The sequence below is a fragment of the Sinohyriopsis cumingii genome, chromosome 7 (genome assembly GCF_028554795.1).
Source record: "Sinohyriopsis cumingii isolate HCF-2022 chromosome 7, ASM2855479v2, whole genome shotgun sequence".
Classification (NCBI taxonomy): Eukaryota; Metazoa; Mollusca; class Bivalvia; order Unionida; family Unionidae; genus Sinohyriopsis; species Sinohyriopsis cumingii.
Window position 1 is genome coordinate 80,276,666 of NC_142967.1, and position 112,739 is coordinate 80,389,404.

Sequence of the window (112,739 nt, forward strand, 5' to 3'; positions counted from 1 at the left end):
ATGGTCAAAAGCTTGGGGTTGGGGCGATGGAAGAAGGGTTATATCATCGACATAAAATCGAGAACAATTTAACAATGTTTAATGAATTGTGAAAATAAATAAATAAATATGAGCTATAGTTATTGTGTACAACCAGATTCTATTTTTTGCTGGAATAGATATATTATTCTTGTTTATCCGATACTGTAAAATATGCTATTTTTAAAGATCCAAATTGTACTAACTCGACGCTTTGCTTTTTTTTTGTCACTTTGTATTTTGGCGCCAACTGTACTCGTCAGTTGTTGGACCAACAATGACAGAGCTCCCCTTTTTATAACCTTCCCCCCAGACACCACATGACACAATTCAACCAATCGCTGAATGCGCGGCAACCCATGTAACCAATCAATGTCTTGTATGGTGTGCCGTGGACTGCATTGTAAACAATACAATATTTTCATGGTATACCATGTCAACATTACAAATACATGAATTACATAATAATAAGTATTTGAATACTGTAGGGCTTGTCTATGAAATGAATAAGAACATTTTATGAGCTCAAGTTTAGGTGAAATTTAACTTTATGATGAGAACTTAAGACTTGAATAATTGAATCGATTCATGTAGACACGGGTTCTGCACTTAAAACAGACGACCGCTACTGTCACATCAAAACATTAATTGCATACATCAATACAACGGTATTGCAATGATGTTATCACTAAAACATACAAATTACCTTCTTACAGTACCCTACTATCATTAGAGAGAATAATTGTGAATGCGAAAGTATAGAATCTCTGAAAACGAAACAATTAAGCTATTCCAAAATGGCGGACATCGTCATACAAGGATATACATGGACCTTTCTAGTCATGATTTTGTGGGTATTTTAAATAGATTGCAAAAGGTAATAGCATATTTGTAGCAGATAAGCTAAACAGAACGCTCTGAAAACTTTATGACAGACTTTCAAATACGATTTACTGAAAGAACCTCTACCTCGAAAATAGGTTACATATGTTAAGATCGGTTGCCATGATTGGCTGCTAGTTTCACAGTCCATAGACATTAGAGATAAATATAATTGCTATGTTTTGTAATTGAACATTCTAATTCATATTCATATTCATATGTACTATATTTTAAAAAACAAACTTAATAGAAGCAAAGACTGAAAATATCATCCGAGTCATTGTGACTCTAGCCATGGTCATTACAGTATTATGGCAGTATTTAACAACTGACGGAAAAAATATCGAATCGTGTCTCGAAAATGTTGATATTGCTACGACGATATTGGGTCTGGTAAGATATACAGATGATTATTCAAGGTTAGCTGGTCCGTCAATGATGTTTGCAAAGGATACCCTTGATCAGCCTGAGGATAGAAACGTAACGCTAAATGCAGCTGGGGATGCAGTTGCGTCGATTAACGAAATTTACAACCTTGGATTCGCAGCGCGCAGATCGATGTTAAATGACGAAGAAAATTTGTCATGTGCGACTCCATTATCACATATCTTTGGATTTTGTAGAAATGTTAGAAAAGTTATATGTGGAGCTAAACATACTGTGGTAGTTGTGAGAAAAGCCAATGACAATGATGCAATCTGGAGACCTAACGCAGTTGATGCTAGTAAAGTAATACTAACAAAACTGTCACTGGATGCCGGTAATGACTCCATCACTTGCTGAAGAAGAAAAATTTGCTTTTATGAATTCAGGTGGTAAATCATTGTTGTCATGGTTGACAATGACTACAGATAGCATTCAAAGCAATGCGGCTGGGTTATTTACATGGCAAATAGCATCACAGCAAGCAGTTTCTGCGCCACGACATGTATTCATCGCATTTGAGGAAAATGCTAGAAATATTCACAGGAACGAAATCCAATGGTATTTGACACTCTTGGAGGTTCTGAAGTTGCTTTGAGGATAAATGGACATCACGAACCATCTGAAGAAGTTTTCTTACATTTTTAATTAAATCATGTAGCATGTGTTTATTATCGGTTAATGACATTTATGGGACGTGATCAAAATGTTGACCCTGGTTGGTTTGCAGATATCTCAGCGGGATTTCACAACATTATATCCGATCTATTACTTTTCATTGGAACATTTAGATTTATTTAGGTAATCTGTCGTTGATATACACTTCCGAGCTCGTGTAGATAGTCTGCCCGCTGGTGATTGCAGAGCATTCGCAGTTAATCTTTCAGATAAATCAATGTCACTTGAAGGTGCTGGTGGAAGAATGAGAGTAGTTTACGCTTCAGTAGAAAACATGTATTTAAATCACTTATCATGTTAAAAAATTTCGTACAGTCACGTTAATGTCACTCTGACTTCCGGTTAGGTAAAAAAAATTACAATCAAAACTTGCGAGTGAATGCGGAACAAAAATATCACTTAAAAAAAGATCAAATTTCTAGTGGTGGTCCAAACAAATTATCATTAACAAAGACTCAACTTAAACACTTGAATAAGGATTTAGAATAAAAAACCAGAGGTTAACTTCATCTTCCATTAAAGACGCAATTAAAACAGGCGGTATATTTCCACTTCTTGCGGTTATATCAGCGTTAATAGCCGCTGCAGTCCCAGCTGTAGCAAAAGCAGCTGCACTTGGTGCTGTTGAAACCGACGCTAGAATGGCATTAAAGAAAGCAACAGACAGGGATATAACAAAGGGAAGAGGTCTAAGATTATCAGGAACCCCTTATCGGTACTGAAAAGGTTTGAGACTTCAGGAACACTTCGCTAATTCTGCCTATGTCAGATTTTTAGTTACCTGATGCTGCTAAATAATTAAATATCAAACATTTCTAGGTGAATTTATGCGCGATCAATTATCAAAACAACCGCATGATACTGAAACGGGAATTATAAATCTTGATGATAACTCTGAACCAGAAACTCATTGAGTTGCATACACATTTGATCCACGTGGTTCTATTTATTTTGATTCATACGGGCTTCCTCCGCCAATAGAACTTTTAAAATACACCAGAAACATTCCACTTTGGTATTCATCATTGTCAACACAAACACTAAATGATCCACCAATATGTGGTCGTGAAGTAATTAATGTGCTCAGTGGTATATCAAAATTAGCGTTACAACCTCATAAGGTCGTGCATGATTATACAAGTAACCGTGTCGTTTTAAACAGATCTTAAGGTATAATGGTTTATATTTACGGAAGATCTTCTCTTAGTAGTACCACTAAGGGCAAGAAAAGAAAAAAGATATCGATCTGTCAAATTACGCGACTAAAGATGAACTCGCTGATATTATGAACCTCTCTGATGTTGACCCAGATGAGGTTGTTATTTTTCAGAGTTCTCGGTGCTACTACGGATAATATTTCAGTATTTACCAATGACCGTAAAATCAGAGACTCGAGTATATCAATCGCAACTATTAGAAATGAAATTACAAAAAGGGTTGCTAATCGTTTGCGGAACACCGGTGATACAATGACATGTGAACTCAACGTGAATGGCAATAAGATAGTTGTTTCAATAGATCCAACATCTGATGAGGATGCTGCAACAAATAAATATGTAGACACAGTAGGTACTAGATTATCCACGCTATGAGCTGAGTATGACGTTCACGTAAATATGTTTTTAAATACTCGTAGAAATTTTCAAAAACTTAATAAAATCGCCGATGATTTCTTTGGCAGGGGTTGACTGTTGACGTAAAACTCGTTGATATTAACACAAAATTTGGTAATATTAATACAGCTATATCAGATATTGAAACGATTAGGAAAAAAAACCTAGAAGATGTTATAAGTGGGATTCCTGATATCGTTAAAAAAATTAATCTGATTAAAATTCTCCACAGTCAAATTAACATGGTATATACAGTAGCGTCTGAGGTTACCGGTATATACAGACTCTCACTACTCGGTGTTGCAGCATTTATAATATCTACCCCGATTTTACGGCGTTATCCACTAACTCCGTCAGGTGGATTGATGTTAGTGATGTTAGATCAAAACGACGAAGTAACATTTAATGTGGAACCTGAAGAAAAAAACACTCAGCTTGATTTATTATTGATGTCTTGAATTAGTAGCCAAGTTCCCACCTAATTAAAATATAACGAGTATTCAACGTGATGTTGCAGCGCCAAGGCTCTCAAAAGCTGGACATTATTCAACTCGTTCCATAAATTCAATATGAAATCGTTACCCATTTGAGATCCCCTAAGTACCAAACGATCATAATCTTGAGCTTGGCACTAACGTTTCAACTCCTCCAACATTGGCACCAATAAATTCTTGCTTTACTGCTGGAACGTGAGACTCGAACTCTTTAAATTTGACCGTGTATGTATAAGTAGTGGCTGAACATTTTCTGGCAGTCACTTTTGAGGTTCCTTGAATATTAAAATAATCGTCAGGGGTTACCTAACAACCTTTCTTCTTGGTTGATCTTGACTCACTCGGTCTTGTATTAGACGTATATCGTATTGGATCTGGATCACTATGTCGTCTTCACAATCGCTAGCGTGATCTTCGTTGAAGTTTGGCTTCTAGTTTCTCCATGGATAGTTTTGACTGCTTCATGTTGATTAAAAATTTTGGATTTGACAAGGTACACAATATCCTCCTATATACTTAGAGCAACCTAAGTAGTGAATGGAATTATTTAGCAACAGTGGGAATTCGCATTACAAGACACACCCGTGAGCCACTATAGCGATAATGTTTTTAAAATCGCCCTGGGCCACTATAGCGACAAGACAAAAAGTTGGGTTTTATATAGGGACAATAGGAATGGAGCAGATGATGTGACGTCACGGTACTGGAGATTGGTACCAATGTAGCAAGGGGCTGACCTCAATAAGGCGGAACACTGGCAACAATGTTGCAAGTGGCTGATCTGAATACGCGCTACACTGAGGAGAGACAAATACAATAGAGACACAGACATATATAACACGTAGACATAGATTGATGAACATAAATCTATCACACAAACAACCATACAACCGACTAAATGAAATTTAGGCAAAAAAGCAAATATTTTCGAGGCATGCGAGTGGTCCTTAAAAAGGGTCTTTGGGTTTTTTCTATTTTCATACAAACCCAAAATATACTATCAACACAGAGGGAAGAGGAAATAAGACAAACCCCAAATATACTATCCACACAAACGTACGGGAAGGCATACAATTCCCAAATATACTATCCACACAAACGTACGCGAACGCATACAAACACACACTCTACTATCCACTCAAACATACGTGAACTCATACAAACCCCAAATAGAATATCCACACACAGGAAGAAGAAAGGAAAAAACAAATATATATCCACACAAACGTACGCAAACGCATACAAACACACACACCTCATCATCATCATCAGTCTCATGACCTAGTGTGGTCGTTGAGGCACTGTGCTGCTGAACATCTGACCAGTTCCCTCCACTTGTCTCGATCATGTGCCAATGACACACACCTCAGAGAGAATATAAAACAAACCCAAAATATAATATGCACACTGAGGAAAAAGGAAAGAAAAAAAAAAACACAAACGCACGCAAACGCATACAGACCCCAAATATACTATATACACACGGGAAGAAAAAAACCCAATATATACTCTCCACACAAAGGAAGAAGAAAAAACCTCAAATATACTATCCACACAAACGTACGCGAATGCATACACATAGAGACACAAAAACATCGCAATAGGAAGAAGAAAAACAAACCCCAAATATACTATAGACACAGAGGGTAGAGGAGAAGAAAAAAACAAATATACTATCCACACAAACGTACGCAAAAGCACAAAACCCCCAAATATACTATCCACACATGGGAAGGAGAAGAAAAAACAAATATACTATCCACACAAACATACACAAACACACACACACACACACACACACACACCACTGCGGGAAGAAGAAAAAAAAAACAAAATATACTCTCCATACAATGGAAGAAGAAAAAAAAACAACTCTAATATACTATCCAAACAAACGTACGCGAACGCATACAAACACACAGGCATACAAACACACACACACACACCACAATAGGAAGAAGAAAAAACAAACCCAAAATATAATATCCACACAGAGGGAAAAGGAAGAAGAAAAAAACAAATATACTATCCACACAAACGTACGCAAACGCATACAACCCCCAAATATACTATCCACACATGGGAAGAAACAAATATATAATATCCACACAAACGTACGCGAACGAATACAAACACACACACGCACCACAGAGGGAAGAAGAAAAAAACAAACTCCAAATATACTATCCACACTGAAGGAAGAGGACAAAAACAAACACCAAATGTACTATCCACACATGGGAAGAAAAAAAAAGACAAATACACTATCCTCACAAACGTACGCGAACGCATACAAACACACACTCCACTATCCACTCAAGCGTATACGAAGGCATATATATACAAACACACACCACAAAAGAAAGAAGAAGAAAAAAAAACAAAATATACTATCCACACAGAGGGAAGAAGATAAAAACAAACCCCAAATATACTATCCACACAAACGTACGCGAACGCATACAAACCCAATATACTATTCACACACTGGAAGAAGAAAAATAAACTATACTATCCACACAAAAGTAAGCGAACGCATACAAACATACACTCTACCCTCTACACAAATGTACGCGAACGCATACACACACACACACACACACACACACCACAGAGGGGGAAAAAATATATACTATCCACATAGAGGGAAGAGGGAAGAAAGAAAACAAACCCCAAATATAATATTCACACAAACGTACGTGACCACATACAAACCCCAAATATAATATCCACACAACGTACGCAAACGAATACAAACACACTTCTATCCACACAGAAGGGAAGGGGAAAAAAAACAGTGGACATCACACATTTACGAGAAGCCTTTTGTGAACGTATCTTAGATGTATCGACAAATGCTGTTTGTGTAAGGATAGATTACTGGGTGAAAATTTCTCATAAGAAACTATAACCTTTTGTTTCAAAAATTCATCAGTAAAGATAAGCAAACTTTAATAAAACTAAGGGGCATTCAGAAGTGACCCTCAAAGTGGGTACAAGCACTGGCTGACATTGCCATGGACATTCGTGGTTTACCTACAGTGAGAACGCATTTACCGAGAGTTGGTCAAAATACATGTTCAACGCAAAGAACAATTGCTCCGTTACGTCGCCGATGTTTAAACCACTGGTACCTGAATGCTATAAGAAGACTGATTCAGATGAAAGTGTTCCAGTGGTCAGACATTGTTAAACTGGACGTGGGCGAGAAGGATTGGTTTGATGTGACTGATTCTTTTCACTACAAGGTAGAAATACTGCAACAAATTCCAGCGGAAGAGTTAAAGGATTATCAAAATCTTTGACACAATGTAAACTTAGTTCAAGAGGAAACTTCTGAACGGAGTGTGATGTGCAAGTTAGTGATTTAACCATTTAGATCCGCCACTGGAGTACGATCATCTCTGTGCAGAAAATATTGCCTCCGACAAAAAGATGTATAAAAACGGGCTACCATGACACGGCCTTTATCAGTGGTGATACAACAAATTTCGTGGAAGAAATCAATGAGATTATTCAGACGGTAGAGGATTAACAACACTTATTACGAGAACAGTGTCCCATAATTTGGGGTCGTCGTGTGGTGTGTCTTATTGACTTGCTTTCTGGGATTTCGTTTACCAGCCGATTCCTTGTGGACTCTCTACATAGAGAATAGGTTGCTCCATTAAATGTGCATTACACATTCATTTTGTTTAAAGCTTTACGATTTCATATCGAAACATCTCATTCTCTATTACATGAAGAAAAGATTCGTAAAACCTTAGTGAGTTTGGATGCTTAAGTCGATGTGGGTTGCTTGCTGGTTAAATGAACACTAAACAGATGTACATGATAGAAACAGCTATGTTGCAAGACAAGTGGTAGCTGACCAGATTTTAAACGTGTGAAATGGATAAAGAGAGAAAACGTTTGCCCAGTTTGTTTGTTTGTTGTCTGTTTTAGCTTTTTCTTAAAAATGAACATTTAATGCATCGTGCAAGAAAATGGCATTCTTTTATGAAATGTAAACGTTGAATATGAAGTGATTTGTTTCCTAAGATATGAATGGTAATTTATAAAAAATACTTTTCTAGCACCAAAAACTGGGCTTTTTTAGGCTTTTTTAGTCATTGCCCGGTTAGCTTCGTTTAATGAACATGGACTGGATTGGAGTGAAAGTTCCATTACGTGATAGGAATGTAACTGTGATATATGTTACGTTTTCAGGCTCGAATAAACAGTAATAACAAATAAATTTCCCTATTGTAAAAATGAAAAAATATGAGAACTTACGGTTTCCAGAATTAATTTCAAAATTAATCCGAGAATAATCGACGAATACAATTTTTGCAGTCCTAATACTGAAATGTTCTAATGATTCCAAGTTCCAATCCCGACAAAGAATCCACGATGGTTGTTGTTGTTGTTGTGGGGTTTAACGGCATTTTTCAGCACACGATAGGCTATGCATGGCGGCCAGTATTAATGGTGGAAGAAGAACCCAGAAAACCCCGGGAAGAACCACCGACCCACGAGAAGCTACTGGCAAATTCATGATGGAAAGCGATGATGTATGCTGTAACCTGTACTGTGTTGACGTCTACAGTTCCTTGTAGAAACATAATAATTAATCCTCCGTTCTTGGAAATCCAAATAAATGTTTCAACAAAAGTCCGTGTTCAAGAGTTCTGTATGAATACAACAATATTTCCAGAGAAACGAATTAATCTTCTAGAGTCCAAATAATCTGAAGGAAAATTAACATATAACTAGAAAAACTCAAAACTTCAATGCTGGTCACAACAGAAGAAAAGAAATTGACATCAAGTGTTTAAAAGCCCTGGACTCTTGAGATCTCTCTCTAAACATAGTTATTAAGTATTTCGCAATTTCGGAAATGCCTAATTGCGAAATATATTGCAAAATAGAGGATGACGTGATCATATTTACATGTAAAAGTCATATAGCTCCCGCATGTCCTTGATAAGGACCAATCATTTAACTCCTAGAAAAAGTTGCTTACTTGACCCTCAATCAAGGCCAGGAACTACGTCAAAAATAGAAACAAGTGCTTATATTATTAGGTATCTAATGAAAACTCAGGTCAAACTGAATTTTCTGGAAAATATCATATTCCTAGTAAACAAAATTACATTATATTGACATGTAAAGAAAATAAAAAGACTCCTAAACCCACAAACAATCAAATCAGATCAAACACAACTTAAATCAAATATAAATTAAATCAAATATATGTAACATATTAAAGCTTAACCAACGGAAATACAAGATCATATCTACAAGTTTCAAGCCTGTACTTGTCAAGAACAGATCTGACAGCTCAACAACGGCATGTTATTCTCTCCAGGTATCCTATTTAATTTACTGGATACGTTTGTAGATAATAATAATAATAATAATAATAATAAGGACTTTGTAAAGCGCCTAATCTTTAGAAGCTCTAAGCGCTTTACAACATTAGACACCTATAAGATAAAAAACATCTAATGATATGATTACAAAGACAAACACCATGAAATCTGAAAACATTAAAAAAAAACATGCTGAGAATATTTAAGGTATGAACCATTATTAGGTCTTTAAGTTTGTTCTTGCTGTCGAAATAAGTGAGTTTTGAGAGCACTCTTGAATGTGATCACTGAGTCTTTGTGTCTAAGTTCAGTGGGCAATTCATCAAACGTAGCACAGAGAACAAATTTTGTGTTTGATTCTGGATCGAATGGATAGCCAGTATAGGGTACAGAGCAGCGGGGAGGTGTGCTCTGATCGTGGTACTCTAAGTATGATCCGAGCAGCTGTTTTTTGAACTTTTTGAAGTTTCTGGAGCATATATTGAGATGAACCAGACAGAATTGAGTTACAATAGTCCAGTCTTCAAAGTACTAATGAACACACAAGTGTTTTAGTGGCATCAACTGAAAGATATTTGCGAATTGAGCTGATGAGTCTCAGCTCAAGGTATGCAGCCTTGCACATGTTCATGACATGTTGGTGCAATGTGAGAGTACTGTCCAGAGTAACACCTAGGTTTCGTACTGATTGTGTGAATTTAATGTTGGTGATGCTGATATTTATTGTTTGAAGTAAAGGATGTGAATGAGAAAGTCTTTGTGTTGTGATCAGAATGGCCTCAGTTTTATCATCATTCATCTGCAGCTTGTTACATGTCATTCATGATTTCACATCAGAAATGCACCTCTCTACACCTTGGATGGTAGCATCAACTTCAGTTGGGTGGCTAGATTTGTATATTTGGGTGTCATCAGCGTACAATTGCTGAGACAATGGATGATGATCTATGACACTTGAGAGCGACTGAGTGTACAGAATGAAGACAACCGATCCAAGAACAGACCCCTGTGGAACACCACAACATAGATCAACTGGGCTGGGGTGTATTCCATTTGCAGATACAATTTGTGTCCTGTTGACCAAGTAGGACTTGAACCATAGTAAGGCTGTATCATGAATGCCAAATACATGCTGGAGACGGTGAAGTAATATCTCATGGTCTATTGTGTCAAATGCTGCAGACAAATGAAGGAGGGTGAGGACTGTAATCTTTCCGCTATCCAACGCAGAGAGAATGTCATTAACTACTTTTAGAAGAGTAGTTTCAGTACTGTGGCAAGGGCGATATGCAGATTGTACATTGTTAAAAAGACTGTTTGAATTTAGATGAGATGCAAACTGGGATAGAACAACCTTTTCTAAGATTTTTGATATGAATGGGAGATTAGAAACTGGGCGGTAGTTCTTTAAATCGTTATGGTCTAGTGTTGGTTTCTTCAGCAGAGGCTTTACAATGGCAGTTTTGAAAAATGATGGGAATTCCCCAGATGAGAGAGAGGTATTAATAACATCAGTTAGTGAAGGCAATACTGGATCTAAGCACTCAAGCAGCAGTGATGTTGGAATTGGATCAAGTTCACATGACTTTGGTGCACTCCTTATCACGATTGTACGAAGGAAATCCATAGAGATAGGGTCAAATGTTGCTAACGGTTGCCGCTCAAATTCTGTATCCCAACTGTATGGTGACGACAAGTCAATTGCAATTGTGGTGTCAAACTTATCTCTGATAGTTTGTACTTTGTCACGGAAGAAATTTGCAAACATGTCCGGAAGGTCGACTGGAGAGAAGGTAGTTGGAAGTGGTGTGGTTTTGTTCCTTGACATTAGCTTGTTAGTAATCTCGAAGTGCTCTTTGCAGCTGGAACTTTCCATGACCTTAGTAGTGTAGTGGGCTTATTTCGCTGCATGGACTATAATTGTGACATTCTTCTTTGAGGCTTCATAAACTTGCTTATGAATAGTGAGTCTGGTTGAAAGCCAAAGCCTCTCAGCTTTACGGCGGTCTCTTTTAGCAATGCGAAGCTTGGATGTCGTGCATTAGTTTGGTTCTATTTATCATACAGAGGTTTCTCTTAGTAGCAGATGAAGGTGGAGGGTTAGGGACTGATACGTCAAGATGGCATATAATGCAGAGATGATCTGATGCAAGGTCATGGGATACCAGGGAGGACCGTAGAATGTTTTCATCAGGTCCATGAAGAATCCAGTCTAAAATGTGACCGTGTTTAAGGGTGGGTTGGTTAACTGACTGTTTCAGGTTGAAAACATTAATGTAATCTATGAGTTTTTATGTATTTGGGTTTCCGGGACAGTCAATGTGAAAGTAGAAATCTCCAAGAATAACCAGGTTGCCACCTATCGAATTTCCATAGTCCAGGAGATTCGGAAACTGCTCCAAAAAGAGAGAGTCAGCCAGCTTGTTTTTTCTACTAGAAGGAGAGCGGTATAGGCAGAAAAAATGGACTGACCTTTGCTCCAGTGTGAGTGTGGTTTGGACTAGTTCAAACGATGTGTAGTCGAAATTGAATGTTGTGCTGTGGTTAAGACGTTTTATCATGGTGTTCTTTGTGATGACAGCAATTCCACCTCCGCGAGAATTACGGGGGAACGACTTGATGGAGTAACCAGTGGATGTTAGATCCGCACACTTGGGCTCATCGCCTGATGCTTTTAGCTATGTTTCTGTCGGGAAAAATAGGTCAATATTCTGGTCGTTGATAAAATTAACTATTTCTGTGCGCTTTTCCGGTGGTCCTACTGACTGGGCATTGAATAATACAATACGCAGAGGTATCTCCTGGATAGGTGACACAAAGGTTGACGAATTAATATGGATTTTTATTAGGTTATCTAAATTAACGGTCGATTTTTTTTAAATTGTTGAGCCGAAATAAGGGAGATAACTGGAATTCTTTATGTTCTACGCCGGCCAGCTGAAACAAAGTTTCTTTTTTCGCTTCTGTTTACATTTAGGTAATGATGAATGTAGTCCCAGTTCGTTTAGTCTTGAGCACAATGTAGTGTGGAGAGCCAAAGAGTGATCAGTTAAAGCAATTAATGAGGGTCCATCGTAGCATAAACGGGTTGACTGGCGAGTATCACGTGATGGTGGTTTGTTCAAAAACTGTGGAGGAAGACAGCTGAGAAAAAGTCTAATTGCTCTCATTTCCAAAACAAAGAGATGAAGAAACACATACGAATTTAACAGCCAATACATAATGAACGCAATAACGTAGATAAAAACAGGCAACAATCACAAATATCATGAAAACGGCAATAAAAAACGGAACAACTGCTTCAAGCCGGTTAAGCGATAGCGGCCATCTTGTTTCTTATTATATATTATGTTCTTTGAAGATTTACTTCATCGTGCGCGTAATGAGGTAGAAAAAGAATGAGGCTGAGTATTTGTTTTGTGAAGAAGATAAGAAAGTAGAAGTTAGAATTTGAGGTTAATTCAGTAACTGTATCAGAGTTTAACAGTACCGTTTGTGATGTGAAATTGAGTGAATCTAAAGTGTTTCAAATTGAAAGGTGGAAGAGTGAAGACAGCGACAATTTATAGTTTTACATGTGGTTAAAAGTAGTACACTGAAAGAGAATACGCACGGACTTTACAAGGAAAAACGTGAGGAATATAGGAATAATACATATGATTTGTATAAGGGCTCTGAAGTATGGAGAGATCATGGTGTAAATGTGAATTGGGAGTTTATAAAATTAAATGTGTTAAGTAATGAGAAATGTGTAAAGTACTTTGCATTGGGATATACAGATGAATATGTACATAACTTGTAAATATGTTTGTTATATATCATATTGTTATGTCTTAAATGGATAATTCTTAGACCAAAGCACAGGTCGTTGAGCTCGTGTATGCAATTGAATAAATGTATTGTACACATACAAGATAATTTTCTTTTTGTAGTCACTACTCCTTCTGTGAGTCTTTCTTTGAAATATCTGTCTTTTCCTGTGTCTTTCTATCTTCTGTGACTTGGAAGTTGACATCCAATCGATTCAAAACCTAATACGAAAGAGAAAGGTTGCAAGAAAAAAGAACAGACAGTTGATGTCACTAAGAGTGCTAGAGACGGTACTGTGCCGTTAGGACACGTACGTACTCCAGAAAACCATGCTACTCGACTACGATGTCTCATTCTCTCTGTCACTTTTACTTTGAGGTGGACTACTATGTCTACCAACCCTGATTTATATCGTGAACCATATCAAGCGAGGCAGTCTCCAGTCTGACAAACTTGACACAATACAAAGAAAAGTACTCGCTATCTGTACAGGAACCCTCCCATCAACATCGTTACATCAGATGCAAATACTCACTGGAGAACTGCCGCGGCAACTAAGGCGTCATGAGCTCCTCTTAAGATATGCAGCATGATTATCAATCCACCCAAATACGCATCCCACCAGACTAGCCATACAAAAGTGCGATAAACCATTCGGCCGTAAACTAATTCCAAATATCCCAGGAAGGAAACTAATACATGAACTAATAAAACAACTACCAATCACTGACTATCAGGCAGAACTATTGGAAAACCCTGACCAGGCTCCCTGGATAACGTGTAAATCAACGATAAACACCAAAGCAACGGAACTTGGTAACAAAGTATGTCAAAAACTAAAGCTGAATTCAACTATTACGGTGGAGATACTGACCACTTACTTCAGTGTTTCAAAATCTACACTGACGGCTCTAAAATAATAACACTACCCAGGACATCAGCAGCTGCAGTTGTTGTTGTTGTTGTTGTTGTTGTAGGGTTTAACGCCATTTTTCAGCCCACGATAGGCTATGCATGGCGGCCAGTATTAATGGTGGAGGAAGAACCCGGGAAAACCCCAGGAAGAACCACCGACCCACGAGAAGCTACTGGCGAGCTTCCTCACATACCCACGTTAACCGAATCCAAGACTCGAACCCATGCTGACAGAGGTGAGATGGCAGTGACCCGTAACGGAGCGCTTTAGACCACTCGGCCACTCGGGGCCCCAGCAGCTGTAGTAATCCAGGAATTCAACACCCAAATGGGAGACAGACTTCCTGACCACTGCTCCACCTTCACAACATAATTCTGGGCAATCCATGAAGCACTTAAATGGATTAAAAATAATAATATAAAAATTCTGTAATCATAAGTGACTCGCTGAGCGTCATATTATCAATCAAATCAAACAACGCTGACTGAAGAGAAAATTTTCTAAGAAAAACAAACCTGCTACTAAAGGAACTCAATAACAAACAAAAGTAGAAATTATTTGGATACCATCACACATTGGAATTTTAGGAAACGAACTAGCTGATCAGGCCGCTAAACAAAAATTAAACGACCCAAAGCCTGCACTACTAAAGTACTGTGTAACTGAAATACACAGCATCATCAGAACACATCAGTAACATGAGCCACCATTGCTGATGATATTTACTTACATACCAAAAACTGGTGACAAATATGATCACAAATCTGGCCTCCCGAGTGTTCGCAAGTTTAGCAGTAGTAAGGTGGGATACTTTACGGACAATGGAAATTCCAGTAAAAACACCCCTGGGACACTTTACGGACAATGGAAATTTAACATGGCGAAAAATCGTGGGTCAGATTACGGACAAGGGGAATTAACATGGGAATAAATCGTGGGACACTTTACGGACAAGGGGAATTTAACATGGGAATAAATCGTGGGACACTCTACGGACAAGGGGAATTTAACATGGGATTTTTTTTTAAAATTTTTTTTAAAAAAAGGGGTAGGCAATTCAAAGACTATCTCTTTTCGAGAAATATGGCTGGCCCTGAAAAGGGCCTTTGGGTTTTCTTCTGCTTCTAATTTCTTCTTTTCCTCCACCAAGTTCTTATTTTATCTCCTACACTCTTCTTCTCTTTCTTTTTTTTCTTCTCCTCTTCTTTCTTCTCTTCCTCCTCTTCTTTCTTCTTCTTTTCATTTTCTTCTTCTTTTTCAATTTTTTCGTTCCAATTGCGTATTCTTATTCTTTCCTCTTCATCCTCCTTCTCCTCCTTGATCTCTTTCATAACACCACTAATCTTGTCCTTTGCTTTCCTTAAGTTATTAATTTCCATCTTCACACGATGGGGACTATAGGAATAATGGTCTTCAACCAGTCTTAATAGCATCTGTTCCATTATTCCTAAGTTGTCTAAAACGTCTTGCAAGGTTTGTAATTTGTCCATTTGGTTTGACGCCATCTTCTTTGTATTCTTTGCAGAATGGTTTGAACAACGAACACTGTGGGTTCTTATACGAAAAGCGCGAACGTGAAGGAAAACATCCCCCTAAAACATAAAATGGATCTTACCTAGATGATGACCCAACATCGCGCGGACGTGAAGGAAAACATCCCCACTTTTCTCATTTCATATAATATAACCCAAACTATACTCTCCACATACGCTAAGAAACAATAAAGAAACCCATAATCTACTATTCACACAAACTTACTTTATTAGTTACTAACACAAACACAAACACACAATCACATACACTTCCACTATTAATAAAGAGTTAGTGTTTATATTCACACTACTCTACCTACACACATTGGCAAATCCATCGTTATTTCTTTTCTAGAGTATTGGGTAGCCCTGAAAAGGGCTGTTTTGTTTGGAACTTCATGGACACCTGGTTAATGGTGGCACCTTCCAGGCCTGGCGCCACATACACATCTTATCCCCCAGTTACTTTTTACCTTTTGGGGGGAGAGAGCAGAGGCAGGATATGTCGCTTCAGAATCCCAATTTTCGCTCTCTGGGATTTTGAAATTTCTTCTCTCCTTTTCCTCCTCCTCTTCTTTGTTTCTTCTTTCCTCTTTATATCTTCTTTCTTCTTCTTCTTTATATCTTCTCTCCTCCTCTTCTTTGTTTCTTCTTTCATCCTCTCTTATCCTTCCCTCCTCGACAATGGCTTCCGCGGCCAGTTCATTTAATATGCGCCTGGCATATTCCAGATGCACATGAAGTTCCAACAGTTTCTCAAGTCTCGTGTTCATTTTTTGGTGTTGATCAATCAACAAGGGTAGCTGGACTGCCGAACGAGTTTCAATTTATACTGAAAGCGCGGACGTGAAGGAAAACATCCCCCTAATAACATAAAATTCATCTTACCTAGATCATGACCAAAAAAAACAACAACAACGCGCGGACCTAAAAGAAACACTCGCTCACTTTTTTATGCTACCCATCACTTCAATAGACTATCCACATACTCAAAGTAATCCAATCTAACCCCAAATATACACCTCAAGCAGCCCAAAAAAAACAAACAAACATCATTTTAATCTACTATCCACACCAACCTACTTTATCACTTACAAACACAAACACACCAACACATACCCTCAAAATTGTTAAGAAAGAGTTAGTGTTTATTTTCACACTACTCTACCTACACACATTGGCAAATGGATCATTACTTCTTTTCTAGAGTATTGGGGTAGCCCTGAAAAGGGCTGTTTTTTGTTGTTTTTTTGCTATGGCATTCTTTTTTAGTTTCTAAGAATGCGATGTCCTCTGAGGATAGACTTTCTGGCGATAGGTCTGCTTCTTCGGAAAGAGAAGAAGAACTCTTTGGTGTCGATACGACAATCGACAAAGCCTCTGTCAGCTTCAGGTTGTTGCTGCTGTTGCTGTTGTTGCTGCTGTTGCTGCTGTCTCTGAAGTCTGTACTTCTCCGTCCATTCTTCTTTTTCCCTGTTCACTTCTTCTCTGAAGAGCTCTTCTATCAGGTCTTCAGTGATTTTTAACATTCTCACATTCTCTATTTCTTCTGGCTTCGGTATCAGACTGTGTCTGACCCTATGCAAATTCACGTAGGCTTCGTTGAGCTTAGCTAGTTTGGAGCACATCTTCGTAGGAGGATGAGTCGACAATGGATGGCTAGACTGGAAACAATCCCGGTTATTATAGTGAAAGCGCGGACGTGAAGGAAAACATCCCCACACGATTTTCGATTCGCAACGTTCAGTGATTGTCATGAGAGGGATAGTAAGAAATGAAAGAGCATCAATTCAACATTCTTATAGCTAAACAAAAGACAAAGGCATTTTTTCAAAACACAACATTTTTTATTCAAAAATCACTTAACACTAAACAACAACATTTTTAACAATAATCCAACACTATAACATCAAACAATTTTTTTCTTCAAATACAATCTACTTTAAACAAGGCTGACAACGTTGTGAATGAAATTGTGATTTCCACTGTTGGAAATCATTAGGCCATTGATGGACACTACGTTTCCTAGCTTGAGACAAAAGATAAGCATAATGGTCACAAAACCATCGATCTACTTTCACATCGTTTCTAGCAGAAGAACGAGGATCGAAATGAGTCACTAAATGTTCTAAGGAATAGCCCAGGCTGCGATGATGCAGAAAATACACACAATATTGTCCACACACCAAGGAATCTGTGCCTTGTAATTTCACGTTATTGAATCGGGTGGTTTGAGCATTTCTTCTCATAAAGTCTATGATATCGTCTTCCAAAGGGGGCAATCCGTACGAATCGAAATATTCCACACAGCCTTCTTGAGGAAAGTAGACGGCTACCCAGTGGGTTCCTGGGAGATGACTGTCGTCCGTATTGATCACGTAAGCTTGATGGTCTTTAGGTTTGCGATGAGGGAGTTCATCTTTAGCACAGACGACGGGATTCCAAGAAGACGTATACGAACTGTGGTTCAAAAGGTAATAAAGTTACCAGGTATCCATTGTTTTTTGTGTTTGTTTTCTTCTTCACATGTAATAATAAGTCGTCAATTCGATCCTGACTTTTTGCTTGAAAATGTCTGACGAATAAACGGTTATTCGTTCTGTTTCCTCACTCTGATTCAGGAGAGCTTCGATACGATGGATCTCTTGAGTGGTTAATGCTGGACAAGAATGTTCACGCAAGTCTTTATACCACTGGTGCAACACGTCTTTCTTCGAGATGAGACTCCAAGCTTCGTCCAGATACTCGTCCAATTTTTCTTCTTGACTCAACATCAGGCATTTATCGTGTTGAATTTGACTGGGATGATCGTTTTGACATCCATAGCAATTTTTCTTGATCAATTCCGTCATTTTGTCGACCAAGTGTTTGGCAAAACAGCAGACTAAATGGGCTTCTTGTTCTGGCCATCTCGACTTCATCATGATATCTTCTTCGTCTTTGTCTTGAGATTCTTCTCCTTCCACGGTCTCCTTACATTCCATCTCCAAAGTTTCTCCACTAGGTAAAGAGGGACAACAGTCTTCCATGGCTTTCTAATAATCTAGAATGACTTCTCTCAAACTGTTGATTTCTATGGTATTATCGAATTCTGCATACAGGATGACGTTCACTGTCTTTGTTAGTTTATCTGCAAACTGAAGTTCCACACGAATCTGGCCAGATTTTATAGGGTGGAAATGTCCCTCGTCGCTGCCTTGGTCTGGAGTGAAATCGAAAGCCCACAAAGCATAGCCTTCTGCATAATCGTCATACTCAATGCCGTGACTGGTGTTGGTTCCTAACTGACCGGTGGCTTCGTACAGGGACAAGTACGATCTCAAGTAATTTTTGTTCTTGTCAGTAAAGTCAGGTTCGAAAGGTCGGGTACACAAGGTCTTGCCATCACGACTGACTTCGATTTTCTTCACACCGAAGTGTTGAAAGTTGAAAGGATTTTGAGCGATAGCTCCGTTGAAGGCTGAATTCTCGACCATACCAAGGATTAAACGCTTGGGTAACTGTCCTTGAAACAGATGATCTTCGGTTATGGATTGCAGGTTAGCGGGAATGGTGAACGTTTTCACTTCCACACGTCGTATGGGATACTTGGCGGTCGTTCTGCTCAACGTCTGACTGATTTCGTTTGCCACTTTAGGTAACACTTCTACGCGTCGTACGTAGAGTTTGGCTTCTTGGATTATGCTTTTAGGAGCCTTATCAAGATTAGCAGCCTGCAAATGGAAAGTGGTACTGCTACGATTCAGTCTCAAGCGGACATTCACCCCGTTCAGCAAATATTTCTCTTGCAACCACATGTCCAAATGCAAACGATCCATCAGTTCTAAACTCCTCTTCTCTAAGATTTTCTCTTCTCTTGCCTCAAAGCCGGGATTGCTTCCATCTGTTGTGTCCAACTTCTTCGCTTCGTCATCTACCCACAGCACACAGGCATTGAGATGACTTGTCTTGGCATCTGTTCCGTACGTCAAGAGATTTTCCAGGTAGGCACGGTAAGGGTAAGTATCCATGCTGCTGCTGACCAGTTTGTTATTCAAGTACAAATCCACTGAGCTGAACAAGGAATGCATGAAATTGTTGACGGGAGCTATATTATCATCGTCTTCTACTCCTTTATCATCTTTTTTTAGAACTTGGACTTTCAAGTACAAGTAACTGCTATTCAGATCGATGTAATCTTCGGGCTGCCCCTTGATTTCAAACTCGATGGGAGCGGAATCGGTCAATGAGGAGATGGGATTAAATTCCACCCATTGGGATTCTTGCATGGTCATCATGGTGGGGGGCATGGCAAACAGATCCAGTTCCGTCTTGGAACAAGCGCAAGACTCTCGGTGCATCATTTTTTGTTGTTGCTGTGTTTCAATAATCGAAAACGTCTAAGTCTCGAACGGTTCTTCTTTTCTTGGCCTTTCTCGCTTGAAGTCTGGTGAAAGGGTGTTTTCTTCTTCGTCGTCTCTTTCTGCCTTGTCCTTGCTGAATGCTTGACTCGGTAGCGTGCAGGGCATTTATAGGTGTCTCTCGTCGGCCCAAAATGTCTTTGCCCGTTTGCAGCAAGACATTTTTGCCAGCCCTCATGAAGGCTTCTTTAGGGTTTTGTTTGTCGATGATGACATTTTGGAGAAATTCTTTGCCTTGTGTCAGTGCCGCATCTTTCAAGGCGTGCAATCCGCGTGTCACCATCGGTTTCAACACTGGGGCCACCGAACGAAAGGCCGATTTTAACATGTCTCCTAAACCGTGTCCTCGCTGTCGAGCCACCCCTCGGTACACTGGATACATGACTTACGAGTCGTGAGAGAACCGTTTTCGAAAATGGAGTTTCACCGTGACTTTTCCTTTGGTGAATGGAATATTTTGTCCCAAATCTCCTTTTATAGTAATGTTGACCGTGTCCAAATACGACTTGCTGACCGGCAAATAGTGAGGATGGACAAATTCGCGGTGGACGTGGTAAGTGTTTCCACCTTCCTCGTCAGCGTTCGTGGCAGAATCCACTTTGAAAGGAATGACACGCAGTAACGGCACGGAGGTGTGTCCCACCACGTTGTATTCCACCACATCGGAGTACACAAAGATCAAATTCAGTCCTTGGTTCAGTTCTACCGGGGTACGAAAATACTGGCCAAAAGTCACGTTGTCGTAAATGACTGGTAATTCGGGTGGTGTTTTTCGTTCTAAGTTCTTCCTCAGTTCCATGTCCCCGCCCAACATGTCAAACAATTCAGGACAAAATATAATGGAGACGATTTTACTTCGCTCAAATTTCATCAAGAAGCGACGAGCTACTTTGTGGTACTCCATGGTGACACTTTTGTTCCTGAAATTGTCCTTCTTAAAAACTTCCCCAAACACACCATTAAACTTGGAGGCTATGGCGCTGACCAAATGATGACCACTGAAATAATAGCCTGGGAGAATGGACAAGTTGTAGGTCCACGTTTTAGTTTTCTCATCATAGGTTTTATTGGTATATGTGCTACTACTAGTCTTATTCAACTCCTCTTGCAATGGTTGGTCATGAACTTCTACCTTAAAAGTATTTTGATTGTTAATGACATTGAGGACTTGGGTCGGGTGAATCATTTCCACTAAAGCCACTTCCCAATGGGCTTCGTGATCTAAGGGGATGGCTTGAGGTAATTTGGCCGTGTAACAGCACAACGTGTTGTTGGGAAACACCTCCATGGAACTGTCACTGGGTAAGGTTAAGTAAAATTGGTTTTGGTGACTCATAATTCCAGAGTTCTGTGGCTGTCCGAGGGGATATTACTGGATGTCAGAGGCGTGTCTCCGCCCAAAATGGGGTTCTGGTTGTGGCTGTTGGAGTGGTGACTGGCACTGACACTGGCACTAGACACAACGTTCCCGTTCGAGGAGAATTTCAGGGAGGGATTGGGAAGCAGGTAACCGATGCAACTGCTCAATAAAATGGTCCACAATTGTTTGTCTCCTTGTTGCAAACTCAAATTGGCGATGGCTGCCCCGATGACACAATACACCACGAAGATTTGGCAGAAAAAGACGATTTGCGTTTTAGGCACACGTTCTCCACACCACACCCACAAGGGTTGTTTTTGTAAATCTTGCACAGAAGAACTAGGGGAAGAAGGACTGGTCGACGTAGCTGCGTCTGATGTGTGAAAGGGCATGATGGTCACTTCTTCTTTTTATAGTCGATGACTTGCGAAGCGTCGATCCAAGAATCGAAACTGGGTGGATATCCTTTCCAACGTACTTTGACTTCTTTGACACGTCGTTTGCCCACTTTACGGGTTCTGCGTTCGAGAATGCTTTCGATGTCGTACACGTCGTCTTCTTTTTTGGTGACACGTTGTAACTCGGGCAAATAAAACGTTCCTTTGAGTACTTCTCCGTTCATGTCTTCCAATTTATAGACGGCAGGATGACGGCCATGTACTCGTCCAGTGACGCGAAACAGTTCGGTCGTTTAGTTAGGTAAGTAACCTTTGTCGAAAGTGCGTTTGGTTTTGCCAATGCGCACCCAATCTCCTACGGTCAACTCTCCACTTTTCTTGGGGACAGCCCTCGTCGGGGACGTACCGAACAGGCGCTCGAACACCAGCACTTCGTTGTCGGGAGTCACGTCTTGCGGGGCACGTCCGATGCTTCGATGGTAAGATTGGTTGTACGCTTGCACCAGGTGAGGTAAGATGTCGATGTACTTCAGAGTGTGGTGATGCGTAAAATATTTCCACATGCGTTCTTTCAAAGTGCGTTGAAAACGTTCCACGATGCTGGCTTTGGTTTCGGGATTCTCGGTGGTAAAAAAATGAATGTCACGTTTCTTTAATTCTTTTTGGAAAGCTTGGTTCAGAAATTCGGTGCCTTTGTCCGTTTGCCATCGAAGAGGGCGACGACCACTTTGTTTCAACACCCGTTGCAGGGCTCGCACTAACTCGCTGCTGGATTTGGAAGTCAAGGGTACGACCCAGGCAAATTTGGAAAAGACGTCGATGACACAAAACAAATATTTGTAACCACGATTGTAGCTGGCCAAATGAGAGACATCGGCTAAATCGGCTTGCCATTGATGATCGATGCCTTCCACTCGGGTGCGACTTCTGGCAAACTTGCGTCGAATGGGTTTGTGCAAAGTGTAGGTAGCTTGTTCTTGTAACCATCGTTGCACTTGAGGTAAACGGAGACTTTTCAGTCGAGTTTTGGCAGCACGATACAATTTTTGAACTCCTGCGTAACCTGCAGGATGCGATGGATCGTAGTAAATGCTAGCTAAGACTTTTTCCATTTTTTGTGTTTGTGTGTTAATAAGGCACCCACTCTTGGAAGAGGCTACTCTTTTTCTCTTGGGGTATTTTCTTGGATTGCAAGGCTTTGCGTGTGCGACCGGCAATAGGTGTCGAAGAGGAGGATGTCTGAGCAGGGGATATCGGTTCTTGTTTCACTTCTGTCTTCACTTTCTTTTTCTCTTGTGATGAAGAAGGGGTGGCCATCATCTTTTTAATCCATCCAATTCTGGAGGTAGGTGGTGTTGTTAACTTGCGTACTTTTTCGGGTGGAGTTTGAAACCCTTCTTCTTCTTCTTCTTTTCCTTTTTCTGTCTTGGTCACGGGTAGTGGTGGAATTGGTACTGGTACTGGTGATGGTGCTGGACTTTTCATCAAGGTCTTAAAATCTTTCAAAGTGGGTAAAGCTGTTTCGTCTAAAGCTTTCTGGTGAAAGAGTTGCAGTCGTTGCAAGAGTTGACCGTACTTTTGCGATTTTTCTGTTTCGGACAAATCTTGGCGATCCATCAAGGATTGCAATTCGTGTTGTAACTGGGACATCTCGCTCAAATGGGGATTGGGAGGTAAATGCGGGGTGCGTTGTTCTTGCCACCGATGGTATTCCATCCATCGTTTGTAAGGCACTAAAGCTAGTTTTCGTCCTTCCATGGGGTTGTCAGGGGTCGATTCTGAGATCTTGGGACTTTCGAAGGCCTTTTTATCTTGCTCCCATCAGTCCTCCCAACATGGTTCCCAAGACTCCTTTCAGTATGGGGCCTAGCAAGAGAGGCAAAATGCCTCCACGTTGAACCAACATCTTCTTTTTTTGACGAATGGGAATTTTCTTTTGAACCATTTGGCGAAGAACGTGACGATGTTTGCCTAAGCATTGTTTCTGGTGTTTGGACAAAGGGATCGTGCCTTTCAAAACGTTCAAACAACATTCGCACACGGTATCGATGACCTCTTTGGAGGCCGTTTGAATGAGTTTTTTTCGTAGGGGCGAAGAAGCTTTGGACAGGACAGATAACATGTCCCCATGTTTAGCTAAACGTGGTGGCAGTCCTTTCCTTTTCTTTCCTTGGGGTTTTCTGGAGGGTGACATTTTTGCTTGTGGGTTCCGGGACATTCACCGAACAGACACTAACGTTGATGACTTAACGCACACCCTTTTATCTTTTTTTTGGGACTATCGCTTTGTCATAAAGGTGACAATGTTTTTCCCAAAATCGCCAAGGAATCCTCCCCTTTGTTGACGCCTCTTTTTCTTGGAACGACTGTGTCTTTTCTTAGGGTAATGTCGATGCTTGGCTAAGCGCTTTGTCGGATGACGCGTCTGCCTTTGTCTCTTTCTTTTGTGGCTTGTTGGAGGTGACATCTTTTTTACAAGTTCACTGATACCCCGACTTGGTCACAGGCTCTTTTTATACTGGAACGCGTCGCCACTGATTGTCTTTACGTTTTATCAGTTTGAGGACAGGCATGACACGTCGTGCAGGGGTACGCAACGGACTAAATCGAGCCACTTCTTGCTTGGACAAATTCAGTAAACTTTGTAACATGCCCGATCTTTCTTGGACTTTGATTTTGGGAGAAGGTACTTTGTGAGCAGCAGCCACTGCCGCTAAATGGGAGGGTCCTGCCACTGGGGAAGTTCTTTTGGGGGTCATCAACGGAGATGTTCTTGGTGTGATCAACGTCTCCAAGTACTCTTCAGTTCTGGGTGTCATCAACGGAGAAGTGGATGAACGTGAGGATGCCGGAGACGCAGTCACTGCCGTGGTGGCAGGTCGTGGTTTGCGAGTGTAAGGTTGCGTCCTGGCCGAAGTGCCTCTCTTGCGACTAGTTTTCTTCTGTGGACTTTTCTTTTTCTGGGGACTTTTTCTCTGTTTCTTTTTCTGGGGGCTTCTTTTCTTTTTTCGGGGTGGTGTCTGGTAAGAGGAGGGTCCTGCCACTGGAGAAGTTATTCTTCTTGGGGACCTGGTCTTTTTCTTTTTCTTCTTGGGGCTTCGTTGGACTTTTGTCTTGGGGATAACTTTGGGGGCATTAGGATCCCATCTTAAGAGTGAGCGAATGATGACCCCTCCTAGAGTACCGCTCCCTCCAGGTTTCAAAATGATTTGTTTTTTGGTTTGAGTGTCGATGCGGGGATCGGCCAGTTGGACCAAAGCGACTTTGTTTCGATCGAAAAAGCGTTGGGTTTGATGAGGAATCTGAATGATTCCTTGGAGTAATTGACGTGCCGTCACCGTGAACCATCGTAAGACTTCTTTGAGACTAGCTTCTAAGACACGGGCTCGTGTTTGTGGATCTTTTTCTCGACTGATGCCATACAAGGCACGAATCAATTTGACGGGAAGATGCGACTGAAGGGACGTCATGTTCACACTGTGTGAGACAGACGAAAAAGGGTCTGAGGTTTTTATAGATTTTTTCATGGGGAGTGAAATGAAGTCGAGGACGGAGACGTGTACAGGACAGGCCCTCCGTCTTGGCACCAGTGGTGAAACAAGTGGGTACGAAATCGCAAATCCTCGGGGGTCGTAGGTTTCAAATCGACGAGTAAATAGGCGTGTGGCGTTTGAGTGGCATCGTCGTACGCCTGAGTCAGCCAAGGCGTTCCTAACTGTTTGGCTAAGACTTGCACTTGCGATTTATCTCGAGGGCTTTTAAACAAGACCACGTAATGCGCATTGAGACTGATGGTGCGATGGGCTTTACTTTGTTGAAACAAATTTTGGGTGATGTAAATGACACTGGCATTACGGTGATGCCCTTTGCGCGTGAACCACAATTTAATTTCTTCTTCGTCTTCTCCTAACATGTCGTCGAAAATGACCAAATGGGTTAGACGGGAGTCAGAGACGATGCCGTCGTCTTCTTTAGGAATGCCTTCCACAAACACGATGGAATCGCCTTGACTTTCTCGCAAAAGGCTGTACGCCGATTGCCACTCTTTGTAACACCACACGATCCGTTGAGGGGGCCGATCGATCAAATGATGTTTATGTTCGATCAAACGTTTGACGAATTCGGTTTTGCCTGAACCGCTAGGTCCAGCAATGAGCATGTTAAAGGGATGGCGAAGATACAAAGCCTCCCAACTGGCACGATCTAAGTGTTCGTCGATGACTTTGACAGTAGAGGAAGAGGGAGCAGAGACAGCAGAGGTAGCCATGGTATGAGAAATGTCACTTGTGACACGAAAACAAACAAGACAAGAGTTTATATACTTTTTCAGAACACGTTTATTGAATGTTTCAAATATGAACACGAAAGACAAAAATACATACAACCCAAATAGTGATGTACAGGAATATAAAACACAGCAAAGCGATCAAAGTGGAATATAAACAAGTGTCTGTACAACATGTTTTGGGTAACCAAGATGTCCTAGGGACAGTGTGTAATGTTCTTACAGTCTCTACATGAGGTATTGTCACACAAGTGTCCTCTCGGAATGACCTTTCAGGAATGTCCATGACAGTCCTGTCCTGAAGCGAGTGGTTGTTCTCGGTGACGGGTTCTTCTGGCACCGTCACTAACACAGGTTGAAAAGTAACTTTTTTCCTTGAACAACTCTTGTGCATACTGGGCCACTTCTTGGGTCCAAGCCTCAAAACCCCCCTTTTTCCAGTCACGAACATCTGTCCAATGAGGGTGTAAGTCACAAGCTACACACACATCGTCATACACGTCTTGGGTAGCTAAAAGTTGACGAATCTTTTTTTCCCGTAGAGGTCGAGAAGTATCCAGATGAAAACGCAAGGCTTTGAGCAAAAGGAGTTTTTCGTGACCATTTAAGGCCATGGAGGTGGTAAGTACTGATCGTAAAGAGTCCACAAAGAATCGGCTGGTAAACGAAATCCCAAAAAACAAGTCACTAAGACACACACCACTTGTCGTCCCAAATTGAATGGATACAGTTCTTGTAATAATCGATGGTAATGATCCACGGTTTGAATATGGTCATTGAGTTCCTTCCACGGAATCTGTTGGATGACATGTGACATAAGTCGTGGCATGGCAGCCTGTTTTTATAGTCTCTTTGTTTCGGAAACAATACACGTACTTTCTAGCCAGAGATCTTCGTTCTCCAGTAGGGAATCTAAATCTTGCATACTGTAACCGAAACTTCAGAGTTCGTTTAGAAGTTTCCTCTTCCTCTAAGTAGATTCCACGTAAAATATGTTGATAATCCTTTAACTTGTCTTCCTCAATGTATTGCTGTAGGTGAATCTCGAAGTAACCAAAATAATGAACATTTCGATCATTCACTAACTCAAAGTGTTGAACAAGGTCTGACCACTGAAACAATTTCTGACGAATCAGTTCTCTTATACCATTCAGGTACCAGTGGTTAAAGATCTGGTGACGTAACGGATGCAATTGTTCTTTACGTTTGACTTGTATTTTCACCAGCTCTCGGTAAATGCGTTCTCTCAACTCCACAGGCAAAGCACGAATGTTCTCTAGCAAAGTATCCATGAATAGGTCATACTAAATCCTCTTTGGTCTGACACAAGAAATGTACTCTTTGCACAAACATGGTTTCACTTCAGTGTCGAATTTAAATCGTTGAGTCACTAATCTACACATTACAATTCGTTCAGAAGTTTCCTCTTTCACCAAGTTGACATTGTGTTCAAGATGTTGGTAATTCGTTAACTCTTCCTCTGGAATTCGATGCAGTACGTTTACAATGTAGTAGATAAAATCGTCAATACCAAACCATTCCTTTTTATAACCAGGAGGTCGTTGATCAATGTCTGTCCAATGGAACACTTTCAATTGAATCAGTCCTTGTATAGCCTTCAGGTACCAGTGGTTCAAACACCGGTGACGTATCGGATGCAATTGTTCTTTACGTTTCACTTGTATTTTGACCAGTTCTCGATAAATGCGTTCTCTCAACTCCACAGGCAAAGCACGAATGTTCTCTTGTAAAGTATCCATGAACAGATGATTATGGTAAAAAAGTTACTTCAATGTCTCGGTCCCACTAAAGGTAAGTAATGACAATTCGGTGACCATCGAGCATGTTCTACGTAGGCCGAATCTTGCGGTTCCCAGTGGTGAAGTGACACACTGCAACTGAAGCACTTGACTTTATCTCCTTCGCCCAAGTAGAAAAATCCGGCTCTGGCTAATTCTTCGGGGGTCGGTCCTCCCAGATACTTAGGCCATTTTCCTTTGAACGATTGAAGACGATTTTCAAAGTCGCAGTATTCCGACAAACGCACAGGAAACGAATATTCGTTTTTCACAGGTTCGTTTCGATGAGGGTTGAGTGAAATGGGCAGGAGTTTGCTCAGGGCTGGATGACATCCGTAGGGAGGTAAACGTGAAGGTCGACATTCCCCTTTAAAACGAAACCCAGTAAAATGTCCAAGAGGACGAGCAGCATCGCTTTCGCATCCCTCAGGTTTGACACGCACAGCATCACTTTCCATGACAGGGGTAGTGAGAACAAAGTTCCCATGATGCTTTACGGCATCGCTCAGGTCACAACGTGCAGCATCGGTCCCATCGCAAGGCTCACAATCGCACTCGTCTGCAAACTCCGTTACGCAATTACAATGGTAACCACATGGACAATCGCAGTTTCCTTCCGGACATTTTCCGTCGCAATGCATGGGTCTTATCCATCCAGTATTAGTCACACTAGAGGAAGATACAGCTTTTTTACAATCCCCAAACTGGAACGATGTCTTTTTCAAAGTATTCATCTTGTTCGCTCGGTCTTGGTAGTCCCAATGAACTATCGATCTTGCCTAGGGTTCCTTTTTTATATACAGACCAATACCGATGTGACCGTAAGGTAAGGTGAAATGATTGGGAAGTCGAACTCGCTTCTGGTACACGATTTGATAGACTTTTTCCAGGGGTCGACTGACGATGTGGTGAGTGGGTAAACGTACAATCTTGTTCGGTTGGTAAGTGGTCACTTTAAAGTTTCCATCCTCTCCCGATTGCAAGGCTTCTTTCAATACCCCAAAATTGACCACTCGACTGGTACGATAATTCAGAGTCAGTCCTTTCACTTTGCACGTCGTGTGCACTTCTCCTTGTTTGTCCCGGTATTCGTAGCCGTAATTTTTGGGACCGCCACTGACAAAACTTAGAATCTTGTCGTCGGGATGCTCGTCTGTCCAGGCTCCTAAACGGTCTCCTTCGATGTTAGGGTGATGTTGAATCGGGTGATGGATGTAAATGCAACTGTCCGTGTCAAAGTACAGGACGCGTTCTTCTAACAGTTCTAAAGCTTCGTACAATTTTAAGCGAGCATGGGCTGTCACGTAAGCCGCAATGATGACATTTCCAAAAGGGTCGTCTTGCACAAAGTCCAGATCTTCTTCGTAATTGACCAAGATCAAATTCTCTCGAACGACGTCCACGTGTTTCATGTATTTGGTTTTGTCGTGAATCATCTGGAAGTAGCGGGAAGGTTCTGTCAAATATTCCGTCTTGGGTAAACACGGTCGTTGTGCCATTTTACCCCACAAGCAATTTAACATCACTTTGGCAAACGATCGCCTGCCTTCGTTTTTCTCGATGTGGTCTAAAGTGATGCCTTCTTGTTCGTAGTATTTCTCTTTGAATTGTATTTGGTCTTCGGGAGTGTGACACCAGGAAGGATAGCCGCTGGCTTCTTGCTTCAGTTTCAAAAAGGCATCCACGTAGTCTGCGAAAATGCCTTTCTGACTGGGATCACCCTTGCAATACTGTTGTGTCTTGGGAAAGTGGCAAATTTCGTACACTTCTAACAGTTGGTATCCCATGTCCAAAGCTTTGAACAATTCTACGCTGACCCAGGTTCCCGTCAAGGCCCGTTCTTCCTGACTGTGCTGACAAGGTTGATCTTGGTTGCACGTTTCGGCACAAGTACGGCACAAGGGAAACATCAATTTGCCTTGACAATGGTGAGGTAAGACGGGATGGTATAGGTTCGTGGGAGGCAAAACTTTACACTTGATCAAGCCTTCGTATTGTCGAATGTTTTTCAGGTCGATGTGTTCCGTTAACAATTGCGGGTGCCCTACAGGAAAGCGACAATATTTGCACACGTAGGGATACAGCGAACACACGTCCAAGTATTTGATTTCTTCTCCTATCTCTTCGTCGGCTTGGTACAGCAAACAGGTGGTTTTGGTCCTTCCTCCGTACAAACTATCCCTCGGGTTCAGCGGGTCCATGAACTGGTAACTTTCCACGAGGCGTTTAAACTCGGGATCGGTTTTCATACGGTGATCGTACTCGTGTTCCCACATTTCCACCACTTGGTATCCTTGCTGTTCTAACTTTAGGCGTCGCTGACAAGTGTCCTGGTACAAGTCTTCCATGGTTCGTTGCAAAAACTGATTTTTAGTGTCACGGTCAGGGTAGCAGACGGGACATCCGTGAAATAAGCAACCGTTAAACTCGTACACGATCTTGGGGTTTTCTAAGTCCCAACCATCGACCGAATACGTTCCGATGGTCTTTTCGCCCCCTCCGTTGCGGGCATGCTGAATCCACTTGTCTTCCTTGTCGCACAAGTAATGTAACCAACGTAGGGCTTTGACCGAGTATTGACGTTTGACAAAGTGGGTCGTTTGAGGGCTGATGACAGCCACGGTGTTTTCAGGCATGAATCGTTGTCGATACACTAAGGAACACGCTTTGGCAATGGTGCAAGCTTCTTTCAAAGGATCGACCCCTCCGTGTTCCATGAACAGTTCTCGAAATTTTCCACAGCAACGCCGTAAAATGTCCACGTCGGAACGACAATACTTTAGCATTTCTTCCTGAAAGTCGAAAGGGTCCGAGGCGTGAATCTGGTACCAAGCGTAGAAAGCTTCTCGTTGTTCGGTACGCATGTTGTCGGGGTCGTAATAGTGAGCCTCAGGTAAATGGGGTAGAACGGCGTGTTGATTGGCTTCCGTATTGAAAAAGTGTGGAAAGTACCCTTTAGCCATTTCTGTCATTCCAAACGTTTTAGGCATTCGACTCAAAGGCATGGCCAAATAGCTCATCGAATCTTTAAACTGCACTTGTCCCACTTGCATGAAAATGATTTTGGCTCCGTTCAAAGTCACTTTAGGACGCTCGGTGCCTTGTTCCGTATAGTATCTGAGAAGAAACTGTCCATCGTATCCGGAAAAATTGTGAGCCATCACCGTGGCATGACGATGACAATCTCCGTAACGTTCGATGTCCTCTTGGCTCCACGTCTTGTCGACGGGGTCTAAGACCCATTGGGCAAAATCGTCTATCGTCTTTGGTCCCCGAAAGATTTTTTCACGTCCTCCAGGAATCTTGCTGCAGTGAGGGCAATGACTGAAGATAGGTTCTTGAATGCACTTCTCGCACGCTCGATGAGCCACGCAGAAATTAGGGATGTGAATGCCAGTCTCTTGCATGCATTCGAAATCGAAAAAGATGAAATTGCCTTTCTTCTTGTGACCGTCCTCTTTCTCTGGTGGGGGTTGGTATTTTTGCACGTAACATTGGTGTTCCAAGTCCACGATGTGGTGACAAATGTGACATTTTTTCTTTCCTCGACATACGTGTGCCTTGGCATTGTTGGTAAGTATGCCTTGTCCACACGTAGAGCACAATCTCAGGAGTTGACAAGCACATTTCTTCTGTGAACCTTGTGTTTTCAAATGTTGTTGGTAACAGGTAGGGCTGACAAACGTGCGCAGACAAGTGGAACAAGGCACTGGTTCTTCGCTCAGACAGGGTGGAGAGGCCAAACATCCTGAGCATTTCCATCCACAATGTTTGTGTTGCTCTCGATTATTATAACCATAGTCACATTTCTCACAGTAATAACCGTATCCCAGGAATCCGGTGATACTGGTAATGGTATCGAAATGGTCATCGTGATGATAAACATGAATGTATTTTCCGTCCTTAAAATCTTGGCCTCGAAACAATAGAGGCCCGCGCATTTCTTGAGGGTGCACTTTCAAGGTGTAGCGTGGAGCTAGGGCATCTTGCAATTTTTGCATCTCAGGAATGCCACAGGGTGTGTCTTTGGGCAGTCCGGCTTGTTGTAACAGGAGTTCTGCTTCGTTTCGTTGTTTGGCTCGGTCGGAACGTTGAATAGTGTCCCAGGTTCTTTTCCATTCTACCGTGTCGTTCTTGTTGGCATAGGTTCGTCCCACCACGATGGCACGGGCTAAACACATCTGGTCTTGAGGGTTGTTAATTCGGACGAGACTCTTTTTGGTGTTGCGAAGGTCGTCCACCAATAACATCTTCTTGCGTCCTGTCCCTTGAGGAGGAGAGACGTGGGTCATGTCCAGTGTGGCTTTACCATCGGTGATGTCAAACTGATCATTAGATTGTTGTACGTGTTGAATCTTGTCCATGACTTTGGAAGCAGTCAATTCTGCAGGGGTGCTAAACTCGATCCAAACAGGGGATTTCAAACCGTCGTGTTGTATGGAAAGTCTCAAGCGATCGTCTTCTTTGGGTTGACATTGTCGCTTGAGTGCAGTGAGCAAAGAATCCCACACCTCGGTGATGAACACTTCTGCTTTCTCTAACGGCACTTCAGCCTTGAAATCTTTAAACTTCACCGTGTATTTGTAAGCCGTAGTTCTAAATTTTCTAGAGGAGCGCTTTTCCGTCTCTCGAATGGAATAATACTTTTCAGGGTTGACTAAGGGTGATGAACTTGGTTTAGAGGGTTGGGATTCTGGTTCACTCATGTCCTCTTCAAAATCACTGGCATGAATTTGTGCCAAGATTTCAGCCCTGGTACGAGGCGATAGATCACGTTTCTGCCTCTTACTTTCTTCTTCTTCTTTCTTCTCGAATGAATGGGATCGTTTCATCTTGAAAGCAAAAAGTCAAATGACTCAAGTTCAAACACCATAAACTACTTTATAGTCATAGCAGACCAGCGTATATAAAAGGGTGTGTGTCTTGTCCTTTCACTATTCATTTCACTCTCAAGCCGAGCACAACGATGGAAGAGACTAACCAGATGGAACGTTTCGTCAGAGCTTTGCGAGGGGTCATTAGAAAATTCTCTTCAGACCAGCCTACGGACTACTCTCCTTCCTTTAGAGATAAAAGTCAAGATACTTGCTATATCTGTCAGAAGAAAGGGCATTGGTCTTCAGAGTGTCCAGACCGTCAAAAAAGAAAAAAAACAGGGGATAAAAAAGACAAAAGTCAAGATACCTGTTATTATTGTAAAGAAAAAGGACATTGGTCTCCAGATTGCCCCAAAAAGAAACAAGAGGAGTCAGAAGAAAAGAGGAATTCTTCAGAAGAAGAGAGGGATTCTTCAGAGGAAGAAGAGGAAGAAAAAAGACAATTCTATTTAAATGAGGCAAAGAAACAGGAGAAGAAAAGAAGAAGGGAAGAAAGCGAGGAGAAAGAAGAAGAGGAAAAGAGTGTGACAGTGAAGAAATTCAAAAAACAGAGAGACTAAAGAAGGAGAAATCAATGAACTTTTTATTAAAGTGTTGTGTTGTGAATTGTGAATTGGATTGTAAAAAATGGAGAAAAGAATAAATGAATGATATAAGGTAAGAGTCTTTGAGTTATGATTTTAAAATAAGAAGCTACACTCACGCACTCATACACAGACACGTACTATAAGGGTAACATGGGTGAGTTTTTTTTTTTTGAGTTATTGGCAAATTGAAATTGTATTTCTTTTCGAGAAATGTGGGTGGCCCTGAAAAGGGCCTTTTTTCTTTATGGTGCAGGGGTGAGTTTAAGCAATCAATTTTAACTGCCTTAAGCCTTTGCCACGGCCAAGGCCTACTTCTGGACTGCGTAATGATGATAATGATTGAGTTGAAATCACTAAGGGTGGTACGGTAGGCTTAGTCACAGGGTTGACGTGTTTGGCTCGGGAAGGTCGTATTCTCTTCGGTCGTGATAAAGAAGTCTGATACATTTGTTTCAGACTTCTTAACTCCGCTAAAATGTCCAACAGTACCGTGACCGTTTGATTTTCACCCTCTTGTTTCTTTGCTGCTACTTCTTCTTGCTGTTGTTTTTTTCTTACCTCTTCTTCTTGCTGTTGCTGTTGCTGTAGGAGAAAAGCCTGTTCCGCTTCCTTTTGTCGTTGTATAAATTTCTCCAATTCTTCTTTCTGTCTCTGTCTAAAATTCTCCACTTGCGGTAATGAAGAAGGTAACGAAGGTTCCGGAACAAATTCTTGCGAGGTGAGAAAATCCACAAAGTCCCAATTCACCTCTTCTGAAAGTAAGTCAGGGTTCCCTTGGGCGGTCTCCCCTGCTGGTGCACCCCACTGGATCGTTTTCTGAGTTTCCGTCATGTTGAATCACTGTCGCATAGATTGACTGCACACAAGCGCTAGCGAATCTATATTGACTACGTGACGTCACAGACTGCTCTCTTCGGATTGGATGCGGGCTGACTGAATTCTGTAACGCGTGTTCGGATTGGTGAATGAACTCAATCCGTTTCAATCCTTTCTGTCCCTATAAATAAGCGCCGTTCACTGCATTGATTCACCTATTCTCGGAGCCTCAACATGTGGACCGACGTTGAATCTTCAACCCTTGTGTCAACGATGATGTTCAGGACGGACATGCTCATGTATGTCCGATCCAAGTGGACCGTTGTCTACAGGACCAACAGCAGCCTGTGGATAAGAAGAGTCTATATAGAGAGACAAGGTTGCCTCAAGAGGACTCTGATGTATGGCCCTGCTGTAAGACGAAGTTTGAGGAAAAGAAGATGTCGCAAATGTCCTTTATGTTAAGGGAATATTAACATAAACCAAAGGCCCTTTTCAGGGCCAGCCATATTTCTCGAAAAGAGATAGTCTTTGAATTGCCTACCCCTTTTTTTAAAAAAAATTTTTAAAAAAAATCCCATGTTAAATTCCCCTTGGCCGTAGAGTGTCCCACGATTTATTCCCATGTTAAATTCCCCTTGTCCGTAAAGTGTCCCACGATTTATTCCCATGTTAATTCCCCTTGTCCGTAATCTGACCCACGATTTTTCGCCATGTTAAATTTCCATTGTCCGTAAAGTGTCCCAGGGGTGTTTTGACTGGAATTTCCATTGTCCGTAAAGTATCCCACCTTACTACTTTTAGCCAATAAGATGCAAGATAATAATAATAATAATACTGCTACTACTATTCCATTTCATGAAAACGACACAATTAGTGAGACCAACACTACTAATAAACAGGGGGAAAAAAGAAACGATCAGAATTTTCTTAAAGCTCATGCACACTTCACTGATTCGGAACTTGATTTTACTCTCTCTCTCTCTCTCTCACACACACACACACACACACACACACACACTGACACAGTGGACAAAAGAGATATGTATACATACTCAGAAGAACTTCAAACACGTTGTAGTTCAAGAAGGTACTTTTGGCAACCATGCTTAAACTCTTCAATGTTGCTTTCAAGTTAGCCGTTAGTGAATGGCTTGTCTTGAGGGAAAAAAATCTGACTTTGCTGTATGGGAGAAAAATAAATTGTTGGTTTTCAATGATCTTAAATTATAGGAAGTGGAGACAATAATCAGTGTGAAGTTTTCATTGAGATATTCAAGAGACAAGCTATGGACGGATTTGAACACTTAAATAAATTTGTGGTTGGTAATTCTATTTTCGATAGTGCGCCAAAAACGGACGCATGGTCATGCCCTAAGGTCACTTGGCCCTTGGTCTGGCGACCTAATAATGTGTTTGATCCATATAATTTACCCATCAGCGAAAATGATACAATTTTGTTTGGTCCAGGTGACAGCGATAAATGGTTACTATATTTACAACAATAAATTTTTTTAATGCATTACGTCAATGTTGCAGCTATAACGATTTATGGTGCAAAAAGGAGGGCACTAACCTGTGATCTAGGTATACAAGACTACTTTTGAAACTGGTCCCCGTGTCAATAGACATTTAAAGCTTTTAATCTCAACTTCAAATCTGGAATGTAGCAGTCCGAAATGATAAAATCCTACTCAATCAAATTACTAGATTCCATATTTGAAGTTAGAGATAAAATTAAACTTTTTAGTGAAATAAGGACCACCTTAGCTGCTTTTCAGAAAGTGACGGGATCGAACAGGATTGGCTCTCGTCTCTTAATAAGTAGATAAATCAGCCCCACATTTGTAATGATAATGACAGTCGATTTATATATTGATATTGCCTAGTCAATAAAACCTGCAAACATTTGCATACCATCTTGTCTACTCATATCGGTGTATATTTTATACACTTACCGGTAAGCTGCGCAGCTATTGAGCAACCGTTGCCTGAAGGGTTCTTTTGGCGATATGTACATAATATTTCCGAATCAAATCATATGTCTTTCGACTTGTAAATCTAAGTGGAAGAGCACAGCCCTCTGTCATGTGGCCATTTTGAATTTCGTGCTAGATATGGCTATTACCAAATACAGGAAAATGTATAAACTGTACGAATGTGTGTTCCGGAAATGTTTGCATGCAGCAAAATTTTACATTTAAAAACAAACAACAACAGGTGACATCAGACCCACATCTGTATTAATACAGATTTGGGGCGTTGATTTATCGTACTAGTCTCCTAATGGCTTTTTATTAATATAAAATAAGATAAGATTGGTATGGTCGGCATGATTGAAAACAGCAAATCAACATGTTTAATATACCGGACACGTCATTTGAGTAGCATATTATCCATACAAATGTGAAGTATTGAGTAAAATGTTTAATATACTGGACACATCTTTTCAGTAGTATCAAACATATAAATGTAAAGCGTATAGTAAAATATTTAATATACTGGACACGTCATTGATTAGTAGCATCCATACAAATGTGAAGTATATAGTAAAATGGTTAATACATTTGACACGTGTTTTGAGTAGTGTTTGAGTAGTGAGCTAGACAGTAAAATATTGAATATATCGGATACTTAAGGATTTAAACTGAATATACGTTCGAGATGGTGGCATAGTACTTGATTTAAATACTCATTTTATGGCCAAAGCTGTTATGATTGTACTTTTATTAGTTTTGCTTACCCTCACGTGTGTGTGTACCCCCCCCCCCCCCGCCGGTCGATTTAAAAAATAACAAGCTTAATGGACATAAAAATGCACAAAAAGCTTAGTTACTGCATTCATTCGTCGATTAGTTCCAACCAGATTGTCACCAGGGGTTCGCTAATACTTTAAAATTATCGAATTTTAAATATAAATAAAACGTAAATTCCAAACAAACGATAAATATTCGATATGAATACAAAAGAAAATCGAATAAAAATGGAAAATATTGTATATAATTGAAAAAATCTAAATGTGAATGAAAAGTATATCATAAAAAAAATAATTATCGAATACTACTGAGGAATACTACATATAACTCGTAAATATTTAATATAAATGTAAAATGTCGAATGTTAATGCAATTGCTGTTAATGGCAAAATATATAGGTGCAGTGAAGGGTGTTAAATTAAGGTACAAAAATACAAATTAACCTAGTATATGTCAAATTTCAATGTTTTGAATATTGTTATGCTCCATCTGCACTGAGTTTTCATGTATGTCTGCCCATCCAGGATCCGAATACCCTATCACGTGATCACGTTACGTAGTGCTTCATAATAACTTATGAGGTTTCTCTGAAGTATGCTATATGTCTAAGGCATGATGCCCCCAGTGCTATACATCACTATAAGCTGCCACACTGCATACATCGTAGCGATATGAAAAATTGTTAAAGCTAGGTTAAAAATCCAAATCACACACACACACACACACACACACACACGGAGACGAAATAGGAAAATGGGATGGGGGGCATCTCAGAAGATTAAAGCAAGTATTTGCATGACTTGCTATACAATCCTAGTCCAAATTTTCTTTCTATATTTCAGCTTTTATTCCAATACAACTTTAAATTTTCAATGCCTGTATTAGCAATGCGCTGAGAGTGTTGCTAAACTTTCTGTGTTTTTTATTTTCCCCTGTACAAGCTTCATGCATGAAACGTACCAAATGGACAGTATGGAACATAAATAATTCTCAAGCAACAGCCAAAATATGGATATATAATATACGTAACATTATTTCTCTCACCCCACCTCCTTTAAAAAAAGTTCCGTGACAACGTTTCGCACACACATCTTTCTTGTCTCTTGGTTCTACTCGAACAGACGCAAAACCGGATGAAAGAGACGAAGCTGGTATTGAAGTCAAATTTTTACTTTGTATGCATTGTTAATGCTGGTCTGCGAATCTGGACGATTCAGAATTATCAAACACTTCAATATTTTTTATCCTTTTGGTTTGAAGCATTTTGTAATTGTGCAAAAGAATATAATAACTGTTGTGTTTTGGAAATACCGCCACAGAAAATGGGGAGGGGGAAAATGGTCGCAAATCAACTTAATTTGATTGCATGTTGGCTACAGTATAGCAACGCATATGTTCTACAGAGAACATGTGTCGACTGTACCTAAAACGCTTAAAATTTAAATACAGATACACAGTTATGGAACGTCTCAGTTTTGAGTACGTCCTCAAATTGCGATAGGTTGTGTTTCGACCACGTTATTTACTTCAGTGGCACCTAGCGGACAAAACCAACTTCCGGTTTCGGAAAAATGTACCAAGAGTTTCCTTTTCTCAACAACTATTTTTTACTGCTCGAATGATATACAAATAATAAAGGAGACTGCATTTTAAAACTTAGTCCTTGGTGTTAAGGGCAGTGAACAATTCAGTACAGATTGTTGGGGTTGTAGTCCTACAATGTAAGACATAGCACATGTTTTTGTTTTAGTGCTATGTCTTACTATCCAAATAATGGCCTGGTATAGCGCGTTCCGATGTCAACGACATCTCACACACTTGGCAGCCTACCGGTATACGACACTCTTCAACTAATTTATGTGTAATATATTTACTGTGCTGTCTTTATCCTTGCGGAATGACAGTATGATATTAGCAAATGGACACATTTTCATGTTACGTTGACATACATTTGAATTTGTTGCAATGCGATGTTAGTCGAAGTATGCCAAAGTAAGTTCAAGTAGTTTTCAGTTGGGGATATGTTTTTTGAATCAAACGAACCATTGCTTACAGTTCCAATAGGCATAATATATTTTTAATCGTTTGGTTAAAGAATAATATGTCAACTTAACCCAATTTTGGCATTTCAGGCTTTCATCACGTTCCAGACAACTGAAATGTAGGCTAACAAAATTTGAAAACAGGTCCATTTCTTTTATGAGAATTTGAATTTATTAGAGAAAAGACATCAGAGTAAGTAAAGCCTTACTAAAACATGACTTTATAGAAAAGTGTCGTTATTTTACTTGTCAGTTGTGTAAAATATTCCACAAAATATGACTTTCATAACGATGTTAGTTGACATCAAAACACGCTACACAGTGCCATTAGTTAATAATAATAAACTATCTTTAATGAGGATAACACATTTGGTCGTGGCTGACCCATCTGCCATGTGGTCCTCAGTTTTTGCAATTGGCTATGTTAAAAAAAAATTAAAAAATTTAAAACAAATTAAGAAAGAAGAAAAAATACACAAAATAAAAATAGAAGACCATGCACATAACCAGGTATCATTGCACACTTATTTGTACATATTTAACATCAATGACTATGTGTGACTATACTGGGAAACATACAAATATGAACAATATTTAATACACAGGTACATACATTTCAGCATAAGTCTTTTATATATATATATATATATATATATATATATATATATATATATATATATATATATATATATATATATATAGAATAAGATCTGGATATATCATTTATGGATATGATTATAAAGTTTTATATTCAGAGCTTTTAATATGTCATTCCAGCTGGTCTAAAAAGAATTTCTTTAATGATATTTTAAAAGAAGCAAGGGAAGTTGAATTATGTATCCTCATTGGTAAGGAATTCCATACAGTAGGTGCTGGTACAGTAAATGAGCTTTTGTAATGATTGGTTTTCGACCAAGGAATCTGGAGATCGTTGTTAGTCGTCGATCGGAGATTACGCTCAGTATTCGATGATCTTAGTTTAATTATGTTAGAGATATAATGTGGAGAAAGACCGTTTAAAAAATTGTATGTCATGATTCCTTTAAAATAAAGAATACGTTTTTGTATAGGTAGCCATTGCAGACATGAAAACAAAACATTTGAGGGAGTCATAACAGGAAGTTTCATTATTATTCAGGCTGCCCTTTTCTGGAGTCTGTCAATTCTGGATAGATTATAATTTGATGTGTTTCCCCATATGGTTCAGCCATAATCTATCAGTGGTAGTATATAACCCGAAAAATAAATTTCAAGTGATTGTGAAGGTAGAAATTTCGAAAGCAATATTAACAGAGTTATTATTTTGACTACCATTGTGCATAGGTGATTGATATGCACATTCCAGCTGAGGTGTTGATCAATGTAGATACCAAGAAGTTTTTGATGTTTGACAATAGATATGTCTAAGCCATTTTGAGTTAGAAGTAAATAAATGTTAGTAGATAGACGCTGCCGTGTTCTAATTGTCATACATTTCATTTTAGAGATGTTAATATGCATTTTGTTTTGATGACACCAAACTGATATATTGTTGAGGTCGATTTGAAGTTTATTTTTAATGGAGTCTAGAGATTTACCAGATAAATGCAATGTAGAATCGTCCGCGAAAAGATCTGTGTTAGTGTGCACTGGATACAAGGCTAAGTCATTGATAAATAGTAGAAAAAGAAGAGGCCCTAATATAGATCCTTGAGGAACACCACTTAAGATATGACTTGGTTTATATATATATTTACCCGTGCAAACAACCTGGTGTCTGTTTGTGAGATACGACGTGAAACAGGCAACTGAGTTTGGAGAAAACTTGTTGGCTGAAAGTTTTTTAATGAGCACCGAATGGTCAACCAAATCGAATGCTTTTTTAAAATCAATGAAGATTGCACCAGTAAGTTCGCCTGATTCTACTGCTAGTAGCCATTGGTCTGTAAGTTTTGTCATTGCAGTTTGACATGAATGATTCTTTCGAAAACCTGATTGTTGTCAGTGGATGGGTTGGCTGTAAGACCTTGACACCCACAACATAAATATCAGTGTCGAGGTCTTACATGCAGGACTAGGTGGGGTTGTTACTCTAATTTTGAAGAGATGGCTGATTTTAAGATAGTCCTACAATGTAAGATGTTATTATTGTTTTTGTGCAATGTATTGCTGCCTATATAACAGCATTGTGTACTGTGTTCCTATGTTGACTGACATTGGAACAAGAAACCAAATTTTCAGGAATATCTCACAAACCTGGCAGCACATCTTAAAGCTTTTTCACAAATTAAAGTAGTATTGACTTACGCAGACTTTACCTACACTGACATCTTTTTTCTCTCGATAAATTCAAATTCTCACTCAAGCAAATGGACACGTCTTAAAATTTTGTTGATTTACATTTCACTTGGTTGGAATGCGATGGAATCTGTGAATGCCAAAATCTTTCAAAAGAATGAGAAATATCTTGAATGAAATGAAGCTGTGTAAACACTTTCTTCAATATTGGTGTAATTTTATTTGTTTCCTTAGAAAAAACTTTCTTCAGTCCAATCTGATTTTGGTATTTCTGGGTTCCATCACATTCCAGCAAGATGTACAGAACATGAAACTGCATCCATTTGCTACTGTCAGATTTTTATTCCATCAGGATAAAAATAGCAAGTTAGCATGTAGGTCTCAGAAATGCTTGATCATGCATATTTGGGATGCAGAAAATCAGTTACCCAGGAGTCCTCCATACGCATGCAACAGCCGGGTGGCAAATTCAATGGCTTGTCAGTCTTGCTTCAACTACCTACTGAGTGGGAAAATGTGTTGATCAATTGATCATTTTAGTTGTGCTGATATTTACATTGACAGGATTCAGTGGCTGAAAGGCCCCCAGATGTACATGTTATCATCATGAGAGTACATCAAAGGGACATGACGCAATGGCTGGGCAGCAAGTTCAAAGAGTTTGACTAGCTGCTGAGTGGTGGGAAAATGTGCTGATATTTACAGTGACTGAATTCAGAGGCAAAAAGACCCAGAGATGTACATGTGGTCATTATAAGAGTACATCAAGAGAACAACTTCAGCTTTCATTATCTTGTTCATTTCATTGTATAGCTGAATAAGTAGTGCATATGTCTTCAAAAACAAAACATGTCAAGACGTAGACTAAATGCTGTTTGCAAATTCTAATACGTATTTTGGGGTTCAAGGGCAAATTGATGAAGATTGTAATGAGATTCCGAAGAGTGCAAAAGTTGCTAGAACTGATAGTTTACATGGAACAGTAGCCAGGTGTAAGAAAGTATGATGCCTGGCTTAGTGTTTGGAATAAGGCCTTTCCATGAAATGACAAAATTCAGTCAAACTCTAATGGACAAGCAAGAGCTATATGTCGATGTGTAAAGAATTTGGAAAATTAAACTCAGTGACAACTACTGGTTCTTTTCATCTGGCCATTTAGCCACTTAAGGTATGCCCAATATGCTTATGAGAGGGGACTGCAACTTTTGCAGGTGGGACTCCTTTTTTTTACCAAAATAGGAGCCAGGGACTCCTAGTTGTAAAATCCTAGTGAGACCTCTGTAAGTATAATCATTTAGACTTAAATTTGTGAAAGAGTGTTTATATTGGTTGTCAAGTGGGTGAGATATTCCTGTAAATTTGACATCTCTTCCTCCTGTCAGTCGACTTGGGAACATACTAAAAAAAGGCCATTATTTAGGCATTAAGATATAACACAAAAACAAAAATATCATGTCATATGTCTTAAGTTGTAGGACCATGGCTAAGAATGATAACAATAGTGTTGTCCCATTTCCTTTGTCTAAGTATCCTGCAACATGCAGCAGTAAGTGTGAAAGAATATCTTAGAGTAAATATTTATATACCTTTTCTTTCTTCGCACAGTAAATACAACAATATTATTGTAATTGCAAGGTAATAAAAGTGCTTAATCAACTTCCCTTAATCAAAGTGGTTCTTTGGGGGATTGTTTTTTATTTTACCTTCTAAAAGTTCACAATACTGGAACTTATAAGATTTATAAAATTGTACATGTACGTAAGGGCAGATGCACATGTGTCTTCGTGTTTGTCCTGGTTTCTTTGTTATGGATAAAACATTTGCGTAACTATTCATACATAACATACTGAAATGCATAAAATAGCAGACATGGCGCCATTGTAGCCAGTATGTGAACTAAACCCATCTTTCTAACCAAATCAACACAGACTTGTGAGTGCATCTGTTTTTGGAAGGAAAGGTTTCTGTAATGTAACCGCTTTATATAGCTTCATCACAACAGTCCATTGCTAGGATTGCAAATTTATGGTTTTGTTATTTGTTTACATACCTACAGTAATTTTAGGCACTGGTTGAATTGCTTCTGGTTTTTTCTTATTTTCACAAATATGAGTCCTGTCAGAAAACGATCAATGACCTTACAGCAGTGCTTCTCACAAATTCGACAACATAGCATTGTCCCATATGTTTCTGGCCAACATAATTGTATTTTAAAGCTAAATCTTCAGTAACATAATACCTAGGCTTTGCTTTCTATGAATTGTATATTTTTCTGAATATATTTGCCCATTGGTTTACAAAAACAGACAATCTCTTAAACTGGTACTTCCCAGACACAGTGTTTCAACCAAATTTTATGATGAAATAGTATACAAGAGGCAGCTAAAATATCCAGATCACTGATTCTGTTCTTAAAACACAATTGCTATTTACACACTATTGTTAAATTTTCAAAACACAAGTTTGTATGTTTTTATCATCAAAAGGTAATGTGCAGAAATTGGGCAGTTATAGTTACCAACTTACTTGGGAGAGGGACAATGGTCAATCAGCTATCAAAACACATGCCTGTGAATGTGCAAGAGTTTGTCAGCCTATAATTGATATCAATACTAGCTACTTGATGGTTTCATGAATACATTTTGCAACAACACAACACTAGAACTAACCTGGCTAAAGTGAGGGGGCATCTTAAAAACTATGGTCTGTCATTGTACCTATAAAAAATCACAGGGCAAAGTCGTTTTCACTTTCCAAACAAGGTGAAGTTTACATTTTTGGCGACTTAGTCTCCCACTTCGCCTGGTAAGATTAATTTGTATATTAATCTTTATTTTTGCTAGCAACACAATCTACATACCAGACTATGCTATGTTTATTATAATAAGACAGTCACATGTCTGACATGAAAGTCATTGACAGTTCTGAAATAATTAAGTGTTCCAAAAATAGGTCCATCAAACAACACTATTGCTATATTTTAAATATGAAAAGAAAAAAATTGTACGAATTGAATGCCCAAAATATACGATAGCCTGACACAAAGGGACCCTCTAATTTCAGATCAGGCTTCTAAGAATAGTGCCCAGAGGACTTGTGGGAAAAAATCTAATCTGCCTGAGAAAACAAGAATTGTGCTGACAAAATGGGTGATTTTATTTTCAAGGCTAGTAATTATTGATATTTCTCCCCATGAAGACCATATACCCTTATACTGTACTTGTGTCACAAGCTATAAACTTTGTGTACCAAGCTTGTGACTTATGAATGGAAAACAGATTTCCATGGTTACCTATAATTAGTACTCACTTGGCTTTAACGTGCATGGAATTCTACTAGCAGTACCACAAAACTATGGTTGTTAAGGCTGTCGTCCACAGTACCTTTTCATAGTTGGAAACTTCCAATTTTGAAAATCAAGATTTTTTTTTATATTATGAAAGAAATAATACAATTTTTTTTATAGAAAATTGTAATGTTACTTGTTCTATCCATGCTTTTCAGAAACCAGCCATAATGACTATAGTGGGGATTGGAACTGTTTCTACAGTTATTGCACAGGTGCAAATGATGTGTTACTGTGTAATCAGATTAAGGCTATCGTGTGCACAACAAGCTGTTAATTGTTTACCTTATTGCTGTCTTCCGGAGAGTTCAGGCCTAATGCAGGATTTGTTTAGGTGTTATATGTAATAAAGTTATCAAAGGTGGTCCATGGCGACTTTGGAGTTTTTCATTGAAATTCTGCCATCATTTAGCAGAGGTGAGATAAAAAGGAGAGACTGACCCAAAAATGTGATTGTGTTTATTTCTGTTACAAATAATAGTAAAAAAAAAACCAACATAGGGCCCTTTTGAACACAAGGAATTAGGGCTTGTGGAATTGGAGTCAAGACTTGTGATTTTTACCAGCCTGTGTCTGAAAACAATTTTTTAGCACTTATCCTCTCAAAATGTTTCACATAAAGCAACATTTTCCTCCAGGTCCTGATATAAACTATTTTCCAGTTCCTCCAGTGCTCAGAATCTGTCAGACACCAGCCAGAGTTCTCAGCAGATTTCAAAACTGAAGAGTCATTTGACCCTTGACACCAAAATCTCAAGTCAAAACTGAAATCTCAGGAGTTGTATGAGTCATAGCTGAGATTGTTCCATATTTGTAGAGCAAACTGATGCTCACAATTTCTTACAACTTACCAACTTTAATTTCATTTGGATTCTGACCAATGGAATGATCATCACTGACAGTTGTTTCCGTGACTGAGACAGAAAAAGAAATATACTTCTTTGATGTGGATGTGTCACAGTTAAAGAAAAAATTCACCTGTATCAATGGAATCAGCAGTTACCAACTCTTTGAACTAAATGGATTTAAATATATTGTAATGATCTCACTTCATTACATTTTAGAAATATATCAAGGGCTTTTATATTCACTGATCTCATAGCTTAGTGCAGTTGTGAAACAACTGCATTGGTACCACTGGATATATTTACCAAGTCAGTGTCTACAAGGGACAGCTTATTATTCATGCTGTACTAATTGTTTTTAACCAATGAAATGCAGAGAACAGAAGGCAGGAAAATGGGTATTATTACATTACAACTGTCACTCAAGAACTACAAAATAAAAATGCAGCATTTTTGATATGCAGGTTTCTATCAGGCAAATTAAATAACACCTTTTTTTAATAGGTCTGAAGAACAACTTATTATATGACTTGTAAACTTGAAAAATAAGAAAACTGCTCAGACTAGTGGTCATTATATACATTTTATATTGGACTACTACAAAAAAATGACTAGTGGTCATTATATACATTTTATATTGGACTACAACAAAAAGAATGAATAGTGGTCATTATATACATTTTATATTGGACTACAACAAAAAGAATGACTAGTGGTCATTATATACATTTTGGACTACAACAAAAAGAATGACTAGCGGTCATTATATACATTTTATATTGGACTACAACAAAAAGAATGACTAGCGGTCATTATATACATTTTATATTGGATTACAACAAAAAGAATGACTAGCGGTCATTATATACATTTTATATTGGACTACAACAAAAAGAATGACTAGCGGTCATTACATACATTTTATATTGGACTACAACAAAAAGAATGACTAGCGGTCATTATATACATTTTATATTGGATTACAACAAAAAGAATGACTAGCGGTCATTATATACATTTTATATTGGACTACAACAAAAAGAATGACTAGCGGTCATTACATATATTTTATATTGGACTACAACAAAAAGAATGACTAGCAGTCATTATATACATTTTATATTGGACTACAACAAAAAGAATGACTAGTGGTCATTATTTACATTTTATATTGGACTACAACAAAAAGAATGATCAGGAGAATTGAATACAGGTTCAAGTGATATGTGTACATGGTCAGTTCATATGTTCAGAAATAGCTAGTATGTCTTCATGATCAATACAATACAATAGAAAGATTTTCTTAAGGTAAGCCATATATAAACTAGTCTTTGTAAAATAAATATCCCACATTTGTATCCCCTGACTCCATACTGTATTCCTATGGCTATGTCTCTGGCAGGCAAGGATAGGCCCAGTGGCCAGTGTCATTTACATTTATCTGAATTTGTATTTGTATGCTCTGTATATGTTGTGTTAGGATTTAAAAAGTTAATAAGTTAGGCCCCCCCCCCCAAATATGTTTCCTATTGTACTGGTTTTAAAATTGGGGTACGGTATGTATTTATCTCGTTAAACATTATATATATGTATTATAATAATTAGTGTATATAATATACTAAGTGCTTCAAATACTGGGCTGACTGGCTCAATTAGATGCACAAGTCAATTTCATAATTTAAAAAAAAAATGTAAGCATTATATATAAAATAATGATTGGTATATATATTATGTACTAAGTACTTCAAGTGTTGGGCTAAACCAGCTCAGTTAGATGCATAAGTCAATTTCGGAATTTGTTTTGCAAAAAATTACCAGGAGGGGGGAGGATATGTGTGTGTGCTAGGGTTGGCATTGAAAAACAAGGACAGTTGGCCAATTGGAAATGCACATACTTTTGGGGTTTTTTGCCTCATATATTTGTCTGCAGGGCAGACCATTCTGGTATGTGTTAAACATGAGTGTATTTATACCTTGTTTTCATATACACATTTATAACTCTATTGATTAAGTACTTGATGCAATTTTATGTAAAACCAACCCTGTTGAGGGAGGGAGAAGCATGACTATGGACTACACCCAATTGTATGCCAGAGTTTTTCTCTCTTCAATGTTGTAAAGGCTTTTGTGCAACTTGATGAATGTACTTGCATGCACAGTGGCATGTAAGACAACTAAAAATCTAAACAAAACTACATAACTTATGGTGCACTGAGTGGCCAAGTGGTCTAAAGCGTTTGCCATTATGGATCACTGCCATCTCACCTCTGTCTGCATGGGTTCAAGTCTCGGGTTCGGCCAATATGGGTATGTGAGAAAGCTTGCCAGTAGCTTCTCATGGGTTTTCACGGGTTCTTCCTCCACCATTTATACTTGCTGCCATGTATAGCCTATCTTGTGTTGAAAAATGGCATTAAACCCTACAACAGCAACAGCATAATTTCATATTTAATTCTTTTTTTCTTTCAGGTATTTTTGTTTTCATGTATTAGCTACTTGGTTTAGGCCATCAAGATGGATGTCTATTTGCTCACCATATATGCCACCCTAGAGCAGGAGGAGGCAATCAAGGAACTCTTCCGTAGAATGAATTGGGACTTCAAAAAAAAAGTGGATGGTAATAAATGTAACATTTTGTGTTGATATTAATTGAATTATGTTTATGGAATATGTAAAGTCTGACCTGTTTTTCAATCAGTTGCTTACAAAATCTATGTGTGTACGAAGGTTAAGTAAAAGAAAAAATATCCATTTCTACATGAATCAGTACAATATTTACTTTATAAGGACCACTTGTTCATAATGAGTGCTTCCAACATGTTCCTTTTGTAGTGTCTGATTAGAAGTTTACTGTTCTATATAGTACACAGATATCATTGGTTTGGATGGTTAGCTTAAGTACTCAGGATAGTGTGAACCTGCATGAAAATCACAGCTGATTCCCTTTCAATTTTTGAATTCTTCAACTGTACTGTTGGGTACATGTGCACTAAAATTTTAGCTGGATTGTGCAGTGACCCATATTAAGGTAAGGATAATAAAGTGGGATCAAAACTTTGCAAATGAAATGAACTGAGGTCAAGGAAACTTGGTTGCTATTAGATTGTTAACATCCTCATAAATTCCAGACACTAGCAAAAACTTATAAATGAATTTGCAATGCTGCTGCATACCACCACATTGTTTTCATTTGTGTCTAACAGCCCTACTCCATTGGGAAGTAATAGAAATTCTAAAACCGGTTTGCACATTGACAGACAGTCCTTAGTCATATCCTGAGATTTAAATTTCAGTTTCTGTTCTAGAACTGAAGATTTAGGGGCATACATTTCCCTCTTTTTTTGAAAAAAGGAGATGTTTAGTGTAATGGGAGGGATTTATTGAAGTGAGCAATGGTACAGCTTGCAAATATGTATGCTTCTTGTGCATTTAATTTAACACTTGACATAAGTTTTGAGAAATTAGCATCAATCTGACAAAAACACATCCTAGAATAGACCCAGAAGTCAATCTTGAATGGTATAAGAAGATATGTTTGGCATTACATATATATTCTCTGAAAAATATAAGGGTAATAATGCCGTAAGATCCAAGTAAACTAAACACCTTTCATCTGAGGAGATTAGTTTATTTATATGATATTCAGGTACCATGAGTCATGTTCATACCCCACTGTAACCACTGTTATGATATTGTTTTGCACATGTTGTTTTCTGACGAAATTGTACCTGGGTTTGAATATGAACAAGTAAATGTAATACAGCAGTTTTCTAAATCATTTAGTTAAGTTGCTGTAATTTATATATGTATACTTTTTATAATTATATACTAATGTTCATCCCGTTTTACAGATGGAGGAATTAGGGGTAGGACAGCAGATACAGACATTTATGCTGTTCCCTACAAATTCATATCAGTAAGTACATTGTTGCACATCGTTATTGACTACCTATGGTAGTTCTTTGTGAAACAGAATTTGCAACGTTTCACTTTCAGATTAGGTTCAAAGTTGTTATCAGTGGCTGTATCACTTGGATTACCTCTGCAAGGGCACCTGCATGGCAATTCTATAAAAAAAATACAATTGCAGAAATATGGCCCTTTCTTATTGAATTTTATCTTCATTTTGGGGTCTCTCTTTGTAAGCCATTTACAACCCTTATTTGCCATGATCTCATTTGGTATTGATCTGTAATGGGATTGATAATGTTCTTCTACAGATTTTCACAAACTGTTGGAGAGTGGGTGAGTGTAAAATAAATGGGTTGATTAACCAGCATATTTATTTTCTTTATTTTTGGGTCTCACTAGGTAAGCCATTATTCATCATTAGCCATTTTCATCATCTCATTTGGTATTAATAATGTAGTTTAATTTTAGATTTTCACAAACTGTTGGAGAATGAGTGTGTGAAAATAAATTGGTGAATTAACCAGAGGAAGTGTTTGTCCTGCAAATATTTAATTTATGCATTTTTTTCACCCTCTTACAAACATAAAAATATATACATGTTGATGATGGCATAGTAATGTATGGCAGTGTTAGAATTTTATCCGACCTGTTGCTTGCAAATACATGGCTCTTGCCTAATATTATTTAGTGCTAGATCAGTTTTTGAGACCAATTTCACCCACAAAATTAGATCATAATATGAAACCTATGCATGGTAGTCAGAAGTGTGTGTGTGCATATTAAAGCACAATCAAGTGTTACATCCAATCTGCATAGGATGGGGAGTTTTATTTGGTAAGAATTATATGAAATCTAAGATGAAAAAAACATGCAGTTATTATTCTTATTTTCAGAACAATGTTCCAGTAGGCAATGTTTACATAAAGCAGTCAAATATTGCACAGCTTCCCTGTTGTGAGTGCAACCCATCAATGGAAAATCCCTGCTCCTTTGAATCGAGCTGTTATAACCGGTTGATGTGGTATGAGTGTCATGCAGCGACTTGTCCAGCAGGAAAGAAATGTCAAAACCAAAACTTCAAAAACAAGGAATATCCACCACAGGAACCATTTCAGACAGTTAACCGAGGGTTGGGTCTTAGAACTCTTGTGGATATAAAAAGGGTAAAGTTTGTCAAAATGTTTATATTGATTCTTACTGTTTAAGTATGATTTAAATTATCTGTAACAGGGATGGTGCTGGCTTTAAAAAAGTTGTCACCAAAATAATTGCCAACCTCAATATTTTGTCCCTAATTTTCAAAAAAAATGTTGCCATTTTCATAATACAGTACTATCTGTTTATCTCAACATCCTCAGGACCACGGTAATATTGTTGACATAAGCGGATGTTTAGATAAGTATGGGGAGGTTTCAAAGTAAATTGAAATTACACATGCAAGTGATATTTTTTAAGAGATGACACTGTTGTCAATGACTAGGATTTACACAGAGCAAATAAAAATAGAAATTTTAATTAAATGAAGACAACTAGGCTGAAATACACTTGTATATTGACAACTTACATTTGTGTAGTACACTCCACAATATGTTAAATAATATACATACATATGGAAAATCCATGAATTCGAGTATTCGATCACATGTTAGAAAATTTGTAAGCAGGAACTTTTTTGTTGCAAACAGGAAACTTTCAAGGCACAATAAATATGTTACAATCACTACGATAAATGTAACAATGTTTTTTTTTTTTAATTTAAGTTTGCTGCTGACTTTCTTTGATCAGAGGTCTTCGGCTTGCTTTGATGAAGGTTCATGCGTTATTGAAGGTCCAAACAAATGCCCGTTATTGCTGAGGCAACATGAAAAAATTGTTAAACATTGACGGAGATAGAATTTTTTCATTTGCTTAATATATATTCAGAACGATCAATGCTTCAAACATAATCAGTTTTCTTTGAAAATTCAGCAGAAATATTTTTTCTGATACATTTTTCAAAAAGGAGCAAAATTGTCTTCATCTGGTAGATTGTAGTCTTTCCTGTTCCCGATTTCAGAGGTGGTCAATTGTAGCTAGTCAGGTAGCATGACTTTGGGTTATATTACAGCACAGAGTACTAAGGCCAGACATCAGCATAAACGGATTATGATATAACAGTGCCATGTTAGGGTGGTTTGTTAATATAAACAAAGGATTTGTTTATATAACAATAGATTCCAGTGCAATTTTATAACCAAGTTTTGTGGCTTCCTGTCATGGTGCCTTTGAGTTTCTCAACTCCAAACCCAAGACTATGTATACAGCTTTTAACAGCCAAAAATGTTGTTGCCAAAAAGATTGCCAGATGGCATAATTTGTTGCCAATATGGAAAACAAATTGCAATTTGCAACATTGGTGAAGCCCAGTATGATCCCTGCTTTAATGTCATAATACACTCCATCCATCTCCCCATCTGAGTGGAATTCACAGAACTCTGGAATTGTTCCCGACCTATTGGAGTTGGGTAGAGACATAGATATGGGTCCTGTCAGTCCATCTGTCACACTCTCTGGGTTATAATTAAAAATCATTATAAATATCTACAATAAAAAAAACAGATGGGAGAAAAAGCACAAGATACTTTTAAACAAATTTTCGAGAAAACTCTTAGATAAACTATGATTGAAAGAAAAGAATTCTACAATAAAAGATTTTTAAGTACATTTCAACATTTTCAGAGAGAAATATTAAGCAGTAGAGAGATTTAAATGAACACTAAAAGCTAGAACTGGGAAATATTTTATGCCCCCAAGAATCAAATCAAACTCTTAATTTTGCATGACATAATAAATGATTAGAATAGTACTTAATATTCAACTTTAGATATGACCCAAGTTGAAGCAAACAGAGGAAGATGGATCAAGAGATGATAAAATGAACAACTCCATGATTTTCAGTCAACTCTATAACTTTCACAAATGCGTTTTTCAAATACATTATACCCAGATATACTCCCATTTCTTATACACTGTTCTGGATCTCATTGAGCTACAGGTCCTTGGGCCAGTATTACCCATGTCTGTTACCTTTCATCATGGGGTGATGATGTGTGCATGTATTATTTTTTTTCCTTTGGTCATTTCAATCCCAACTCTGCCAGCATCATGTGTATGGCTTCTTATCTCAAGACAGTGAGGTAAGCACTTACAAATCACCAAATACTTTCTTGCTGAGTTTTTCATGGTTAATTTAACTAATTGTTCCCACTTAATGAATCTTGGAAAATAAGTGTAGAGTGTACCTGATGCTTGTGCCCATGCTGCAGCCTGCAACACAACACTTTCTCATGCAGGAGTGCTAAACATGTAAATGAAATGATCAGCACTTTGTACTATATTATGTGTTCATCTCACTATATCATAGTTCATTATGATTACGGAAACGGTTGAAAGCCATGTTTTAAACCAGTACCATTTTCAAAATGCATGTACAAATTGGAGAATGTCTTACAAATGGCTCAATAAATATATGGGTGAGAGTGGTTGTCATTTTGTCTGTCTCAAAAACATGTTTTACAGCTGTAACATGATTTTTGCCTCAGTTCTATTTTTTGTATAAATGTGATGCATAAGTGCATATGTAAATAATTTGAATAAATCAAACATTAATAAAAATCTAAATGTAGATACACATAATGACTACAGAAGACACATTTAGTCAAATAATGTTAACAGCAAAAGAAATTACTCTTATATTTCGTTTACACATAGTGTGAAACCTGTCCCTTTGGGGTTTTTTTTATTGATTGCAGTATTAAAAAGATTATTCAGTCAACAAAGATTAATACTATTTAGTGGTAATTACTGTTTCTTGAACTGCTTCTAATCACACCAGTCAGTGCTCTACAAATAGGAGTAGTTACTATGCACATACATACTTTGGGAATCACATAGGTACTGTGAAACACTTTAAAATCTTTGGGTTCCAATTTCTGTGGGTAAGCTAGACCATGAATTTAAAGTCACAACAAGATATCTACCAAGCCAACATTTACCCCTGCATGTTATATGCAATGGAAAGGAATCACCGTCTTCTTTCTTTGTTTTAATAGCATGGCTGTCTTTAGTGCTTTGAATGTGAAATATACATTAGGATAAGTATATGAATGATGAAGATAAATGAAACGGGTTAATTACAATTTAAATTGAATGCAAACTTTGATGAGCATGAAAACGTGTAAGGTTGTAATGAATTAACATGATGTTTAGTAATGCAGATTTACTCACTGCTTATGCTTTAGTTATTATTCCCATCTATATATGCATTTTTCCACATATCAGCTATCGGTAAAATAAACAATCAGCAGTTTTTATTTGAGTCAGGTCTCTCCATAGTGCTTCTTTGTTTTGTATGCAGATGAGCCACTTAGCATGAAATGATTTTCAGGTCAACCAATAAACTATATCATTGCAGTTTTACATATTTTATAACAATATCTTCAACACCAGCCATAATAACATGTGCATTAATTATACATGCACTGTCAGACAACAAGGTTATGGTCACCCACCTGGAAGGGGTTGCCAAATGGCAATTTGGCAGGATTATTTCGAGTAAAAAAAGGGGATTGCAATCATTTGCATTGCTCAGGCACACAATCCCTAATTGTTGAGAAGTTGATGCTTTGATATCTGTCTTTAAGAACATATGAGTACATACTTACTTAAGATTACAGTAGTGGTATTTGTGTTAACTCAGACGTGTGGAAGAAAAGGTAGGCATTTCTTGAAGAGCTCTGCATTTATGTAAGATGAATAACTTAATCAACTTAATAACTAAATTATAGATTAATATGTTTGTTAGCAAATAAATAGAAATAATATATAATTGTTTACAGAGACACATACATCTTTTTTTGTAAATGACGGTTCCAAAAAATTATTTGTCAGTGAGTATATACTTTTTTCCAAAACCACAAAATTTGAAACCTTCAAAAGGTTTTTTACAGTAAGCAGATAGTTCTGGCAGTTGATCTTTTCCATGACCCTTGTACATGGAGCATGCATATCAGATGACTAGGGTGGTGTGAAAGAACAATTTGGACATGATAATTTATTGGCACAAAGCAACACGGGGTGGATGGAAATGGAGTGAGCACTGTAGTTACAAATGATGTGAGTGTACAACGATTATACATATTTATCGTGGAGGTGATAAGGTCATGCAGTCAGTCTAGTTGGATATTGATCTCCCAAGTAACGGGAACATTGCAGCTTGAAAGAATATGTAGATCCTAGTATTTGTAATTATTTTGTTTTGTTCACCATCTAGGGACAGTTTGTGAATGAATATGTTGGAGAGATTATCGACAATGAACTCTGTCGGGAGAGAATAAGTCAAGCTCAACAGAACAAGTGTACAAACTTCTACTTGCTGGCTTTGGATAAATACAGGTATAATTTCATGACCGTTGTTAGTTTCAGAAAGCCTCACTGAAGGTTCAGATGATAGGTCTGTAATTTTTAAAATAATATTTTTAATCCTAAGGCAAAAAAGTAAAATGAAAACATCAGCAGTTGAGTTTAGTGATCAAATTATTCTTCATAAATTATTTAAGTACAAATTTAGATGAAGGTTTTATGAACAAATGTCGTTAATGCTGTTCCAGTAAAGCATACTTAAGACCCAATGAAGTCACTTTCAACATGGAGTAGTCACCCATAAATGCAATTTAGAATTTTTCATTTGAACTAAATGTAATTTGTGTATCCTGGCATATAATGTTTTTAAGAAATGCCTTCCATGGATACTGTGGATATTAAAATAGAACAGGCATAATGAAAATACACCTGATCACTGAAGTTTTGTTTCTCCATTGAAAGCACTTAGTTTTTAAATTCAAGAGACATCTAGAGACATGTATCATATAGTAGAATGTTATTTTGCACTGTTGAAATATTAGTGATTAAATGGTGTCAAAGTGAGATTACGAAAATAAATGAAGCAAATCTACCACTTTAAATATCGCAATCTCACCAGTATATCCTGCTGAACTTAGATCTCGTGTTTGTAAAGAAAAACAAATCATTTAAATTTACATCTGAAAAAATACATGCTATGCAGTATTTTAAGTCCCTGAGATGAGGTAGACAATCTGGCCTGGGTTTTTTAATGTTCTTGTATAGGTATATTTGTGTACAGCTTTGGTTGAAAATAAAATAATAATTCACATTCATACTTGCCTTCTGTCAGTACCACTCTACTCCCTGTGGGTTGGGGAATTATAATTTCTAAAAGTTATTTTGTCATTTATTGTTCCATAACCCCATTACTAATTCATTTTATGTTTAGAATATAACATCATCACATACGTCCCTTATGTGATTACCACTTACGTCCCCGTGTTTTGTGTCAGTATGTGGTCATGGATTGGAAAATTATATTAGTTGAAAATGCTTTTTTTTATCTGTTGTCTTTCTGTAACCCCTTTAACAATTACATACCTGACAACTATTATGATCTTACACTTGCCTGCATCAGGATTATGCTTGTTTGGTACATTTTTTTTAAAACAATGTAAAAATAAAGCAATGAAAAGTTGGATTTTGTCATTTTTATTATCATCTCTTTAAATTTGAGGTTTCTTTTTAAAACTAGCATAAGAGTACACTTATCGATCATAGATCTAAATGACTGAAAAATGTTTAAAGAGAGGGATATTTTTGAACTTTTGGATCAAATGAATCAATATTGCTTTAAAATTTATATTTTTAAATGTGTTAGGGATATAAAATACAGCATTTGGGTTGAGCACATCATGTTTGTTGAAGAATTGGTGAATTTTACTTTAGGATCATCAGGGAAAAGTTAGAAATCTAGACTAGTTGAAGTGTTGTGAATATAATTGGTAAATATGTTTTATGCTTGTATTCTTTCATTTTGCTTTATTTGTAACAGCTGTATGAGGCAAATTTCCAAAAACACAGACTGGATTCTTCAATTTGAAAATTAATATTTCATGTTCCTAATATTATTGAAGTCAATAGGTTAGTAGACCAGTCGTTAATTTAAAAATAACTACAGGTTCCAAACTTTCAAACATGTTGCTTCAGAAAAAACAAATCAATAGAGTTTTATAAATTTGAGAGAAAAAGAATATTCAAGTGATGTAATACATCACTCTGGTTGAGCACATAGTGTTGCTTATTGCATAATTTCTTCTTTTGATTTTAATCTTCACTCATTCAAAGTTAGACAAGTAGACGAGTTAAAGTGTAATATATAAATAATTTGCCGGTGTAACAAGATTTTAACCAGCTGCAGATCCAGCTAATTAGCAAATATAGATTTTAATTTTTATACAGCTTATTGTATTTGTGACATATAATATATAGATTACACTTTTTATGTTCAGGTTATGTTTTTTTGCCACTTTTATGATTGTTTAGTATGTGTATGAATCAGCTGTTAAATCTTACTGATAGTAGATGCTTGATCCAATACAAAGTCAAAGACCTTGACTCCCTTTAAGAAAGCCTCATTGTTGAGACAGATTAACCATCATATTATCTAATGTGAACAAAACTGTCTTTTCAGTAACTGTCCTCAAATCCATCTAATCCCATAATAATATTGTCTGTAGCCCATATACCAAACCTTGTATACTCAGAAATCGAATTTCATTTCACCCTTTGACATGGGAATTCATCTTCACCCAGAAGACACAAAAATTAGTGTTGCAGATATTGCACAATTCTGTATTTCTATGTGAAAACCTTCAAAATGATATTGGACTTTTGCAAATTTAAAATGTCCTCAGCCAATCCTGTCCTTTCTTCAGGGTAAAATTCAATGAAATCAGAGCCTCAGTGTGGCTATATATTCAAAAGGATAGAATGATGGAGGTACGGTTGGATAGCCATTGCAGTGCCCCATGGCACCATGTTAAGTCGGCTGCTGGTTAAAGCCTCCATTTGTACAGCTAAAAACACAGCTGTACTTCAATCTCGGAACAACGTTCAAACTTTCCAAAAAAGCCAATTTTGTCATCTTTTTGGTGTACTTTTCCAAAGAGAAAAGCTTGCAAAACCTGAAATGTGAAACCCATTAACATCCAAAATCATAAAAAAAGCATGATTTGCTCATAATATGTAAAGAAAGAAAAATATCTGTACTTCTGGCTGCTTGGTCACAATGGTATTAAGCATATTGAATTAGCTGATAAAGTTACCTTGTTGTCATCCATTTCCGAATGAATGATTTCATATACTGACTTTAATTATTGTATAATCAACTTGTTCTTCATCATGGCAAAATACACCTCTCCCTCGATAATTCACACACATCAGGGTCCAGAAGCATAGACCGCACTATAAGCAAGGGCGCGAGTTACCAGGGGACCTAAAACTAAATCTGCCAGACATCCAGAGAACCACAGGGTTGTAGGGGAACTGTGCTGTTTAATGACTGAATCCTTGTTTTACAATCACATTGAGAATAATTATCAATAAAGCGCTTTTTCTGCTGAAGTTGTTCATTATTCTGTATAAATTTCATTTATTTTCAAAATGTCCAACATCTGAAAGATCGATAACATGATTCCACCTGGCTTCAACTACCAACATGGTACACAAATACATTTTGTTTTGTTAAATAGTCTGGGTCGCAGAGTGACTTATAATTTATTTTATGAAACAAGAAGTCTACTAAGCAGGGAACAAGACTAAATGTTGATGCACTACCAAACAAGATTCCTTTTTATAAAAAAACACGCAATATTTGTTTTGTGTGACAATTGTCTACGTTGAAACTCAATTTTTGTATTGTTCAGCTAGTAAAATACGATGCCGTAATTTCATTGCAAGTAATAGTGAAACTCCTTATCATCCTTGAAGATGTCTCTACGTTCGAATTCTGGAATTCTCTGAAACTAGTTTTCCCTCCAGTGGTCCGTATTTATGAAACAAAGTTCTCATTTCACTTGGTTGCCTTGCTTTCTTTGATCACAGTTTTGAATGAGTCGGTTATTTTAGGTTTTTAAATTAGATTATGTACACAATAACATTTATGATACTGTTTGATTGGTCAACTGAAATGAGGTAACCGACATACGACCGGGGCCGCTGGTTCTTAAGCATGTAGGATTTGTATGCCTTTTTAAAAAAAAATTAAAATATTGTTATTCAGTCTTCTTTATTTCATTTAAAAGACGTAATTATATTGATTATAGAAAATGAGGCCAGCTTTTTATTTAGTGCAACAACAAAACAAATGCTTCTGCTCATCCAATATCAAAACACGATTGGCACTTAATTAGGTTCTCAGAGAAACACTCGTGGACATAGCTGTTATGGTAGATTGACACATTTTACATTTAATTACAAGAGGACATGTTGCATTTATCATGAATACACTTAAAAGGAACTAAAAGATAGAACTAGAACACAAATTTCAATTGATAAAGTTTTTTTTATTTAATTGATACTTATTTATTAAAAGGCTGCCTCTACAAGGTGTAAATGACATTTTCATTGATCAAAATTTCCTTGCATATCGTTAGTTACGGTGTACTAATAATGTTGTTTGTTTGGAAAGAAAATGTAACAAATTATATAACTTCTCATTAAAAGCTGCTATGTCATAATGGTGATTAAACTTTCCAGGTCCTATCTACCATTCTCGATGATAAAATGAGCGATATCTCAGAGTTTCCATTACCAATTTTGATTGCGATTTTCTTCAAGTTCAGCAAATAGGGATACATTTTTTGGGTATTTTAAGGTTTAAAAAATGGGATCCACATCTGACCCTGCATTATAAGTGGGTTTGCGAGTTATCAAAGCATGAGTCATCGAGGGAGTGGTGTATGTTGAATGAAAACCACAAACAAGCTCAGAACATCAAGCCCACTATTGTAGAATGGCTTTCTTCAAATAGAACATGTCACAGCGATGAAGTTGTATGGTACCATCCACATATCCGACATGCTTACCTGACTCATCCATACCTCTTGTTTTGTGAACCTCAACCAGAATGTGCCATTGTCCACTTATTCTTGTCAAATCTATAGACTTCCACCCTGTGAGGCAGAAATATTTGATGTGAACTCAATGAAGAAACTTTATAATGATATACCACCAAAGAAAATATGGGACTTTTTGAGGGAATTTATTTTATATTTAAAATATTGGTATAATTTAAGGATTTTATTTGTTTTACTTTTGTCTTTATTTTATATATCTTTTACAGAATGTTAACATCTATATGGTTTTGCTTTTATCGTGTTTACAGTGTTTGTTCAGAAGGCTTTATCTTATTAAGTGTTTTCTTTAGCAATTCTGTATATCTAGATATTTAGACCTTTCTTTTAATTGGCATCAGATAGCTAGTATTGTGCTTACGTGCCATTAAGCTCGACAACTAATACTACTACTAATTCTATATTGATACACAATTTTTTGTCCAATTTCGATAACACATGGTACAACTAGTTTGTATTATCGAGGTCATGGATCACTTCAGTTATGACCAAGAAACTTCATATTTATTATGCCTTTAGGAAGGATTTTTGTTTGGATTTTGTAATAAAGCTCAAATCAGTTTGGTAAGCAGTTTGGAAGACAGTTTACATAGGTGATGTTCTTATGGAAGATAGTTTACATAGGTGATGTTCTTGTGAAAGATAGTTTACATAGGTGATGTTCTTATGGAAGATAGTTTACATAGGTGATGTTCTTATGGAAGATAGTTTACATAGGTGATGTTCTTGTGGAAGATAGTTTACATAGGTGATGTTCTTGTGAAAGACAGTTTACATAGGTGATGTTCTTATGGAAGATAGTTTACATAGGTGATGTTCTTGTGAAAAATAGTTTACATAGGTGATGTTCTTATGGAAGATAGTTTACATAGGTGATGTTTTTGAAAAACATGTACTACAGAAGCCTCTCTAGGGAAGTGGTCAACTGATAAGTTTTGCAGGAGTGGATAATTCTCTAATAGGTGTTGTAGCCCATAGCCAGTATTTTTAAATGGATAAACATGGATAAATATTTCCATTTAATGTGCCTTTTCAAACATGCTTAAAATTGCAAGGCGAAGAAAATAAATAAGTAATAGTTCATGTAATTATGTTTTTTATTTATTTGTTTAACATTCTGTAGCACTTTTTCTCTTCAGCTGTAGTATTTGACAACAACAACAATACAGGACAGTTTGTACCCCACTTCCAATTTTAGCATAAAACCCCTGACAAATATTGTTAAAAAGTACACAAAAAAAGAATTTGTGCAGTGCATGTAATCTACTGATTTTTCCAGCCCTGAGTAAATAAACTGGTGAGTGATAGTGGTCCCACTTAGACCTCATGTTTTTCCTAGAATTTATCTCAAGTCAAGATTCTCATTGCAGGGTAATTGATGCTAGGTTTAAAGGAAACCTCTCTCGCTTCATAAACCACAGCTGTGACCCCAATCTTGTGACTCAGAAATGGCAGGTGAATGGAGATGTTCGTATTGGACTGTTTGCACTGAAGGATATTCAGGCAGGTAGGCACACCAATGTATCAAAGGTGTATTTTATTTAGGCATCTAGGCACACCATTGTATTCAAAGGTGTTTATTATTTAAATGGGTGTTAACAACATTAAGACATGCACGTAAGCACACCAATGTATCAAAGGTGTATTTTATTTAGGCATCTAGGCACACCATTGTATTCAAAAGGTGTATGTTATTTAAATGGGTGTTAACAACATTAAGACATGCACGTAAGCACACCAATGTATCAAAGGTGTATTTTATTTAGGCATCTAGGCACACCATTGTATTCAAAGGTGTATGTTATTTAAATGGGTGTTAACAACATTAAGACATGCACGTAAGCACACCAATATATCAAAGGTGTATTTTATTTAGGCATCTAGGCACACCATTGTATTCAAAAGTGTATGTTATTTAAATGGGTGTTAACAACATTAAGACATGCACAGAAGCACACCAATGTATCAAAGGTGTATTTTATTTAAATGGGTGTTAAAACACTAAGACAGGCAGGTAAGCACACCAATGTATGAAAGGTGCATTTTATTTAAACATGTGTTATAACACTAAGACAGGCAGGTAGTCACACCAGTGTATCAGAGGTGTATTTTATTCAAATAGGTGTTATAATACTAAGACAGGCAGGTAGGCACACTGATGTAAAAGTGTATTTTATTTAAATAGGTGTTACAACCCTAAGACTGGCAGGTAGATACACCAATGTATCAAAGGTGTATTTTATTTAAATAGGTGTTACAGCCCTAATACTGGCAGGTAGGTACACCAATGTATCAAAGGTGTATTTTATTTAAATGGGTGTTTCAATAGTAAGACTGGGTTTTTCCATCACATCCAAGTCACACAACTTAGTGGAAAAGATTTTCTTTCAAACAGCCAAGATTAAAGTTAAGTCAGATGACTGGATTTGAGTAAGCAGTAAAATGGCTTTTGACTAACGTGGCATATATTGGATTTTTACTTGTATCTTATAAATAATTTGTTCTACTTATTGTGGATTGAGCAGGAATTTAAATAATGACATAACAGTTGTGAGCAGACCTGTCTTGGAAGACCATCTCTTCTGACCAACAGTCTGGCCAATCAAAGTGATGGTCTCTAATGACTATTCATAACACTGTATAATCCATACATCTGCATTGTGAATCTGGTCTTAAAACAGTTGTTCTAATAGCAGTGGTCTTTCAACACAGGTTTTGCTGTATTGAATTATGTGATGTATGTGGTTTGCTAATGCAGAAACTAAATCAAAGTCTGCTCTTGTATTTTTTAAATTTAATCTTTAAACAGAAAGGAAATAATGGCTCTTTCACCAATGTCCAGTATAAACAGCACCAAATTTAGTGAACATTCCTGCTGTAACAGAATGAAGTCAAGTTGAAGACACAAAATGAGATTTTTTTTTGATAATGCAAGTTGATGAATATGTAATCTGACACCCTAGCTCACAACTTTATTTCAGTAGAACACAAACTATTAAAACTTGAAGACTGAAAGACCTAACTTAACACATGCACACAAATACTATTATACTAATGTTTGAATGATGAGCAAAATTCTTTGAATTATTATTTCCAACCACAACATTAATTAAGAAAAGGTCCTACACCCCATTGTATAAAACATATAATTGAATTCAACTTAGTCTTTCCCTTGACCCTCATTTGTGCATCAGCACCATTAAATTTTTAATGTGACCGCAATTTTTGAATTTTACTCACCCCCGTTCTGACACATGAGGGATTTTTTTTCTAAATCTTGCACGCCCTAGGAGAAATACTGACTTGTCTATTCAGCTGCAGGTATTTATAATGTGAAACAGACTATTCTATTCATTAGCAATGAATCGTGTAACATAAGTCTGACTTGATAAACTGGACAGGGTTCGATAAGGATCAATTTTGGTGGTCCCCAATTAGCATTAAGTTAGTGTACCTGTAAATAAGAGTATTTGTTATGGTTATGCTGTCTTGTTTGATTGTCTACTAAAACATACATATGATATAATAAAATTGTGTGATATCAACACTTAATTTTGTTCAATCAAAAACTCAAATTTCGCCAGATTTTCATATCTTTGAAGGCTGCGAAAAAACAAGCAACATAGTTGTAAAACATGCTTGATTTTTTCTTGCAGAAAACTTTTTGGCACCATCTAATACATATGCAAATTTTTTGTATGTATTTTCTCATTTTCACTCGTCCATAATACTGTATCATTTATTTTTGTTGGGCTCAATATTTGTGGTTTTGTAAAAACAAAAAGGGCATTTTCGTGGGTACTTAAATTTGTGGTTTTGCCTGTCAAAGTTTGTATATTAGTAGGTATTTAATTTCATGGTTTAACCTCTATAAATACCCAAAATAAAGAATACAAAAGAATAAAACTGCCGACACAAATGGCGGTCACATTAATGTTTAAAACAATACTACCACCTGTATGAGCACAGATCAAAGACCTGGCAAGTTCAATACTTACATCGTGTTTTCAACCAAGTGAATAACATCAGTCAACCAATGCAGCCAAGAACACCAGAAACAAGACTTCCATCTCTATGAGCACAAATAAAACGCCTTTCAACATTAGTCACTTTCACCATGGTTTTATTTGACTGCTCAACATCAAAGGAAACCAATGCAGCCAACAACACTGGGCCAATCAGTTATTAAAGTACATATGAATGATCTCTTACTTAAACCAATGTCCATCAAATTGCACCATCAGTACTATCTGACGATCATGGCATGAACACAGTGGCTTAAGCCTGATACTCCATCGATAATGGTGTTCCCAAGGCAGCCCGCAAATTCAGTAGCGATCTGAGTTGTACGATCAGTGAGACCACTGTACAGAGTATGCGGGACCAATACATAAAGTTAAAAAGGCAAGATGGCCAAGAAGTTTCTAATTTACCCAAATCACCCTGGGCAATCCTTTGATGCTAGGAAGCATGGTTGATGCGGAGATGCAAGATTGGATGAAGAAAGTTAGAATTAATGGAGGAGTGATCAGTATTAGGATTGTAATGGCTGGGGCAGAGGCTGTGATCACCAAGCATGCTCGCAGCCAGCTGGCACGTTGTGGTGGACAGATCAGCATCACCAAGCCATGGGACGAGGTTGCTACTTTGCCATATGGGATTTGTTAAACGGCAAGGAACGAAAAGCGTAAAACAGCTGCCTTGTGATTTTGAAGACATTAAGAAAATGTTCTTAGAAAAGGTTAACACTGTAGTGAAACAGCACAATAATCCAGACTGTCTTATAATAAATTGGGATCAGACCAGGTGTCAACTGGTTCAGGTGGCAACTGGACGATGGAAGCCTGTGGATCTAAGCAAGTGTCAGTTTCCACACTTGATGACAAGAGGCAGATTATGATTTTACTTGCAATAGCAAAATCCGGAACTCTCCTGCACCCACAAGTCATTTATGCAAGGAAGACTGACATGCCTGCCTAAGGGTGTAGTTTTCCCTAACCACTGGGATGTGAATCAAACCTACTCACACTGGAGTAACAAAGAATCTATGACATGTTATGTGGATAATGTCATCATTCCATATGTGAACAAAACACATGACCAGCTACCCCTTGTGCAATGCAGTCAGCAAGCAGTGGCACTATTTGATGTGTTTAGAGCCCATCAAAGTGTGAAGTTGCTAACTAAATTGAAAGAAAGTGGAATCACTTTTTTGTTTGTGCCTGCCTCTTGTACAGACCAACTTCAGCCACTAGACTTGACAGTAAATAAAGAGTACAAAGAAGAATTAAAGTCACACTTCCATGAGTGGTATGCTAAACAAGTCATCGACACCATTACGAAAAAAATGATGTTACTGGTGACAATCATTGGATAGTATTAGGAAACCTTGCAACCTCATTAATGAAGCCAATTCATGCTGAATGGATAATTGCATCTCCTGCGACAATGAGTGAAAGATTGGACCTAATTATCAGTGGTTTTGAGAAAGCTGGATTTGTTTAATTCAGCAATTTGGGGATTATTTATCTGAGAAGCATACAGTGTTTTATTAATAATAATGTTTCAAGAAATAGTTATAGTATTTTTACAAGATTGTTGTTCTTTTGGATTAAAAATGCATGGATAAAATGAAATGTGCTTTTAGAAGGATTTAAATGTTTCAACAACAGTTGTACTCGAATGAAGGATTGACTTGAATAAGTATTAAATTTAATTTTTATATACTGTTATTTTGTGTTATTTTTTCTTTCATACTGTTATTTTTTTTTTCTTTCTTCATTTTCAGTATTACTATTGTTTGAATACCTTATGTTTTTTCTATGTTTTCTCTCTATCCTTACTCACCGCACATATCGATTTAAGGCAGTTAGTATAAAATTACAGCTATCAGATACCGTGTCGAACGTGTGCATTGAAACAATATAAAATGATTTATAATTTTTGTTTCAAAAGGTTAACATAAAATATAAAACAAACACATGTAAAAGCTAATGTTTAATTACCAGATTTCAGTATTGACCTTGATTTATCAGATACTAATAGCTGTGTTAATCTCTGGGAATGAAACACTGAAAGAAAACCAGTGGGGGGGCATCATCCTACGTGGATCATTTTTCGTTGGGGATTTACATTCATGGTTTGGGGCAACAACAGAAACCATGAAAAATGGTCCCCCATGAAAATTGATGATATTACAGTAATCAGAAAAATGAAGACAACTGTATTTCTTAGATCACCAGTTCATTTCTTATTGCCAGACATTTCGATTTATACGGATGCACACATGACTGGTCGATGTGACTTTTTTCAGCTCTTCTTTCCATGTTAGTTGAATTTGGTCCCTTCAGGATTGCTCCAGATATTTCAGTCTCTTGGAGATGAGGCCATTGCAAATAGTTAGTTGTGCTCCAAGCATTTCTGTTCCTTGGAGATGAGGCCATTGCAAATACTTCTCTGTGCTCCAAGCATTTCTGTCCCTTGGTGATGAGGCCATTGCAAATACTTCTCTATGCTCCCAGCATTTCTGTCCCTTGGAGATGAGGCCATTGCAAAAACATTTCTCTGCTCCAAGCATTTCTGTCCCTTGGAGATGAGGCCATTGCAAATACTTCTCTGCATTCCAAGCATTTCTGTCCCTTGGAGATGAGGCCATTGCAAATACTTCTTTGTGCTCCAAGCATTTCAGTCTCTTGGAGATGAGGAATAGTTAGTCGTGCTCCAAGCATTTCTGTCCCTTGGAGATGAGGCCATTGCAAATACTTAGTTGTGTTCCAAGCATTTCAGCTCCTTGGTGATGAGACCATTGCAAATACTTCTGTGTTCAAGCATTTCACTTCCTTGGTGATGAGACCATTGCAAATACTTCTCTGTGTTCCAAGCATTTCTGTCCCTTGGAGATGAGGCCATTGCAAATACTTCTCTGTGCTCCAAGCATTTTGATCCATTGGAGATAAAGCCATTGCAAATGCTTAACTGTTGCAGCAGATGTTATACAGAAAGAGCATACATTTTTTGTGTCATAACGACTTCTGTCTCTTCATAGGGCTGGTGAGAACTCAGTTCCCAAACCTCAGCATTTCTTTATGTGATTTTATTTCTGATGGTGTCCTCATCAACAAATCCACATTCAGGTCTGCTACATCCCAAGCTTACTTCTTGTGGACTAACTGTCCTGACAGAATCAGCAGAATGCATACTGAATAGTTCTTTTATCCTTTGCATGGTTTGCACAATCTTGCAAAGTGTATGAATTTTGGTGGTTACCTTGAAAAGTATTTTTCTTGGAGATCAGCTCCAAGAAGTACTAGAAAGTGCTTCAGAATGATCATTTGCCCTTAAAAGTACTTGAATTTTAGAAACAAAAACATTAATTTACTGGCATAATTACCGAGAAAGAAAATAAAAGATCCATTAAAGAAGCTAGAAAACTGATTTTCCTATTATTTAAAAGTTAGATTGATTATGTATTCAGTAAGAATTTGGTTGGTTCATTTGTATCCTTGTTAGCACTCAGCCCTGTTTGGGATTTGTAACCACTTCATGAAAATGAACAGATGATGTGTTAAGTGAGTCGTTAAAGGTGATAAAGAAATGTTGGTTAAGTGCTCAGCGATGATGTAACCTCTCCTAGATCAATGAAAAGAAGATTTGTGGCAAGAGTGAAATATAAAAACAAAATGAAATCGTGACAATAGAAATGAATTTAGAATATTTTTGGTGCTTAAATATGAAAAAGTCAAGGAGTTACAAACTCAAATGAATAAGAGTGCAAACTCAAATATTTATATAGACATGACTACACCTCTACTGTCATGCCTTCAATACCCTTGAGTTAGTGTCTTCACCAAGGTCAAGTTTAACAAGAAATATTTTGGAGATCATTTTAAGAATGATGTGATTCTGAAATTTAATGAATGTTGAATACCAAAATCAAAGCATTCATTTTGAGTTTATTTACGTTTCATTATAATGCTTAAAAATGAATTTTTATTGTCCTTGAAAAGTGCTTGAATTCCAAGATGTAAAATTGGTATGAACTGTGCCTTGGTCTTGTATAGCTGCCAAATGTCCTGTTTTTTTTCCATATTTGTGCCGTATTATGGACCTTCATACTGGTGTATGTTTCTCTTGCAAAAAATATGTTTTTTAATTTTAAAAAATAATAAATTTCCTTGCAATTTTCAGTTGAGAACGGGCACCCAGTTCCATTTTGATAGGAATGTATCACATTAATATAGGAATACAGTTCTAAAATATGATTGGTTCATTTGAAATCTAGGCTACCATGCCTGTCTTTATCCACCATATGCAAACAGATGCCACTATCATTGTATTTCATCACCGTAATATTCAACTTCTAATCATGTTGAATAGGAAAGCAGAATATTCAGAATTTTCTCCAGGAAAGACAAGAAAACAGAATTGGAAATACAATTGGGCCATCTTGTTTAGATTTGTGAAACCATCTAGCAGAGGAGAAAATTTACATTTTGCAAATGTGATTTCGCTATTTGGTATGGAGGCACCTACGAAATACAAGAGCATGAAAAAGCTAATAAACATCACCTTGCTGCTTCATCATCAACAACTCAGCCTAAACTTATGACATAAAAACCAGAAATAACTTTGATGTAGTTCGATCAAAATTCGGTTTATTACATTTCTTTTAGAAATGAACTTTCATCTTCCAGTTACTAGTGTTGCTAGAGATTTATTTCACACACATTTTTCAGACAGTAAAATCGCAAAGGATTACTCGTGTGAAAAAATGAAAACAGTTCAGCAAGAAAATCACACAGAATTCAGATCATCAATGAAAGATGGTACATTGGAATTGATAATGATTGGGGGGGAAAAACACACAAAAAATGTGGTGTGGTAAAGGCTACTATAAGCAACCAGTGTGTTGAGTGTATATTGTACTCTTGCATTTTCTAAATTGGCATCTGAATGGAACAGGGTGGCCATTCAGAAAGTGCAAGAGTGCAACACGTGCACCTTTGACATTATATTATTAAGGAAGGTTTGGTCCTACTTTACTGATGGTTGTAGATATTGTAAATACACATGGTTACTTATGCATTAAAATTTTAAATATCAGTATTTCTTTTTGAAAATCAGTATTTTTGTCATAAGCAGTCAGAATTTTTGTACTCCAGTATTGGCAACTTCGGTCTTGTCTGAGATTTTTTGGGTTGTCCTTTGCAGTTCTTTTTGCGATGATGTAGAATGACAAGCTTCTGACCTGTGTCTTACAGATTAGTCTACAACCTGGGTGGCCAGTGTCCTTGTTAACTGGAATGATCTCATTAAAGCACCATTCTTATACTGCTTCGATTCCCAGGTCTTGCAGAATGCCAACTAATCCTGATGATTCACCTCAAACAGGAAACATGGAACATATGCCTCCTCAGTTAAGCAAAGGAGATACCCAGGAGAGTCCTGCCTTCTCCATGCCTGCTGAATCAACCTTGCATACAGGTTTTCATCCAAACCCAGATATGTTGAACATGAACACCTAACTTATATCAAACAAGCCCCAATGAAGAAATTTTTTTCAAAACAAGTGGAGGACAAAATTTATTGACCAAGACAGCTCATCACTTTGGAAGTATGGGGAAAAATGGAGTTCTCTCCCAGTGTTGTGAGCAACCCATCTCTCCCATAATTCCTCATTACAACAAATAACTAACTTCTTCAATTGCTTTTAAGGAGAAGTGTGTTCTCATCACATTCAAATTCTGTCATTGAACAAATCACATACATTATAGTGCATGTAAGTGAGGATATAATCTATATTTGACAAGCAGACTGAAATCATTGCACTAACAAGACAAAGATGAATAGAACGAAGAAACCACCCTAAGAATAGGATGCTGGAATGTCAGAACCATGACAATTGGCTTGTCCAAAGACCTACAGCAGATATGTGATGTACTTGATCAATGTCGAGCTGAAAAGACTAAACATTGAGATTGTAACCCTCAAAGATATACACTTCAAGTCGACTTTATCGCTTCAAGAGAAAGACTATACTTCACCTTCTTCTGGCAAGGACTAAATACAGAAGAAATAAAAGAGTACAGAGAAGAAATAAAAGAATATGGAGAATGCTTCCAAAAAAACTTTCCTGGGGATGTTTGACCCTCACATAAGTTGTTAGAGAACTATTAACTGTTGAGGGCTCCTCAAATCGTGTGTGTATTCCCCAACATTACAATTGTCCACTGAAACAAAGTTCCAGTTTTATGACACACTCAAGGCAACCATCAACGAAATACCAAAACATGAACATCTGTACCTGTATGGGGATTTTAACGCTTGAGTAGGTGTTGATTGTGACTCATAGTCCACTTGTATAGAAAATAATAGTGCTTGGAAAGTGAACAAAAATGGGCAGAGACTACTTGAACTTTACTCCTACCATGACCTCTGCATCACTAACATGTATTTCAAGACAAAACCTGAACACAGGGTGCGATGGAGACAGACCAGATTTGTCTACTGGCATGAACACAGGGTGTGATGGAGACAGACCAGATTTGTCTACTGGCATGAACACAGGGTGTGATGGAGACATCCCAGATTTGTCTACTGGCATGAACACAGGGTGTGATGGAGACATCCCAGATTTGTCTACTGGCATGAACACAGGGTGTGATGGAGACAGCCCAGATTTGTCTACTGGCATGAACACAGGGTGTGATGGAGACAGCCCAGATTTGTCTACTGGCATTAACACAGGGTGTGATGGAGACAGCCCAGATTTGTCTACTGGCACCAATGGATCTGATCATCACCATGCATATTAGCTTCAGTGGCATCTTCATCATGAATTACCTGATACTGTAGCACTGAAATGCAACATGGATCATTCCTTAGTATGTAGTAAGTCAGGCTTAAGCCAAAGCACTGGTTACAACACAAAGGGATTCCCTGCATCAGTGTTGTCATCACAGCTGGGAGAGAGAAGCCTCATCTGTACACTGATGCCCAACAACAAGCTCTCCTCTCCAACAGCCCTGACATGAGTGCCCAGCAGAAATGGAAGCTACCGACGAATGCAATCATCAGCACAGTCCTGTCCGTTTTCAGCAAATAGCAGAACAAGACCAGTGATTGGTTCAAGGCAAACTCTGGTGAAATGATCCCAGTTGTTGAGGCCAAATGCATCATCCTTGCTATCTGCAAGAAGGTCCCAAATCTTGATGCTTAACCGGTTGCTAGATGCTGTTCCAATGACTGTTAGCTGCAGCTATGTCAGAACATCCAGACATCAGAATATACAGACAATATCAGAGGCATGTACAATGGGATCAAGAAGTCAATAGGTCATATTTAAAAAAAAGGCAGCCCCTCTAAAATCAATTACAGGGGTGGCCATAAATGGTTGTGACAAGCAACTGGAGTGGTGGATAGAACACTGCTTGGAGCTGTACTCCTGGGAAAACATCAGCGATACAGCCCTCAGTGTCATCAAGAGACTGGGTAAATACAGTGATACAGCCCTCAGTATCATCAAGAGACTGGGTAAATACAGCGATACAGCCCTCATTATCATCAAGAGATTGCCCACCATGGATTAACTCAATGATGAACTCAGCATGCAAATGGAAAGTCTCCCGGAAAATACGTGAATTGTGTCTTCCCTGATTGCAGCTTCAGAGCAGAATGGTTCATCGTCAACATGATTTCATGGTTCTTAATGGTCTTTGAAGGTCTTTGACAGTTTGGGAAAAATGAGGTAGCATTTTCAAGGCCTTGAAAGTTTGGGAAATTTGAGCAGATTACCCTGAGGTCTTTAAAAGTCTTTGAAAATTGAAATAAACCCAAACGTTGTAATTTCTTTCCATAATCACAAATAAAATTGTCCAAGGTTGTTAGAATCGGATGTAGTCGAGTTTTCCTGGTTTCTTGCTTTTGAAATTAGGAAAATAATTATAGTTTGAATTTCATCATTAAACAATATTGTATTTTTCATTCATTGTTTTCTCATATAACATAACTTGTATTCAAAATGTTAGAGAAAGTAGGTCTTGGAAATCTATGTTTGTGGTCTTTGAAAGTTTGGGAAAAGTCTTTTAACTTATCATTCAGAATTCTGTATGAACCCTGGATTTTCTCATTTATAGAACTGCAAAAGAAGTGTAAGTTACAGAGAAGGCCAAAAATCAACATAGCCTTCATTGACCTGTCAAACAGCTTTCGACTAATTCTGCCTCCATTGTATCCACGGCATCTGCTGGAAGGACAGAGTTTCCAACATAGAGGTTCTAAAACATGCACATCCCTAGCATGGACACATTGCTACAACACCATTGCCTATGATGGCTTGGACATGTACACTGAATGGATGATGGGTGCATACCTAAGAATATCCTCTACAATGGTCGGTTCTCTGGCAAAAGGCCACTGGGCCACCCATGCCTGTGCTTCATAAATGTGTACAAGAGAGACATCAAAGCCTTGGACATTGATCTAGACAGCTGGAAAGTACATGCTCAGGACCAAATTAGCTTGAGGCTTGAGCTCAATCAAGGTCTTCAGAGAAGTGAGAGACAACAGTTGCAATTGGCAGGGGTGAAAAGAGCCAGTAGAATGAACAAGATAAAACAACATCTGGAAACCCAAGACACCAGCTTCATTTGTAACAGATGCAACAGATATTGTCATTACCAAGAGCCACAACAGTCACTGCTCATCAGCTACTTCAGAGCACAGTTCCGATACACTTTGCTGAATTTGTGAGGGAATTTTTGTTTGAACTGTATCCATGCATAACCACATACGAAACTTAGTCTGTATCTCACATGAAACTTGAAGCTGTTTTACATACATTAAGAGACCGGAGACCAGACTAACTCAAGGGTAGAATGTGACACCATGATCTTACCTGTTCTCTTAAATCATTATGATTTGATAATATATTTGAAGAAGAAACCATTTTTTAGAGCAAAATGTTTCTTCTTTAATACTTACCTAATCATAATAGAATGCATCTTCACATGCCTTCCCCAGTTACATCCCTTGAAGAGCACCCCAGTAGTAACTGCCAATTGACTGGATTTGGGGATACAGGGGCAGACCACACTAGTTTGACTGCTACTTTGACAAGCAGATGACATTTTGGTACTTAAGTTGCTGTAATAGGTCGAAAAACATGGTGATCATCTTTGGAGAGTTAGATTCATGAGGTAAACTCCTAATGGTCATGTAAGTATTCTCAAGTCTGAAATACGATTTTGTAGAAAAGACTTTTTTAAGCATTTAGCATATCTCAAAAGACTAGTTTGTATGCCTTGCAGAAGACAAATAATATATTCCTCAACATGAATTTCTTTGTCTTGGTTCCAACTTTTGCATTATTTATTTTTCTTGGGTAATTCACTGAAATTAGAAGATTTTTATTTTTCCATTTAAATTGCATAACGTCATCGAATTGCATACACATAAAGTCATGTTTATCATTACAACCGCATTGAAATGTGTTATACCATATTATTTGTACTCCCCTCAAGTGTTTGATAAACTGAAACTGCAAGTACCAAAAGCCCAAGTACAACAAAACTGCAGAGCAGGAATCACTGCATACGGAAACCCCAAATACAAATCCCAAATTCTCGTGAGGCAGGAATCACTGCATCAGAAACCCCAAATATGAATCCCAGATTCTCGCAAGGCAGGAATCACTGCATACGGAAACCCCAAATACGAATCCCAAATTCTCGCAAAGCAGGAATCACTGCATATGAAAACCCCAAATACGAATCCCAAATTCTCGCAAGGCAGGAATCACTGCATACGGAAACCCCAAATACGAATCCCAAATTCTCGCAAGGCATTAAAGCCTGAGTACATATTGCAAGGCAGGATATCCCAGGTACAGAAACTCAAGAGTACACATCACAAGGCAGCTTAGATATGTGAGGAGGAAATAGAGAAGTCATCAGTTGGTCCAATTTGCATCTTGGTTGTTTGTTCTACTAGTTGTACAAACAATGGAGTGGAGAGATTTCTTGGGGTGTTCTAGCAAAGCATCAAGAGATCGCTTCCTAAAATAATGTTTCTGTCATGCACCTGCAAAACTACACCATCAAAAACATGTCCTATGCTAATATGGCTTACTAAAATTTGTTTTGTTTTGCATTCAGTCTTTTTAAGACTTATCTTGTTTTTCACACACACTTCATAATGACGTGAATACAATTTATTGGATGTATATTTTCTGCCAGCCTGTGGTAAAATGACACGTCTTAGAATATGCTTTGCTTTTGTCAATAAAAAAAAATTTCTTCCATTTTCTTTAATTATTGCATGATGGGGAATATTACAAAGGTAGCAAAATCCTTTTATGGAGATAAGGGATGTTCTGTGGTCCTGCACATGTGGCTCGCATTGTAATATGAGTGAATTTTACTTCTTGTATCCTGTCTTTTGATGTGTACAGTAAACCTTATTTGTTTTATATTTTGCATTCTGAGAAACCTTTCATGTAGAATTTGTGTGGCTTTAAGTGAATTTTCCATGTGAAATATTAGGAAAGTGATGGGTTGTTCATTTGACCTTATATTTATGACTCCAGAGGTACCAAAATAAAACCTTTTTCAATTAATATGTTTGTTATGTTACAAATAAATTGTAAACATAATTTTTCAGTTAAATTATGAGAAAATCACACAGAAATACAAAATGGACAACAAGCAATCTTCAGTTCATCCATCAATGGGAAGCCAAATCTTCATCCTGGTCAAACACATCAAAAGATGACAATGATATACCTAGAATGGTGTTAGATGGCCTGGAATAAAATTTTTGGCAAGCTGGCTCTTCCTAGAAGTGTAAGGCTGAGAATCTGTTGAGACAAGATAGTGCTGTCCTGCTTCCTGAAGAACCTGTCCAAGGAAGACTGCACCAAGCAGCGCCACTTCTCCCTTTAAAGCCCTGTGTAGCAGGCATTGCTGTTCATCAGCCTGGCAACATTAGCCATTAGCACTTCTTTCACGATTGGGTGCATTTTTATCAAAGAAGGCTAGGTAAGCATCCGAAAGTTTGAATTAGCCATGCCTTCCATCATTAGAAGTCAGGGGACAGCATTTCATTTTCTTCTACAGGCTCTTCTTCATGACATTCCTTATCTGACTGCTCCGGTGGCCTAGTAGTTAGAGCATATGCCTTGGATGTGGAAGGTCACAGGTTCAAACCCCAGATGAGTCATACCAAAGGCTTATAAAAATGGTACTTGCAGCTTCCTCGCTTGGTGCTCAGCATTAAGAGATTAGTGTTAGAATTGGTTGGCCTGGTGTCAGGATAATGTGACTTGGTGGGACATGATGCTGCATGTCTGTGGCATGATGCCCCAGTGCTAGACATCACTATAAGCTGTCACACTGCAGACATATAGCAATATGACTGAATTTTTTTTTAAAGCTATGTTAATAATCCCCCAAAACACACACAGACACTCCTTATCCAGCTTAAGGAGATCCTCCTTTGAGAGTTCCTTCCTGTGGGAATCAAGCAGCTCAACCAAGGTTTTTCCTCGTTGACATGCTCATGCCAACATTATTAGCTGTCTCGACGATCTCAGGCCTTGCATCACTCATAAATTCATTAGCAACCCTCAGAAATCATTCACAACAGCAGGTCAGATGTTTTTCCAGACACCATTGAGTCATTGCTGTGTAACTTAATTCCATGCTTCTCCAATGATGACTGTGTCCATCTTGATATTAAATTTCTTCCAAAATTCTTTGTTGTCTGCCTTTTCCTTTCACTCTGTCTCACTGATAAGCTTCATGAAGGCCTTCCATAGATAATAGCCCTTGAAAGCCTGAAAAGCTCCTTGATCCATGGGCTGGCGGAGTGATGCTGTGTTCAGTGGAAAGAACATCACCTTAAATGTTGTTACTGAGGTTGCGGGTGTCCAGGAACATTATCAAGAAGTACTATAATTTTGAAAGGCAGATTTAGACTTTTGTAATAAGCCTTCAGTTCCAGATGCAGGAGACTGGACAAATATTCTTAAAACAAAGATCCAGTAACCAATCATTTCCTGATTTTCCAATGAACAGGCAAGTGTTCCTTTTGCATTACCTTTAAGTGCCCAAGGATTTTTGGCTTGGTAAACCATCAATGGTTAGAGTTTGAAGTCGCTGGCTGCGTTTGCTCCATTTAGCAGGGTGCAGCGATCCTTTGCAGCCTTGAACCCTGCTGTGGTTTTCTCCTTAACTAAAATAAACATTTAGCTGCATCCACTTCCAGTAAAGTCCAGTTTCTTCCAAACTGAAAACTTGCCTCGGATTTTAGGTTCCCATCTCAATGACATCCTATAGGATTGCATGAAATTCATCTGCAGCACTTCTCTCTGCATCTGTGCTATCATCTGTCATTTTGAGATCATGAAATCTGGCATGCTTTAAATCTATCACACAATATGACACTTGCATTAAATACTTGGCTTCAGGATTATCATGTTTTAACTCTTAAATGTTGCATGCCTTTTTTGAGTCCCCTAGGTTGAAAGTGTGTTCTTGATCCTGGTGCGCAATCCATGTCAACATGCATTCCATATTGTCCACGATAGCGGGCAGCATGGTCCCAAATTGTGTGGAGAGTTGACTGACTGAACCCTGTAGCACACCTAATTTCCTTTATCTTCTCATCTCATTTGTATCTCTCCACGATATAAAGATTTTTCCCATGTAGAGGTGGAACCACTTGTAGAATCACAATTAGAAGTATTCATCACTCATTGAGATTGAACAAAGTTTTCAGAATGCTACTTGGGAATCCATGCTGTACATTTGTGTATATACGTGAATAATGTATGTCTTTGGGTGTATTTTTCTGCTTGGGTGTTGCTATTAATTCGAGTGAATGCAAAGACTCAGGTAAGTCGAATACAAATAATTCAGGGGTTTGTGAACTCAGATTCTTGCTTTGTGAGGTGTACTTGAGCTTTATGTACTTTCAGATTCCTGACTTGTCATGTGTACTCGGCATTTCCCATATATGTGGATTCTCTACTTGCATTCTTAGTCCACCTCTCATGTAACTTACTGTACAAAGCATTGTGTACAACGATCCCATATATTTCCTCTTATAGGACATTGTCAAGCACTTATTGTGTGCTGTTAAGTTCATGTATATGTATAACCCAATAAGTTTGTTGCCTTGTAACTTTACATCTAAGCAGCTCTTTTATGATGCAAAAACAGGTAAAAGCACATCACATTTATAACATGTATTTATATGCAGTTCAGTCATAATTAAAACCAGTCATCTTTTCATTAACATTTGTATTCATTTTGTTTTGGGCAAGCAATTTACAGGATGGAATAACATGGGTAAAATAATAGATATAAAATCACATGAATCACAGTTTCAGTATTGTATTCTTGTTGGAATTGCATAGTTCTTGCAAGCTGGCCATATTGTACTGGGTCTTTCATACGGTATCCTAAAGTACAAACAGTATGATCTTTAAAGTGACACGTTTGGAAATAAATGTAACAAACATAAACTGGACGTGATAACATAAACAACAGTGACAATTCCATCAAAATTGGTTGTTAAACTTGTCAAGATATTCAATTTTTGTAAAAGTTTCAGAGCTGTCAACTATGGTCAGTCTCAGTAATATTCTAGAGTTGATGAAATTATAGACGAGATCTAAAATAATTTTTATAATGATCTCTTGCAATACAAATGAAAGTTAATTACGTTGAAGTTAAGTGGAAAGATATGGAAGATGGTCCTACACATTCAGATAGTTATTTAAATAATTTTAACAGCACTGAAAATTTGAAACTTAAAAATGAATAACAATAAAAAGTATATTTTCTTGAAATATTAGCATTTTATCAGATTGACTTTGCTCAATCGTGTCTAGACATGTTTTAAATGTGCCATGTACTTTTATAGATAATTGAAATTCTTTTTCCTTAGCATTCTTCATCTGTGATATAATCAGCATCAAGAAAAGGTCAATCCCCCTGGAAAAAAATCTTCTAAAGCTCATCACTTTAAAATTACTCAACAGATTTTGTTCCAAGTTTCACCATTGTTTATGTTAATATGTCCTCTTTATTGTTTCTAATCTTCGGTGTCACTTTAAATATGATACCATCTTGCAACAATGTGACATGAAAAATCCAAGACAAGAAACTGTAAGGATCACAAATCTGTAAGATTTCTCTCCCTCATTAAGAAGGAATCTTTCCTGTTTTACTTCAGTTATGATTTTCAATATTCCTGTTAACGTTATTCATTGACTTCACTCTGATATATTTTTAATATTCCTGTTAACATTATTCATTGACTTCACTCTGATATATTTTCAATATTCCTGTTAACATTATTCATTAACTTCACTCCGATATATTTTCAATATTCCTGTTAACAATATTCATTGACTTCACTCTGATATATTTTTATCAGGCTCAGAGCTTACTTTCAACTACAACTTTGACTGCCTTGGCAACGAGAAAATTCCCTGCAAATGTAGAGCAGCCAACTGCAGTGGATATCTTGGAGATCAGCCAAAGGTTGGTTTTTTTTTTTTTTTTGCTGATATAAGTTTAAACATTACCACATTTTTATTTAACGTAGAAGTTACAAAAATTGTTGATAACTTTTATTAAATGCTGACAATGGCTTAGATGTTAGCATGTGTTGGATTTGTAATTGGGGAAACCACTGAACCCTGTAACAAGTTCTGACATTGGATCAACCTTGGGCTTGGGCTGCAAAGGTGCACAGCAAGTACATTACCACTGGGCTTTTTAGACTCTTTTTTTTTTTTTTTTCATCTTAGTGGCCCCCCCCCCGCCAATAAAACATGTAGGCAAAATGGACAGGAGGGAATTGGTCGTAACTGAAAATGGTGCCAATATAACATCTGATATGCCACAATTGAAGTTGTCTTCAAAATCTTAATATTGCTACTTCTGATCAGTATGACATATCAGTATGGCATATCTGCCAGAAGACTTCTTATGATGTCTGGGTGGTTCTAAATGAAAATGGTTAACTTGGATATCTAATGTGGCTATCAAGGTGGCCATCTTGAAAATTTTGTTATTGTTACTTCTCCAGAGTGGATGTTTATTCATATCAACATCAAAGTTTCACTAAACATTTCTTATGATGTCTTGTAGGTCCTAAATGAATATGCTTCCAATTGATGTCCAGTGTGGCCAGCAAGTAGACACATAGCAAATCTTATTGCTTCTTCCGAACAGAAAGTCTTATTACAAGATTCCTTATGATAACTAATTGGTCCAAACTGAAAATGGTTCTGCTTGGACATAACATATGGCAATCACATAGGCCATCTTGAAATTCTTGTTATTGCTGCTGATCCTAAGTAAGTGGTTGGTCATATCAACACAGGGTTTTCTCTGAAAGGCTTTTTTATAAAGTCTAGTTGATCATAAATGAAAATGTTGCTGGTCTGACATCCACTATGAGTACCACAGCAGCCATCATGACAATCTTATTGTTTTTCCTCCTAAACAGACAATTATGACCGTTCCAGTGGCCTAGTGGTTAGAGCAACTGCCTTGTATGCGGGAGGTCACAGGTTCAAACCCCCAGCTGTTTCATACCAAATACATAAAAACGGTTCTAAGAGCTGCCTCGCTAGGCACTCAGCATTAAGAGGTTAGTGTTAGGACTGGTCAGCCTGGTGTCAGGATAATGTGACTGGATGGGACATCATGCTACATGTCTGTGGCATGATGTCCCAGTGCTAGACATCATAAAAACTGTCACACTGCATGTATTTTAGTGATATGACTGAAAAATTGTTAAAGCTACATTAAAAATCCAAATCACACACACTCATACAAAGAAAATCACATCAGTATGGAGTTTTCACCAGAAGACTTTGTATGGTATCTAGTTGGTTTTAAAAATGTTGCCGAACTGATAACCAATATCTTGTTGATGCTCATCCTAGAAGACTTGTTACAATGTCAAGTTAGTACTAAATGAAAATGGTGTACTATGACATCTGGTATGGCCACCATGGCAGCCATCTTGAAAATCTTGTTGATATTCATTCTAGAAGACTTCTTACAATGTCAGGTTAGTACTAAATGAAAATGATGTACTATGACATCTGGTATGGCCACCATGGTAGCCATCTTGAAAATCTTGTTGATACTCATCCTAGAAGACTTCTTACAATGTTAGGCTAGTACTAAATGAAAAATGGTGCACTATGACATCTGGTATGGCCACCATGGTAGCCATCTTGAAAATCTTGTTGATACTCATCCTAGAAGACTTCTTACAATGTTAGGTTAGTACTAAATGAAAATGGTGTACTATGACATCTGGTATGGCCACCATGGTAGCCATCTTGAAAATTTTGTTTATGCACATCCTAGAAGACATCTTACAATGTCAGGTTAGTACTAAATGAAAATGGTGTACTATGACATCTGGTATGGCCACCATGGTAGCCATCTTGAAAATCTTGTTGATACTCATCCTAGAAGACTTATTACAATGTCAAGATAGTACTAAATGAAAATGGTGTACTATGACATCTGGTATGGCCACCATGGTAGCCATCTTGAAAATCTTGATAACTGCTGGTACTTCTAAACAGAAAGCCATATCAATATGAGGTTTTCACTAGAAGACTAGTTATGGCATCTAGTTGCTCCTTTATGAAAATGGTGCTGATCTAACCTCGGCTGCCAAAATCAATATACAAATAAACATTTTATCCTGAACATGGTATTTTTACCAGATATCTCTAATGGTGTTGAGTTTTTCCTCAAGGAAAATGGCACTGATCATCCATTATGGCTGCCACAGGGGCTAACTTGAAAATCTTTGTGTGCTCAGTAATATCGGAGATGTTTTTAGCACTCAGCAATTGAAAAGAAGAAATGGTCTTGAATTCCTGGAAATTATTTTTAGCTAATAGAGCATTAGTCTCTTCAAAAGACTCTAAATTTGTGTGTTGAATGTGGGGGAAAAAATTGAAAGGTATGAACAACTAGACAATACAGGTTTATATACTGAAAATTCCAGTCCCTGTCGATGCATTCATTTTTACATATAATTTTTTTCTTCTGACAAGTACTAGCCAGTACCCAATTTCCATTTACCCTTGAAAATTCATGCCTATATGTGTAACAACATGTAAATTCTTTTTTTGTTTGCATTTAAATTCAGCCTGTGAGAGTCTCTACCTCAAAGAAACAATCCAGTGCTCTTTTGCCTGCAGGGAAAGATGCCAGTATACTGAAGAACCAGGTGTCTTATGATGACGATGAGGATGGCCAGGAGGAAGCAATTGATTTGTCGTCATCTGGAAAAGGTGAGAGAAAGAGAGTTAATAGAGAACCTGTGTTGGTTTTCAGATACAGTAGCCTGACAAGATAGTCAAACTTATTCAAAGCTTGGACAAAGTTTAAATCTATATGACAGTTGCCTGCAAGCTCAATAGGGAAGAAAACTTGGGTGTTATTGGATATAAACAAAGGTGAAAACCCCAGATCATCCTATTATTTATACTGTGCATGTAACAGTTCAAGTGTTATGTTAAAGATTGAGTTCAGAGATGACATGTAGAGCTAGAAGGGGTAGGTACCATTGTTACATAGAAGGGGTAGGTACCATTGTTACATAGAAGGGGTAGATACCATTGTTACATAGAAGGGGTAGATACCATTGTTACATAGATGGGGTAGGTGCCATTGTTACATAGAAGGGGTAGGTACCATTGTTACGTAGAAGGGGTAGGTACCATTGTTACATAGAAGGGGTAGGTACCATTGTTGCATAGAAGCTGTAATATGTCAAGCAGGTGCAACTTATCAGTTACGATTTCAGGCATTATCATAAATCAAAAATCCAATCACAGATACTGAACAGCCAATCAGATTCCTTCAAAGAGCATCTTTTCTTGATGAAAGCCAGGTTTGGACTGTCACTGGATGAAGTTTGAGTCATAAATGTGTCCAAATTAAGCTAGCCTGGTTTGTTGAACTAGGGTTAGAGTTATTATAACCCTAACCCTAACCCTAACCCATAGAATTTTTTTCTTTATTTCCCTTACTGACTGTGAGATTTGTATCGTGAGTGATAATGATGACTTGTTCTATATATTGAAAATTTTATGTACCAATTTTATCGTAGGCTATGTGTGAGTGATTAAATAATTCCACTCATAACTTATCATAGGCTATGTTTGAGTGATTAAATAATTCCACTCATAACTTATCACAGGCTATGTGTGAGTGATTAAATAATTCTACTCATAACTTATCACAGGCTAGATGTGAATCATTAAATAATTCCACTCATAACTTACAGGCTAGGTGTGAGTGGTTAAATAATTCCACTCATAACTTATCATAGGCTATGTGTGAATGATTAAATAATTCCACTCATAACATATCATAGGCTAGGTGTGAGTGATTAAATAATTCCATTCATAACTTATCACAGGCTATGTGTGATTAAATAATTCCACTCATAACTTATCATAGGTTATGTTTGAGTGATTAAATAATTCCACTCATAACGTATCATAGGCTATGTGTGAATGATTAAATAATTCCACTCATAACTTATCACAGGCTATGTGTGAATGATTAAATAATTCCACTCATAACTTATCATAGGCTAGGTGTGAGTGATTAAATAATTCCACTCATAACTTATTACATTCTATGTGTGAATGATTAAATAATTCCACTCATAACTTATCACAGGCCATGTGTGAATGATTAAATAATTCCACTCATAACTTATCATGGGCTAGGTGTGAGTGATTAAATAATTCCACTCATAACTTATCACAGGCTATGTTTGAGTGATTAAATAATTCCACTCATAACTTATCATAGGCTAGGTGTGAGTGATTAAATAATTCCACTCGTAACTTATCACAGGCTATGTAAGAATGATTAAATAATTCCACTCATAACTTATCACAGGCTAGGTGTGAAAGATTAAATAATTCCACTCATAACTTATCAAAGGCTATGTTTGAATGATTAAATAATTCCACTCATAACTTATCATAGGCTAGGTGTGAATAATTAAATAATTCCACTCATAACTTATCATAGGCTAGGTGTGAATAATTAAATAATTCCACTCATAACTTATCATAGGCTAGGTGTGAATAATTAAATAATTCCACTCATAACTTATCACAGGCTATGTTTGAATGATTAAATAATTCCACTGATAACTTATCACAGGCAATGTTTGAATGATTAAATAATTCCACTCATAACTTATCATAGGCTAGGTGTGAGTGATTAAATAATTCCACTCATAACTTATCACAGGCTATGTTTGAATGTTTAAATAATTCCACTCATAACTTATCATCCAACTTGAACCATCATGGTTAGATACCATAGTACTTTTTAAATAGATACATTGTAGCAAGACATAGTCTTTTTCTTTGTTTTATTGACAAATTAAAATTTGCATTTTGATTGTAAAATTTATATCTGATGACATTTATTTTCAAAATGAATGGATTTTAAATAGAGGGTTATGCCAAAGAGTAGGTATGTTTATCTATACTCATTCAATCAGTCAGACTAATGAAAAGATCAGTTTGATGGACTGAAGAAAAGATTACTACTTGATGGACCAAAGAAAAGATTACTATTTACGTACCAAAGAAAGATCACTACTTGACAGCCTAATGAAAAGGTCACTGTTTGATGGACTAAAGAAAAGATCACTACTTGATGGATCAAAGGAAAGATCACTACTTGATGGACCAAAGAAAAGATCACTATTTGATGGACCAAAGAAAAGATCACTATTTGATGGACCAAAGAAAAGATCACTATTTGATGGATCAAAGAAAAGATCACTATTTGATTGACTGAAGAAAGATCGCTATTTTGCAGACTAAAGAAAGATCATTAGTTGAAAGTCTTAAAAAATATAACTTTTTGATGGACTAAATGATATACATTTCTTGGTGTCACGCTACCAGGTGAAGTATCCGACTGAGTTGCCTAAAAAATGTAAACTTCACCTTCATTTGTTAGGAAGCAAAAATGACTTCACCCTGTGATTTTTTTTTTAGAGTTGCAAAGGCTATACTTTTTGAGATGCCCCCTTGCTTTCACCAAGTTAGTTCTAGTTGTTGTGTCATAATGAAATGTATTCATCAAGCCATCTGTACCTAGGCCTAGTTTTGATACCAGTTTCGCTGACAAACTCTTGCACATTCACAGGCTTGTGTTGTGATAGCTGATTGACCATTAACCCTTTTCCTGAGCAAGTTAGCAACTATCACTGCCCAATTTCTACATGTTATCCTTTGATGATAAAAAACATACAAACTTGTGTTATAAACTTTTACAATACTCTGTAAATAGCAAATAGTTTATAAACGTTTACAATACTCTGTAAATAGCAGTTTGTGTTTTAAGAACAGAAACAGTGATATGGATATTTTAACTGCCTCTTGTACACTAGTTCGTTATAAAATTAGTTTGAAACTGTAAGTGGACCAGTAATAGTTGTTGTTGTTGTTGTTGTTCTTGTAGGGTTTAATGCCATTTTTCAGCACACGATAGGCTATACATGGCGGCCAGTATTAATGGTGGAAGAAGAACCCGGGAAAACCTCCGGAAAGAACCACCGACCTACGAGAAGCTACTGGCAAGCTTTCTCACATACCCACATTGGCTGAATCCGAGACTTGAACCCACGCAGACAGAGGTGAGATGGCAGTGATCCGTAACGGAAAGCGCTTTAGACCACTCGGCCACTCAGGGCCCCAGACCAGTAACAGGAAATAATGGCTAACATCGCCATGTCTGAGATTAAAGTACTAGTTTATTAGAGTGTCTGTTTTCTTAAATCATTGGGCAGATATATTCAGAAAAATATACAGTTCATAGAAAGCAAAGCCTACGTATTATGTTATTTAACATTTAATTTTAAAATGCAATTAAGTAGGTAAGAAATGTATGGGACAATGCTGTGTTGTGGAATTCGCAAGAAGCACTCTAATGTCTAAGTTGTTTTCTGACTTGACTCGTATTTGTGAAAATACAGAGAGAAAAAAAGCAGCGAAGCAGATACTATTTGACCCATACCAAAAATTACTACAAGTACATAGACGAATAAATAAACCATAAATTTGCAATCCTATCAATGGATTGTTGTAAACAAGCCATATAAAGTGAGTGGTTACATTACAAAAACCCATCCTTCTAAAAATAGATGCATTCTCATGTCTGTGTTGATTCAGTTGTTAAGAAAGGTTTGTTCATATACCTAATATGAAGGAATCATGTCTGTAATTTTATGCGCTTTAGTGTTTTATGTATGGATAGTTACGGTAATCTTTTATCTGCAACAAAGAAATTAAAACGAACAGTATGATCTGAAGACACGTGCATTTGCTCTCATGTAAATGGTACAGGGGCTGTTTCAGAAGTGTTAGAAATCTTTCAAAGTACCATTATTGTGAACTTTTAGAAAGTATAACAAATAATTAAAAAATCTGATTAAGGGTAGTTGATTAAGCATTTTTACTAACTTGCAGTTACAAAAATATAATCTGGTTACTCTGATAAAATTTGTTATAATGTAGTTTCTATTATTCTTTCTTAAAGTCATATGGCCAAAATAACTCGGATCACATTCTATTTGCAAATAAAGCATTGAAGAGAACACAATATATTTATATATATATATATATATATATATATATATATATATATATATATATATATATATATTGCATTTCTTGCAGTGCATCCACTTCTCCCAGTTGAGCTCTCACTTTTCCCTGTTTTGTCCAAAAGAAGTCACGTCTTCCTAAAATTCAAGTTTAGCTTGACTCCTTCATTTGATATGAACTTTAAATGTACCTGATAGAAAAGGTTACCAATGAAATCAGGAGACTTAACAGGTGATATATAACTAACAACTAAACAGCTAAGCCTGCCGGTTGATAAGGTTGACTAACTACAGTTGGTATCTACATTGCTATCCAAATGGTTTACAAACACTGCTGACTGAACAGTAATTAGTACCTGAGGTAGATGCAAATGGTTGCAGCAAACACAGGTTGGTGTAGAAGGGTACTTGAGACTTCAAATGTCAGAATATGGTAACTCTCTTCTCAGATGGCATCCCAAAAACCTCACAGAAAAGTTTCAAATGATTGACAATGATCAGGGAAGTTGATGTTACAGCTTGCCAGTTGGAAGGGTAGTTAAACAAGATAACTCAGACCAAACTGTAATAATATTTTTAAAGATCTTTGCAAGATTTTGTTGTCTTAGCTTTACCAGCTTCTTCTAATTTTTATTTTTTTAAAATGTTGCATCATGTGGCGCATAAATCTATAAGTTATTAGTTCATAACATCGCAAAAGAATTATGTACTGTTGTTCTTTGACAGTATTAATAAACAGTTGTTAGATATAGTTCAGTTATTTATTTGTAGAGATACATTATTATTTTTATAACTTTATAATTATAAGAATTGGATTTCATATTTTACAGGAGTCATAGAGCTTATAATTTGGTTAAACACTATGCATGAATGAACAGACATTCCTTCACTTTGGTCATTCATGAAGTATATACTTGATTGTCAAGCTTCATGATTTTCTTCTCATATATGAACTTAACTTCTTGATTGAAATCTCAACCAAACTCCATTACTTATAATGACTGCAAAGAAATTTTTTGTGGATTAAGATGGATAAGTTTAGATTTTGTGACAAATCTCAAATTTGAACATATTTACTTTCTGTTGGGCTGATTACTTGTAAAGTCTTGCTTTTTCTTTTTTTTGCAGGTCAACAGATAAATCAGTCAGATCCTTGGGAGGTCCCAGAAATACTTGTGAATATTACTAAATCAGCACTAAAGACCCTCTCTAATTTAAGATCCAGTCATAACAAAGCAGCTGCACAGTCAGTTGGAGAGAGAGTTCTTGAGAAAGAAGTAACACAATCTGCAGAAAATCAAATTGAAGAAAAAAATGATATATCTTTGATGGGAAGTTCTCAGAATGCAGATCCTTCAGCAGATGAACGTTCTGAGAAAACAATTGTTCATGTAACACAAAGTTTTGAAAAAACATATGTTCTTACAAGAGAAAGTCCAAGAGACACAACTGGTGTTTCAGAGATAGAAAGTCCAGAGACAACAGGTATTTTGTTGACAGAAAGGCCACAAGTCAACAGTAATCCTGTCCCTGAAAGCTCCAAATTATCAGATTCTTCTTTAACAACAGATAGTCCTCTGAAACCTGGGAAAAGTCCACAACAGGTATCTGCTTTAGAGAGTGAAATTCTTCAGTGGTTTGTAAAACTTCATACTCCAACCTTAGAGTCCACATCACAAGCAGGGATATCTGAAGAACTCAGCAATCTTATCGAAAGTCATCGGTCTCAGGTGAGGAGTACACCAGAGGCTCTGCTTGAAAAGTTCAAAACCCTTGCGACAACTACTACTGGTAATGTTTTGGTTCAGTCACACCCCTTCCAACCTGTTGTTCAGTTCACAGCACTGTCAACGGATGAGGATGCACACCCTTACGATGCACCCGAAAGTTGTATCGGAGCGATGGAAACCTGTGGAGAAACTCAGCACGAGGAGACAGATCTTTACAAGGGCATTGCATCCAGTTATTTTAGTGACAATTCATGTGATTCCAGCAACAACAGTAAATCTGCATCTATCAATGAGGAAAATCAAGAGAACATACCCCGGCCCTTGAGTCCTATTGTAAAAGTGAAGTTCGCAAAAACAAAAGTCACTAAAGGAGAGGCCTCAAAACAGATTAGCAGAAAGAGAAAACTTTCTTCACCTGTTAAAAGCAGTCCTGCTAAGAAAGTAGCCAGAAAGTCATCTGTCAAGTCTGTATCTTCACCAAAAAATTCTGTTACATTGTCCAGGAAACAAAATGCAACAGGAGGAGATGGAAAGGGCAGGAAAGGGAGCATAAAGCTTGCAGTCCGAAAAGTTCCAAAAATATCACCAAGCAAATTGATGGCATCCAGAAAGAGAAAGATGGAAGCTGAGAAGAAAAGAAATACCAATAATTCAAACATTGACAAAGATTTGAAAATGAATACATCATCTGAGACATTTATACAGGCTCTGTTGAATTATAGCCAAAGTGAAAACAAAGTAACTACAACACGATTCAGAGAAGGAGACTATGTGTGCTCCCTCTGTGGGCTTAGATTCAAAACTGAACAAAGATTTGAAAAGCACAAGCAACTGGATAATTGTCTTTATGTGTGTCCTTATTGCTATAAAGTGTACAATGTGAGTAACTACTCAAATTATAAGGCTCATCTAAGAGTTCATGAAAATAATAAACCCTTCAAGTGTGACGAGTGTGAGAAGGCTTTTAACTGGGAGGCAGATCTTAAGAACCACAAAATTATTCACACAGGTCTTCGTCCATATGTCTGCAAGGTTTGTCTTAAATGCTTTACCAATCCTCATTACATGAAAACTCACATACTTAATATGCATACTGGAAAGCCGAAAGCTTTCCTATGCGATATATGTGGCACGGGTTTCAAGTTGAAAGGAAACTTGTTGGATCATGTTAGAACAGTCCATGCCACTTTTCGGGCTTTTTCTTGTAAACAGTGCAGCAAAGCCTTTAAGTGCAAGTCTCATCTCATCAAACATGCAGCTCGTCATCAGCCAGTTACGTTTCCATGTGATGAATGTAACAAGGTGTTTGTGGAGGAGAAGTATCTTGAAAAACACAAGAAGAGGCATAAGAAAGCAAAGTGAAACATTTTCACATCATCGTTTGGTAGATGCTGGAGCTCAGATGGACAATTATTTACAACTGCAAAAACATGCCATTGTGTGTTCACTACTAAGCCTCAGGCCCATTTAAATAAATTCTTAATGCCATCAAACATTTACATGAGCCAACAGATTTCAATATTAGTGTAAAAAATTTCATGACTGCTTTTAGCTGTACCGATAAGCAAAGTAGAACCTTCATGTCACTTTTCTAGAGGTGGCAGAATGATAAAGTTATGTGATGAAGTTTTTGATAAACTTGAATATTGAGGAATACATAAACATGTTGAAGCTGGTGGGACACCTGACCTGGGATCATAAAACTCGTTAGATTTTATTTCAGTCAATCACAAATGACTTGCTTTTGAAAAGTTGTTTCTGTTTGACTGATAGTGAAAACTCATATCAAGCCCAAGCTCAGAATTTTAAGATTTCCAGGTCAGATTCCCTGGAATAATTGTTCTTGTCTTTTTTGCCATTTAGCCTTGCTTCCAAAGTCTTTTTCTGAATGTGCATTCAAGATACATCATCTTCATTTGGAATGAGTAGCATATTATTGTTGCCATGGATTTTCTTTATGTTAGAAAATAAATTGTTAGCTACCTGGCCGCAAGGCCAAGGGAGTTTATATTATGACCCAACATACATTGGCCAGGCATCAACAACAAAAGTTTGGTACCGTGCTGGAGTTGATATTTCTGATCCAGTTTCCATCAAACTTGAAATGTGGGTTTATATTATACAAATCATTCTCACGAGTTGGATAATGTGAGACCATGCATCAGATGCCTTGCCTTGTCACGATTCTGAAGATCAAATTTCTGGTCCTGTTTTGATTAATCTTGGAATGTATGCTTACATCATGAAGATCATATTAATGAGGTGGTCTTCCATCTGATTGACTGAGCTTGTCACCACTCTTTAAACCTATTTTTGATCTAATTTGATTAAACATCAAATATAGATTTGTATAATCAAGACCCTGCTTGAGTTCATTAATGCACAGGAACCATGCATATTAATCATACAGTCTTGCATATGATTGGGTGAGCATGCTACCCCTCTTGAAACCGTGTTTCTGATCCAGTTTTGATTAAACTTGGTACGTAGGCTACATCATTAAGATGAACACTTTTAACAACTATATCACTGATATTTTTTAATCAAACTTGGTGTGTAGGCTTACGGCTTACATCAGTAAGTTGAACACTTTAACAATTCGATCTCTGATATTTTTAATCAAACTTGGTATGTAGGCTTACATCATCAAGATATATAATGTTTTCTATTATGAACAAGATCATCATATTAATGAAGTGATCTTTCTTGCATATGATTGGCTAAGGATCTTGCCATATTTCTGACCAGTTCATAAAATGGACTTGGTATAGAGGCTAATCAAGATGTTGGATTTTTTTTATGAGCAAGACTTATCTCTATTTATTTGATAATCTTGCATCTGACATGTTTTTGGTTTGGGGTTGTTTTTTTTTTCCAACCCAGCTTTGAGAATATTTTTTTATAGGATTTTGATCATCAAACTTGACCCATGTCGTCAAGATCTTGTTAGATTATGAATATGAGTGAAATTCATGCAAAATAATGATGTAACTCTTCTTCTGGTTCGCTGATCATTCAGTAGCCTAGCAACTACTGATAAAAGTTTGGTCAGTCTTGTTAAATAGTCTTATGTAGATGTTGGGCATGTTTAGTAATTACCAAACTCTATGCATAATAATAATAAGAAAATCTCGTATCTGATTGGTTGTTATTGTTGCCACTCTGGAGATCAAACTGGAATTGACTCTACCTGAAGTTTTTATTATCATTGTTATGGACTGGTTCTATAACAAGTGAGATCAATGAACATTTATATGTTACATCTCATTTGCTGAGATTGTTAATCTCTTGATCTAGACTTTGTATTTTTTTCTTCTTCCTGTTTTTCTGAAACATGGTAAATGTGTTTATATCATCGAGACTTTTGATGACTTTGATTATTAGTAGTAAGAGACACATACTAATTATGTCTTATGTTCAGAAAGACTTTTTATTAGTATATAGTAAAATTGGTACAATATTTGACATGATATGGTTTGGGAGGTAGTTTGAATGGGATGTGTACTCAGAATACTACAGTTTTGACTGCATAGTGAAATGGTCAGCTATTAAGTTATCTCATCAGGTGAGCAATATTGGGTCCACTTGGGCATCTTGTTCAAGGCCTGTAAGTCCAGAAATTTTCTTCTCTCTCAGAAAACGGATTTTTTTAAAGAGTAATATTACAAACATGATTTTTTTCAAAGCACATTCAAGATTCTGCATCAGAAGCAAATCTTGATAACAAAACTTTTAGCTTCTACTGGACTGCCTGACAAGTCTTGAGGTGATGTTTCCAGCCCTGTTGAGTGTGTCTTATGATTAAAATATGATTATGTCACATGATTAAAATGATTGTCACATAATTAAAATATGATTATGTCACATGATTAAAATGATTGTCACATAATTAAAATATGATCATGTCTCATGATTGAAATATGATCATGTCACATGATTAAAATATGATTTATGTCACATGATTAAAATATGATTATGTCACATGATTAAAATATGATTATGTCACAACAGACCTGAAAGTCATTCATTGTTTTGTTACATTCTTTTTGCTCGATATGTTTTTCTTATGCACAGATGAGAAATTGTTGGAATTAATGTCAACTGTTCCTTAACAGAAGATATTCCTGGTGAAAATATTGTACATATTCCATTACAAACAAATGTACCCATAATTGATTATTCTTATGTTATGTTTTCATATGTCTGTATGTAATGCTTATATCAGAAGCTAGAATTCATTTGTTTAGGGATGAAATGAATATGTGTCATTTCATGCAAAAGGGGCATTTTCTGCATGGCATTTTGACTCTAAAGTCATATTATTTTTTCATTTTCCTTTCATGTGATATAAGCCAAAAATGTAAAATACCATTTATTAATGAATTTTCATGGGTATAAATTATTTTGCTTTTCTAAATAAAATACATTTTTGTTGGTACTTAATTTGTGAGGAGCTGAGGGGTTAAAGCATTGAACTCCTGACCAGTAGGGTGTGGGTTTGATTCCCATAATCAAATCACACCAGACTGACTTCTGTGTTGTTTTCTTGGGCAGGGCATTTCACTTTACCTGCCTTGGTACAATTTAAACTTAAGAGTGTTGTTGTCAAACCAGACAAACATTATATTCATGAATTGCACGAAGGTATTTCCATAAAATGGATATTTGCTCTTTAGGTTTTAAGGTCCATGGTTTGTAGCAGACCGGAACTCCATAAGAATTGATACCTCAAAGAATAGTGAATTCACAGTAAAATGTGAAAGTTCCCTAAAACTCTTTAACCTGACTCCCTATGTAGACTATACACGTATTATAGTACCACCAAAAAATACCTTTTTAATATCAATATTCATTACTCTGGTACCACCAAAAAATACCTTTTTAATATCAATATTCATTACTATGGTACCACCAAAAAATACCTTTTTAATATCAATATTCATTACTATGGTACCACCAAAAAATACCTTTTTAATATCAATATTCAATACTCTGGTACCACCAAAAAATACCTTTTTAATATCAATATTCATTACTCTGGTACCACTAAAAAAATACCTTTTTAATATGAATATTCATTACTCTGGTACCACCACTAAGGCTTTTTTAATATCAATATTTAATATTTTATTACCAACAGTAAGACCTTTCTAATATAAATATTCATTACTTTAATACCACCAATAAGGCCACCCCCTCATGTGCATTTCCTATTGCACCATTTTTAAAATTAGGGTAAGTAAATAGTTTTTTTAATAATAAAAAACAGTATATATAATGTACTAAGCACGTCAGTTACTGGGCTAAACCAGCTCAGTTAGATACACAAGTCAATAAATTTAGGAAATTAAAATTTTTTTTTTACATTATATATTATTATAATTGTTATTATTATTATTATTAAAATGATTAGTATGTATATATATATATATATATATATATATATATATATATATATATATATATATATATATATAATGTACTAAGTACTTCAAGCATTGGACTAATCCAGCTCATTTGGGGGGAGCCAGGGTTGACAACGAATACGGGCAATTGGACAACTGGAAACATTTATTTGGGCCTTAGGATTGTTTAATATCAATATTCAGTATTTTACTACCAACAATAAGACCTTTTTAATATCAACATTTAGTATTTTGGTACCACCAGACGCGCCTTTTTGATATCAACATTTTGTATTTTTGTACCACCAAAAAGGCCTTTTTAATACACAGTATACTATAAAACCACTATCAGGAGCAAAATGTTTTGGCCTAATGGGTCAGTTTTTGGACAGTTTCCTTGTGTCATAAAATGCTGTAAGTTTGCAGTCAGTTTTGTAAAAACTATTTCAGATACTTTACAATCTGCATCAAAAGATAACAAAAATTTTTTTAAATAAGATGTAACATGATGTAGGCTATTTTCAGGTCAAAAGTAATTCTGGATTATGCAAGCATACATTATTTGGTGTTTACCCAGTTGTTAAAGTGAAATCTAGTCATCACAGTGTCTTCCAGCATGACAGCTGATGTCTACTCTTCATCGCAGTTTTATATAATGTATGTAAAATTTTGGTCTTTTGAGAAGTAGATATTATGGGTACTAATACAAGTAGTTGATGTTCTGTTGACCTTGGGGCTTACATCGTTTTTAATTTCTCAATGTGAACCATGTCATTTGGAACATCTTGTTACTTATTATAACTCTTCCTAACACAACTTGCTTTGCTTTACATGACAGACTACTCATTGTGAACCATGTCATTTGGAACATCTTGTTACTTATCATAACTCTTCCTTACAAAACTTGCTTTACTTTACATGACAGGCTACTCAGTGTGAACCATGTCATTTGGAACATCTTGTTACGTATCATAACTCTTCCTAACACAACTTGCTTTACTTTTCATGACGGTTCAAGTCTCGGATTCAGCTAATGTGGGCATGTGAAAAAGCTTTCCAGTAGCTTCTCGTGGGTTGGTGGTTCTTTCGGGAGTTTTCCCGGGTTCTTCCTCCACCATTAGTACTGGTCGCCATGTATAGCCTATCGTGTGCTGAAAAATGCCGTTAAACCCTACAACAACAATGTTTCATGACGGGCTAGTAAAGCAAATTATGCAGGGAATTCCAAGGTTTATCAGATTGTGAATATTTACTGATGCATGTCAGACCTCTTTATTTTAATCAGATTGGACCCTGGATAGAAATGCTCAGTCTGGTCAGAAATATCCAATAAAAAGGCATATTGGTTAGTACATCGACAAAAAATAAAAGATAAAATTTTTGAATAAAAACATAAATTTATGCAAGGTTACAAAATATATTAAAGTTTTGTAGAATTAGATAATTTATTTTCCCTTCTTAAAGATTGAATGTCAGAATTTTTTAAAATTTTCTTGATGTACTCAATACAAATCCCCCCTCTTTCTCTTGAATGGTATTTACTACTATAACATTTGTTACCAGGATTTTGATAGTTTTGTATTTTTCAGGCTGCAGATGTTTGACAAAATGAAGGCATTGATTCTGGAGTGTAATATTTTTTTATAGATTTACTTGTCCATTGGATTGTATATATATTTCAAGAACTGTCAAAACAGAGAACACTTTTTGAGCTTTTATTGATTGCAATACATATTATTAATATATCATTGAAACTATAACACTTTATCATATCTGTTTAATATAACAAGCTTTTATTTCCCTGCCATAAGGCAAAGTTATGTTGTCAGTCTGATACAATTTTAGTTTCTACACATTATCTCAAACTTGTCCACCAGCTGTAGCTACCAAAAATTTGTTGATAGCTTGAACTTGTGGTAAGGAAGAAGCCTGTTGATTCTTGGGCCACAGTGTCAAAGGTCAAGGTCACTGTGACTGACTGCAAAATAACATTAGTTCAACCTCACACTTGGGGTAAGGAAGAAGCCTGTTTGGGATCAGAATGTCAAAAGTCAGTGTCACCAACTGAAGTGACTTTGGGTCTTGACCGTGTATAGAGACCAAAGTTTGTGGAGGGTTTGTATTTAGGCATGGAAGAGGCCTAATCGTGACTGGTCAGGGTCATCATAGCTAAAAGGGAAACCAGTTTTGCACAATAAATTTTATTCAGTATTAAGTTCTTTGACCAAACTTTGGATGGTTTGCACTTAGAGTAATAAAGGAAAATATGGATTATGTCATAAGGTTAGAGGTCATGGTTGTGGTAAGTCTGACATGAAATAATGGTTTCTGCATAATAAGTGTAGGTCAAGACTTCATACTTTGACCCATTGGTTAGTAGTCTCCAGTCAACCACACTGTTGTCAACCACACTGTTGTAGTACCTATATAGAGGACTTAAATGCTAGGAGGATGTATAATGCTTTTTTTTAAATGGCATATGCAGATCTTAAATTTTACAGGCATAGCTCAGTACATGCAAATTCTGCAATCAGGACAGACGTTTTGGACACACTGTCACAACCCTTAAATTTTACAGGCATAGCTCAGTACATGCAAATTCTGCAATCAGGACAGACCTTATGGACACACTGTCACAACCCTTAAATTTTACAGGCATAGCTCAGTACATGCAAAGTCTGCAATCAGGACGGACCTTTTGGACACACTGTCACAACCCTAAAAATTTTACAGGCATAGCTCAGTACATGCAGAGTCTGCAATCAGGACAGACCTTTTGGACACACTGTCACAACCCTTAAATTTTACAGGCATAGCTCAGTACATGCAAATTCTGCAATCAGGACAGACCTTATGGACACACTGTCACAACCCTTAAATTTTACAGGCATAGCTCAGTACATGCAAAGTCTGCAATCAGGACGGACCTTTTGGACACACTGTCACAACCCTTAAATTTTACAGGCATAGCTCAGTACATGCAGAGTCTGCAATCAGGACAGACCTTTTGGACACACTGTCACAACCCTTAAATTTTACAGGCATAGCTCAGTACATGCAAAGTCTGTAATCAGGATGGATCTTTTGGACGCACTGTCACAACTACTTAAATTTTATAGGCATAGCTCATTACATGCAAAGTCTGTAATCAGGATGGACCTTTTGGACACACTGTCACAACCCTTAAATTTTACAGGCATAGCTCAGTACATGCAAAGTCTGCAATCAGGACAGACCTTTTGGACACACTGTCACAACCCTTAAATTTTACAGGCATAGCTCAGTACATGCAAAGTCTGTAATCAGGACAGACCTTTTGGACACACTGTCACAACCCTTAAATTTTATAGGCATAGCTCAGTACATGCAAAGTCTGTAATCAGGACAGACCTTTTGGACACACTGTCACAACCTTTAAATTTTACAGGCATAGCTCAGTACATGCAAAGTCTGCAATCAGGACAGACCTTTTGGACACACTGTCACAACCCTTAAATTTTACAGGCATAGCTCAGTACATGCAAAGTCTGTAATCAGGATGGACCTTTTGGACACACTGTCACAACCCTTACATTTTGTAGGCATAGCTCAGTCCATGCAAAGTCTATAATCAGGATGGACCTTTTGGACACACTGTCACAACCCTTAAATTTTACAGGCATAGCTCAGTACATGCAAAGTCTGTAATCAGGATGGACCTTTTGGACACACTGTCACAACCCTTAAATTTTACAGGCATAGCTCAGTACATGCAGAGTCTGCAATCAGGACAGACCTTTTGGACGCACTGTCACAAACCTTAAACTTTACAGGCATAGCTCAGTAGATGCAAAGTCTGCAATCAGGATGGACCTTTTGGACACACTGTCACAACCCTTAAATTTTACAGGCATAGCTCAGTAGATGCAAAGTCTGCAATCAGGATGGACCTTTTGGACACACTGTCACAACCCTTAAAGTTTACAGGCATAGCTCAGTACATGCAAAGTTTGCAATCAGGATGTCACAACCCTTTATTACCTAAAATAAATTAAAATATTACAAAAGCGTGGACAAGAAAAAGTCCACTCAAATTTGTTATTTTTTTTCAATTCCAAAGACGTAACTTTTTTAAAAAATAACACATTTACCATGAATTCACCTTTATTCTTAGTGTGTCAAGGGGGGGGGGTATTTCATACTACAGTGTACATATTTCGAGATCCTATAAAAGATTATTATTGTTGAAAGAGAAAACGGCACATGTATGAATTGAAGGACTCACAACAAGATCATTTTCACAAACTCAAATTTATTCTCTTAAAAATACACGAAACCAAAGTAATGCAGTGATGCTTTAAACCAGTTCAAGAAATCTTTTCTGGGAAGATGTCAAATAACCATGCCATAATATATCAACTTGTACAATATGTTTTTTCAGCATTCCACAAAAAGAGATCAAAGGTACGCGTAACTATATTATTATTTTAGTGTAGTTTTTTATTTGGGTTTTTTTCCCAATCTATATGGAAGAACACAACTATATAGTAAATAATGCTAGTTCTGTTTCATCTTCTGCATAGTTTGTTCTTTTTTTAAATGTTATTTTGTTTTTCTTTCCTTTTTGACATCACTGTGTTAAATCTGTTTGTAATTTGGTGTTCACATCATAACAGTATTGTTGTATAGTATTTTGGGCCTGTGGCCTGCATTACTAATAAACTATTGTGGGCCTGTGGCCTGCATTACCAATAAACTATTGTGGGCCTGTGGCCTGCATTACCAATAAACTATTGTCATTGTCATTTTAATGTTGCTATGTAAATAAATTCCAGTAAAACATTATTTTCCTTTTTAAGCATGACAGCATTGATTCTGTCCTTTTTAGACCTGTATCTTTGACAGAAGTTTTCATAAGACATCTGTGCTCTTCTGAAAATATCATCTTTGGACTAGTGTTTTTTGTAATCAAAGTGCCATTTAAGGCAGGTTTTACTGTAAATAATTCAGACAGACAGATAGATAGAGGCATTATTAGAACTGTTTTTTCTCAGATCATGTACAGTAAGCATTGAATGTTACCAGTATATATCAATATGTATACTTTGTATTTGTATATTGTTGCTAATGGGTTGTAGGGTGTAAATTTACCCCACAGTGTATAATTTTTCCCTGCTATGAATGTGGAAGTTTTATATTGTGTTACCCTTGTACAATTCTGGGACTATAGGGCCCATAGCAGAGTTGGCCCATTAATGTTCTCTGCCCATAATGAATTCAGCCTACCCAAATTGGTCCATTAATACTTGGCCTATCGGTCCATGATTTATATAATAGTAATGTGTATGCAGTATTCTTTTTCTCTGTGGTCTTTTCATTTTAATCTTTGTACATTTCTTTCAATGGTCATTTATTTGTAATAGATATATAAGGAAAAAAATCATAATCCCAGATAAAATAAATTGTATACTGTATAATCAACATTTTAAAATCTTCTATTTTAATTATTTTATTGAGTTGAAGGTACATGTGTCAATTCTACTACATGTGATTGTAATGTGTTGACGTGTGTGAATCCAATTACAGTCACACGTAGAATCCATATACCATAAATTTTGTATCAACAGTAAATGTTTTCCAGTATTCTAAGTTTAAAATGTCTTTGCCCTTGTAAGGCCGCTAGTAGATTTTTTTTTTTTTAAAGATAAGCATAGAGACCAAGGATCCATTTCTAATTCTTAGTTTGTTTTTTAAAAATTGTATAAAACTTTTTATCTTTCCCTTGTCTATTCCTTCTATCAGTGCTAACCATAATTAACATATGATTTGCATACATTTATTATCAGCATACATATTTAATGTTCTCTTTTCCTTACCTAATTTAGAACCCATAAAAGTCCATAGGATAAACAAATTTCATCTGGAAGATTCTTTTGGATGTCGTTTAAGGTGCCAAGCATTCAACAGTCAGGATTGAATCGATTTGGTTAAGATACATTAATACAAAATTGTAGAACGACAAGTAATATTAAGTTTGAATTGAGTAAATGTACCTGTTTAACCATGTTGGATCAACTTCCTCATTACCTGGACAATTACAGATAGAGGATACAATGAACAGTCTCCTCAGTGAGAATACATTTAACAGTCTCCTCAATGAGAATACATTTAACAGTCTCCTCAATGAGAATACATTTAACAGTCTCCTCAGTGAGAATACATTTAACAGTCTCCTCAGTGAGAAAACATTTAACAGTCTCCTCAGTGAGAAAACATTTAACAGTCTCCACAGTGAGAATACATTTAACGGTCTCCTCAGTGAGAATACATTTAACAGTCTCCTCAGTGAGAATATATTCAAGTCTCCTCAGTGAGAATACATTTAACAGTCTCCTCAGTGAGAATACATTTAAAAGTCTCCTCAGTGAGAATACATTTAACAGTCTCCTCATTGTGAATACATTTAACAGTCTCCTCAGTGTGAATACATTTAACAGTCTCCTCAGTGTGAATTTTTAACAGTCTCCTCAGTGAGAATACATTTAACAGTCTCCGCAGTGAGACTACATTTAACAGTCTCCTCAGTGAAAATACATTTAAGTCTCCTCAGTGAGAAAACATTTAACAGTCTCCACAGTGAAAATATATTTAACAGTCTCTTCAGTGAGAATACATTTAACAGTCTCCTCAGTGAGAATACATTTAACAGTCTCGACAGTGAGAATACATTTAAGTCTCCTCAGTGTGAATACATTTAACAGTCTCCTCAGTGAGAATACATTTAACAGTCTCCTCAGTGTGAATACATTTAACAGTCTCCACAGTGAGAATACATTTAACAGTCTCCACAGTGAGAATACATTTAACAGTCTCCTAAGTGAGAATACATTTAACAGTCTCCTCAGTGAGAATACATGTAACAGTCTCCTCAGTGAGAATACATTTAACAGTTTCCTCAGTGAGAATACATTTAACAGTCTCCTCAGTGAGAATACATTTAACAGTCTCCTCAGTGAGAATATATTCAAGTCTCCTCAGTGAGAATACATTTAAGTCTCCACAGAGAGAATACATTTAACAGTCTCCACAGTGAGAATACATTTAACAGTCTCCACAGTGAGAATACATTTAACAGTCTCCTCAGTGAGAATACATTTAACAGTCTCCTCAGTGAGAATACATGTAACAGTCTCCTCAGTGAGAATACATGTAACAGTCTCCTCAGTGAGAATACATTTAACAATCTCCTCAGTGAGAAAACATTTAGCAATCTTCACAGTGAGAATACATTTAACATCTGACTTTCTTCTCAAGTTATTTGGTACTCGCTACAAAGGAAATAGCAGTGCCATCTTTCACCATTCGAAAGTAGTCTGTCTGTGAAATCTCTAAAATATAATAAAAATGAATTGTATAAATACCACTAAGGATTCCTTAGTGCAGTAAGATGGAATATGTAAAGGACATGATGCTGGAATCATGAGAAGATGTTTGTTAAATTATCCTTCTTAGTTTGTTACAGTTTGCTGAATAACCACAATAATTTATTGTGGAGACTTTATATTTTTAGCGATAACAAGGAAAATGGGCTGAATCTATAATGGGTTGACTCCATTATGGGCCGAGATCTCCAGTCACCCCCTTGTACATCTGGCTTTGTTTAGGTTCCACTAAAAGACTTTAGGTTTTTTTGTATTGTGAATTCCTTGTGCATTTATATTAAGTAACTTAAACAGTCTTTTTTTGCTGGCATTTTAAGGCTATAATGGTAAACTTTCTTTCTTTAGAATGTGCAAGTGAATAAAATTACTGCTACATTAATTGAAGTTGGCCTTTTCTATTTGAAGAATGAATACAAGCCTTTGGCATTACTGTGTCTCCATCCTGTGATAAGCCAGTATCAGATGTACCTAACAAGTATTTTTAAAAGTAAGGTGTGGGCTTATTGTTGGTAAAAGCTTTCTGTTATGAAATTTGCATAAATTTTGTTAAAAGTGGAAGATGATACTGGCAATACCTAGGACTTTGATTCCTACAGTAATCGCATCAGTTTGACTGAATATGCCAGGTGGTTGAGTAATCTAACAGTAATCACATCGGTTTGACTGAATATGCCAGGTGGCTGAGTAATCTAACAGTAATCACATCGGTTTGACTGAATATGCCAGGTGGCTGAGTAATCTAAATGGCTTGCTTCTACAGATCACTCAAACTTTTCACCTCTGTCCACAAGAATTCAAGCCTTGGCTTGACTAATGTTGGCACATGACAATGCTTGCTAGTAGCTTCCAATTGGTCACTGGTTCTTCCTGGGTTCTTCATCCACAAAATAGACCACTCTGGTGGCCTGAGTTGAGCATCCACCTCAGATGCAGGATGTTGCAGGTTGAAACCCCAGCTGAATCATATCAAAGACTTATGAAAGTGGTACTAACAGTTGCCTCGCTAGACACTTAGCATGAAGAGGTTAGTGTTAGGAATGGTCGACCTGGTGTCGGGATAATGCGACTGGGTGGAACAAGATGCTACATGTCTGTGGCATGATGCCCCAGTGCTAGACATCACTATAAACTACCCCACTGCAGACATCTTGGTGATATGATTGAAAAATTGTTAAAGCTACATTAAAAATCCAAATCACACATTCACAAAATATTCGGGCCACCATGGCCAGCCTGTCATGTACTGAAGAAAAGCGTTAAACCCTATAAAACCATAAACCTCAAAGAAGTCTTAGTCTCCCAATGCACCTTCCAAATCTGACAGATTAATTTTGTCTTCACATACGTACTTAGTTGTATTACGCTTCAAGAACCATTCAACTGTGACCTGCAAGGTATGATGTAAAAATCCATAGACACTAGATGTAGCACTGAAGAGTTGGTCAGATTACCTCCATTTTGTGTGTTCTAGCACATTTAAAAAAAAATTTTTTATATCCAGTATAGCAATAGATGATTTACTTTTACTCATATTTTCATGTAGTTTGCTAAAACTAAACTTATAAAGTAGATAAACATTTCAAAAGTTTGGTGTTTTGCTTTGATTCTTGCACAAATTATTACTCTTGTGCTTTACAGTTTTACCTGTCCTGGCCAAATGAGCTTTTGGCCCTTAATTCTGTATATGTTATTCATTATCCATCAGTGTTGTTATGTTTGACTTCTGCAAAGCTGCTCAGCCAATTTCAATCAAACTTTGTATGAATTTTCCTCGGGACATGCCAAGCTAAAATTATGTTCATTGGTTCCCCTTGCATAAATATGTTTTTAGGGCATCCTGTATTAAAAATGTGTCTAATGTGGTTCCCTAAGCGGAGGTGTGGCTTCCATAGCCAACATATGGAAACCATATTTTCAACTTCATAAAAGCTAATTCTGAGCTGAAATGGTATGAATGGTCCTTATGACAAACGTTCTGTCAATGCTTTGTCTTATGTGGCTTCCATAGAAAGTGGGTGGAAAACCTACAAATGATATATTTCTTATATCAAATGTGTCTGTTTTCACTAATATATAAACAAGACTATCTCCAAAACAGCCTTTCTATGTGATGGGTAGAGTCCAAGACTTTATATTCATACAATGGATTTGGAGTTGCTCAAAGTTTGAAAACCAGTTAAACCTGTCAAATACCACTAATTCCATGAAATATTTCTTGCATGGGCATCTTTCATTCCAAAGCACCTGTCTCTTACCACATTTACCTTTTAGACCAATGTGTGCCAGGTGAGTAATATCAGAATTACTTAATCTGTTAAGCTGACTTAAAATTTTTTTCAAAAACTGCTGCTACCACAGAATTTATAAGTGTGATACATTATGAGCAACCTTTTGAAGCTTTTTGAGAAAGATTGGTGTGTCTGGAGAAATACCCTTATTTTTCTTTTATAATTGTCTGCTCAGATATGGAGGTTTCTGTTTAAAAGATTTTTCATACATGAAAACCACATATTGGTATTATGTATTCATATAGCATCATTTATGCATGGCTACATTTAAAAGTTGGCTCAAAAGCTGATGCAGCTATTACCTATCCCTGATATGTTACAAAGAACTCACACATAGCCTATTAAAATTGCAACAGGTTATGAAATTAACATTGATCATATCAAAATTTAATAAATTGATGCTCCTAATGTTACACCAACAGTCAGACATGATCATTGATACATTGAGAGAGAAACAAAGCATACAAATGATAACAGTTATTGGAAAGAATTACAAAATGAATGTATGTTCAAAATACAGATGTGTGATCTCTGAATATTTCCTAACTTTGATATATAGACCACACAGTTAAAATACTGCTCTGGCATCATAAGTGGTTAGAGCATCCGCCTCTGATGCAGGAGGTCATGGGTTTGAACCCTGGCCGAGTTATACCAGAGATTTATACAAATGGTACTAGCAGCTGCCTCACTTGGCGCTCAACATTAAAAGGTTAGCATTAGGACTGGTCAGCCTGATGTCAGGATAATGTGACTGGCTGGGACATAATGTTACATAACTGAAGCATGATGCCCCAGTGCTAAGACATCACAATAAACTGTGAGACTGCAGACATCATAGCAATATGACTGAAAAATTGTTAATGCTACATTACAAACCCAAATCACACACACACTGTGAAAATAAATAGATCTGATCCCTACTTTTAGTCAAAATGAAAGCTCTACAAAACATACACTGTAGTTCTTTAAAATGGTACATGGGAAAAACCCTGCCCCCTTTAAATGTAACCCCTTATCACCTAATATAATATTTCATAAATTTCTACCCAATTTTGGCTGATACTATTTTTCCATAAAAAAATCTGTTATGTAAAGATTAATGAAACTACATTTCTGTACATTGTGAATGGAGACATGTTTTTCAATGTTTGCTCATTTTCCTCCATTGTTGCAAGCATGGGCAAATATTTTTAACACTTTTTTTCTTTATTTACCCATGGATGCCTGTGACAAGATTCCCTCATTTCTTGCCAAATTATGTCATCAGTAACAGAACGCAACAAGTTCTTATACGTCCACAGCTTAACCATGCCATTTTATTGATCGATAAGTGATGGTGTCTGGAAGAGAAACTTTTAGTGGCTAATTGAATCATGCTGAGTCAGCTTTCCAAGAAATGAAACTCTTGATTGTAATGATTTCTTAAGCAGGAATTATGAAACTCGTTATAGGTAGCCCTGAGTATAAACAGAGACAAGTAATTTGCACATGGCTTGCAATGATAATTTTAACCTCTGATAAGTGCCTAAATGATATGTCTAAATCTTTTTATTGACATTTTGAGGCATTTGGGATGATTTGGTCACTTGTAATACAATGAGCTGTAGTGATATAGCTCTTCAGAATGCTTCCCAGGATATATTTCTATTTTCTACATGTTTCTTCATGTAGAAACCTAAACAAGGAAAACTACAGCCCTTTTTCTGCTTTTTTATTCAGAATTTAAAACTATATACTGGACAAAATTCAGAATTTTATTTGCAATGACAATGCAGTCAATACACTTCTACATTAGTGCCTGGTTGACTCTTTCATGGATTGTCAAATAAAGACTTATGATGTCTAGTTGGTCAGAAATAAAAATGGTGCCAGTCTAAGATCAGTATGGCCATCATAGCAGCCATCTTGAAAATTTTAGTATTGCTAATCAGAAAAGAAAACCATATTAGCTTGGAGCTAGCTGGACCTAAATGAAAATGGTCATCTTGGTCTAATATGGTCATCTTGAAAATCTTGTCATTAATCCTGAATGGATGGTCATATTAATATAAGCTTTAGAATCCTAAAATTCGATAAGCCTGTCTTGGCTACTACAGTATACCTGGGCCAGACACTTTACTCTATTCACCTTAGCACTAAATATCCTTCATGTGTTGTTACATTTTAAAACACCAAACCAGTCTTCTTCATGTGTTGTTACACTTTAAAACACCAAACCAGTCTTCTTAATGTCACTATCATGCTTCAGTTGGGCAACGATACTCTGGCCTTTATGAAACCTGTCATGGAATATAAATATCTTTGCCCAGAGACACACCTGGATTGGGCAATATTTTGAAACATCGGGCCACAAATTTTGTATGCTTTCCAGATCAACACTAATAACACATTTTATAGAAAGTTAAAAACAAACAATACACAATACTAATGTGTGATAATTAACATAACCATTAATTTTTAAGCAAGGTCGATAGATTCATGTCCACAGAAAGACTTTTGAACTAAGTCAAGAACATTCCCTGAAAGTCCCATAGTAAATAATTGGGTCTAGTATATGTCATTTTTGTATAATATATTTTTATAGCAATGGACCTAGTCTTGAGCTAAATTTAATTAATAGCTTGCACAAATTAAACATAACATGACTGCGGCTTGCGCTAGCTTGTTTGTTACATAATTGAAACTTGCGCAAGCTTGTGGCTAGCTTGCAGTTAGCTTGTGGCTAGCTTGCAGAAGCTTGCGGTTAGTTTGCACATGCTTGCAATAAAGAACGTTGCAAGCTTGACAGTTTATTCAGTGCAAGCTTGCACAAGCTTGCCGCAAGGTTCCAATTACTAGCTTGCGTGATATCAGTTTGCGCAAGCTTGTCGCAAGCTTGCATTAAGAGCTTGCGATTTCGGTTTGGGTGTACATTTCACAGACGCTGTTAAAGCTATTAAAAAAAAACAAATTACCCAAAATAGGTGGGTATATAGTCTATGCAGGGACATACATATATATATATATATATATATATATATATATATATATATATATAGATGCTTATACATGTGTATTTAGTACTACACAGAATTATGCTGGTGTATATGGCACTATACAAGTACATAATTATACAGAAGTACTTAAATCATGCCAAATATGTTTGCAGTATTTCTCCTGTGATTAGCCCAGGGGACAAGTCTTGTTCATTTTCTGACCAAAATCATTGGGGTGGGGTAGGGATTTCATCAGACAAAGCTGATTACTCGGTTCCTTAAGGACATCCGATTTTGCGGTTTCCTTAGTTTTTTATAGGTGCTTCATAAGTGAATTATTTATTAATACTTTTATAAAATTGAATGATATGTTATGGGTTTTTATGTGGTGGCTTCTAAATTTATTTAGCTAGTTACTGGGTCTTTTGGTTTTGTGGGGATAGTAATTATATTTTGTTCCTAAGTCCTGCTGAGTCTATGAATTTATTTATATTTTTATATGCTGATTGTTTATTTTTATTAGAGTCCATAAGTAACTCTGGGTATGTGTGTGGTGATCCAATCTCTTTTTGGTTTTTGATAAATATTTTCCAAGCGGGTTGATATTTTGGGCATATATTGAATACGTGGTGTAGATCTTCGGTGGTGTGGCAGTTAAAGCAGTTAATGGTTGCTGGTTTGGGTCCTATAAACCTTCCAAAGCTGCTTGCTAGTTTAGTTTTTCCAGTTATTATCCTGTTTATGGTTTTCTGTTCTAAATAGGTACCCTTAGGTAGCTGTATGTTCCTATCTATGTTTTTTGGGGTTTCATGGTGCTTTTTACCTTTTGTGGAGGAGTTCCAAAAATCTTGCCATGTTTGGTCTATATATGTTTGTGTGAAGCTTAGTGCTTCTGTAGAGCTATAGTTAAGCTTGATAGAGTTTTGATCTCCTAGTTTGGTTTGTGCAACTTTGTCTGCTGTTTCGTTGCCAGATTCCAATGTGCGACGGTATCCACATGAGCTCAACTAATTGATGTGCTGTGGTGATATCGTTGATTAATTGGCATGCTCTGTAGAGAAATTGTTCCCTAGATTGTGTATTGCGATTTTGGATCGATTTGATAACGCTTAGGGAATCAGTTATAATGACTGCTTTAGGTATTTGGTTATCTTTGATCCATTGTATGATTCAAGTATAGCCCAGAATTCAGTGGTGTAAATGGAGCAATAGTCAGGTAATCTGGATCCCGTTTGTATATTGAATTCAGGGATGACTATTGCTGCTGCTGTTCTTGGTGGGTTGTTTGTTTTTTATCCATCGGTATATATTTTAACATAGTCCGTGTATTGGTTGATTTTGTTTACCAGTACAGGTTTTAGTAAGTTTTCTTGTCCTTCTTTATTGCCTAATTTGGTAGCTTCAATGTTAATCCTTGGTGGTTTTTGTAACCATGGTGATTTGCTCTGGTCTGTATTGTTTGTTACCAGTTTTTTTAGTAGAGGTATTTGTTCTCTTAGTTCAATGATTACTTCGCCACTTGGTGTGATGGGTATGATTTTGGGTTTGAAGACAACTTTACACTTATTTATAGCTATTTTGGTGGGATGGTTGTCTGGGTGGGTATCTAATCGAATGGAGTATCGGAGGAGCAGTTCTTGCCTACGTAATTTTAAAGGTAGTTCTCCTGTTAGTGTTTGTAGTTCTTCTAATGATGTTTGTGAAAAGTGTGCCAATCTGACATCCAATATGACCAATGCAGTGGGCATCTCAAAAATCTTATTAAGCTCCCCCATCCAGGTGGAAAGTGATATCAACATTGGGTTTCACAAGAAAATTATCTAGTTTGTCCTAAATGGAAATGGTACTGATCTTACACCCAATATGGCCACCACATTAACTAATTTGAAAATATTATTATTGAAAAATGAGACACTGGTTGGCTGAGTGGTCTAAAGTGCTCACTGATGTCTGTGTTGGTTCAAGTCTTTAGCATGGCTAATATATGTGAAAAATCGTGCCAGTAGTTTCCTGTGGGCTGGTATTTCTTTTAGTGATTTTGCCAAATTCTTCCTACACCAGCTAAATTGGCCACCATGTATTGGGAATGGTTTCAGAACTCAGCAATTACATGGCTGTAGCTTGAATTCTTGAATTTCTATTTGGACAATTCCTTTGAGCAACTCTTAAATCCTTCATGTTTATAAATGTATTTAATATTATACAGATGGTTAAAATTGTGAGTTTTTCCATCTAAAAAGGCTATGTGTAGAAGAAATAATAAAAGTGGGTGCCATCAGAATAACTTTTTTTCAGGAAACGTCACAAAAAAAATGTCCTTATGATGTCCATCATTTTTAAAAATACACATAGTAAGAAAAAATTAAAAAAGATGCACAATTTCTAGCAAAAGAAATTTTTTAATATTTTACTCGTCTGTTTTATAAAGTTCACTGATTCTAATAACATAAGATACTTTATACAAAGATTGTGAATCTGTTAATACATTGGATTGAGGTAAATAATTACTGAAAATGAAACATTTTACCTATTTATTAGAAAAATTAACAAATTAAATTGTTTCTTTTAGGATTTTAACATAGTGTTCCCATATATAAAGAGGAAACCATTATTTGCAAATTTAGCTTAAAAATGGACATTCGCCAACACTGCTTGCAAAAGTAGCTTAAAAATGGACACTTGCCAACACTGCTTGCAAATGTTGCTTAAAAATGGACAATTGCCAACACTGCTTGCAAATGTAGCTTAAAAATGGACACTTGCCAACACTGCTTGCAAATGTATCATAAAATTTGATACTTGCCAACACTGCTTGCAAATTTAGCATAAAAATGGACACTTGCAAGCATTGTTTTCCAAATTTAGGATACTGATGGACACTTGCCAGCAGTTATCCAGATAAAAAATTTCTATTCCATCTATAAAGTGGAAGAAAAAGAATTGATCATACTTTATTTTAGTCAGATAACATTTTTATCATTTCAGTGCTATATCATCATAGATTGTATTCTGTTCAGATTCTTCTTTGCCGTATAAAATAGATATTAGCCTACACATCTGTTTTCATACCACCCAGTTACACCGATGAATCAAAACACCATTTAAAATGTTGAGGACTGTTTTCCTCTTTAGTGATAGGATTTATTGATTAGTAAATTTAAATTAAATATAATGATTATATTGTATTCGTAAGATTTACATGATAGGTTTTAGTTGAAATTTTTCATTTTCATTTTGTGTTTTTGCTACTAAGTATTTTACACCTGAAATAAGATAAATTGCAGACATTGCAGCATCAAGTTTTAGGTCAAGGTTTTCTTTTGATGTTTCTGTGACCTGTTAATGGGTTCTCTGCATAATTGTCATGTCAGGAATCAAGAACACATTCCATTTACCAATTATGTTCAAGGTGCCAATAATCAAAGAGGACACAGCAGTATTTTAACAGGGTTCATACAGAATGCTCAATGATAAATTAAAAGACTTTTCCCAAACTTTCAAAGACCACAAGCAGAGATTTCCAAGACTATTTTTGCTGACATTTTGTATACAAGTTATGTTATATGAGAAAACAAAGAATGCAAAATACTAAAATATTGTTTAATGATAAAATTCAAACTATGATTAATTAAAAGAAACCAGGAAAACTCGACTACATCTGAATCTAACAACCATGGACAATTCTATTTGTGATTATGGAAACAAATTAAAGTGTTTGGGTTTATTTCAATTTTCAAAGACTTCTAAAGACCTCAGGGTAATCTGCTCAATTTTCCCAAACTTTCAAGGTCTTGAAAATGGTACCTCATTTTTCCCAAACTGTCAAAGATCTTCAAAGACCGTTAGAACCCTTTTTAAGCATGTTATGGTTAGATATGCAGATCCTAGTCTTGTATGAATCTTTTACACTTTCGTTAACAGGATTATTTATCATTAGAAATAGTCATGAATTAAAACCTAGTAACATGTTTACAAAGAATTTTACTTTCTTTTCAAAAGAAATGACCGTCGAAAATACTTATTGTGACAGAAGCTGTGAAAGCAGTCTGAAGGAAATAGAGTTGGAAATCCAAAAATGGTCCCTTAATATAGGAGGTCCTTTAATATCAATGGATAGACTCAACACTTTATATTTTTGGGATGTGTCTTTACATGTATTATTTTGCAAGAATACCGTGATTTACACACTCATACTGAATTTATTTTGAATGCAGGCATTTGGTGTAATTGCTTCAAGGATGACTTTTGTTTTACTCAAAGGGTAAGAGTTGCTTGGATCATCAGTTTTCTTGATAGTCCATTAAATTGTTAAATTATTATTATTGTATTGCTATGCATACACAAGTGGGTTACTGGACCATCATGAGGGCCCATTGGTCTCCTGGTCCATTCAAGTCCAACTTAACTGCAAAGAAAGCAACTATGTTTCACAAGTAAATGACGATGAAATATTTATGTGCATGAGAAACATTACCTAAACCATAAAAACTAGTATTTAAACATTTGCAGACATTCCCTAAAACAAATTCTAATTTTTTAAAATTCTTATATGTCCAAAAGGCAGATGTTTCCCACCCATCCTTCCATTACTAATTTCATTTCTGTAAAAAATCTTGAAATCTATGCCACCTAAAGTAACCATGCTTTGTGGAGTAAGGAAGAGCCTTATTGAGTTTAGATTCAAATGCTCAAAGGTCAGCGTGAATGACCAAAGAAAACAGATTGTTTTCACATAGTAAATTAAGCTCTCCAACATCTGCAGTTGCCAAATTGTTTGAACACTTGCACTTTGAATAATGAAAAAGCTATAAATTTTGGGGTCAAAGGTCAAGGTCATTGTGATTGAAAGAAGAAACATAGTATCTGCAAAATATTTTGAATTCTCCGCCATCCACAAATTTTGTGGATGGATTACACTGGAGGTAAGAGAGAAGTCTAACTTTGAGGATGGCTTCCACTTGTGGTAAGGAAGAAGTCTATTGATTTTGGGGTCAAAAGGCCAAGGTCATTTACCAAACAAATAAAAATGGTTTCTGCACAATGATCAATTCTTCCAATTTACAATTATTAAACCTTGTGGATGGCTTGTACTTTGGATAAGGAAAATAAGCATATTGATTTTAGGGTCAAACAGTGAAGGTCAAGGTTACTGTGACTTGAAAAAGAAAATGGTTCTGCATAACAACTAAAGTTTTCCACAAGCTACAGTTACCAAACTTTGTGGATGACATGCACTTGGAGTATGGAGGAAGTCTTATCTGTGAAGAACACACATCTTGCATAGGATCTATAAATAGATGTTTATGGATATGATGACAATTTATTAATAATATCTTAACAATAGGACTTAAAATGACACTTATGGCATAATTTCTTAGTGACTGATGGGATTTTGATGTTTCGAGAATAATTCTGCAACTTCCCATTAGTCGCATTAGGTCATGTGAATAGGCCAAATTGGATGCAAAATTAGTGTATGCTGTCACGTGGGGTCTCTAGTGAAATACAGTCACAATATACAGTGTATATAAAAAGTAAAATAAGCATTCAGATTCATTCTGATTTTTGGAGCCATTCATACCTACTGTGTTTATGTTGCAAGTCTGAAGACGTGTTTTATGTTGTACTTACATATTATTCTTGAGGAAAAACATTTGTTTCGACTGTCCAGTGGAAATATAAAGTGCTCATTATTTGGACTATAATATTATTCTGTAACTGTTATAAATTATTCAGAGGAATTCAGGATAACACCATCTTGACAACGTAACAGTTCTTGGAGGCCCAGTTTATTTCCGGTATTGAAATTTACAAGGAACTTTTTGTTCATTTAGGACATTCATAAATCTTTGTTAAGGACTAGTTTGGTTTCACTACATAATACTGTTAAGTTCCTCTCACATTTTTCATTTATAACTTTGTTAATTAAATTGTTTGTTAAGTTTTATAAAACTTGTTGGTGTTGCTTCTTTTCTGTTACCATTGTTTGTGACCATAGAGTCGTAACAACACACAGAGAAATACATTTTTCAATATATGAGATCCATTGAAAATATTCAAAATTATGTTCTGTGAACAGTTTTAGAAGTATTAAATCCTAAGTCCAAAATTGAGTTCATTTCTGCTTGACCCAAATTTACCTTTTTTTAATTTTTTTCTGTGTAAACAACTAATACATAGCTAAATTATTCTCTATGTATATAGGATTAAAATTAGTATTATTATTAACAGAAGTAAATATGTTTATTTGGGCCTAGTTTTTGGAATTTCCTTAGTGTATTTTACATAATCCAGGTTATAGTTTTTATCTTGTAAACATCAGGATAGAAAATGCTAATTGTGACCCGAGGTCAAGTAGAGAACTATATCATCTTGTAACTGAGAGGATTTTTTCAGTCAAGCTTTAAGATCTAGCACTTTGAAGTTGTATTATATGTTGTGTCCAGTTGGGCTGAATTTTATTTCATCAAATTATTGATCAAATTCATGGACAGCGACATTCACTGGAATTTAAAGTGAATTCAAACCTGGAGTTATATTACTGTGATTCAACACACCAACACTATAAGCTACCACAGACAAATCATCAGCTTCACTTTTTGGATTTATTCTGGACTTCTAATGAATTTTACTCAGGACTTAAAATTATTAGGACTTGTGTCTGTAATTTTGTGTTATTTTGAGATTTAATTCACAATACTGCAAGTTCTTTTTTCTCATTTTCACTTTGTATTCAATGGAAATAAACCATTTGTTGAATTTAACAAAGCTTGTTGCCTTTCACACTTTTCTGTTACTTATTTTAGGAGCGTAGACTCGTAACTGTGCATAAAATATAAACAATGCATACAAAGCATTCAGATATCAAAGTCACATTGTGTCTTAAAATCATCTGATGATTAGGGAAAGAAAAAAAAACTTGGCAGTTACTCTTTCAATACAGCTTTGGAACGGTGTAGATGTCTGATGAAAATAAGATTTGCAGCAGCTTTTGGCCACACTCTAAAAGTTCACACTCTTAAAGTCTACACTCTAAAAGTCCACACTCTTAAAGTTTGTTTCATTCAAAAATAGCATTGCAAGGTAGCTCCTTCATCCAGATATATACATCTCTGACTATACGCGTTCATGATAGAAGAGTGGAGACAATAATCAATATATGTCCAGCGCTCACAGAGAATGAATATCACTTTATTTTCATATCTTGCACCTATAATGAAAAGTGGATACAAATCCTTACTGATACCTAAGTGTCAACAAAATGTCAGATCCACAAAATACTTTGCATAGGCACTGAAGAAATTGTAATCTAGTATTGTTGTGAGGGTACACTACTCCTATGGAATCCTTGTGTGAGATAAAAGAGCAAGATTCTTGACACAACTGCAAATGTTCTTGTGGTTTTTATCACTTGACACTGTTTGAGAACCAACCAGAACTTTATTCTTGGGTTGAAAACTCACACCACCTCTAAGTTGGAGTAGATGAGAACAAAGGTGCCTATACATGTTCACCTTCGCACAATGCATTATTTGTGACTGTATTATGGTACAGTGGCATACTCTTGAATAAAGTTACAATTCTGTTCTGTTTAAAAATAATTCAGTCATTATCACTGTCTACATCTAAGACTGAATACACACACGATTATGGAAGACTGACCTATAGATAAAAATTAATTCTGCTAGCACTAAAGTGTCGATTAAAATACATTCCATGTGACAAGATAGTAATTTAAGAACATTAACCGTGTGAACATATAACCCAAGACAAAAATACTAAC

General features: G+C 36.8%; 1 protein-coding gene and 1 pseudogene across 1 annotated transcript; both read left to right on the forward strand.

Annotated features, from left to right (window-relative positions):
* Positions 1-38,110: 38,110 nt before the first annotated feature.
* LOC149795606 (uncharacterized) lies at positions 38,111-100,069 on the forward strand. Its single transcript, XM_089965429.1, has 9 exons — positions 38,111-38,149; positions 47,978-48,125; positions 49,360-49,424; positions 50,314-50,583; positions 54,732-54,853; positions 60,810-60,946; positions 77,881-77,987; positions 80,635-80,779; positions 86,263-100,069. Exons 2-9 carry the CDS (start codon positions 48,023-48,025, stop codon positions 88,224-88,226), a joined length of 2,913 nt encoding a protein of 970 aa, XP_089821555.1. The 5' UTR covers positions 38,111-38,149; positions 47,978-48,022; the 3' UTR covers positions 88,227-100,069.
* LOC149795607 (uncharacterized) lies at positions 63,728-64,944 on the forward strand (annotated as a pseudogene).
* Positions 100,070-112,739: the final 12,670 nt, after the last annotated feature.

What these genes read in the sequence shown, in the direction of transcription:
- LOC149795606 (XM_089965429.1), top strand. Translation starts at nt 48,023, where the DNA reads ATGGATGTCTATTTGCTCACCATATATGCCACCCTAGAGCAGGAGGAG. An exon ending in ACTGAAGGATATTCAGGCAG is followed by an intron (nt 60,947 to 77,880) that starts GTAGGCACACCA and finishes TATTTTTATCAG; the next exon opens with GCTCAGAGCTTACTTTCAAC. An exon ending in TTTGTCGTCATCTGGAAAAG is followed by an intron (nt 80,780 to 86,262) that starts GTGAGAGAAAGA and finishes TTTTTTTTGCAG; the next exon opens with GTCAACAGATAAATCAGTCA.